Source organism: Bos indicus, chromosome 11 (assembly GCF_029378745.1).
Source record: "Bos indicus isolate NIAB-ARS_2022 breed Sahiwal x Tharparkar chromosome 11, NIAB-ARS_B.indTharparkar_mat_pri_1.0, whole genome shotgun sequence".
In the NCBI taxonomy this organism is placed as follows: Eukaryota; Metazoa; Chordata; class Mammalia; order Artiodactyla; family Bovidae; genus Bos; species Bos indicus.
In genome coordinates this window covers 60,626,805-60,770,983 of record NC_091770.1, presented here as the reverse complement: position 1 = coordinate 60,770,983, position 144,179 = coordinate 60,626,805, and the positions used below count along the sequence as shown (strand labels likewise).

The window sequence follows — 144,179 nt, the reverse complement described above, 5'->3', positions numbered from 1 at the left end:
ATCATTAGGTTATATTAATATAACACATTACATTAACATCCTCAGCTTACAATGGTGTTATGTCCCAATAAATCCATGATAAGTTGAAAATATCACACGTCGAATATGCATTTCACACAACTAACCCACCGAACATCATAGCTTAGCCTATCTTAAACATGCTCAGAACACTTCCATTAGACTACAGCTGGGCAAACTCACCTAACACAAAGCCTCTTTTATAATAGAGTATTGACTATCTCGTGAAAATGTATTGGATTCTGTACCGAAAGTGAAAAGCAGAATGGATGTGTGGGTCCAGGGTGGTTTGAGTGTATCCGTTGTTTCCCCTCATGGTTGTGTGGCTGACTGGGATCCACAGCTGCCCTGCCCAGCAGCATGTGGGAGCATCATGCAGCATATTGCCAGACCAAGAGAGGGTCCAAATTCAAAATCTGAAGGAGGTTTCTACTGAATGCATGACTTTTGCACCAAAGTCCAAAAGCTGTAAGTAAAACCACTGTAACTCAGGGACATCTGTAATCATTATAATAATGCCATTTAACATTTTACAAATGAGAAAACCCGAGTAACAGAGCTCTAGTAAGTTATCGGAGAAGGCGATGGCACCCCACTCCAGTACTCTTGCCTGGAAAATCCCATGGACGGAGGAGCCTGGTAGGCTGCAGTCCATGGGGTTGCTAAGAGTCGGACATGACTGAGTGACTTCCCTTTCACTTTTCACTTTCATGCATTGGAGAAGGAAATGGCAACCCACTCCAGTGTTCTTGCCTGGAGAATCCCAGGGACGGAGGAGCCTGGTGGGCTGCCGTCTATGGGGTCGCACAGAGTCAGACACGACTGAAGCGACTTAGCAGCAGCAGCAGCAGCAGTAAGTTATCAAGATTACATAGCCCAAAACTGGCAGAAATGGGATTCAAACTGAGGTACGTCCAATTCCAAAGCTTAACCACACAGTTCAGTTCTACAGATGAATGGAGGTTCTATTGTTTGGTGGGCACGTGGGATTCTATAATAAGATGAGTTAAGATACTGTTCAAAAGACCTACGGTCCAGTACACCTCTCAAAACTTGGGGTGTCAGAGAGTAATAAAGGGGTGCTGGGGAGGACTCTAGGCCCCACTGGCTGGCATTCTGTTCCACTTCAAATAGCCAAGGCGTTCCGAGCATCAGCCCACTGTTGGAGGCAGGAAACAGCAGTGCTTTAAAGCAGCTTGGCATGCATGCACTCTTGTTTCCTTCTCCTAGAACAAAACCCAAGGCCACATTTTATAATACAAAATTTCTGCAGATACAAATTAATGAAGTACAAACTGAGAGTTCACACAGAAGCTGACAAAAGAGAATAGCGCAGTCATATGAGGTAGTCAGAAAAGGATTCTGAGAGGCTATTTAAACCCTTAGGGGTTCCATGCCAGTTAAGATACCAAGCTTTTCTGTTTCTCTTAGTAAAGGGCCTGGTATTAAAATTTAAAAATATAAAAACCTTTCCACAAATTCATAACTTCTTGCATCCTATTAATCTATAATTCAGAGTGTTTCTAAACTATAATGAGAAGTTGCCTGATCTTTCTCAGTATTTATACCTCAGCATTTATTGTAAGGTTTTTGGTTTTTTTTTTTTTAATATCAGTTAAATATTTTCTGAAATCCATTTTTGGTCTTACAGAAACAAAATGGAATGATTCTGGATTTCAGAGATGTAAAGACTGTGGAGCTTAAATGTCCAAACTTACCTAATAACATTTTGATGGAAGGTTTTTTTTTTGTTTCTTTGTTTTGCTTTTAAAACTTAAAATAGAGTTAAAAGAGAGGCCCATGTGCAGGGTGTTATTGTGCAGCTCCATATCACATAAAATCTTAATAACACCTATGGCTTGCCAAATTTCTTTCAAAAACTTCAGTCTTCTAGGTTATAAAAACAGCCCCCAGTAAGCTGCTACCTTTACTGTGTGAAATGGAATAGCCAAATACCTCTTCCCTTTGCAAACAAGCCCACATTAGCACATGGATTGAAAACTGAAAAAGACACAACAAAAATACAAGAACAACCAAGCCTCTCATGAAAATGCCCACTCCAATCGCAGGGCAATCACAAGGCAATGTGATCCTCACCAAAAACAAAAGCAATTCGCTTACAGCAAACGCAGCTGCAGTTAACAGCATGAGCAATATCAAGAGCAGATATGAGCACACATGCCAGATTTTCATGATTCCAGCAGAGAAAATTCCACCTTCTACTTCATTCAGGGCCAAGAGTAAAGTCAAGCAAATGGAAAATATGCTGGAAACTGTGTCAGGACTCTCCAATGAAAACATTCCTTCCCTTTTCATTTTAACTATTTTTGAGAGACCCAAGCTCCAGAGCTAGAAGAGGAAGAATCAGTCACCACTTAGCCTTCGGGCAAACCTGCCCTAGGAGTGTTTTACTATAATTGCTTTCTGAGATGCAGGTTGCTCATAATACAGTTACCCTTTCCAAGCCTCAGGGTGTCCATGCAGTGCACACTGCCAAACTCAATCACCTGGTAAAGGTGTCCATTTGAGGAAGGCATGTTGTTTTCAAGTTTAATTCCTGGCTTAATAGTAATAAGCTCCTTTATTATTGATGAAAAGATAGCCAAATACCCCAAGAGGGTTTTGTGTGTGTGTGTGTGTGTGTGTTATTTTTAAATCAGACCCCTGAGCAGAGATACTGTGCTAAGATTGGGGAAGTCTTTAATTCCACTCTCCAAAAAGAACAGAATAAAACAGAGCAGGAGTGTCAGCAAGCAGGAGCTCAGTATCAGCCTTTTAAATCCAACCTGTTAATAGGTTAGGGACTTCCTGTTTCTTTCTTCATTGATTTCCCTAGATCAGGATTCCCAGTCAAATTGCAAAGGAAATGTAGCTTTTAGGAGATCTGCATAATTGAGTCCTGTATATCTGAGTGGCAATCACGGAATGGCAGGCAGAGTTGCTCCTCGCTAGTTGCTTTTCAGTTCACTTCAGTTCACTTGCTCAGTCATGTCCAACTCTTTGCAACCCCATGAATTGCAGCATGCCAGGCCTCACTGTCCATCAACAACTCCCAGAGTTTACTCAAACTCATGTCCCTAAAGTCGGTGATGCCATCCAGCCATCTCATCCTCTGTTGTCCCCTTCTCCTCCTGCCCCCAATCCCTCCCAGCATCAGGATCTTTTCCAATGAGTCAACTCTTCACATGAGGTGGCCAAAGTATTGGAGTTTTGGCCTCAGCATCAGTCTTTCCAATGAACACCCAGAACTGATCTTCTTTAGAATGGACTGGTTGGATCTCCTTGCAGTCCAAGGGACTCTCAAGAGTCTTCTCCAACACCACAGTTCAAAAGCATCATTTCTTCAGCACTCAGCTTTCTTCACAGTCCAACTCTCACATCCATACATGACCACTAGAAATACCATAGCCTTGACTAGACGGACCTTTGTTGACAAAGAAATGTCTCTGCTTTTGAATATGCTACTTTGGCCACCTCATGTGAAAAGTGGACTCATTGGAAAAGACTCTGATGCTGGGAGGGATTGGGGGCAGTAGGAGAAGGGGATGACAGAGGATGAGATGGCTGGATGGCATCACTGACTGGATGGACATGAGTCTCAGTGAACTCCGGGAGTTGGTGATGGACAGGGAGGCCTGGCATGCTGCAATTCATGGGGTCGCAAAGAGTCGGACACGACTGAGCGACTGATCTGATCTGATCTAGGTTGGTCATAATTTTCCTTCCAAGGAGTAAGCGTCTTTTAATATCATGGCTGCAATCACCATCTGCAGTGATTTTGGAGCCCAAAAAAATAAAGTCTGACACTGTTTCCACTGTTTCCCCATCTATTTGCCATGTAGTGATGGGACCAGATGCCATGATCTTAGTTTTCTGAATGTTGAGCTTTAGGCCAACTTTTTCACTCTCCTCTTTCACTTTCATCAAGAGACTTTTTAGTTCCTCTCCACTTTCTGCCATAATGGTGGTGTCATCTACATATCTGAGGTTATTGATATTTCTCCCGGCAATCTTGATTCCAGCTTGTGCTTCCTCCAGCCCAGCGTTTCTCATGATGTACTCTGCATATAAGTTAAATAAGCAGGGTGACAATATACAGCCTTGACATACTCCTTTTCCTATTTGGAACCAGTCTGTTGTTTTTAGGATTGCCGCGACTTCCCTTTCACTTTTCCCTTTCATGCATTGGAGAAGGAAATGGCAACCCACTCCAGTATTCTTGCCTGGAGAATCCCAGGGACAGAGGAGCCTAGTGGGCTGCTGTCTATGGGGTCGCACAGAGTCAGACACAACTGAAGTGACTTAGCAGCAGCAGCAAATATCATTCTAACTATTTTATGAACAAGCTCATTTGTTATTTAAAAAAAAGTTTGTCCATATCTTGATTGCTTGTTACAGATAGTCTATTCCTTCTTCATGTAAAATTCAACAAGGTCAGTACCAAGGCCATGGCTTTTATTCTCCATGCGGCATCTTTTAATGGCATTCATCTTAATAAATACAAACAGCTTTGCATTTGGGTCATAACTTCCTACAGTAAGGATCTGTGTTTAAGCTATCATCTTGGTCACTTTCAAAGCTACTTGGAAAGGCAAAAACAAGGACTCACAGACTCAGGAAGAGGAAATGACAGAGCAAGCTCAAGTTCACGTGAACACAAAACTTGGATCCAGGTCTGACCATTGGTCCTACAAGGCCATACTTGCCCTACATTCCTCTTTCTGAAATTATTACCTTGAGTTATACCTAGAGTTATAGCCTGGAAAATGAACTGAACATCATGACCTGTATTTTAACAATTTTTTCTTTCAAAGTAAATTCAGGGGCTTCCCTGGTGGCTCATTGGTAAAGACTCTGTGTGCCAATGCAGGAGACATAGTTTTGATCCCTGATCCAGGAAGATCCCACATGCCCCGAGTGCCACAATTATTGAGCCTGTGCTCCAGAGCATGGGAGCTACAACTACTGAAGTCCACATGCCCTAGAGTCTGTGCTCTGCAACAAGAGAAGCCATCGCAATTAGAAGCCCATGCACTGCGACTAGAGAATAGCCCTCTGGTCACCACAACTAGAGAAAAGCCCAAGCAGAAAGGAAGATCCAGCACAGCCAGAAATATAAATAAATAAATAATTTTTTTTACAAAAAAAGTAAACTCAGGGTGAGATCTGTGCAAGTTTTATTTGCTTACTTTTTTTTTTTACTTTTACTTCAGCTTTCTTATTATTAAAAAACATTAATCCCGCCCACTCCCCTATCTCAGAAGCATTTAAGAGACAAATAAGGTCTATAAAAGGGCTTGGAGAAAGGCAAGGGTTTATGATTAAGGTGAGCAGAACAATGGCCCCCCAAAGACATCCACATCCTAACCCCTAGGACACGTGAACATATTAGCTTACATGGCAAAGGTGGTGGGAGGTAAGTTTGCAGATGGAATTCAGGTTGCTAGGCAGCTGGTTTTGACAGAGGGAAATGATCCTGGTTTATCCTGATGGGTCCAGTGTGATCACAGGGTTCTTAAATGCAGAAGAGGAAAGCAGAAGAGTGTCAAAGGGACAGAATATGAGAAAGACTCACCCAGCCATTGTTGGCTTTGAAGTTGGAAGGAGGCATAAATCCAGCAATGCAGGCAGCCTCTAGAAGATGCAAAAGGTAAGGAAACGGATTGTCTCCTAGGATTGTTCCAGAAAGGAACACAACCCTGCTTACACCTCAGCGTCAGCCCAGTGAGATCCATTTGCGCTGTTTCAAGCCACTGAATTTGTGGTAATCTAATATGTAGCCATAGGAAACTAATACAATTATTAAAACAATTGAACATCCATGGACGGAAATAAATTCTTGAAGGATTACAAGAGTTGAATGAAATCCAGTGGAATTGTGCCCTCGTGTCTGCCTTTTAGTCCCCCAAACATCTCTTAAGAGAAAGACAGCAACAAGACTGGCAGGAACACGCAGTCAGCAAGGGAGTGAAAAGCCCAGAGGGGAGCTGCCCCCAGGACACCCTGAGTAGGAGCACATGCTAAAAATGATGTGATTGATATCCTGCCCCACTGATAGGTGGGAACACCCTTCCCCCCACCCCCCTGCTACCACCAAGATGGGCAGATGATCGTCCCCCTGTTTGTTGTCCCTCCACTGGAGCTGCCTCCACTTTGGTCTCTCTTTAAGTTCCCCACTCTGCTTTTCAATCCCTCCAGACTGCTCTCAGCTCACTTCCCAGGCAGCAGGGGTCAGAACCCTGTGATCTGCTTTGAGCCAAGTCCCTAAGGACACCTCTGCTATCAGGTTCCACGTTGAGGAACAGGGCAGAATAACTGAGCAACTTCATCTTCACTCTATTCTTGTTAGATGATCACTCCTGCTTCACATACATCTCATCAGAGGGCCTCCAGGGACAGAGGCACAGCAAATGTCAGATTTGAAAATTATTTTCCTCCAGCTGTGCATTAATATTTTATTCCAATCTTGCCCCAAAGCCTGCTCAAAATGAAGAGCTTGAGGGGGTTCCAAGGATGGATTGGAGCCAAACTGATCTTTGTCCAAGTCTCCAGCCCTCCCCCGACCCCACCCCAGCAGCTTTACATTAAAATGACAATCCTGCCCTGGAGAGTCCTCTATTCCTACCAGATTTATACACATCCAGCATCCCAGCCAGGACTCTGAGGCTCTTTCTTGATCAATTCAGCTTCCACAGGAGTGTCCACTCTGATCCACATTCCTGGAACCGTTTCTTTTGCAAATCAGCAGGTTTTAAGCAAACAAGGGCACATTTCAGGACACTGAACTACGCAATTAGCTGAGGGTAAATTTGGCAGAGCATCTGGTCTGCTCACCAAAATGGAAATACACACACACAAAAATGCAGCTTTTAAAATTAAACATTAACTGTGTAAGGCTAATTCTGTGCAAGTCTGCTTGAAGTGGCAGAGAGTAGTAGCACTGGCTCCACGCAGGGAGTTGAGGGCCTGGGGCTCTTGCGGCTGCTCGGGAGAATCGTCATTTGATTCGGGCAGATGCTGAGCACGCAGACAAATATAACTCTGCAGTGCCAGAAAACAAGAGTCAATAGCTGGTCATCTTCTGTTGCCATCTCCTAAAGTCAACTTTCAGCAGGCTTTAGCCCTGTACTAACTGCAAAATAGAACTGTGCATAGGAACTGTTAAAAGGACACACTGGATTAACCAAATTAAAGATACCCTCCCCGATCTCTTGGATCTTAGAACACATATCCTACATAAAAAAACCTTGTACCACTCTTCCTTGAATAATGCAAGGTCAAAAGCACAGGTCAGTGAAACAATAAAAGGACAATGAAGAGAATAAAGTGGTGGTGGCCAATACACTCACTCTCAGACCCTTAGAGCCACTTGCATTTCATGAATATTTTTCTTGAAGTTTTGTAATCTCCCCCCTCTGAGAATCAGTGAGATCAGTTTGACATAGTATTTCCAAACACTGGGGTAAAATAACACATGTAGAAAGCAAAAAGATCAAGCAAGGTTTTCAGGGGAAGAAGCAGGAAAGCATGCAATCAATATTAACTTTCCCCTGTTTTTGCAGCAATAGACAGCCCCCCCAAAGAAATCATGACTCGGGAAAGTCATGACTGCTCTTCTCTTATTGCTCATTCTTCTCATCTGAGGAATTCTTATGTAATTATCCACCAGCTGACTTTACAGTATGACCACCCTTTTTGGTCAAAGCCAAACTATTGTAAACAATATGAGAAACAGGGGTAGAAATAGAATTCTAGTAGAGATAAATAAAGACTTGGTGACATGAAAAAAAATATCAAAGTACTCAAATAGAAGCTGGAAACTAAAAATGTCACACAGAGTAGAGGGTCCTAGTGGACCCCTAACTGAACAAAAGTCAGCAGGTCTTTAAAGGACAAAGATAACACTTGGGAGGCCAGAAATAAGATCAAAACATGTATATGTTATATACAATGGGAGGGGCTAGCTACATGTGGCTATTTAAATTTAAATAAATTAAAATTAAATAAAAATTCAAATTCATCAGTCAGCCCAGTCACATTTCAAGTGCTCAACAGACACACATGGCCAGTGGCTACTGTACTGAACAACACAGATCTAGAGCATTCCCATTACTGCAGAAAGTTCTATAGGATGCTGCTTCCCTAGAGATAGAGGAGCCTTAGAAATAATCTGGACAAGTAGCACCAACATCATTGGAAAATAGAACCTTTGAAAGAGGCATTAAGACTAAATTAAGTTTCTTAAACTTTGAAAGGAAAAAGGTGAGGAGTTAATTTGGGCTTTAAAACTATGTTAACTGCTGAGCAACAACCAGATGTTTTCCACTTGTTTGAAGAGCTCTAACAGGAAGCTTGCAAGTTAGTCATAAAGAACTTCTTATTGTGAGGTGACTGGACACTGGATGAGAATAGGAAGGAACACTGTCAAATTTGCATCCGGGGAAAGATTTAAAAATAGAGTAGCAATATGACATCTGGATTGACTAGCATGAACTTTGCCTTAATCACCGATTTGATCAGTTTGAGTTCAGGACATAGAATACTCAAGTGACAGGCACAGTGGAAGTTGGCTGCATGAATCCCAGATCACAGCCTTAGATCTTGACCTCAAATCTGGTTACTCTTAGGGACCTCCCTGGCAGTCCAGTGGTTAGGACTCCATGCTTCCACTGCAGGAGCTGCAGGTTCCATCCCTGGCAGGGAACTAAAATTCTATATGGTACAGCCTGGCTACTTTTGCTTCACCCCTTAGTCTTGTTTGTCTCCAAAGCAAATGAGGAAAGCTCACATTAGGTGTTCCTTTAACAGACCATTGAATCTTCTTCAAGATGCTAGAGACTGAGCCTATGGTGACTGACCTCAGAGGCACTAACTAGATGAGTGTAGCTATAGTGTGGGCCAAAGGTAAGGGCCTAGGCTTTGGAACCAGACAACCCCGGATTCAAGCTCTAGCCATTTTCTCTTACTGGCTGGGCAACTCTGGGCCAGTCTTTTAACCTTTGTATTAGACATACTCTCTTCATTGCAAGCAACATTTTATTTTTTAAAATAATTGAAAATTTATTGGTTTATATACCCAGGAAACCCACATGTTTGTTCCCCTTGTATAAGAAATCTACATTCTGGGACCTTTTTTCTCCAGTTTTGTTTACTAGTCTCTTCTGGTGGCAACTGACAAAACCCCAGCCCAAACTATCTAACATAAATAAGAAACACATAGACTCAGGCAGGCTGGGTGGTTCGAGAATACAGCAAACTTTGGACACGGTTGAACCTAGGGACCCATATGATATCTTCTCTCCATGCTCAGATAAGTTTGTTCTTTATGGTGAGTAACATTAGTACAAGAAACCAAGCCCCACACTTAACCTGACAAGCCCCCAAGACACAAAGATCATATTTTCCCTGATAGAAAATTCCCAGGAAAGGTTCTGATTGGCCCATTGTGGGTCAATGTCCATTTATGGGTCAGTCACTGACCAAGAGGATGGGGTGCTCTGATTGGTCAGGGCTGGGTCACGTGTTCATCCCTTTGCCCAAGGGTAGACTGTAAACCCAAACCCAAACTGCACAGGATGAGTTCCTCACAGGAAAGAAGAGTCTGTGTACTGTATGGTCCATAACGATGTGCTCACTGCAACTTCTCAGACTTGGTTTCCTCATCTGTAAAGTGGGGATAGAATACTTTTCTCATAGGACTATCATGAGATTAAATGAAGTAACTTATGCATTTGGCATATTGCTCAAAAGATAGTAGCTAATATTTTTGCCAAATAATAATTTACTATTATTTTGTTTAGAATACTCGGTGTCTTTGTAACCTGACAACTTGGCCAGGCTGAGTTATATCTTCCAGAATTCCCTTTCCTGTGTGTCTCTGGTTAGACTGAATTGTAAAAGAGAGTCCCTTAGAGGTAGAAATGAGGCAGCAGCCATTTTGAGGCAGCAGCCATTTTGTAGCTCACACACATTGTCACTTAATCTGCTGGCTCACTTTGTTGGTGTGGGGATAGCAGTCAAGCCTACAACAGTTCCACCTTCCCCTAGAACCTTCTTCAGCTTCTCTGACTTCAGGTGTGTGATTAGTTCTGTGGGCTAATTGGTTCTGAGGGCACCATCTTCTCCCACAGGTCACTCATATTCAAGTCAGAGGCAGCGAAGACTGACATGGGTTTCAATCCTTCTTGGGCTTCACCTCATTCTTGTGGGTTCCTGCTTGTCCTTGTTCTCTACTTTATACCTATCTTCACTTCCCAAATACATTCTCTGAAGACTTCAAACTCAAGCATTAGACATGAAAGAAAATAGCCTTATAGAGACTCTTTAACCAGCTCCCATAACTCGTTGTTCAGTAGCTAAGTCATGTCCAATTCTTTGCGACCCCAAGGACTGCAGCATGCCAGGCCTCCCTGTCCTTCAGCTCCCGTAATTGTATAAGGTCAAATTTCTTTGTGGTTCTGTTTCTCTCTCTCTCTCTAACACACACACACACACACACACATCTCCTAAGTCACTCTACCTCTCTCACTGGATCCTGACCAGAACTTATTTTTTCTAAACTCACCCCAACCTCCCTTTTGGGCTTAAAGGAAAGAAGACTCTTTGGAAATTGTTTCAAGAGAAGCAAAAACTGGAATAAAACTAGAGCTGACAGTTAAGGTGTAAGCTTCAAAATAATACTTTTTTTAAAAAAAAAAAGGAAAGCTAGGGTAAAAAACACAAAATAGCATGGCACTCACCACATTCTAACCACTCCCCACCCAGATGCACAGTAAATTAAATGGGACCAGTACCCTTTATTATTGATCCTGCATTGGCTTGTACTTGCCCAACATTGTAACAAAGCCCATACAAGAGCCAATTAAATACACACACACACACACACACACACACACACCCCATGGGAATTTCATGCCCATGTTCCTTTCTGCACTTGGAGGCTTGGCTGGGTCCCCAGTGGCAGCTACCCAGGACAGTGTTCTCTGGACTTCCTCATCCCTGCCCTGTCTATTCAGGAAACAGCAAAGCAGTACATGCTGCTCCCTTCTCTGCTCTGTAGGGAACTCAAAACAGGCAACACTGGCTAAGAAAGGAAGTATTCCCATCCCGTCACATGAACCCCCAAAGTGGATTTAGGAAAAAGTGATTTCACTTTGGAGTTCCATCAAGACTTCTCTCAGGACAGGGAAGCTCACTGACTTCTTGACCCTCCCTCCCAGTTCTGTCTTCAAGTTTCTCTTGTTTAGACGTGCCTACCCGAAATTTATCATAAGTTTATTTATTGTGTACCCAAGCTACAACCATATGAATCATATTTTTGCCTTGTAACAGTAATTTGAGACACTTCTAGTAAGGAGAGGAGGTTTAATGGCAGCTGGTGGGGCTCTAGGGGTGAGGGTACAGGGTCCAGGCAGCAGGACAAGGGTGCTGTGAGAGAGGCAGTGATGAGTGGGAGTTTCAGGAGCCACCATGACATGAGTGCTTTGTGTTGCTCTGGTTACGGGCGGGGCTGTCAGTCAGGTGGCCCCTCAAGGTGGGAGAGGCACATTAAGGGATACAGAAAGGCCCTGAGCTTCCCTCAGCTACAGCCTGGCCCAAGATCACATATCCTTCCTGCCTTGTCTCTCAGTCTGTTCATGGGTCACATCAGGGGCGTCCTCTGTGATGGTAGGTCAGATCCCTCTGGCTTCCTGACCCCAGTCCTTGATCTCATTTCTGATTCCAACCTCAAACTATGCCAGCTAGCCTCACCCTGATAGCAACTTGCTCAAGAGCAGGCCTGTGTCTCTTGCTTCCTTCACTTGAAAATTTCCATGATGCTGTAGACACTAGTGGGATCCCCCTTGAATTTAAACATGCACAGCCCTGACATGCAGCAGAGTTAATGCCTCCCACAGAACCCTCAAACAATGGGCAACAGGAGTTGATGTATGTCTCTGGCTGATCATCAGGCAGACCAGCCTGGGAGCCGATCCCAGGTGGGATTAAGCTCCATTTACAGAGCTATGACCTTGATGTGTAGTGGTGTAGTGTTATCGCTCAGTTGTGTCCAACTCTTTGCAACCCCATGAACAATAGCCAGCCAGGCTTTACTCACTTAAGTAAATAAGGAAGACTACTGGAGTGGGTAGCCATTCCCTTCTCCAGGGGATCTTCCCAACCCTGGGATTGAACCCAGGCCTCCTGCATTGCAGGCAGATTCTTTATCATCTGAGCCACCAAGGAAGATGTCTATATTGGCTTTCTTTCCCCTCCCTCCCCCTTTTCTCCATGCCTTGCTTCTGCTCCCTGAAGTCACCTCCCATATCAACTACCCACACACAAACACTTTTAGGTTGGGCTCAGCCTTCTAGAGGGTGGACCCAGAATAGGAAACATAATATTTCTGTGTAATCTCAATAAGTCCCAGGGCCCTATGAGGCTCAGTCTTGGCAGGAAGTCCAGCAAACAATAATGGTGTCATACAAAGGAATCTGAACCTTCAGTATCTATAAAGATGTATCAGAGAGCCAACACTTTCTAAATTCCCTGTGTCTGTGTTCCAAACCATCTCCCAGCTACTTCAGACCCCTTTGCATGCCATTCTTGCTCTTCTTCTTCTCCATCCCTTTATTGCATGAATGTAGTTAGCTTCTCAGGCTTAAATCACACACACAAGCACATGCATGCACCTAGTCCCATCTCTCCGCTGTCCTCCTGATTTCAGCTTCCCTGAAGAGCCAGCAGCAATCTTCTTCAGTGGTGGTGGCAGAATGGGGGGCTCCGGCTTCTTCCCAATGTCCTCCTGCTTTGGTTCTGGGATAAAAGTTAGACTGCAAGCCTCTAGGGCACAAACACAGAGCCTGGCTTGCATAGTCCCTACAGCAAACCTGCAGGGAGACGACCTTTTTACTGTCATGGCACACAGGGAAACAGGCATTTTTGTACCATAGACACAATAGCTAAAACTGCCATCCCAAGGGCCAAGGGGCTCCCCATCTTGCTTGGCAGAGCGTCCCCATTTGGACACACCAGTGTGCCAGACCACCCTAGTTGGGAAGGTGAAGAACCAGGGCCCCCACGCTGTGGTGGGTCCTGAGAACACGTGGAGAGCTGGCCCTCTCTTGGCTTCTAATGAATAAGAGCACGGCTTGACATTTTCCTGCACATTCTTACATTTCCCACCGCCTCCCTGCCCCCATCCATACATTCCACAACACGGCAATTAATTGTTCTCTGCTGTTCAGCAGCACTGGTGTGAGCAGCCACGCCTGCAGTCTCGCTTTGTTCCCAGTTTAATCAGTGACTGTCCCTGGCTGTCCCTCAAAAAGCAGACAAAACCAGCCAGCTGCAGACCCAGCTGTCAGCGAGCCCCTACACTGGCATTCAAGTGGCCACAAGAGAACCCACACAGTGCCCGGAGAGGGTCCATTCTTCGCCTTTCTCCTCCCCACAACTGACAGGCTCTGAGGAAGGAAACGTGAGTGCTGGGCTTGGCAGCAGGGGCAGGAGGCTCTTGTTAACAGCTTGCCTTCCTGTTTATACGGGGTCTGGCAAAACTGTTAATTTCTCTCACAGAGGTGACAAATGGAAAAACCAGAACGCCAGGGAGTGGCAGCCTAGAAAACAGCCTCAGAACAACTTCTTGAAGCAAAGCAAGAGGCTGTGGGTCAGGGGGAGGACCATCTTGGCTTCCCAGGCCCAACAAAGAGGACCTCATGAGCTTAGCTATCCCTCCAAAAAAGACACAGTGAGCCCCACCGTGTGGGCGTGCTTCACCCGCATTCTGTCTGTGCATGCTAAGTCACTCAGTCATGTCCGACTCTTTGCGACCCTATGGACTATAGCCCGCCAGGCTCCTCTGCCCATGGGATTCTCCAGGCAAGAATACTGGAGAGGGTTGCCATGCCCTCCTCCAGGGGATCTTCCTGATCCAGGATCAAACCATGTCTCTTTATGTCCCCTGCACTGGCAGGCAGGTGCTTTACCACTAGCACCACCTGAGAAGCCCTGCATTCTATCTACTTCCTGACAAAGTGGCCCATGACAGAAACAGTAAAGTCCCTGTGGAGTGAGCATCTGCATTATTACCTTTGGAATCTGTCCCCATCATCCATGAGTGATTTCTGATCTGAGTCTGAAGCTGAAATCACTCCAGGAAATAAACCAGGCTTTGGCTTATTTGGTTTATTTAAATAAACCCCTGTGCACTGCTTCCCCCTGGCATCCTAAACCCTGGGCAGTGTTTCTCACCCCAGCTATACAGCACCTGGGGAGAGCCTGACCTATTACTCTGGAGAGGGTCCTGCGTGATGATGTGATTTAAAAGCTGCTCAAGGGATTCTAATCAGTAGCCAAGGTTGAGAATGTCAGGGGTAGGAAACTTTTCCTTCACCCTCTTAGATTCAGTACTGAGGGACTTCAGATTTAATGACAAATACAGATCAACAGGAGAAAAAGCATACAAACTTATTAATATTTTACATGCACAGAATTCACAAAAAAGATATGCCCTTAGCAAGGGAGAGAGGGCTTCGGCTCCAAGGGACAATAAATTATGGGCAAATGACAATGAAATATATGTGGAAAACCAGTGGAAGATAAGGATAATTTTAGTAAGGTTTGCTTATGCACACTCATCTTGGTGCTGACTCTTGGTGATAAGAGTCACTCTCCTCTTGCTGGTGTGGGAATGGGTATGTCTTCAAAAGAGAAATTTATGCCTTGCTTTTAGGTGGATAAGGGGAGGGCAGAGAACTCTTCCTGCAACTTTTGCTTCTCAATTGCCTTCAACTTAAAATAATCCATATTTCAAAGTGGCATATTTGGGAGGGGGGTTGCATATTCTGACCTCCTTTAAGAACTACTAGTAAAGAATAAATTACTGTTGCTCTTTTCATTACCAATTATTATTATTTTAAGTGCAATGCGAGCTTATTTCAAAAGGCTGTTTGTAGGAGTGAGGATGGAGGCAAGGAATGAGGTGAGGGATAAGTCAATTCCAACAGTCACAGCCTCCTACTGGGGTGAACAACAGTCCCTACTTGACAGGGATTGGGGCATGGGTTTGGGGAAGTGTTCCTGGGATCTAGGACTCTGGGTGCTAAAACTGGAAAAGTCAGTGCCCCCTCCACTAGCTCTGAGGGTGCCATGGGCTGTCTTTTACCATGTGGGTTCCCTGGGCCCTAAGCCTCTTGAAGAAAGGGGTGGAATTATTCATGCTTGTATTTCTCCATATCTGCCATGCTGTAGGTGCTCATTATCCAGTTCCCAAATTTGCTGCCTCCTGTTTAATTCAACTAAGGTCCCTAGCTGCTGATATTTTATGTAGGAACGTTACCGTGCTTTCCCGGCTTCAAGAGAGACATAGCATATCTTGTTCTAGAGAGAGAAGCAGCTTTGGAGTGGGTGGGTAAGCAGCCTGAAGGCTGAGCTTTGGGAGAGTATTTGCAAGCCTGTGGACACAGAACACCATAGCTGCAAACATTGAAGAGAAATGGAGCTATTCTCACCACAGATATAGAGTTCATTTAAATATCCCTATGCACACAATTCCTATCAAAGGAGCTGGATTGCAAAAAGTAACTATTTTAGAAGTTTCATCTCTTACAGAGTGAAAATAAAAAGCTTCTCTCTCTTTCTCCTCCTCTGCTTCAGTTTTACATGGAGAAAGTGAATGAGGATTTGTGGAGATTGCAGCTCTCTGCTTGGACTCTTGGAGGACCCTCAAAGCCCAACAGGCAGACCATGACAATGAAGGCCTCCCCACTCCCTCACATTGGCCCCCTCCCATCCTCAGTGTGGCCATCCCAGGTCCCTGCACGAACCTGGGGACCGACCAAGGTCCTGCCCACCACCTGTCTGGGAAGCCCCTACCCTGCCCACTTACTTGTACTCCTTCTGCAATGGTCAACTCAAGCCTAGGCTCCTCCAGGAAGTCCCACCTGCCTCTCTCTCTTCTGCAAGTTTCCAAAGAAAGCAGAGTCCATATCACACCGCCCAGCCCAGCCTGTGTGATCCCTCCAAGAAGTAATCAGGTAATTCATTCTGCCAACATATTCTTTGCTAATATGGTCTCTGTCCACCCATTTCAGTCTGGTATTCCTGGGACTGTGTGAAAACCTGGGTGGCTATGGTCTGCCCACCTGCTCACCATGAGGGATTGTCAGAAAAAGTTGGAGGGTGAGGGAGAGAGGAAGTGTCATGTTGGCTCTGCTGCCATGAGGCCTGGGTGTCAGTCCTCTGTGTTGGATGTCCTTCCAGAACAGGCTGTCTGCACCTCTGCTTCAGTTCCATTTTGTTCTCAGCTCCCAAATCTTGACCAGATCCTCAACTCAGCCCCACAGGGAGCATCGGAGAACATGATCAAGCACCTAACTCCACAGTCAGCTACCCGGGTTCTGGTTGTGTGCTAGGCCCTCCTCATACCTTAGTTTTCCCATCCATAAAATAGGGATAATAACAGTACTGATTTCACGGCATTGTTGGATCAAGTAATCTACTTTTGTTAAAGAAACTAGAACGTGTCTGAGACAAAGGGAATGCTGGATATTATTATTTAGCATTCTTTTAACAGAAGGGAGAGAGATCACCTGATGTGTGTCAGTCCTGTGCCCTGAACTTTTCCCATCTCTGGGTCTTTCTTACCATTTGAGGCAGTTCTGGTCTAGGAACTTTTCTCTGTGGCCACTCCTGGGTCTCCTGCAGCGCTGCACTGTGCCTCCCTGAGAGGCCAGTCAGGGTCAGGTTCCAAAAAAGGCAGTCTTTCACTGCCTGTCTGTGATTGTTTCGAAAGTGTTCGTCTTGATCTCTCAAACCTTTGTGTGCTTCTTGAAGGAAGCACAACATTTCTGTTGTGTGCATTTTCTTTATCTCCCAACTATGCCTAACATAGTCCTAGGCACTGGCGACGTGACACTACAGCACTCGGGAGAACCAAAAGCAGTTTTCCAGCTCTCACTGCCTAACGTCCATAACAGCAGAAGTAACACTGGAGGGACCCCCCCCTCCCCGCCCCCCCCCCCCCCCCCGCATTGACCTTGGACCTCTGGTACAGGCAGATTGGCAAATACACTGCCTTGGATTTGGTGAGTTGGGATCATAGAGTGATAACCCACAGGACTTAGAGCCCTGGCCTCTGTCCACTCCCTGAAGCTTGGAGTAAGCCCAAATAGCATTACTGGGAGGCAGACAGGGGAGATGCCAGCCAGAGCCAATAAACAGACATCCTCTCTCCCTCCGTTTGACTTCCTCAGCAGTGCACTGAAATAATGCTGAGCCTAAATTCTGCAGTAATAAAACAGACACAGGCGATGAAGGGGCTATAATTCCAGGCAGGAGGGAAAGTGCCCTGGCTCTACAGCGGTTTCTCCATGGCCACCCTTATTTTACTGGAAAGGGAGCTGTTTGTGGTGTCTCTAGGGTCCTTCTGGCATTTTATGGCCTTTGTTGGAAAATGCTTTTAGATTAGCATTAAGCCTGTGTTATTCTTGAAAAGGCTGGCTGAGTAATAAGTGAGCTAACCTATCCTATTTTCCATAAAGAACTATAAATTCCTCCTGCTTCTCTGAACAAAACATCAGTATTCCCACCCACACTCTCAGCTACCCACTGCAGAGGATGAAACCCCGCCAAGTCCTACTTTAACACTGCTGCTCCTGGGGCTACAGACCAGTTCCGCACTTCCAGCCGGAGTCCACCTCTCTGTGTTTGAGTTTTTGCTCTGCTCCAGTAAAGATAAAGGCGTATTCATAGGGCCAAGAGTCCCTCTGCCAGATAGGCTGAAACACCACAGCCTTACTGCAGTCAGTAGCCCTTGGAGAAGAGTCCAGACACTAAATACTTTGCTGTCCAGAAACTGTCGCGAACAGCAAGGCAGACGGGCCTCTTCTCCCCATGTGTACCACTTTCCTGCCCCAGTGGCCAGACTCAGCCTGTCCCTTGTCTGAAAGGCCCTCCATTCTCCTAGGCACCTGTCAATGCCACAGGCCACTCCACCTGTGGGTGTTTGTTCTCTAAGGGCTGCAGTAGCAGGCAGGGGAATTTGGGAAGCAGGAAGTGAGGACTTTGCATGGGAAAATTTAGATCTCAGGATTCAAGTCAGAACCTTACTGAATATTTGCTTGTTGTCTTTGTATCAATTTAAATGTCCACTTAATTCTCTCTCCAGAGCTGGCTCCAGTATCTGGTGAGTTGGGAGAGAAGCCTCAGGGCCTTGGAATGAAGTCACCAGGGGTGGAGGAACAGGGTGGGAAGTGCTCAGAAGAGAGAGCAAAGGTGCCCCCTTACCCCATAGGCACAGGTGGTCAGTGCGGTGGGGGATGATGACTAGTGAGGCCTGATTATGCCAAAGGAAAATAAGACAACTGTAGGGCCATCTTCCTAGAGCTTGAAGACCTAGAGGAAGGCAGCTTGCTGGCCTCAGAGGTGACCTTACTTTGGGGGCCAGGGAAAAGAGAAGACAAACTCTGGAAGAGTGTTCAAGGCCAGGAGGACATCAGAATACAGAGGTGGAGATGCTGGGGCAGGGAAGGGCTGCCTCAAGGGCAGAGGGAGGGCGAGAGACTGGACAAACTGGCAGCCAGCCAGTAGGACCCAGGCCGGCCAGGCAGTGAGGGCAAGAGACAGTCCACTTCTGGGGCACCAGACATAGCCTCTCCTGAAGACCACAAAGCTCCAGCCAATAGAAAAGCTACCTGGGACTCCTTATACTCTTTCCTACTCAGGAGCCAGGAACGTGCTGCCTCCTTCTGTTGTCCTGACCTCACCAGCTACATGCAGCAGAATGGCCAGATAATCTCCAAATGCTATTTGCCTACCATCACTGGCAACAGGTAACAAGCAGAATGAGAAACTCTTACCTTTATTTTCATTTTTGTTTTCTTGAAATAAAATTTCTTAGAATGAACTCTGAAAGTGAGGAAAAGAAATCCTAATTTGGTAACACCATTGAATGTTTCCATTTTTCAGGGCAAACCAAACTCTGGATTTGGGGTGGTGGGGAGGGCATGCTGTGAGGCATGTGGGATCCTAGATCCCCCACCAGGGACCCACGTCCCCTGCAGTGGAAGTGCAGTTTTAACCACTGGACCAACAGGTAAATCTCTGGACTTTTCATTTAGAAAACAAACAAAACAGGGTGAGATAAAAATAATTAACTAAGGAAATCATAAAAAAAAAAAAATGAAAAGACAATGTACAGAATGGGAGAAAATATTTGCAAACAACATGACCAAAAAGGGTTTAATTTCCAAACAGCTCATACAACTCAACAACAAAAAAATCAAACCCAATTAAAAAAATGGACAGAAGAATAAACAGTTTTCCAGACAAGAAAATGGCCTTTTGGCAATTTATACGAATGAAAAGATGCTCAACATTGATAATTGTTCAGTTCAGTTACTCAGTCACATCTGACTCTTTGCGACCGCATGGAACACAGCACACCAGGCCACCCTGTCCATCACCAACTCCCGGAGTTTACCCAAACTCATGTCCATTGAATTCGTGATGCCATTCAATGATCTCATCCTCTGTCGTCCCCTTCTCCTCCTGCTCTCAATCTTTCCCAGCATCAGGGTATTTTCAAATGAGTCAGCTTTTCGCATCATGTGGCCAAAGTATTGGAGTTTCAGCTTCAACATCAGTCCTTCCAGTGAACACTCAGGACTGATCTCCTCTAGGATGGACTGGTTGGATCTCCTTGCAGTCCAAGGGACTCTCAAGAATCTTCTCCAACGCCACACTTCAAAACCATCAATTCTTTGGTGCTCAGCTTTCTTTATGGTCCAAGTCTCACATCCATACATGAATACTGGAAAAACCATAGCCTTGACTAGACGGACCTTTGTTGGCAAAGTAATGTCTCTGCTTTTTAATATGCTATCTAGGTTGGTCATAACTTTCCTTCCAAGGAGTAAGCATCTTTTAGTTTCATGGCTGCAGTCACCATCTGCAGTGATTTTGGAGCCCAATAATTGTTAGAGAAATACAAATCAAAATTACCAGTTTCCACCTCACATCAGTCAGAATAGCCATCATTAAAAATTACAAATAACAAATGCTGGAGAGGATGTGGAGGAAAGAGAACCCCCTTACACCTGGTGGGAATATAAGTTGGCACAGCCACTATGGAAAACTAAAAAGAGAATTACCATATGGTCTAGCAATCCCACTCCTAGGCATATATCCAGACAAAACTCCAACTGAAAGATACATGCACCCCGGTGTTAACAGCAGCGCTATTCACAATAGTGAAGACACGGGAACAGCCTAAACGTCCATTAACAGATGAATGGATAAAGAAGATGTGGTTAATGTATACAATGGAATACTACTCAGCTATAAAAAAAAAAAAGAATGAAATAATGCCATTTGCAGGAACATGAAAGTAACTAAAGATTATTATACTAAGTGAAGTCAGAAAGAGAAAGACAAATACCATATGATATCACTTATATGTGGACTCTAAAATATATGACACAAATAAACCTATTTATGAAACAGAAGCAGACTCACAGACATAGAGACCAGACTTGAGGTTGCCAAGGGGGAGGGTGTTGGGGGAAGGGGTCGAGAGAAAGATTGAGGTTTGCAGACGTAAGCTATTATATATATCCACAAAGAATGGATAAACAGCAAGGTTCTACTGTACATCACAAAGAACTACATTCAAAATCCTATGATAAACCACAATGGAGAAGAATATTTTAAATGTATATATATGTGTAACTGAATCACTTTGCTGTACAGCAGAAATTAACACAACATTGTAAATCAACTAACTTCAATTTAAAAAAAAAGAATTGACTGAAAACAATCATAGCAAGAAGCTAAATTAGTCCATGCAGTTTGAAAATGAAGATGAAAGTCTTAGCAAAATTTGCACATCCCCTGTATCACACGTGACAGGGCCAGGTGAATTCCCAGCCTTGCTTACTTCATCAATACCACCCTGGGCCCATTTAGAAGGAAGAGCTGAGCCCAATCACATCCACCACTGAGGCTGAACTATGCAACTAGCCATTTTAGAAAAGTATATACATTCTTATATATTATACTAAGAGTTGCCTCTATAGCATATAAATTTACACAAAATAAACATTACATGTGTGCCTGAAATAACGAGGGCATGTGTACCTTTCTGGAAAAATAAAGGTGGTATGCAGCGTGGCCCTTTGGGGATGACCTGACAGAAGGTAAAAGAGGTGGCTGAGCCTGACATGACTTAGAACTGAGCCAACTCCATGGTGCACATTCAGAGATGGGGTGTGATGCTCATAAGTTACGTTCCCTGTTCCAAGACCATTACTTAGCTCTGTCGCTCTCCTCCCCACCTCTAGCAAGTCTCCCGTGAACTCTGAAGGTGCCTTTACTTGGTTCCCCAACAGAGATAGTGAATATATATCCTTGAGGTCCATCTTTGGGGATCTCCCATGTACCTGCTCTGCCTTTTAGCTGGATCATATGGTTCTCACAGTGAGGGATCTTACTCTGCCCCCCTCCCTCTTTTCAGAGGTGTGTCTGTGATGGAGACCCAGTTCCTACTCTGACAACCCCACTCCCTCAACACTCAAATGCACAGCAGTTCTATCCAGTGATCTGGAGATTCCACCAGCAGGTGACAAACACAGGAAGAGCTTGAGTCAGGGCCCCAGTTGTAACTCTCCTGGAAGCTACTGCTTTGAGACAATGAATATGAGTGTCCCTGGGACTTCAGGCTAAAGATCAAGTAAGATGTGGGGTCCCTGATCCTTTCATTCTTGGGTGTGGACCCGTGAAGCAGTGTGCTGACATGCCCCCCACCTCCCTGACCCATACATAGCCCTGGCCCCCCCAACAGCCTCTCTAGTAGAGCAGGCGGGAGGTGGTGTTGGCCACCTTTGCAGGATGGCATGGAGGAACACCAGGATCAGGGCCCATCCCAGCTGGAGGGATGACACAAAAGGAAACCTGAAAAGCAGGAGAGGAAACAACTCCAGCCTCTATACATTGACCAAAGCCACTCCAAGCCTGGATGCTTCCCTCAACTCTAGGGCTGCTGTAACCACCAGGGATCCCTGGCCTTGGGGAGTCAGACCCACCCGATCAGGATTCAGTTCCTCCCAAAGAGGTCCTGAGTCAATAATGGCCATTTCACAGTGAGGACGTGTACTGTGACTAGAAAAGCAGACAGACGTGGCGTGTGAGAGGCCAACCGCAGGCACCCACATCAGGGTCTACCACCCAATCCTCAGAGAGCAGGAACCTCTGTGAACACATGCCTCCATGCCTCTGGGGCTTGGAGGAGCCCCTCAGGCCACCAACTCCCAGCTCTCCCAGCCCTGCATCATCACAGCCCCACCTGGTCCTGCAGTCTCCAAAACAGAAACACTGAATTTCAACCAAAGGGCGGAGAGCTTGAGAGCATTCACAAAGGGCCACCAGTGGGCCATAGTGCTATGAGGCTAAGAAGAACAGAGCTTGATGGAGCTCTGTCGGGAACCAGAAGAAAAGAAACTTCTGTTTGCACCTGGGGTAGAGGCCCAGTCTACCCCAGGTAGAGGCTTGGTACCAGGCTGAGGCTTCTCAGACATGCTTTGATAAAGATTCTCTGAAAGTCTCTATGGTGCTTCCAAGTCCACAAGTTTATAGAATGTTAAAGTAGGAAGGGACATTTTGTGGGATTTTTGAAAGGCCTTTCTTCTCTCTGGGACACAGTTTGCATATCTGTATGAAGAAGAGACTGGACCAGATCTGCAGGCCCCAACCCATTCTGTACATGGGAACCACCTGGGGATGCCCTGCTGCTTCCAAGTCAGCCAGGGGCAGGTTTGGGGGGAGTTGGTGGAGGAACTGCTGCCATCAGACTGGGCTCCAAGAATTGGAAATTGTTTAAACAGGGTGATGGGCAAATGGGTCGGGGTCAGTGGGGTCGAGTGTCAGAGAGGAGAGGAAATATTGTTCTGTTCACTTTGTTTTTCAGAATAAAAAGTTAAAAAACTAAAACTACTAATACTAATACCCTAAAACTAGCTGTGCCTGGGTCTCAACTGGAACCTATTAAATTGGAATGTCTAGAGAGGTCTTCCCTGGTGGCTCAGACTGCAAAGAATCTGCCTGCAAATTCAGGAGACCTGGGTTCCATCTCTGGGTTGGGAAGATCCCCTGGAGGAGGAGGTCAAGGCAACCCACTCCAGTATTCTTGCCTGGAGAATCCTTATGGACACAGAAGCCTGGCTGGCTACAGTCCATGGGGTTGCAAAGAGTCAGACATGACTGAGCAACTAAGAACATGGGGGGCTGAGAGGGTGCTGAAGAATTGATGCTTTCCAACTGTGGTGCTAGAGAAGACTCTTGAGGTCCCTTGGACAGCAAGAAGATCAAATCAGTCAATCCTAAAGGAAAGCAACCCTGAATATTCATTGGAAGGAGTGATACTGAAGCTGAAGCTCCAATACTTTGTCCACCTGATGTGAAGAGCTGACTCATCGGTAAAGACCCTGATGCTGGGAAAGACTGAGGGCAGAAGGAGAAGAGAACAACAAAGGATGAGATAGTTGGATGGCATCACCAATTCAATGGATATGAACTTGGAGAAATTCTGGAGATGGTGATGGACAGGGAAGTCTAGTGTGCTGCAGTCCATGGGGTCGCAGAGAGTCAGACACGACTTGACAACTGAACAACAGCAACAAAAGGGGCTGGGACCCTGGCACTGAGGTTTTCAGAAAGGGGTCCCCAGGTGATTCTGCTGGGCAGCCAGGATTGAGAACACTGGGCTAGACACTGAGTGGCCCCCACTTGCAACTGAGTGGCCGAGCCACCCACACCTTCCACCTGATATAGCAAGTCATGCTCTGGTCCCATGTGCTTTAACTTCATGTTTCAGGAGCCCTTCGTCTCAAACAGAAATGATGGAGCTGCACTTGGAGCAGGCAGTCCCGGCCAGGCCTTCACTCAGGTCCTCTAATCAGTTCAGTCTGTGCCCCCTCTTCAGTGGGGCACAGTAATCCCTCAAATGGGATCCCCTCTTCAGTGATCCCTCAAATGGGCTGCTCCCCAAGGCCTCCAGGGAGGGAGCTCAGCTCCAACTCAGGGAGAGAGTGAGCTGCCCCTCCAGGTATATCAGGAAGCTCCCAGCAGGAACACTCCTCATCCACACAGCAAACCTGAACTCAAGCCTCTTTTACAGTCTCCTCATGTGGCCACGTGCTGTCGGGCCTCCCCACTCTCAAAACACAGCAAGTCACATTCCTGTTGCATTTGGGTTGACTTCCCAGCAGACAATGAATGTTCCTGGACTGCTTCCTAGGATCCTTGTTTTCTCTGTTGCCTTTCAGCATCTGGGACCAAGAAGGAGCAAGCAGGCTTGGGCTTCTACACAGGATGCTCAGCATCCCGGGGCCCCAGAGATGTTCCGCCTGCTTTCCCCACCCCCTCAGCTCAGAGCACCAACTGCAGCACCACCCCCACCCCTAACATCTCCCAGTGTGATCCTAAACTGCATGCTGGGTTTTCCTGCTGTCTTGAAGTCGCTCAGTCATGTCCGACTCTTTGCGACCCCATGGACTGTAGCCCACAAGGCTCCTCTGTCCACGGGATTCTCCAGGCAAGAGTACTGGAGTGGGTTGCCATTTCCTTCTCCAGGGGATCTTCCCAACCCAGGTCTCCCACATTGCAGGCAGACGCTTTAACCTCTGAGCCACCAGGGAAGCCACTTACAGCCCACACTCCTGGCTAACTCCTCAGAAGGTTCCTTCCCCATCCGATCCTTGTCCTTTGTCAATGACTAACCAGCTCCGCAAGGCAGTGGGGACCTTTCTGAAATGAAGGAACTTCTTAGGTGACATCACCCCTTTTTCACACAGTACTTCCTACTGCCCTTCTGGAGCTGAAGTTGGAGGAGCCTTTTCAGCTCAAATGTTGGTCACTCAGTCATTTCCGATTCATTGTGATCCCACAGACTATAGCCCGCCAGGCTCCACTATCCATGGAACTCTCCAGGCAAGAATACTGGAGTGGGTTACCATTCCCTTCTCCAGGGGATCTTCCCATCCAGGGATCACAGATTCTTTACCATCTGTGCTACCAGGGAAGCCCTTTTCAGCTCAAGGGCTGAAAAGCACCTCTAGCATCTCTATACCTCTACGTTTACCTTTATCTGTAATTCAACAAATACTCACTGAGTACCTTTATGTGGCAGCGATGTGCTAACTGTGGGGAAGAAAACTGTGAGCAAAACCAGGGATCCCTGGGACTTCCTGGTGGTCCAGCGGTTAAGAATCTGCCTTTCAATGCAGGTGGTGTCGCTTCAATCACTGGTAGGGAAACTAAGATCCCACGTGCCGAGAGGCAACTATACCCACACTGAGCGTGCACAACTAAGGAGCTTGTGCATCGAAATAAAGACCCAATGCAGCAAAAACAAACAATCGGGGTCCCCGTGACACATTGAACAGGAGTTGGTTTTGTCTGCCTTGTCTTCCAGGTCATGGACGGGGTGATCTAAGCCAGAACAAGAAGGCAAAGTGATAAACACTGAGTGACATCCTCCATAGGCCAGAGAAGGGCGGTGATGGGCTCAAGGCTGCACGGGGCTGCAACTTCAGTCTTTCAATGCTGATTTCAGGGCACATTCGTCTTTGTTCACTTTCTGATGCAGGGAACACACGGTGGAGGAGCCCTGAGGTCTTGGAGTATTGAGTGTGATGTGGGTGTTTATGAAGATGTGCACACATGTAGGGGCAGAGCTGAGGGCAGAGAGTTGGGCCATAGGGGAGGGCTGGGGGCTGGATGGAGGAGGGGATTATTCATAAGGAAATCACAGGCTGAAAACATAGAATCAGTCTTAGGGGGCCAATTTCAGGATTCAGTTTCCAGTTCCTGGCTTCTCTGCTCCTGCAGCAACTGACAGCCCACTGATCTGGCAGCCAGGGCTGAACGCTCAGGACCTGAACTCCAGGTCTGCACAGTGACAGGAAGGTAGGCGTGAAGAACGGGTGCCAAGTGTGATGACCAGCCTTGGACTAGGAGTAGCCTTGGGCTCTCATCCTAGTCTCAGGACAGATCCCTTTGCCAATCAGACCCCAGTCCACTCACTGAATGCAGGGGGCTGACTCAGAGCGTTCTCAGTCTGAATCAGCCAGAGACCTTGTGACCTGGAAAATCCCAGGTCCACCCCAGAGATGGGGTGCTGGGGGCCTGGAATGAGATTCAGGGACATGTCTGGCTAACCCGTGCTGTAAGGTGACCCTGGCCCACTCAATCCTGGGCCACACGTTGACCAATAATGGACTTGGTCATCTCTGGAGTCCTTCACAGCATTTCCCTGAAAAAGTCAAGTTCCTGGGGCCACATAGAGGGGAGGTCATCACCTTCAGGATGCCCCTCTTTATTGGTAGGTGTGGTCCAGCAGAAGAAGAGGCTACATGACCAAGCAAGACACCTGCCCACAGGGAACCAGCACCCAGGCTTAGGGGAGCTGAACTGGAGCCACAGAACCTCCATGCTGTCTGTTCAGGTTTCAAGTCACACTGACCTCCACCTCCCATTCCCTGGGTTAGCCTGGCCAGTTCAAATCCTAACCAGGCCAAAGCTCATTTGAACATATTTGTATGCCAGAGAGCAGAGTTCAGAACATAAGCCCTGGATGTACTTTGTGTTTTCCCAAATTCCAGAAGGTCAACATGTTGACGAGAACTAACAGACCCAAGGGGCTGGCCAGAGATCCTAGGACCCAGCTCCTCTGTGGGGAATCTGTACTCACCAGTTTATAGCTTTGAATCTCAATTTGTCCCACTCTATTCGCCATCAAAACTCCATTCTTCAAAACCTCCTTACTCCATAAAGCCGTCCCCATCCCCCCAACCAAAATTACATGCTTTTTTTCCCCTACAACATTGTTAACCATTTTAGTGCCCATTTCCTGCCCTACTGGAAGTAGGGATCATCCCATTTTTATTTTCCTGGGAGCCTGGTGCACGTGCAGCTGTTCATCAAATTAAAATAGAATTGAATAAGGGAGGGGGTTAGTCTTCCAGTTCAAAAAGTGAAGCAACGATTGTGCTTTGTTATTATATTAGAAAAATCATTGATATAATCATTTTATAGGTTGCCAGTTCATTAAAATAACCATTTTACAAATAATACCCTATAATATTTCCTGGCAATAATAACTACTCATAATTTAGTACCGTTGCTGCTGCTAAGTCACTTCAGTCGTGTCCGACTCTGTGTGACCCCATAGACGTCAGCCCACCAGGCTCCCCCGTCCCTGGGATTCTCCAGGCAAGAACACTGGAGTGGGTTGCCATTTCCTTCCTGACACCAGACCCAATCATACCTTGGCTTGGATAAACAACATGTAACAGTCTGCACACTGGTATAGAAAACAGAGGCGCTTAGCAGTTATTCCTGTAACTGAACAGACCATGAGCTCCATTCCCCTTTATTTTTAGTTTTTTTTGTTTTGTTTTAAGATTTGTCCTTATTGCCTTGCTTATGGAAGGAAACCCACCTCATCAGGGCCTGAGAAAAATGTAGCACTCAGTGTTTACAGCAAGATGATACTTTTTATAATGTTCAGTGATATTTGGGCTGATTGTGAATGTCCTCTTTCCCCCCCTCTGGTTAGGAACACATGAAAAGTCAATTAAGCAGGACAGTTTGTTTTGTAAGTTAAGTTACTGCATAAGGCAGTTTTGGCACTGTTTATGGAAATTAAAAGTCTTCGCCCTGTTTTGATTCTGTACAGAAGTCTCTTGCTGTGACACGCAGGAAAATGAACTGGATAAGAAAGTGGGTGCTCCATGTAGGGACTTGGTCAAGAAACTTGGCTAGGAAGCAGAAACATGGCCCTGCATGAATGCTATGTGTCTGGGACCCAAGGCTGGCCTTCAGTAGAAGGCCTCTTAATTCTAAGTGATTTTACCTTGAATCAAGCTGACCATAAAGAAGTTCCAAAGAAACAGTCCCTAAGCCCAAGTGGATGTAGATTTCAGTGGGCCACTGAGGGGTCAGGCCAAGGCCCTGCCTCTCTGCAGCCACAGCAGATGCCCTAAGAACAGGTGTGCCCTGGCCTCCCTGAGACAGCATGGAAGGCAACCCCCTCCCAACACACATGCACACAGATATGCTGCATTATTCACAAGAACAATCTACTCCCAGTAACATCAGCATCTCACCAGGGAGTAGATTGTTTTGGCATTCTCCCTGTCACCTCTGACTGAGGGCAGCAATTCTTCAACTATCTCACAACTTCTCACAACTTTTGATCAGAAGTTCTACAAGCATGGAAACTACATGATCCCCAAATTGTACGTCTAAACAGTCATCCAAGTGAAGTGAAGTTGTGCATGAACCTTCATAGCAGCTTTATTCATAATAGGTTGTCAATCCTCTTTAAAGACTGAAGTGAATTTACTTCTAAAGCAGAATTTAGTTTTTCCTTGAACTGTCTATAGGATTCCATATTGGCAGTGTCTGAACGTGTTTCTGGGGTGTTCTGAAGGTGTTCTGTCATGCTCACAAGTATCCAGGAACCCTTAAGCACCGCCCTGGCCTGGATTTGCTGCAGATACTAGCTAATTGACCAGCTCTTTGCAAGAGCCTCTCCAGAAGGCCCAACTATCTTGGGTTTTCTACTCAAAACATCTTCTGTTCTTTAGTATTAAAATCCATGTGTTCACCACCTGGGTCATCACTCTGTCCTCTTGAAGGTGAGAGGAATAAGCCATGTGGGAGATGCTGGTCCAAGAAAGTAAGGTCTTAGCTCCTTTGCAGTAGAACAGCCATTTCTGGGTTCTGTGGCAAAGCAGTGGTGCGACCAGAGGCTGCTGGAGGGTGGGGGTGGGGTGGGGGGCAAAACTTCAGGTCAGGCCACAAACAAGAGGGAGAGCAGCCAGGTGGATGAAGGCCTTAATCACAGGCTTGGCTCACATCCTATAACAAAAGCTTGTTGCTGCCCACTACTCTGCCCCAGGGCTAAAAAATTCCCACTGGGTAGCCCATCCCCACCCCCACCTTCTGGAGATGGGCACTCACCCCACTTGGAACCATGGAGACTTCCCAATCAGATTCACTTTGGTCAAGAGTCCGGTTGGGAAGCTCTCATGAGCTTAGTGATGAATTCATTTCAAATCTAATACAGATCTTCCTGCACTAACGATGGGGTTAGGTCCCGATAAACCTATTGAAAACAGCCTAAGTGGAAAACGAATTTAATACACCTAACTTACCCAACATCACAGCTTAGCCTTGCTTTACACTTACAGTTGGGCAAAATCATCTACTACAAAGCTTATTTCATAACAAAGTGTGAATCATCTCATGTAATTTATTGAATATGGTATTAAAGGTGAAAAACAAATGGTATCCAGGTCCAGACTGGTTATGAGTTGTTCACCCTCGTGATGGGGCTGCAGAGGCCCCTGCCCCATATCTACACATCCCCGGCCCCAGGGAAAAGGTCCAAATTCAAACTTCAAGATCCAGTTTCTACTGAATGCATATCACTACCACACCATCATAAAGTCAAAAAATTGTAAGTTGAACCATCCTACATCAGTTAAAACCGTCTGTAGGTCACTGCTACCAGAAGTCCTCCCTTGGGCTTTTCAGGGCTCAAAGAAACCGCAGCCTCCCACCCCTGCGCCCTTCATTCCTCCCGGCACGACCACACCCAGGCACACACTCCTTCCGCTGGCCTTGGGGACGGGGCCGTTCTTCCTCCAGGCCGGGCGGAGGAGCAAGCCCCCTCCCTTCAGCCCGCCGTCAGCCCACTCGCCGACTGCTACGCCAAGAGGCGGCTATCTGCCTAGTCTAGGGTGAGATGTCAAGCGGACCGGGGAAAGGCGCGTTCGGGTGAGAACTAAAAAAGACACAAAAGGCCGGGCGCCTAAGACCGTGACGCAGCAACACAAACAAAACTGACGCGGGATAGAAGAAAGGCCGGGAGGAGGCCCACGGCGCGCCGGCAGCCCTTTGCGCGGAGGATGCTGACCCCTGCTGGCCGCGCGCGGGAACGCAGCGTGCCTGCTGCCGAGACTGTGACAGTGGGTCACCTCGGAACCCCAGGATCCCGCCCGGGGGAAGAGAGCCTGGAGGGGTGGGGGGAGAAAGGCAGGGACCGGGAGGACGCGAGCATCCGAGGCCCTGAGTTCCAGTCCTGCCCACTCCCCACCCCACCCCCATACACACCGTGCGGTGACAGTGTTGGCAGCCTCCCCCAGCTCTCAAATGCCCTCAGCTCCTCATGTCTTAGGAGGCGATAAGCAAGTGGGGAAAGTGAGAGAGCTGCAGTATAAATGGCTCTAGAATCCCTCCAGGGCCTACCTGCGCCTCCAGAACGCTTCCCCCATCAGGGTCTTCCTCCGGACAAGCCAACTCCAAGTGCGGAGCTAGTGAGGCCAAGCTGGTTTAAGGGATGGTTAGTGACTGGTGGGCTGCGTAATGGCTCCCAGCCATATCAAGGTCCTAATTCCGGGAACCTGTGGCTATTCCCTTATAAGGCAGAAGGGACGTAGCAGGTGTGGTTAAGGGAATTGCGATGGGGAGATTATCCTGGATTCCTCAGGTAGGTCTTAAATGTTATCACAAGCGTCCTTATAAGAGGGAGGGAGAGGGAGCTTTTAGTACAGGAGATTTAAAAAACCACATTACAAAGGAAGCAGAGAAAGAGATTTAAGATGCTACTCAGCTCATTTTGAAGATGGAGTCATGGGCTAAAGAAAGCAAAAAACGCAGCTCTAAAAACGGGAAAAGACAAGAAAATGGATTCTTCCATGGAGGCTCTACTGATACCCAGATTTGGCCCCACGAAACTGATGTCAGATTTCAGGTCTGTAAAAGCATGAACACATGCTGTTTTTAAGCCACCAAGTCTGTGGTAATTGGTTACAGCAGCCATCAGAAACGAATACATGAATAGGACAGACCTCTACTTTCACCTCTAGGGAAGTTTATAATCTTCCTTTCTTGAGATTTTAGAAAACAGCAATCAAAAAGTCACTTATCTTCTGTGGTGAAATATATAACCCAAAAGCACATGGGCTTCCCCAGTGGCTCAGCAGTAAAGAATCCGCCAGCAACACAGAAGCCACAGGAGACGCAGGTTCAATCTCTGTGTTGAGACGATCCCCTGGAGAAGGAAGTGGCAACCCACTCCAGGCAAGAAGTATTCTTACCTGGAGAATCCCATGGATAGAGGAGCCTGGTGGGCTACAGTCCATGGGGTTGCAAAGAGTCAGACACAACTGAAGTGACTTAGCAGGCAAGCACATGGAAGATGCTGAAGATCACTCACATTAGGGAGGGAAGGGATTATTAAAACCATGGTGAGATACCACAGCACAGCTCCTTGGAGAGCTGTGATAGCAGAGACAGATAGTAATAAGCTTTGGCAAGAATATGGAAAAACTGGGAATCCTCCTATCTTACTGATGGGATTGCAAAATGGTGTAACCACTTTGGGAAAGTTTGCCAGTTTCTTTAAAAAATTAAACATGAATTACCAGTTGACCCAGTAACTCCACTCCCAGAAATCTACCCAAGAAAAACCTAATATTCATATCCAAAGACATGGACATGAATGTTCACAGCTGTGTTACTCATAATAGCTGGAACCTGGAAATAGAAGTTCAACAGTGAATGAAAATGTGGTATGCAGGATGAAATACTATATTATTCAGTAAGGGTCAACCAACCCTGTTGACACATTCTGCTTTGTCACCACACAGCTCCAGGCCAGTTTTACACTCATTCACATCTAAAACCAGGAGAAACAGATGGTTCTGGTTAGCCTTGCTATCTCGTCCCTTTTGCCACACCAGACTATTCCAAAGGCTTTTCCTCTGTCCTTCCCTCTCTGGCTGGTCTCCATGCTACTCCTTGAAGACATCAAGCACAACCCTGCTTTGGGGCCACAATACCATCTGGAAGCTTCTTACCCCAATGGCTAAGATGCATGGCTGTCTCCTATGTCTTCTCAATGAGGCTTTCCCTTACCACCTTTCACATACCTTAATAACACCACCGCCCCTTTTCTATCCTCCTTTCTCTGATTTTTCTCCATGGAATTTATCAACTAATAAACTCCTTAGTTTTGTCTGTCTTCTGGCTAGACTGTAAAGTCCATAAGAAAACGGATTAGTCGTTTAGGTTCACTAATGAATCCCCAGGACTATGACTGATCTGTACAGAGAATGCAATAAAATATGACATAAATGCATGAATTCATAGTCGACTCTTACTTGGGCTGGGGTACAAACATAACTTTTCCATGGTGAAGACTGAGAGGAGGCTTGCTCTTCTACAGCACTAGGGACTTGTAGTTCACTTGATGGCTAACCTCCAAGTACAGTAACTACCAACTGCCAGCAACAGCCAAAAGACCCATCCAAACCTTTGAGGAAGAGCCTTTTCTCTGCCTTATAGGTTCCTCATGAGGGTGCTTAGTTGGTAAGATAAGAAATTAGGCACACCTGCCCTTTAAGACCATAAGTGTAGCCTGAAAATGTATGTGCCATTCACAGCATCTCTTCTAGGAGTATTTTAGAAGGGAGAAAAAGGAAATACAACCTAATACCTCTTGGTGGAGAAGGCAATGGCACCCCACTCCAGTACTCCTGCCTGGAAAATCCCATGGATGGAGGAGCCTGGTAGGCTGCAGTCCATGGGGTCGCTGAGGGTCGGACACGACTGAGTGACTTCACTTTCACTTTTCACTTTCACGCATTGGAGAAGGAAATGGCAACTCACTCCAGTGTTCTTGCCTGGAGAATCCCAGGGACGGGGGAGCCTGGTGGGCTGCTGTCTATGGGGTCGCACAGAGTCAAACACGACTGAAGCAACTTAGCAGCAGCAGTAGCAGAGAAATGTTAGCTTCTAAAGAACCTAAGGCTAAGCAATATAGTTATGAAACTACATTGTGGGCTGTTGAATTCATTCAGCTTCTTATTTAAACTCCTGTCTTTTCCATCAAGTAAGAAGTTTTGGTTTGTGTCTGTATGAAAGTTCCTCTCTCACATGAAAATTTAGCACAGGAGGTGGTTTTTAACCACACTCCACCTGGGACATTGGTGATATCAGTTGTTGTGGCCACAGTTCATTGTGTTGTATGTATACTAGTTACACATAACTAGTAAACGGGTTAGTCTCCCATTTACTACAAGTGAGGGGTAAGCTTTGTCAGGGTCTTGACTGACATGCATTTATAACACTTGATGGGGTTTTTTCCCCTTTATTTGGGTACTTGGACTATAATAGAAATGAATTAGGCTTTTTCCTTTGCAACTGGAATAACCACACATTAACGCATCTTGAATAATAAAACAGCTAAACTTCCAGAACATGTTCTTCTCCATTCCAGTCAGCCTGCCTTCATCATTTGGGGGTGGAGAGAGTCTTTTCTTCCTAAGAGCTTTAAGCCAAAGTAGAGGTTGTGTGAGAGCACCTTTGCTCTTTATTACAGCTGGTCAAGACTCAAACATCCTACCAATTGATTATGGAGGCTGCCTTCAGCCCCAGAACACAAGGGAATGGTGCCCAAAAAAAGAAGACCCAGTGCACTGCAGCATTAGGTAGATAGCTGTTGCTTATCTCTAACAGGATTGTCTTTTTCCAAACAGTCTTCAAGAATAAAAGTGAAAAGCAGGACTTCCCTCATGGTCCACTGGTTAAGGCTCCACCCTTCCAATGCAGGGGCCACAGATTCTATTCCCGGTCAGGGAAGTAATATCCCACAAGCCACACAGTGAAACAAACAAACAAACAAAAAACAGTTTAACAAAATCCCAATTAAAAAGTGAAAGGCAACTAGTTTAAGGCAAGAACTGCTAAGTGACAATTATCATTAAAGTCAAATCTTCAGAAGAAAAGTAAAAAAAGAAAAGGATAGTCTTCTGTTCCCATTTTTTGATTTACTTGACCACCTTTAGCCTCTGCTGCAGATCTCCTCTTTAGTTATGAAAGAAAAAGGAAAACTCACAAAGGCCCACACCTTCCAGTGTGTACATTCATTTTTCACAGAGTGTTCATCGTGTACTAATGTGCACACAGATTTGTAGATTAAAAAAAAAACACGTCTATTGCTATAGTCTTTTAGCAGCTATACAGGAGTCAGTCATGTAGAAGGTACCATGATTTTGACACATACGATTTCAACGTTCATATTTCTAACTTTTATTATAATAATCCTGTGAGAAATATGTTGGTTTAACAAGTTTAACAAGTGATATCTTTTGGGGATTTGTAGAAGTCGGATATGTTTGAGAGCCCTTTGTTTTGGGCTTTTAATATGTGTGTTACTCTGTTTTCCAGAAGGTACATGGCAATGTACAGCCTGATAAACAATGTCTTACAACCACTAACACTTGTAACTTGTATAATGTGCCAGGCACTGTTCATATGAAGTCATTTAATCTTTATAACAATCTTATGAGGTAAGCACTATTGTTCTCATTTTACAGAAGAGGTAGCTGAGGCGCAGAAGTTACGGCAGATCTTTTTACAGGAGGAAAAAGATTCTCTTTTGAGGATGAATGAATTTCGCCAACTGAAGGTGAAGGTTGAAGGGCACCAGAGTTGTCACTATCACTGATGTCTGTTACAGCAAAAGAGATAAGGAGTATGGGATGGGATGGTCCCTCCCCCAAAACAGCTGAGATTTGGCAACAATGCAGGGTGTAGTTCCTTGGCCAATTAGGTCTCAGCCAGCGAGAAACATTTAGAACTAGAACCTTTGTTAAACTCACACATGGGACTTCCCTGGTGGTCCAGTGGTGAAGAATCCACCTGACAATGCACAGGGGAGGGATGTGGGTTTGATCCCTGGTCAGGGAACTAAGATCCCACATGCCATGGGCAACTAAGCCTGTGTGCCACAACTGCTGAGCCTGCGTGCTCTAGAGCGCATGCTCCACAGCAAGAGACGCCACCGCAATGAGAAACCCAGCGAGAGGAAGCCTGCATGCAGCAGTGAAGACCCAGCGCAGCCATAAACAAATGAAAACGCACAGGTGGACTTAACAGGACTAAGAAAGCAGATCTGGAATGGAGACTTTGTCCGGAAACCTAGGAGGGGCTCACCTGGTTAGATAATCAGAGCCTAACCATCTAAACAGTCTGACACCCCCCTTCAGGACTGGTGCCCCTGAGTTGTGCTCCCTCATCCCACCCAGAAGGTGGACCAGCAAGTCAGGATGTAGTGGAAAGTTCTCCACCTGGGTAAGAGCCAAAAGCCAGGAGCAGGGGAGAAGGGGGTAGGGGCGGGGGTAGTAAAGTGGGGAGGGGGAGAAAGAGAGAAAATGAGAATGTCCATTGGGTGGGGATTCCCACCAGGGACTATTGACCTTGTCACCAGAACAAGAAATCTGATGGGTCGACAGCCACTTAGTTCAATCCTCAGCTTACTTCTGGCTTAATTTCTCTCCCCACAGATTTTAACACTTTGGAAGTGTCTCCACTCAAAGTCTCTTTCAGGCAGTCTGACTTAACCATCAAACTAAGACATCAGCAGAGGGGCAGGTGGGGGACATAGCAACAAAACATGCTGACAGTGCTTCAATCTCACAAGCCTCTTTGGGAATTGTACCCCCTGAACTGACCTAAAGCTTGTCCTCATTGCTTGCACTGATGTTTGAGTTTATACTAGACTTGGGAATGGGTTCAGAGACAATGGCCCCTGGCTCATGTGGCTATTCAGGTTAAGACAGACAAACAAAACCTTAGACTGTATACTAACCCTATTTAAAATGTATGTACTATGTATATACTAGATACTAAAATACACTTTTGAAAATGTTTGTGTGTTCATAACGGTTGGGGAGGCACATAGCTTGAAGTCCAGATCAGAAAGACTGCTTTTGTCAACTTCTTGACGTGACTAGTGAAGACAATTCTTTGTGGCCTGAACTTACAGGATGAGTTTAGAGGATTTAGGTCTCTAAACACAATTAATGGATTTGGAATGTATCTAGTGCTCTCCAATGACGAAATCTTACTTCCTAGATTATGTTGAAGTGCTAGAACAGCGCCATTTCCAGAAAACGAAGAAAATATTGTTACATCTACATGGGTAATAGGAGAAAGTGAAAGAGAAATTTTGTTTTCCTAGTTGTGTGAACCAAATTCCTATAGTGTGTCAAACTTAGTTCAGACATTGATAATGATTTTAATAATAGATGAACTTATTTAGCTCACATTCTGTGCCAAGGTTCAATATGCTGTCTATAATTAAGTTGGTTAATCCTCACAACTGTATGACCTGCTATCATTTCCATTTTGCAGAGGATAAACCAGAGAGGTTAAGTGACTTACCTTAGGTCACACAGCTAGAAAACTGCAGAACCAGGGTTCAGACACAAGCTATCTGGCTCTAGACTCTATACTTAAAGCAAAACACCTTATACGACTGTATGTGTGCCTGACTTCACATACATGCATCCTTCACATGCATCCTCAACCTCAGTTACCTCACCTGTAAAATGGAGTTTCTACCACCAACTTCAAGATCCTCTAGGAATTAGCAGCAGAGCATTTGTGAGCAGCAATATTTTATATAGTGGAGTCTCGACTGGCATTCACTCCCTTTCCCATGAGGAAAGGATTATTTTCATTTCTGAGGAAAAAAACTGAATCAGAGAATTATCATGACAGAGTTGGAAAGGCCCCAAGAAGCTGCCTTTTACAACCACCCTTTGTTTGAAGGGTCAAACTCCCTCCTCCAGCTTTCTTTGGTAACATAGTAATAAGTAGGCTGTTAATCATTCAGTCCAATCCATCTCAATACAGGGAGGTAGATTCCTTACCCAGTAAAAGGAAAACTTCTGACAGATCTTCAAATACAGCTGCTGCCAAGGTACCCCTTTCAATAAACTTCAAGACTCCTGAATCCCCCTGATAACCCTTCCTGGGTCCCAGCTTGACAAAGTTAGTCAAAGCTGCCTTCAAAATTGATACAGAACAGAAGAACTGTGTCAGGCCGAGTACAGTAGAATAAAGGAATACTATCCCCTCCTTTCATCTGCATCTTCTACATCTGTGAATGTGACCCAAGTTTGTATTCTCCAAACAGCATTAAAATAGCCACACCTATAATACCAGATCTCTGGTCTGCTCTTCAACCTCCAAACCTGCCTGTTCATACTGACTGTTTACAAAGAGGCCTTTGAGAAAATAAACCCTGTGATAGCTCTCTAGGCCAGAGCAGAACAAGGTCATGTGACCAAGCCCTCAAGCCCACTAAATGACTAAGACAAATCTCGAGTCAAAGCCTCAGAACTTTGTGTTGTGAACCATTCTGAAGTGTGACATGCCAACTCAGTCAACTCCAGTTACTAATGTTGAGACTGCTCCCTGTTTCCAGCTCTTCCTCCCACCCAGACACTGTCAGATTGTCCTTCCTGACTCTTCTGTGTTGGGGCCTGCTCATGTGACTACTCCCAGCCAACGAGTTCACCGCTGGGTCACAGCATTTAACTGCCAGTGCAAAGACAGTCCCTCCAGAGCTCTTCCCCACTGGCAAGCATCCAGGGACCACTAGCTGGGTACCCAGGGCCTTCTGAGAGCAGAGCCCACCTGCCAAATGGAATGGAGTATAGCCTGAGAGAGAAAAAAATCTTAAGTCACTGGGATGGTGGTGAGTTTTGCTACCACAATATACTTCGTGTCTCTGATAGGCTTCCCAGGAGGCTCAGTGGTAAAGAATCCGCCTGCCAATGCAGGAGACATGGGTTTGATCCCTGGATCAGGAAGATCCCCTGAAGTAGGAATGGCACTCTGGTATTCTTGCCTGGGAAATCCCCTGGACAGAGGAGCCTGGAGGGCCACAGTCCATGGGGTCGCAAAAGAGTCCGACATGACTTAGCAACTGAACAAGAACTCTGACTGACACAGCTCAGTGATTAAATTCCTGAAAAGAATGGAGTTTCCACTCAATATTTCCTAGATCCTTCTCACACCACCTGGCAGACATAAGAGCTGACAACCATCCAACTCTTTTTCCTTCTTCCCCTGCCTTTTACTTTCCTGATTGGACTTAACAGCTTTCCTTGAAATGAAAATGCTTAGGATTACAAAAGCCCAGAAGTTACTGATAAACCAGGAGAAAGGCCTCCTCCTGAGATCTTAGTCAACAGCTCTTCCAGCAGCTGCAGCAAGAACCCGGGCTATGACCACCTTCAGTGAGCTACTGCCCTCCAGCTTCAGAGGTTCCAGGGCCACCTGCCCTGTGAGCCCAGAGCAGGCAGAGAAGGGCAGTGGAAGGGAGGGAGGAAGATACCATCAAGAACAAACTGAGGTTTTGTGCAGTCTTGTGGCTAAGTTCAAGGTCTCCCTAGGAACAACTCTCTGCTTGGTGAAACTGGTTCATTCCAGGCAGAGCCAACTCAGGAATGAAATTCCGTAAACACCCTCCCAGAACAAGCACCTCTAGCTACAGATGTGCATTCACTGTTCACATACAGGTCCTGACGGGAAATGAATAATGCTGTCTTATTTTAAACATTAACAAGTTGCTTTTTGCCCCGTGAGTCATGGGGCAGTAAAAACCCTACGGAACACTTGGCAGACCCAGAATGTCCAAGTCACAGGGCTGTCGGGCATCTGCCAGGCTTCCTGCCCATTGATGACACAGTCACTCCAGTGGAGGGACTCCCACCTACACCCCCACATTCCAGGGACCCAGGGTACCCAGCACTTACTCACTTAGAGCAGAATCAGGTTCCTGGGCTCCACCAGCCCCAATAACCCACCAACTTCAGCCCATGGGCTTTGGAGAAAGAAGTTTAACTTAAATCTGGGATTCTAAAACCTAATGACTTGGCAGAGTTGGATGGAGGGGGTTCAAAAGCTGGAATAAATACATCTATTTTTCTGTAAGGTATTTGAGAAAGAATAACTGGTACTCATTCAACTCAGTGGATCCCTACTAATGGAAATAAAAAAGGCCCCCTAGAACTGAGAAAATACTTCTAGAGCATTTTTTAAGACACTTCCCGTTACTCAAAGCCCTCCCTCATTAAGATTCCATAAAGTCTAAAAGTATAAGCTATTCTTCAATCTTTATCACTGTATTTCCTGCAGTTCCTACAAAAGATACTCCAAGGAGAGGTAGCATTCATGCAACGGATATGAGCCATATGCCCAGAACTTGCTGGGACCTGGGGATACACAAGTGAACAAGTCAGGGGACATGCCTTTGTGACACTTGGATTCCAGTGAGAAAGACAAGAAAACTGCCGATAGCAATAAGTGCTCTGATAGAATTGAACAGGGTAATGTGACCATAACTGTTGGTGGCATCTGAGCTGAGACCTAGAGGATAAAAAGGAGTGGGACAGGGCTTCCCTGGTGGTCTAGTGGTTGGGAGTCTGCCTTGCAGTGTGGAGGATGCTAGTTCAATCAATCCCTAGTCTGGGAGGATCCCATGTGCAGCTGAGGAAGAAATTGCTGCAAGTTTTCTTGAATGTACAAAAAAACATGCATCCATAGATTCAAGATGCATAAATTAGTCATTAAATGTAGCCATAGGGACTTCCCTGGTGGTCCAGTGGCTAAGACTCCACATTCCCAATGCATGGGGCCCGGGTTCAATCCCTGGTCAGGGAACTGGATCCCATATGCTGCAACTAAGACCCAGCACAGCCAAATAATTAAATAAAAAAAATTTTAAAGGTAACCATAAAGACTCTGCTACTCCACTCACTGAAAGATAGAGTCCTATTATTCTCCCCTTGCATCTGCCTGGCTTCAGCGACCAACTTGATCAATGAGCCACGGCGGAAGTCACACGGCATGACACCTGAAGCTACCTCATGACTATTCAGCTTCTATCTTGGTCTCTTGGTCTCAGGGGAAATCCAGCAACCTTGTAGAAATCTGACTAAAGAGTTCTCAGGACTATATAAACAAGGACACGTTGCATCTAGCCCTCCAGCTGTCCCCCTAACATTCATATTATGAATGCCTATGAGTAAAGACATCTTGCACCCTTCAGACCAGCCCAAGTTTCAGCTAAATACCACCAAGAAACTTCAGTAAATCCCACATGGAATGCAAGAATCACTCAGCTGAGACCTGCCTAAATTTCTGACCCACAAAAATGAAATGAAAAAAATGGCTATTTCTTTAAGTCACTAAGTTTTGGGACAGTTTGCTATGCAACAGAACCAGAAAACTATCTCAGCAGCAAAAAGCACAGAGCGCCATCCAGTCTTCTTCCTTTAAGGAGTCCTGCTACTTCTGTGCTCTCTCTCCTAGGATGGTGGGAAGCAAGTTCCCACTCCTCCTCAAGTAGCGAGGACCAGCCACCGCCCCACTAGAAACTGCCTCCTCAGGCTCAGGCCAGGAAGCACTTACCACATTTCTATATGGGGGCTTCCTTGGTGGTCTAGTGGTTAAGAAGCCTTCTGCCAATGTAGGGGACACCGGCTCAACCCCTGGCCTGGGAAGGTTCCACATGCTGTGGAGCAACTAAGGCCCTGTACCACAACGATTGAGCCTGTGCTCTAGAGCTCAGGAAGCCAGCTGTTGAGCCTACATACGGCAACTACTAAAGCCCGTGTGCCTAGAGCCCATGCTCCACAAAAAGAGAAGCCACCACGTGAGAAGCCTGCGCACCACAATGACGAGTAGTCCCCCTCGCTGCAACTAGAGAAAGTTCACGCGTAGCAACGAAGACCCAACACAGCCAAAATAAATTAATTTACTTGGAAAAAAAGAAACTGCAAAGAACACTGAACATTTTTTAAAAAATAAAAAATAAACTTCTAGATGCCAGCTCTGCTCTGGCCAGACTTGGAGAGGGAGCCAGGAAAACCAGTGAGGTCTACAAAAGGAAAGTGTTAAGTCGCAGAAAGCTTGAATGGCAGCTCCCAGGGAACACAGCAGTGAGGCCAGCAGCCATATGCTCTCTCCTTGACGGGCCCAGACCTAGGGTGTGGCCGGACTCAGTCTCTGTCTGAGACCTTTCCAGTCTCAAGGCATCTGAAGGCAACTGTAAACCTGACACTGGCCGTGAAGCTGGTCCAGGTGGCCTCCCTGGTGTCCCAGAACCTCTGTGGTCGGCGAAGGCAGGAACCCCAGTGAGGGGCAGTGGTAGCTAGAAGAACCTGGTGCGGGCTGTGGTCAGCCCTCACTCTGGGCCCTCACTCTGGCCCAGCCCTCCAGTGGCTCTGTGGCCAGCCCCTCTGGACTCCAGGAAATGTATATTGGGTCTCTTTCTATAAGATGCCCATGGTTCCATGAGGAGACACTCAGGGGCAGGCTGTCTGTCCTGGCTCTGGAAGGGGTGAGGTCAAGGCCATCCAAGGGACAAGCTATGACTGCTTCAGAGGGAGTCACTTGAAGACCATGGAGAGAGTAGGTGGTAACAACGCTTCACCACCCGGAGATGCAGCCACCTGCAAAGGTGACCCCTGCCTCGCTGAAGATGAGCCCAGCACTTAGCCAAGACCTCGATGCAGAAGTTGGGGTGTCTGCAGGAACAGCAAGAATTCCCCAGAGTCAGCCAGACAGCTCTCAGCTTGGGACACAGGAAAAGAGGACTTGGCAAGGTGAGAACGCTGTGTGATGACAGGGAGAGAGATGGCCTGCCCTCTAAGGACTGCTGGGCCTCAGCAGCCACGCCTGCCCTTTATTCCATAGGAAGCATGGTGTTTCACCGGGAAAGACTCTTGTCTGGACAGGCATTTGTTCATTTGCTGGCATCCTCCAGGATTGCTCTTCACCACCTGGGAAGGGCTGGGAGAAAGTGGTTGGCTGACCCCATCCTCTGAAGTGCCTTCTAGGCTTCTCCATCCTACAGAGGAGGACCAAACTGCCCGGTGAGTGGCTGCCAGGGAGCTTCTTATAGGAACTGCAGTGCTGGAAGGGCTTCACCGGCTGAGGGCCGGGAAAGGCTATTTTTTCTGGGTTCTCTGGCCACCTCGGATCAGAGACGGCTGTTTCCACTGGGGCTGGAGCAGAGGCTGTTTTCTAAAATCCTTCACACTTGCTTCTAGTGATGTGGTGACCAGGATGTCATCTTCTGCAGGTTTGCTGAGGAACATGAAGAGAATTGTTCCGGAAACACCAAGTTTCCTCTCTGCTTGAGTCTATGGCCCAGTGATGCTAGCAGTAGGTTTGGAGGAAGGTCTCTGAAAAGGGACAGGAGACTGATCGTAAGGCTTCACAATCCTTTGCCCTGAATCTGCTCTGGGATCTTGAAAGACATAACACTTCCCCTGGAAGGCCTCGTTCTCCCTCCTCAAGCACAGTGCTGAGACAGCGGGACCACAGGACAGCCAGAGCTTGAGTGACGTCAACATGCACCCTTTTCGTCCAACAGGCAGGAACCAGCTTGCTTTCTGCCATAGGGGAAACCCCCCCAAAACACAATCTTGTAGGAACTCACCCCACAGTCATCATTTCCTGTGACCATAAAGCCACTGACAGGGACTTTGGGGGCCAGACGGTCCGGCTGCATCAGATGTTCTGAGGACACTGACTCTGTATCATCAGGTTGGAGAATTCACCCATCTGGCTTTTCAGGACAATGTGGCCTTTCTGTCCAAGAAGCTCCAAGTCCTACAAGAGAAAAACAACCACTTAGAGGCACTGGGAAGAAACCCTGTCCAACTGAGTGCTCTGAAGAGCAAAGCTCATAGTTTTCTTTTTCATACTTTTCCTGTGCCTGGCCTAGGAGACTAGCACCTTTAAGCTGTTGACGGGAAGATGTGAGGAGAGCTTGTTTAAAAGATATGAGCAAAAAGACATCACATCCAACTTGTGGGAGATGATGCTCCCTTCAGCTGGCAGTTAGGACTGATTCCCTCGAAGGGGAGGGACATGGGGGGATTAAGGATGAAGGCACTCACAGGGGAAAAGCATCTTCATAGATGACATTGCAAGGCAGCTCTGGTACCTGCTCAGACTAGATGGGTGGGGACAGGGATGCTCAGCAGGAAGACAACCTGAGAAGGTATAAGGGCTACACCAAGCTCAGCCGTTTTTCCACCTGTGATACTGTAATTTATAATTGTATATTTGATCTTCCCCGCTCATGGCACAGAGCTCCTAAAACCCTGGAGTTTAAGTGAAGAGACTCATACATGTGTCTTTTATGTTAATGACATTTAGAAAGCACCTAAGGATGGGGGCTGGTTTCTAAGGGAAACCAACCAGGTGATTAGAAGAATGGAAATTTCAGTCCCGCCACAGGAGCTCTGGGGAAGAAAGAGGGGCTGGACATTGAGTTTAGTTACCCTTGACTTAGTCACTCATGCTATGTAGTGAAGCCTCCAAGAACATCCAGAAGGGTGGGATGCAGAGAACTTCCAGGGAAAGAACACACGGAGGCGCTGGGAGAGTAGCACCCTCAGAGCCAGAAGCTCTGTGCACCTTGCCCACACCTTGCCCTATGCATCTCTCCCATGCGGCTGTCCCTGAGTTACAGTAACCAGCTTACTGTAATTAGATTACAGCAACCAGTAATCTCATCAGTAGCCTTTTTCTGAGTTCGATAAGCCACTCCAGCAAATTAATCAAACCTGGGGAGGGGTCATGGGAACCTCTGGTGTAGAGGCCGTAAACCAAAGGCACAAAGAACAACTCGGAGTTGTGCCCTCTGAAGTGAGGGCAGACGTGTGGGACAGAGCCCTTAACCAGCGGCATCTGATGCTGTCTCTGGGTAGATAGTTTCAGAATTGAGTTGAATTGTAGGCACCCAGCTGGTGTGGAGAATTCTTTGGTGGTGGTAAAACACACACACACACACACACACACACACACACACACACACGACCATCCAAAGCTCCCTAGCAGGCAGGAAGTTCTCTTAAGGGGTACCTATTATCAGGCTGGTAGCTTCACTCCCTGAATTTCAGTTTCCTTGTCTTTAAGACTGCTGTTTCTGATATCCTCAGATCAGATCAGATCAGATCAGTCGCTCAGTTGTGTCCGACTCTTTGCGACCCCATGAATCGCAGCACGCCAGGCCTCCCTGTCCATCACCAACTCCCGGAGTTCACTGAGACTCATGTCCATTGAGTCAGTGATGCCATCCAGCCATCTCATCCTCTGTCGTCCCCTTCTCCTCTTGCCCCCAATCCCTCCCAGCATCAGAGTCTTTTCCAATGAGTCAACTCTTCGCATGAGGTGACCAAAGTACTGGAGTTTCAGCTTTAGCATCATTCCTTCCAAAGAAATCCCAGGGCTGATCTCCTTCAGAATGGACTGGTTGGATCTCCTTGCAGTCCAAGGGACTCTCAAGAGTCTTCTCCAACACCACAGTTCAAAGGCATCAATTCTTCGGCGCTCAGCAGTTTTCACAGTCCAACTCTCACATCCATACATGACCAACAGGAAAAACCATAGCCTTGACTAGACGAACTTTTGTTGGCAAAGTAATGTCTCTGCTTTTGAATATGCTATCTAGGTTGGTCATAACTTTCCTTCCAAGGAGTAAGCGTCTTTTAATTTCATGGCTGCAGTCACCATCTGCAGTGATTTTGGAGCCCCAAAAAATAAAGTCTGACACTGTTTCCACTGTTTCCCCATGAAGTGATGGGACCAGATGCCATGATCTTCGTTTTCTGAATGTTGAGCTTTAAGCCAACTTTTTCACTCTCCACTTTCACTTTCATCAAGAGGCTTTTGAGTTCCTCTTCACTTTCTGCCATAAGGGTGGTGTCATCTGCATATCTGAGGTTATTGATATTTCTCCCGGCAATCTTGATTCCAGCTTGTGTTTCTTCCAGTCCAGCGTTTCTCATGATGTACTCTGCATATAAGTGGAACCTAAAAATAAATGATACAAATGAACTTAAATTTATCAAAGAGAAAGAAACTCACAGACTAGAGAAGGGAGTTACGCTTCCCCTGGGGAAAGGATGTGGGAGAAGGTTAGGGAGTTTGGGATGGACATGTATACACTGCTACATTTAAAACAGATAACCAATAAGGACCTACTGTATAGCACGTGAAACACTGCTCAATGTTATGTGATAGCCTGGATGGAGGGGCGTTTGGGAGAGAATAGATACATGTGTATGTATGGCTGAGTCCCTTCACTCTTCACCTGAAACTGTCACAACATTGTTTGATTATCAGCTATACCCCAATACAAAGTAAAAGTTAAAAAAAAAAAAAAAAACTTTAAGACTTTGCAAGAAAAGCAAAACAACAAACCAAAAAAAGACTCCATTTGTGCTTCACAGGGTTTTAGGCAAGGTTTAATCCATAGCATGATTTTCTATGTTCTCACAGCTGTTTTTATTCTATTGGGAGTGGATGGGGGCGGCACTCAGAAACTTAGCTATAGCCTTGAGAACACAGTTCAGTTATGGGAAAATCATGACATTTATAAGGAAAAAAGCTTATGAGGCAGCCTCTTATGGCCAATGTGGAGTTGAGAGAAAGGAACCCTTCTGGGTTGTTACCATCCTTCCTGTGGGTGTGGAACTGCAGGAGGACAGAGGCCTTCAGACTAGAGAAAAGGAGGGCTCCAGTCACCTAAACTCAGAAGCCATTGTTGAGCCTTCTCCACCCCAGAGGAATCCATCCACTTGGCCTCTTGCTCCCTCCTTCAAAACACCTGGAATCAAACTACTTTTTACTTCTACCTCTATACCAGATCTCTCACACGGATTATTCTAATGCCTTTCTAACTTGCCTCCCTGCTTCTCCTCTTATGGAATGGTCCATTCTTCAGAGTGATTCTTGTTCAGAGAGACACACATCATGCAAACCAACACCCTCCAGCAGGCTGCCCTTACTCCCAGGCAAGTCACCTGAATAGGATCAGTAAGGCCTTCCTTGATCCAGCCATTGCCTCCCAGTACTGCCTCTCTCCCCCTTGCACTGGCTTCCATTCTCTTCTTAGAACATTCTGTTGCTACCTCAGGGACCTCAGGGATTCGGCACTTCTGTTCCCCCTTCCTGGGGCAATCTCCCTCAAGTTCATGTAGCTTTCTCCCTTATTTCAACCAGCTTTCTGCTTGAGTATCACCTCAGATAAATCTTGTCTAATCACAGTCCAAAAAAGACCCTTCCCCATCACTTATATTTTTCCTCCTCAAATCTAGAACTACTAGGTATTTTTATGCTTAATTGGATTGTGCCTCAGCAAGAACACAAGCTTCATGGAAGTACACACCTTGATTTAGTGCACCTCTGCATTCCCAGGTCTGAGCATAGAGTGGCACCTAGGAAACGGCAGCTGTTCAATAAATGTCGCCCAAGTACACGAGTAAGAGTCTGTTACTTTAAATGTCCATCAACAGAGGAATGGATAAAGAAGATGTGGTACATAAATACAATGGAATATTACTTAGCCACGAAAAAGAATAAAGAATAAAGTAATGTTATTTACAGCAACATGGATGGATCTAGAGATTATCATACCGAGTGAAGTAAGTCAGAGAAAGACAAATATCACTCATATATGGAATCCAAGTTTTAAAAAAGATACAAGTGAACTTACACAAGTAGACTTACAGATATTGAAAACAAACTTATGGCTACTAAAGGGGGAAAATGGGAGGAGGGATAGAACAGAAACTTGGGATGAACACATACACACACTACTATACGTAAGATAGACAATCAACAAGGACCTACTGGATAGCATAGGGAACTTTACCCAATATTGTGTAATAAGCTCTATGAGAAAAGAATCTAAAAAAAGAAGGAACATACATGTGTGTGTGTGTGTGTGTAACTAAATCACTTTGCTGTACACCTAAAACTAGCACAACACTGTTAATCAACCATACTCCAATAAAATTAAAATATTTCTTTTAAAACAAGAGTCTGTCAACTATTTGACTCTGTATCACTTGGACAGGACAAAAGGTCAGTAATCACCCAACCATAGACCACTGCAAGGGCTGTGACATATCCCAGAATAAACATGTCCCTTGTCTCTGAAAATAATAACCAGAGACCACCTAGCAGATAAGGGTGCAGAGCAGGACTGCTGCTGCTGCTGCTAAGTCACTTCAGTCGTGTCCGACTCTGTGCAACCCCATAGACGGCAGCCCACCAGGCTCCCCCGTCCCTGTGATTCTCCAGGCAAGAACACTGGAGTGGGTTGCCATTTCCTTCTCCAATGCATGAAAGTGAAAAGTGAAAGTGAAAGTGAAGTTGTTTCCGACTCTTCGTGACCCCATGGACTGCAGCCTACCAGGCTCCTCCATCCATGGGATTTTCCAGGCAAGAGGGACAGTGGCCTTCAAACAAGTGAGCTTCAGGAGGTCTTGGAAAGGTAGAAATTACTGGACCTAACCCCCAGAGTTTGTTTTGATTCAGTAGTTTGGGGCCTGAGAGTGTGCAGGTCTAACAAGTTCGCAGGTGATGCTAATGATTCTGGTCTGGGGACCTCTTTTTTGAGAACTATAAAAAATTTTTTTATTTCTGCCCAGAGAATCCCAGGGTGGAATTCATCAGAAGAAAGTCAAACATGCTTGCCCCTCATTACATTACTTGGATCCTAATAGCTGATCTTTGTTCATAATTTTGTCATCTCTTCTTTCAACATCTACACCCACCTTTGCTAAAGAGTACCTTCTATTGACCCCTTTAGCTAAGTTCTTCCAACTCAAGTCTTACCTCCTCTGTGGCACCTTCCATGACTGCACTGGTCTCCCCAATGCCCTTGCCCATGGAACTTCTCCCACAGTTCAGACACTAGATCTCTTTCTAATTGCTAGTTTTCCTAATGACTTTATACACTTGTCTTACCTCATCTCAAACCAGAAGCAGAAGAGAAAGTCCAAGTTGTGAATCTCCACATTAAGAGCTCAGAACTATGGCAGGACCAAGATTCCACACAGCCTGCTGCTATGTAACCCTACCACCCAGAAATGCCCCCTAGCCTCAGGAACTCACACCCACTGGGAAAGCCTAATGGGTATCTAGTGACTGCCAGGACATGATGTCATCATGGGCCATTAAGATCCCAGATAGACTGGAGACAGAAGAAAGAAACAGCAGAAAATTCACTCTTCACCTGAAGCTTTTAAATCCTGGCCTGCCAGAAATACACCACCCAATGACATACCAAGAGCAGCATTCTCCTTTGTCCTGTCTCCTTGGGCCAACACAACAGATGTCAAGGCAGAGCATGTGCCATAAACCAGGCAGATGGGGTTCAACCCTGACAGAGACAGGTAGCCAGCCAGGTGTTACACAGCTCTCATTGCTGATGTCTGCATATTAATGTCACCTGGCCCCACTCAACACCAAGTCAGTCAGAATCTCTAGGGGTGACACCCAGGCAGGGCCTTGATATTTTTTTTAAGATGTGGGAGTTGGACCATAAAGAAGGCTGAGCACCAAAGAACTGATGCTTTCAAACTGTGGTGCTGGAGAAGACTCTTGGAAGTCCCTTGGACAGCAAGGAGATCCAGCCAGTCAATCCTAAAGGAAATCAACCCTGAATATTCATTGGAAGGACTGATGCTGAAGCTGAAGCTCCAATACTTTGGCCACCTGATGCAAAGAGCCAACTCATTGGAAAAGACCCTGATGCTGGGAAAGATTGAGGGCAGGAGGAGCAGGGGACTACAGAGAATGAGATGGTTGGATGGCATTACTGTCTCAATGGACATGAGTTTGAGCAAACTACAGAAGATACTGATGGATAGGGAAGTCAGGAGTGTTACCTTACATGGGGATCAGAGTCGAACATGACTTAGCAACTGAGCAACAACTCTGAAAGGATGCCTCAACCCTCTGTGTCTGCCCCTGCAGGGTCACTGTAAGTTAAGAAGGGGTCTGCCTTCCTTAGAAATATGTCACCACTGCTTACAATTCCAAGTCAGATTACAGCCCATGGGCTTCATCACTGGATGGGGCTCTGCATTTCCCTGGCTCTCTAAATAGTGTAAACATCTTCTCCTATCTCTAGAACTTTGAGTGTCATTCTTAACATATTTCTTGAGGTTCTCAGGATCATACATCCATATAGACACCAAAATGCTGCCCTGTTGAACCCTGGTGTCTCCCTTGGCTTTGTCTGACTTACCAGTCAGGACTTCAGAATCATTTTCTGGACAGTCTCCTAACTGGTGCCCTGATATCAGCTCTAATCCCTCCACACAGCTTCAAGAGGATCATTCCAAGATGCAAGAGCAGGGCACACCCTGCTGAGCCCTTCCCTGGCCTGGCACAGAAGGCCTGGCTCATAACCTGTCCCTGAGTCTATCTCAGGCCACTCCTACCCCACAGAACCTCCACTGCCCCCCCTGCCACACACACACACAGCTCTCCAAAGGGCTTGCTCAGTGCCACACCCTGGACCAAGCAACTTCCATGCTTGGGAATAATATATTGGGTCAGCCAAAAAGTTTGGGTTTTTCCATAACCTTTCCATAACCAAATGAATTTTTTGGCTGACCCAATATGTGTGTGTGTGTGTGTGTATGCTTAGCCACTCAGTCATGTCCAACTCTTTGTGACCCCATGGACTGAAGCCTGACAGGCTCCTCTGTCCATGGACTTTTTCAGGCAAGAATAGTGCAGTAGGTTGCCATTTCCTACTCCACAGGATCTTCCCAAACCAGGAATTGAGCCCATGTCTCCAGCATTGGCAGGTGGATTCTTTACCACTGTGCCACCTGGGAAGCCCAATCCTACATCCTACATATATATATATATATATATATATATATATATATATATATATATATTTGGTGACTCAGACAGTTAAGAATCTGCCTGCAATGCAGGAGACTGGGCTCGACCCCTGGGTTGGGAAGATCCCCTGGAGAAGGGAATGGCTACCTATTCCAGTATTCTTGCCTAGAGAATCCCATGAACAGGGGAGCCTGGTGGGTTACAGTCCATGGAGTTGCAAACTCAGACACGACTCGGCGACTTTCACTTTTCACATATATATATATTCCATCTTAACCATTTTTAAATGGTGTACTCTTCATCCACTGGCATTAAGTACATTTATAATGGAGTACAACCACCACCTGGAGAAGGCAATGGCAACCCACTCTAGTACTCTTGCCTGGAACATCCCATGGACGCCCACTCTAGTACTCTTGCCTGGAACATCCCATGGACGGAGGAACCTGGTAGGCTGCCGTCCATGGGGTCACTAGGAGTCAGACACGACTGAGCAACTCCACTTTCACTTTTCATTTTCATGCATTGGCGTAGGAACTGGCAACCCACTCCAGTATTCTTGCCTGGAGAATCCCAGGGATAGGGGAGCCTGGTGGGCTGCCGTCTATGGGGTCAGACAGAGTCGGACACGACTGAAGCAACTTAGCAGCAGCAGCAACCATCACCACCATCAATCCACAGAACTGTTCATCTTGCAAAACTGCGACTATACCCATTAAACACTAACTCCCCATCCCCCTCCTCAGACCCTGATAACCACCCTTCTGCTTCCTGTCTTTTTGAATTTACCAACTCCAGGTGGTTTGTGTGAGGGGATCCTCTGCAGCCTGCAGAACCCTCTCAGGCCTCGGTACTGGACATCTCCTCAGCCTGCAATGCCCTCTCCTTTCAGATTCCCTTTCACCCTGTAAGACCCCTTGTTTCTCTTTCTGTGAAGCATCCCTTGACAACTCAGTCAGGCTCATCCCACATGCCCTAACTAGGCATTTCCGGCTGACCTAGCAAAGCCTTCAGTTTGTACACACCAGCAGTCATTTACAAACTCCAAGCTCCGGGATGCAGAGGCCCTGGGCCTTTATTTTCTCACCAAGGCCTCTGTTGGTGCTGGAGAAGACTTGAGAGTCCCTTGTACACCAAGGAGATCAAATCAGTGAATCCTAAAGGAAATCAACCCTGTATATTCACTGGAAGAACTGATGCTGAAGCTCCAATACTTTGGCCACCTGATGTGAAAAGCTGACTCATTGGAAAAAACTCTGATGCTGGGAAAGATTGAAGGCAAAAGGAGAAGTGGGTGACAGAGGATGAGATAGTCAGATAGCATCATTGACTCAGTGGACATGAGTTTGAGCAAACTCTGGGAGGTGGTGAAGGACAGGGAAGCTTAGTGTGCTGCAGTCCATGGGGTCGCAAAGAGTCAGACACGCTTAGGGACTGAACGACATTACTGTTCAGTCTGCCTGTGCAGTTTGCACACAGTCCGCACTGCAGAGCCAGGCTCATTCACGGTCGGATGCCCCCTCCCTCTGTCCCTCAGCCCTGTCAATCCAAGACAAGCATGTCCCAGGCTCCACCCAGCTCTCCAAGTGTCTGTTTTTCATTTCATTACATTGGCAAAAGGCAGTTTAGCCACTTCTTAGGAAACCTGGCACACATCCCAGTAGCTTAGATGGCTTCTTCCCTAATAAGTGTGACTGGTGGCCCGAATGTGTCTACTAGCCTGGGTCCTGGTCCCACCAGGGAAGTGCAGACAGGTGCCCGTGATCAACTGACCCTGCCAGGACCAGTACGACATCTCTGCTTAGCACAGCTCAGTGGAGAGCAAGCAAAGGAGAAGAGTCACAGTTGTTAACCCTCTCCAAGTAATCATTATGGTTGTGCCTTTGTCTCCAAACACCCTGTGCGTGGATGCACCAGTGTGTGTGTGTGGGTGGGAATGGTAGGGGGTGGTCTTTGCACTTGAAGGAGGTTATAGTGGAAGATGAAGAGAAGGAAGCAAGAGGAGGGTAAGGAGAAAGAAAGGGGGTCTCCAGCAGCATGGCTGGACAAAGGCTAACCCCAAGCCCATGGCCCTTCAGCCTTCAGGGGTCACAGGAATTATGAAGGCTGAGGAGGGGCCTGCCTGAGATGTAAGATGACATGCCACAGCAGGGCTGGGTATCAAAAACATAATACTGAGGGAAAAGAAAGTATCACAGAAGAGGAATACATTCTATTTATACACATTTTTAAAAACCAGCAAAAGTAGATGGCATATTGTATTGGAATGCATACGAAGGTGGTAACGCTGTGAAGGAAAACAAAAGAATGATGTGCTGAAATTCAAGTCTCAGGGAAGATTTATTTCTACTCAAGCCCAGTGTGGAAAGCTCAGGGGGACAGGTCTTCATTAAACACCTAGCTAAGAGAAATGCTTGGAGGTTGAAAATATTTCTAGTCACACGCCCCTGATTCTTGCTGGCACAGTGGCCAGTGCTGGCCAACAGAGTGGCCAGAGATAGTCTACATCAGAATTTCTAGCCCAGTGATCCCCAGGCTACCTCTCTGAGAGAGGGGACCACAGGGGACTTCAAAGGTAGCAGTAAGTATCCTAAGAGGTGGGGGGTACTCAAGCATGGTTCTAGGTACATAATACATATTACTTTGCATGTATGCTATACTGAGGTTTTTAAACACACATAGGCAATAATGAACAGCATGAATAAAACAAACCACTTGGTCGTCAAAATCTGAAAAGGAAAAGGTGTCACCTTCTGGAATTTGTGGCACGTACAGCTTGAGCAAATGAAATGAAGCCTCTCTGACCAAGTAATTATGAATGTTCAGCACTTGTGTGGACTGACTGAGCCTCCAGGATAGCAATAGGCAGGTGAATGCCTGGGGACCTGAGCAGGAGAGGAAGTGCCCTGTCTCGTGTCCAGGGCTGAGAGCACACAGTGGAGGTGGTGGCCTGTGGAGTGGGCCCAGCTCAGCACCCACCTCCACAGAGTCGTCTCTGTTCCAGAAAGGGAAGTGGTTTTGGAGCCACTAACAAAGGAAAAAAATGCTGTTTCCATTTATAGATGCCTTATTCGTTATAGCCTTTGCTAAGGGTCTGACATTTCCTTAGAAGTTCCTTCAGAGACTTCCCTAGTGGCCCAGTGGCTAAGACGCCACGCTCCCAATGCAGGGGGCCCAGGTTCGACCCCTGGTCAGGGAACTAGATCCCACATGTCACAACTAAGACTCAGCACAGCCAAAAAGATAAATAAAATTTTCCTTCAAAGTAAACAGGAAAGGATTTTATCTAAGAAAGGATCCTCTGAACTCTCCAACGTGAGAGTGCTTCAGTGAACAGTTCAGAATGGGCAAGACAGCAAACACGCTCAGCTCCCTGCCTGGGTGGGGCTGGAAAACCTCCCCATGGGCCGTGCCCATCACACCTCTTCTGTTCCTTGGTGCCAGAATGGATTTGCCAGCACAAGCCAGCACAATAACCCATCAGTTTCCACTCACTTGTCACTTGACAAGGGTTTCCTTCCAAGTCTGGTTTCCTTTCCTAACCCCAGAGTTCACAGAAGCCGCAGCTCCCTGGTTTGCCCTCTCTGGGAGAACCAAGTTCTCATTGCTTTTGCCCCATTTTGTGCAATTCACTGTGCCCTGCTGTAGGACAGTTCTCAGGCTACTGGCCCCTCAGGTTATTCACTTCTCCCTTGCATTATTATTTTCTACTAATAAGAAACCAATAGCCAGCTGTGCCTATGGGCACTTCCTGCAGATTTTTTGTAGGAAAAAGATTGCGCCAGGCCTCCTCCTTCGCTCCTCCACCACCTCCTCCTAGATGGCTGTTGGTTTAAATTATAAAGAGCGATTTCTAAACATTTCTTCTAAAATGACTTTTATTATCATCTTTTTTCTGACTTTTCGAAAAAGAAATTTGTTGTGTAAGTTTCCTATTGCTGCTGTAACCAACTTCCACAGACCTAGAAGATTAAAACAACACAAGTTTACCATCTTAAAGTTTTAGATGTCAGAAGTCCAGAACAGATCTCCTTGGGGTGAAATCAGGGTGTTAGCAGGGCTGAATTCCTTTTCCAGAGGCTCTAGGAGAGAACTCGTTCTCTCGCCTTTTCCAAATTCCAGGAGTCCTTGGCATTTCTGGGCTCCAGGCTCCCTTCCATCTTCGGTAGATGATGGAGCCTTTCTCCCAAGGCGTCTCTCTTCTGCCTTCCTCTCCCACATTTAGAGACCCCTGCGATGACATTGAGCTTCCCAGGTAGTTCAGCGGTAACCAATTCACCTGCCAATGCAGGAGATACACTGGGTTGGGAAGATCCGCTGAAGGAGGAAATGGCAACCCATTCCAGTATTCTGTCTGGGAAATCCTGTGGACAGAGGAGCCTGGTGGGCTACAGTCCATGGGGTTGCAAAGAGTTGGGCATGACTGAGGCAACTGAGCATGCTCGTGATGACATTGGGCCCACTTGGATTATTCCATCAGCTCTCTGCTTCTCCAGGTCAGCTGATGAGCAGTGATGACTTCATCTGCAAACTTAATTCCCTTTTGCCACGTAAGCTAACATGCTCACAGACTAAGGATTAGGATGCGAATATCTCTGGTCACTAATCTTCTACACGTTCATTGTAGAAAATTTAGAAACACAAAAAAGGCATAAAGGAGAATATAGGAACCACTTCTAACCCTACTTCCAGGCGTGTGTGGGGATCAGTTGCTTCAGTTGTGTCTGACTCTTTGTGACCCTATGGATTGTAGCCCACCAGGCTCCTGTGTCCATGGGATTCTCCAGGCAAGAATACTGGAATGGGTTGCCATGCCCTCCTGCAGGGGATCTTCCCAACTCAGGATCAAACCTGGGTCTCTTGCATGGCAGGTGAATTCTTTACCACTGAGCCACCAGGGAAGCCCCCACTTCCCAGAGATAACCACAAACAATTTAGTATATATTCATTCAATCCTTTGTTAAATGCGTATGTTTCTTTTTCTTTTTAAACTAGGTTTGATTAATACCATAACTCTACAGATACCTACCTATCTGTATATATATAACATGGTGTTTAGTAATCTTCCTTAATAATACGTAAGTATTCTTATGCTATTTACTATTTTGCTACATTTCATTTTTAATGGCTACCTAGCTTTCCACTATGTGGAAGCACTATAATGTACTTAACTAATTTAATTAATTGTTTATTGTAGGACACATAATTTATCTCTAACTTTTCTTGGTGCCTAGTAGCCCTGTGCTAAACATCTCTGAAGCTACACCTTTGTAAACATTCTTAGGATACATTTCCCAAAGGCACCCCAAATACTGGGTGGTCACATCATTGATCCCCCAAAGCAGGACATTTTCAAGAATGAAAAAGGGTAATCTTAAAACTTAACAGTAACCGATAACTCACAATAAGCCCGAAGGGACCTGGGCATGATACATATCACCAAACCACCTTCATGAAATGTTGCCGTGGTTTACAGACAACCTGTGGGCAGCGCCCCAGGAATCCTGCTCTAAGCCCTTATCAAAATTTCCAGGCTTCTCCGTGCCCCCAACTCCCAGCCTCCATCTTCCTAAAACTGAAAACCACAGAGGCAAACGTCATCCTCACCCTTGCTGGAGAGGTGGCAATGGCAGAGAGGGGATGGCTACGTCCTCCTTTGCCCTGGTAGCCAATATTTTGACTCTCAGTGAGTCTATTAGAGCTTGTGATCCAGGCCAGACCGGGTTAGCTTCAAGGCAGTGGTGACCAGCCCATCCTCCCTACACACAGGCCTAAGTACAGGCTGAACCAAAGACAAAGCTCCTCACAGGGACTTTCCCAGACCCAGGCAGGTGCCCCTTGTGGAGTGCTGTGACAAGACAGTATTGTCTGAGCAAACTGACCTGCCAAACGTACCTGAGCAGGAGACACTGACCTTGGAGAGCCCAGAGGAAGAGCTTGGAGCTACAGTCAGCCCAAGCTCCCTAACACTGGGAATGTTACAAGGAGCAACTAACACTTTCTCATCAAAAGACTTCTTTTTGGCTAGAACCCTCTGAAACCATCAACTGTCAAGAACACGCCCAAATAAAACAGTCACCAAAACCACAAAAATGAAAAGACTGAATTCTCTGTTTCATAACATTCCAGTGGGCCTTTGTTTTGTTTTGGTTATTTTATTTTGGTAGCAGTCATTTGATCTGGCCACCACCCAGGCTATAGAACGCTCTCTGGGAAAAGACCGGGGCCCCTTGCACAGGATTGTGAATGCAAACGCTGAGAAAAGCTATCAAGTCCTCAGGCGTCTTGTTGCGGGCATTTCAGACCTTCTGAGTCAAAGAACCTGATTAAATCAGAAACCTCATCTACCCAGAGGCCACTCAGGAAACTCTTGACTCTTTCTTGTTGACTCACGTGCTGGAAAAGCCAACCCAAATGGGCTGTGATAACAATCTAGTTTGGAGCAGTTTTACTTGTAAGCAACTGGCTCCCTGCCTACAGAGACTATAATGCTTCAAAATCAAGAATAAAAACCTAGTTCCCTCCTCCCTACCCCCAAATAATGTCCCAGGTGATACTTTGTAAACACACCTGCAAACTGTGCCCTGTTTGTTAACCTGGAAATGGGGCAAAACACACTTGGACACTGTGTGCCATTTGTGAAAGGGGCAAGTGTAAGCCAGCCTGGAGCATGAACTGGCCAACAAGCAGATCTTGAACACTTGGGCATTCTCTCTCTCTGAAAGACTGCTTTTTTTTTTTTTTTTTTTTTTCACCTTTGCATTCTTAATCAGGACATTCAGCTGGACATCTGTGCTGTTTGATGTAAGTAAAGGCAGAGCTGTGGAATCATCACTGGCCACAATTTTGGGGCCAACAATTTGGGGAAAGAAAACACTGAGCCAGACAGCAAAGCATGTTGGATTTCTTACATCAAAAGTCAACTTCTCAAGCCTGGTGGAAGATGGAGGAAGAGTAAGATGTGGAGATCATCTTCCTCCCCCACAAATACATCAGAATACAGCTGCATGTGTAACTGTTCCTAGAGAACACCTCCTGAAGGGTGGCAGAAGACCTCAGACTTCCAAAAAGACAGGACTACCTCCATATAAAGAAGGCTGAGCACCAAAGAATTGGTGTTGGAGGTGTGTTTTGGTGGTCCAGGTGTGTTTTGCTCCATTTCCAGGTTAACAAACCGAGCACAGTTTGCAGGTGTGTTTACAAAATATCACTTGGAACATTATTTGGGGGTTACTTCCCTTTCACTTTTCTCTTTCATGCATTGGAGAAGGAAATGGCAACCTACTCCAGTGTTCTTGCCTGGAGAATCCCAGGGACGGGGGACCTGGTGGGCTGCTGTCTATGGGGTTGCACAGAGTCGGACACGACTGAAGCGACTTAGCAGCGCAGCAGCAGCAGCAGGGAGGAGGGAACTAGGTTTTTATTCTTGATTTTGAAGCATTATAGTCTCTATAGGCAGGGAGCCAGTTGCTTACAAGTAAAACTGCTCCAAACTAGATTGTTATCACAGCCCGTTTGGGTTGGCTTTTCCAGCACGTGAGTCAACAACACACTGTGGAGTTGAAGACTGTCATTGGCTGCAAGGAGATTAAACCCGTCCATCCTAAAGGAAATTAACCATGAACATTCCCTGGAAGGACTGATGCTGAAGATGAAGCTACAATACTTTGGCCACTTAATGCAAAGAACTGACTCATTGGAAAAGACCTTGATGCTGGGAAAGATTGAATGCAGGAGGATAAGGGGACGACAGAGGACGAGATGGTTGGATGGCATCACTGACTCAATGGACGTGAGTTTAAGCAAACTCCAGGAGATGGTGAAGGACAGGGAAGCCTGGCATGCTGCAGTCCATGGGGTCGCAAAGAGTCGGACACAAATGAGTGACTGAACAACAATAATCTCTGTATAAAGTGGTAGGGAAACAGCAATAAGAAAGGAAGAGTTAAAATAAAACCATATGGGTCCTGCTCCTCAGGAAGGGAGTGGTAGGAAGAAAAGTTTCTGCACACTCAGAAACCCCTTCTCTGGCAGGGAGGGGAGCTCCAGAATCTCAAAAGGGAATGCAGCAACAGGTGCTCAGAAGGCAAAACAGAGAGAATCCACCACAGAGATCATTCCTGACCAGCACTTCCTACCTGAGAAGCAGTTTGCAGACCTGCCCAGCAACTGAGGTCTGTGTGCTGAGGCTCAGGCTTCGGAGGTTGGATCCCAGGGGGAAGACTGGGGTTGATTGCTGTGAAGATACTCTGAGGGGGCTAGTACAACACAGCCAAGGGAGTCCAGGGAAAAGAAACTGGGCCTGCCAGAGAGGCAAGAGATCATCGTCATGGGACCCTCTAACTCCAAGGACCCTCTAACTGTGTGCTCCCAGACTGCAGGACCTCACCTTCACAAGGTGGGATGAGCTGGCTGCAGTCTTTGACCCCAGAGGTGGGCACACCTGTGGACCTGCTTCTGCCAAGGCTGACATGAGCACCAGAGGTGAGGGGCAAGATGGAACTGGGGCCTGTGACCCCAGAGGTGGGCATGAGGGCCACCACAGCGGCTGCCAAGCTGTGAGCAGGTGCAGGTCACTACCCACACCCTCCTGCAAGCGTAAGCAGGTTGGCTCTTTCTAGCTGCCCACAAATCAGAGCCAGTTCCTCTGGGAGAGGGCACGACCCAACTCAGATTGTAGCATCATCCACTAGACCTCTACTTCTGCAAGCACTCACTGCATATCCCAATTGTGGTTGTCATAACCCTCCCTCTCCCAGCCTGACTGAGCAAGTGAGCCCTAGTAAGCCTCAGCCTTCACCCCATTTTGTCTGGGCAGGGAGCAAATACCAGAGGGTGGCCTACAAGTAGAGGCAGAGCCAAGACCAAAGCAGAGCGTCAAAGGCTGTGTGACCAAAGAAGAGGAAGGGAAGTCACTCCTACAGCCAGAGGGGCAGCAGACAAAATCCCTGCAGTGAACCTGAGACTGTGGACACTGGGGGCAACTGTGGGCCCTGAAAGCAAGCACAAGCTGGACCCAGGCCAGGTCTGAGACTGAACTGACCCCACAGCTCCCACAGCAGGTCGAGAGAACATCCTAGAAATATTGAAAGACCTCTGGACAAGGCAGATTGGCTGGAGCACAGTGTGATGACAACTGATGTCATAGGATGATACTGTTCTTACTATCACTCTATGTACATATTTTTGTTTTTTCTTTTTCATTTTGTTCTATTGTTTTCCTTTTTAAAAAATAATCCTTTTTACCTTTACTTACTTTTTCCTTTTTTAATGTTTTATTTTTAAATAAATTCACTTCGTTTCCTATTTCTATACCACCTTTTTGTTATATTGCATTTTGTCCATGTTTCTGGTTTTGTATTTTTGCTACTCTAGTTTTTAGTATTTGTTTTCATTTATGGATTTGTTTATTGATTTGTTATTTGATTTGATTTGTTTCTTTTTTGGTTCCCTCTTATTCTTTTCTTGTTTTTTCTTTTTGTGAGTGTGAGTTTCTTTGTGTGTTCCTGTCTGATTAATGTTGCTTTTACCATTTGTTTTGGGATTTCATCTATCTGTTCTTTTTTTGTTTATAGGTTGGTTTGATTTTTTTCCCTATTTCTTTCTTTCTTTTCCCTTCTGGACTGTGAGGCTTGTGGAGTTTTGGTGCTCCAGCAAGGGTTCAGGCCTGAACCTCTGAGGTGGTTCCTCGAATCAGCTCTGATACTTGAATCCAGGGTGCTGAACTACCAGAGAACCCCTGATTGCATGGAATAGCAATTGGTGAGACCTCTCCCAAAGGCTCAACACTAAGACCTGGCCACACCTAAAGGCAAGCAAGGTCCAATGCCAGATGCCCCATGCCAAACAACTAGCAAAATAGGAACACAGCCCTACCCATTAGCAGACAGGCTGCCCAGTCACACCAAGCTCACAGACACCCCACAAGACACCACTTGGTGTGACATTACCCTTTAGAGAGACAAGATCCAGCTCCACCCACCAGAACACAGAAACCAGTCCCCCCAACCAAGAAACCTTCACAAGGTACTGGTCCAATCCCACACACTGGGGACAGTCTCCACAAGTAAGAGGAACTATGACCTTGCAGCCTGAGGAAGAAGACCCCAAACACAGTAAATTAAATAAAGTGAAAAGACAGAGAAACATTCAGCAGATGAAGGAGCACGGTAAAAACCCACCAGACCAAACAAATGAAGGAGAAATAGGCAATCTACCTGAAAAAAATATTCAGAGTAATGATAGTAAAGATGATCCAAATCTCGGAAATAAAATGGAGGCACAGATAAATAGAATGGAGGCATGGATGAGAAATAGAGAAAAAGAAATAGAGGAAAACAATAGAATGGGCAAGACTAGAAATCTCTTCAAGAAAATTAGAGATACCAAGGGAAATTTTCAGGCAAAAATGGGCTCAATAAAGGATAGAAATGGTATGGACCTAACAGAAGCAGAAGATATTAAGAAGAGGTGGCAAGAATACACAGAAGAACTATACAAAAAAAAGATCTTCACGACCCAGATAACCACGATGGTATGATCACTCACCTAGAGTCAGACATCCTGGAATGCGAAGTTAAGTTGGCCTTAGGAAGCATCACTATGAACAAAGTTAGTGGAGGTGATGGAATTCCAGTTGAACTATTTCAAATCCTAAAAGATGATACTGTGAAAGTGCTGCCTTCAATATGCCAGCAAATTTGGAAAACTCAGCAATGGCCACAGGACTGAAAAGGTCAGTTTTCATTCCAATCCCAAAGAAAGGCAATGCCAAAGAATGCTCAAACTACTACACACTTGCACTCATCTCACATGCTAGCAAAGTAATGCTTAAATTCTCCAAGTCAGGCTTCAACAGTATGTGAACCGTGAACTTCCTGATGTTCAAACTGGATTTAGTAAAGGCAGAGGAACCAGAGATTAAATTGCTAACATCTGTTGGATCATCAAAAAAGCAAGAGAGTTCCAGGAAAACTTCTGCTTTATTGCCTATGCCAAAGCCTTTGACTATGCAGATCACAAAAAAACGGTGGAAAATTCTTCAAGAGATGGGAATACCAGACCATTTGACCTGCCTCCTGAGAAATTTGTATGCAGGTCAGGAAGCAACAGAACTGGACATGAACAACAGACTGGTTCCAAATAGGGAAAGGAGTACATCAAGGCTGTATATTGTCACCCTGCTTATTTAACTTATATGCAGTGTACATCATGCGAAATGCTGGACTGGATGAAGCACAAGCTGAAATCAAGATTGCCGGGAGAAATATCAATAACCTCAGATATGCGGATGACACCAGCCTTATGGCAGAAAGAGAAGAACTAAAGAGGCTCTTGATGAAAGTGAAAGAGGAGTGTGAAAAAGTTGGCTTAAATCTCAACATTCAGAAAACTAAGATCATGGCATCTGATACCATCACTTCATGGGAAATAGATGGGGAAACAGTGGAAACAGTGATAGACTTTATTTTGGGGGGCTCCAAAATCACTGCAGATGGTGACTGCAGCCATGAAACTAAAAGACACTTGCTCTTTGGAAGAAAAATTAAGACCAACCTAGACAGCTTATTAAAAAGGAAAGACATTACTTTGCCAACAAAGGCCCATCTAGTCAAGGCTATGGTTTTTCCAGTAGTCATGTATGGATGTGAGAGTTGGACTATAAAGAAAGCTGAGCATGAAGAATTGATGCTTTTGAAGTGTGGTGTTGGAGAAGACTCTTGAGGGTCCCTTGCAAGGAGATCCAACCAGTCCATCCTAAAGGAAATCAGTGCTGAATATTCATTGGAAAGACTGATGCTGAAGCTGAAACTCCAATACTTTGGCCCACTGATGCAAAGAACTGACTCTTTGGAAAAGACCCTGGTGCTGGGAAAAATTGAAGGCAGGAGGAGAAGGGGATGATAGAGGATGAGATGGTTGGATGACATCACCAACTCAATGGACATGAGTTTGAGTAAACTCCGGGAGTTGGTGATGAACAGGGAGGCCTGGTATGCTGCAGTCCATGGGGCTGCAAAGAGTCGGACATGACTGAGCAACTGAACTGAACTGATGGATGAGAAGATACAAGAAACATTTAACAAGGACCTACAAGTACCTTGGAGTAGGAAAATGGCAACCCACTCCAGTATTCTTGCCTGGAAAATGCCATGGACAGAGGAGCCTGACGGGCTACAGTCCATGGGTCACAAGATTCAGACACGACTGAGTGATTTTCACTTCTCTAACAAGGATCTAGACAATCAACCATGAACAACATAATAGCTGAAATAAGAAATACACTAGAGGGAAACAATAGTAGAACACTGAGGCAAAAGAACTGATATGTGAGCTGGAAGACAGAATGGTGGAAATAACTAAAGCAGAGCAGAATAGAGAAAAAAGAATGAAAAGAAATGAGGATAATCTCAGAAACCTCTGGGACAACATTAAAGTGCAGCAATATTTGAATTAAAGTGGTCCCAGAAGAAGAATGGAAAAAGAAAGGGTATGAGAAAATATTTGAGGAGATTACAGTTGAAAACTTTCCTAGTATGGGAGAAGAAATAGCCACCCAAGTCCAGGAACCCCAGAGAGTGCCATATAGGATAGTAGCTCAGCTGGTAAAGAATCCACCTGCAATGCAGGAGGCCTGGGTTTGATCCCTAGGTTGGGAAGAACCCCTGGAGAAGGGAAAGGTTACCCACTCTAGTATTCTGGCCTAGAGAATTCCATGCACTGTATAGTCAGTCCATGGGGTCGCAAAAAGTCAGACATGACTGAATGACTTTCACTTTCACTTTCAAAAAGAAACACATCAAGACACAAATTAATCAAACTAACAAAAATTAAACACAAAGAAAAAATATTAAAAGCTCCAAGGGAAAAGCCACAAGTAACACATAAGGGAATCCCCATAAGGTTAACAGCTGATCTTTCTGCAAAAACTCTGTAGACCAGAGGGGAGTGGCAGGATACACTTAAAGTGATGAAAGGAAAAAACCTACAGCCAAGCTTACTCTACCCAGCAAGGATCTCATTCAGATTTGATGGAGAAATCAAAAGCTTTACAGATAAGCAAAAGCTAAGAGAATTTACAACCACCAAACCAGCTCTACGAACTTCTCTAGATAGGAAACACAAGAGAAAGAAAAGACCTACAAAAACAAACCCAAACCTAAAGTAAATAGTAATAGGATCAGTTCAGTTCAGTTCAGTTCAGTCGCTCAGTCATGTCTGACTCTTTGCGACCCCATGAATTGCAGCACGCCAGGCCTCCTTGTCCATCACCAACTCCCGGAGTTCATTCAGACTCACATCCATAGAGTTGGCAATGCCGTCCAGCCATCTCATCCTCTATTGTCCCCTTCTCCTCCTGCCCCCAATCCCTCCCAGCATCAGTCTTTTCCAATGAGTCAACTCTTTGCATGAGGTGGCCAAAGTACCGGAGTTTCAGCTTTAGCATCATTCCTTCCAAAGAACACCCAGGGCTGATCTCCTTCAGAAAGGACTGGTTGGATCTCCTTGCAGTCCAAGGGAATAAGATCAGACATATCAACAATTGTGAAAGTGAAAGTCAAAGTCTCTCAGTCTGACTCTTTGTTACCCCATGGACTATACCATCCATGGAATTCTCCAGGCCAGAATACTGGAGTGAGTAGCCTTTCCCTTCTCTAGGGGATCTTCCTGACCCAGTAATCGAACCAAGGTCTCCTGCATTGCAGGCAGATTCTTCACCAACTGAGCTATCAGGGAAGCCCTATATCAACAGTTACCTTAAATGTAAATGGATTAAATGCTCCAACCAAAAGACACAGACTGGATGAATAGATACAAAGACAGGACCTCTATATATGCTGTCTACAAGAGACCCACTTCAGACCTAGGGACACATACAGACTGAAATGAGGGGCTTGAAAAAGATATTCTATGCAAATGAAAATCAAAAGAAAATGGGAGTAGCAGTACTCATATCAGATAAAATAGATTTTAAAATAAAGACTGTTAAAAGAGACAAAGAAGGACAGTACGTAATGATCAAGGGATCAATCCAAGAAGATATAACAATTATAAATATATGTACCCAACTTAGAAGCACCTCAATACACATGGAAAATGCTAACAACTATAAAAGGGGAAATCAACATTGACACAATAGTATGGGGGACTTTAACACCCCACTAACATCAATGAACAGGTCATCCAAACAGAAAATTAAGAAGGAAACACAAGCCTTAAATTAGGTCTATCTATTGGAAGACCTATAGGACATTCCATCGAAAAACGGCAGACTACACTTTTTTCTCAAGTCCACACAGAACATTCTCTAGGATAGACCACATCTTGGCTCACAAATCAAGCCTTGGTAAATTTAAGAAAATTGAAATTGTATCAAGCATTTTTTTCTGATCACAATGCCATAAGATTAGACATCAGTTACAGGGAGGAATAAAAATCAAAAACTTGTACAAAACACAAACACATGGAGGCTAAACAATGTGCTTCTAAATAGCCAAGAGGTTGCTGAAGAAATCAAAGAGGAAATTTAAAAATATATAGAAACAAATGACAATGAAAACACAACTCAAAACCTATGGGATGCAGGAAAAGCAGTGCTAAGAGGGAAGTTTATAACAATACAAGCCTACCTCAAAAAATAAGAAAAATATCAAATAAACGACCAAACCCTATACCTAAAGCAACTAGAAAAAGAAGAACAAAAAAACCCCAAAGTTAGTATAAGCAAAGAAATCATAAAGATCCAGAGCCGAAATAAATGAAAAGGAAATGGAGGAAACAATAGCAAATATCAATAAAACTAAAAGCTGATTGAGAAGATTAAACAAAACTGACAAGCTGTCAGCCAGACTCATCAGGATAGAAAGGGAGAAAACTCAAATCAATAAGATTAGAAATGAAAAAGACGTTACAACAAGTAATGCAGAAATACAAAGGATCATATGAGCAACCATATGCCAATAAAATGGACAACCTGGAAGAAATGGACAAGTTCTTAGAAAAGTACAACCTTCCAAAACTGAACCAGGAAGGAACAGACCAATCACAAACACTGAAGTTGAAACTCTGATCAAAAATCTTTCAACAAACAAAAGCCCAGGGCCAGAGGGCCTCACAGCTGAATTCCACCAAAAGTTCAGAGAAGAGCTAACACCTATCTGGCTCAAACCATTCTCAAAAATTGCAGAGGGAGGAAAATTCCCAAACTCATTTTATGAGGCTACCATCACCCTGATATCCAAAACCAAAGATACCAGAGAAAAAGAAAATTACAGGCCAATGTCACTGATGAACATAGATGCAAAAATCTTCAACAAAGTTCTGACAAACAGATTCCAGCAATACATTAAAGAATCATACACCATGATCAAATGGGATTTATCTCAGGGATGCAAGGATTACTCAATATACACAAATCAATCAATGCAATACACCATATTGACAAATTGAAAGATAAAAATCATATGGTCATCACATTAGATGCAGAGAGAGCTTTCAACAAAATTCAACATCGATTCGTGATAAAAAAAAAACCAAAACTGTCCATAAATCAGCAAAGAAGGAACCTACCTCAACATAATAAAAGCCATATATGACAAACCCATGGCAAGCACTATTCTCAATGGCTAAAAACTGAAAGTATTTCCTCTAAGATCAGGAACCAGGGTGCCCAGTCTCCTCACTATTATTCAGTATAGTTTTGGAAGTCCTAGCCATGGAAATCAGAGAAGAAAAAGAAATAAAAGGAATCCAGATTGGAAAAGAATAAGTAAAACTCTCACTATTTGCAGATAACACCACACACACACACACACACAAACCCTACTATACTAATCAATGAATTTAGTAAAGTCACAGGATATAAAATCAACACACAGAAATCCCTTGAATTCCTACACACTAACAATGAAAAATCCGAAAGAGAAATTGAGGAAACAATCTCATTTACCATTGCAACAAAAAGAATAAAATACCTAAGAATAAACCTACCTAAAGAGACAAAAGACCTGTATGCAGAAAGCTGTAAGCCACTGATGAACAAAATCAAAGACAACAGAAACAGATGGAGAGATATACGGTGTTCCTGGATTGGAAAAACCAATGTTACCAAAATGACTATACTACCCCAAAGCAATCTACAGATTCAATGCAATCCCTATCAAATTACCAATGGCATTTTTCACAGAACTAGAACAAAAAATTTCACAATTTGTACGGAAACACAAAAGAACCCCAAATAGCCAAAGCTATCTTGAGAAAGAAAAACGGAGCTGGCCCTGGCTTCAAATTATACTATAAAGCTGCAGTCATCAAGACAGTATGGTACTGGCACAAAAACAGAAATATAGACCAATGGAATAAGAAACAACCCATGCACCTATGGGCACTGTATCTTTGACAAAGGAGGCAAGAATATACAATGGAGAAAAAATAGCATCTTCAACAAGTGGAAAACTGGACAGCTACATATAAAAGAATGAAATTAGAACACTTCCTAACACCCTACACATACACAAAAAAAACTCAAAATGGATTAAAGACTTAAATGTAAGGCCAGAAACTATAAACATAGACAGTACACTCTTTGACATAAATCGCAGCACGATTCTCTCTGACCCACCTCCAAGATTAATGGAAATAAAAGCAAAAATAAACAAGTGGGACCTAATTAAACTTAAATACTTCTGCGCAGCAAAAGAAACAATAAACAAGATGAAAACACAACTCTCAGAATGGGAGAAAATAATTGCAAACAAAGTAACTGACAAAGGGTTAATCTCCAAAATATATAAGCAGCTCCTACAGTTCAATATCAGAAAAACAAACAACCTAATCAAAAAATGCACAGAAGATCCAAACAAACATTTCTCCAAAGACTTAGAGATGGCCAATAAACCCATGAAAAGATGCTCAATGTTGCTTATTATTCAGTTCAGTTCAGTTCAGTCGCTCAGTCGTGTCCAACTCTTTGCGACCCCATGAATCGCAGCACGCCAGGCCTCCCTGTCCATCACCAACTCCCGGAGTTCACCCAGACTCACGTCCATCGAGTCAGTGATGCCATCCAGCCATCTCATCCTCTGTCGTCTCCTTCTCCTCCTGCCCCCAGTCCCTCCCAGCATCAGAGTCTTTTCCAATGAGTCAACTCTTTGCATGAGGTGGCCAAAGTACTGCAGTTTCAGCTTTAGCATCATTCCTTCCAAAGAAATCCCAGGGCTGATCTCCTTCAGAATGGACTGGTTGGATCTCCTTGCAGTCCAAGGGACTCTCGGGAGTCTTCTCCAACACCACAGTTCAAAAGCATCAATTCTTTGGCACTCAGCCTCCTTCAGAGTCCAACTCTCACATCCATACATGACGCAAATCAAAACTACAATGAGGTATCACCTCACATGGGTCAGAATTGCCATCATCAAAAAATCTACAAACAATAAATGCTGGAGAGGATGTGGACAAAAAGAAGCCCTCCTGCACTGTTGGTAGGAATATAAACTGATACAGCCATTATGGAAAACAGTATGGAGATTCCTTTAAGAACTAGAAATAAATCTACTATATGACCCAACAATCCCACTACTGGCATATACCCTTAGAAAACCACAATTCTAAAAGACATATATACCCCAATGTTCATTGGAGCAAAATTTACAATAGCCAGGACATAGAAGCAACCTAAATGTCCATGGAAAGATGAATGGATAAAGAAGTTGTGGTACATTTATACAATGGATTATTACTCAGCCATCAAAAGGAACAAATTTGAGTCAGTTGTAATGAGGTGGATGAATCTAGAGCCTCTTATACAGAGTGAGTCAAAAAGAGAAAAACAAGTATTGTGTATTAACATATATATATATATATATATATACACACATGGAAGCTAGAAAAATGGTACTGATGAACCTCAGAGAACGGACTTGTAGACACAGCAGGGGAAGGTGAGGGTAGTATGAATTGAGAAAGTGGCACTGACATATATACACTATCATGTAAAATAGATAGTTAGTGCTGCTGCTAAGTCGCTTCGGTCGTTCTGACTCTATGCGACCACATAGACGGCAGCCCACCAGGCTCCGCCTTCCCTGGGATTCTCCAGGCAAGAACACTGGAGTGGGGATAGTTAGTGGGAAGTTGCTAAATAACACAGGGAGCCCAGTCTGGCATTCTGTGATTACCTAGAGGGGCAGGATGGGGGTAAGCAGGCAAGGCTCAGGAGGGAAGGGATATCTATATAATTATGAGTATAATTATAGTCATGATTCACGTTGTTATATGACAGAAATTAACACAAAATTATAAAGCAATTTTCCACCAATTAAAAAAAAAAAGTCAAATTCTCAAATAGGGAAAGACATACCCAAAAGTACTAGATGTGCTTGCCTCTGGAGAAAGGGACTAGGAGGTAGGAAGGATGCTCTTTTGTATTATGAACAACCCTAACCCAAAACTATTGCATTTGAAACTATGAATACATATTATTTGTTTACAAAAACTAAATGTTGCTAAAAAAGAAATAAGAAATAAAGCAGAAATGAAGCCCTAAGAAATGGGGTCAGTTCTATTTTTATGGAGTTTTAGGGACATCTTTCATTTGAGACTCTAGAAATTGTAATTTTCTTATTGCATGTTAATTAAGTTTCTCCATCCGGAGGAAAAAGTCAGCTTCCATATTTGGAAAGATGGGAGCCAGAAAATGTCCTGACTGTGGACCTTTTCCATAGTCAGCCAGGCCTGACTATGGAAAGCATGGCCTCCCCACGCAATCTGTGGGTCCTGAGCAGGTGGATTTGGATGCCAATAACAGGGCTGGCCAGAGAAGGGATGCATATGATATCTATTCTTAGCCCCTTGACTCCAGACCCCTAGATCACCTCCGTGTCATCTCCTACAGCCGCTTCTGATGGATCCACAGCCCTGAGAAGATCCACAAGAGGCTTCAGGACTTTGGATGGCTCAGCCTACTCCCTCACCTCATCCAGGCCTCTGAGCAGATGTCAGCTGCTTATAAAAGTTGTGCCTGGTCAATTACTACCTGAGAACCTGAAATAGCCTTACAATTCCCTCACTCGATTTCTCTTCCTTACACTTATTACTACTTCCCATTATATGACCTATTTATCTGTAAAATGAAGATCATGGCATCTGGTCCCATCACTTCATGGGAAATAGATGGGAAAACAGTGGAAACAGTGTCAGACTTTATTTGGGGGGCTCCAAAATCACTGCAGATGGTAACTGCAGCCATGAAATTAAAAGATGCTTACTCCTTGGAAGAAAAGTTATGACCAACCTAGATAGCATATTGAAAAGCAGAGGGTATGGTTTTTCCTGTGGTCATGTATGGATGTGAGAGTTGGACTATGAAGAAAGCTGAGTGCCGAAGAATTGATGCTTTTGAACTGTGGTGTAGGAGAAGACTCTTGAGAGTCCCTTGGACTGCAAGGAGATTCAACCATTCCATTCTGAAGGAGATCAGCCTTGGGATTTCTTTGGAAGGAATGATGCTAAAGCTGAAACTCCAGTACTTTGGCCACCTCATGCGAAGAGTTGACTCATTGGAAAAGACTCTGATGCTGGGAGGGACTGAGGGCAGGAGGAGAAGGGGACGACAGAGGATGAGATGGCTGGATGGCATCACTGACTCGATGGACGTGAGTCTGAGTGAACTTCAGGGGTTGGTTATGGACAGGGAGGCCTGGCGTGCTGCGATTCATGGGGTCGCAAAGAGTCGGACACGACTGAGCGAGTGAACTGAACTGAACTGAACTGATGTGCCCGAGAGAGACAGAGAAGGAAAGAGGGAGGGAGACGGAGAGACTGTAATTCCTCCTCGTGGCCACATGATGGCACTATTGCTCAGAGTCTTTTCTTTGAAAAGCAAATCAGGTAAGCAAAATCTAAGGCTGCTTTGGGATTCCCAGCTTCCCTCTGTCCATCTATCTGTTTCAGTCTTCTTCCTCCACTCCTTGCTCTCTCTGCGCCCCCCCCGCCACATCAGTACTGACTTACTGATTACTGACTTTCTGGTGGGCTTGGCCAATATGACAGCAGAGGCCCTTTTGTGATGCTCGGAACAGCAAAGTTTCCTGAGACTGATGTTTGTCCACACAAAATGCAGTGGTTGGTTCATTCAGTGTGACTAGAAAGGCTCAGTCCACCTGTTTTTATTCTCTCTGGCTCTTGCTGATACTGCCTGGGCCCTGGCCCACAGCTTGGAGGCTTCAGGGACAATCTGTTCTCTCACCCTTCCCCTTCTTACCGTGTTCACCCCACCTCCCAGCATGCCCATCTTGCAAGCTCCTGCCCTGAGATCTGGTTCTAGGGGGTCATCGGAATGACTCTAGAGAAACTATAAACACGTACAGCATGTCTCCTGGTGGGGGTTCTGAATTCTCCTTTGTATTTTAGCCTGAGGAAAAAGCAAATCAGTGGCTTGGGGTGGTGGGTGGAGCTTGCAGTATTTTTCTAGATTTTTGTAGCTGGGAAATAAATCTCCAGGGATGGGCAGGGTTGCAGGCTAATTCCAGTACACCAGGATCAGGGATATAAAAACATGCACACAAAGGAAACTTCAAAGCTCTTCCTCGAATCTGAGTGGGAAAGGGCCTTCAAAAGGTCATGTTAACTTTGCACCAAATGCCCTCTTGCTTTCCGATAGCCCTGCGCTCTGCAGACATTTCTGGTCCAACCCGCTCAGTGGGGTCAGGATTCAACAAGACCCTGAAGACTAAGACAGAAGGTAAAGCCCAGAAGTTGGGGTCTGGGCCTAACTGTTCTCTGGCCTTAAATGCTGAGGCCCGATTTCCTCTTTGCAGACTGAGCTCCATCACTGAAGGAAATCACTCCCACTTCAAACCAGTCTCTTCCCCAACCCCGGTCAAACCCTGACACAGCTACTTTGCCGGGAGTGGTGAGAATTACTACTGCAGCTAGGTCACTTAAGGTAATAATTAGAACAATCATTAATTTCTGAGGCCTAAGTGACTCATTTATCTCTGATATGCACAGGGATCAAAGGAGAGTATTTATGGCTGAGAAACAAACCTCCCATTCTTTCCCCTGCTACAGTAAATAATGAAGAGCTTCCAAGCCTGCCTTCTTCGCCCATCTCTCCCGGGGATTTTGTCTTTAATGTCCGTGTACAAAACCAACCCGCCTCTCCCTTCTCTCCACTCCTTGCTCTTTAAGAACCACAGCATGTCAAGCCGCTCTTTGCCCAGCTCAGACTCTCGGCTGAGAGTGGAGGGAGGGGTGCTCATCCCTCCATCCCAGCGGAGGGCACCAAGCCCCTGACCTTCGGCAGGCCCAGGGTGAGAATCAGGTGGGCTCTCCCTGGAAATATGCCATCTTGATTTTGCCGAGGTATGTACACAAGTGCCAGTCAGTCTGCCTGGGTCGGCTGGAAACCTGGCCCCATCAGCTGTTTGCTGTGTGACCTTGACACACAGGTTAAGTTCCTTGACCTCTTTAAGCCTCAGTTTCCCAAACTCTGAAATAGGGATAATAATAGCATCTAAGATTGGCTTATGAAAATTACCTAAGATAAAAGATGTAAAATGCTTACTTAGTACAGAGCCTGATACAAAATCACGTTAGCTACACGTCAGTAGCTCAAAATTCTTATTTCTAAGAACTTGTAGCTGCAGTGCAAACCGTCTTTCATGTTCTGATGTGGGCTCCAAGAGATGCTTGCTTGAGAATGCATGTTCTCCCAGCCTCCCCCAGGACCCTGGACCACCACTGTGAACAGAAATCAGATCCTCTGTGTGTGTGTGTGTGTGTGTGTATGCACGTGTGTGTATATGTGTGTGCGCATGCGTGTATGTGTGTGTGCGTGTATGTGTGTGTGTGTATGTGTATGTGTAGGATCCCCAGCCTTAAGGAGGCTGTGAGGTGGGCCCAAATCAGTTTCTCTACCTCAGCACTACTGACTTTTTTTTTGGACCAGGTAATCCTTTTGTTGTGAGACCTCATCCTATACATTTCAGAACATCATTTAGCACCATCTTTGGCCTCAACTCACTAGGTGCCAGGAGAAGCCTTCTAGTCACAACAATGGAAAATGTCTCTAAACATCACCACATGTCCTTTGGGGGGCAAGATTGCTCTTGGTTGAGGACCGCTGGTCTACGCAGATGGGGAAGTGTGGGGGCCTCTCCACAGGTACCTGGCTGAGCCAAGGTGAGGTGGCAGGAATGAGCATGATCAGAGAGGAGGTCCTCCTGCCCCAGGCAAGGCTCAGGGGGACTCTGGGGATTGAGTACAGAGGGTAAACCCCTGTGGTTTCCCTAGTAAGGACATGGCCTGGTTTCCTTAGGAGGCAGTGCCCTGCTTGCATGCAGACCTCTGGATTCCCCATAGCCAGAACTCAAAATCCTAACCCAGTCTGGCCCCAGGAGCCCTGGTCAAGAAACAGTGCCCTAGTGCTACAGAATGGTCACTGAACAGACAGTTCTCATCTCAGGACAGAGTGCACAGCCAGGCTGACCAGGTGTGAATTCCCACTCTGCTACTACTCACTGTGTGACCTTGGGCAAACTGCTTAACCTCTCTGTGCCTTTAGATCCTTATCTGTAAAATGAAGACAACAAGGTTGTTATGAGGATTAAAAGACTTAATGCTCATAAAGTACTTAGAACACAGCCTAGCACAGAGCAAGCACTAAGAGTTTGCTAAATGAGCCAAGATCTGAAAGGCAGACCGGGAGGTGCAGCTTCTGTAAGTCAGAATTTGCCCCTGCTGTGACCTCAAGACGAGCAGTTGTATTTCTGGGGGTCTCTAGCCACCTGTGCCAGGGGTGAGGTTGAGAATCCCTGAGGCAGCTCCCCTGCAGAGGTAACTGTTTTTAAGGAAAGTTCATTTGAGCAGAGAGCAAATTCAGTGCAAAGAGTTCCAGAACTTCCCATTCAACAGGTATGGGGATTAGAGTAATAGGAAAAAAACTTTTCTCTACCAATTTAGGGATTTAAGTTCAAGGATTGGGGGTTGGGCCAGATTAACAGGAGGAAAGAAGTTTGTGCCCATCCTGAGTGCAGTGTAATGAGTAACTCATGAGGAACCAGAGGTAAAGGTTCATAGACCAACTTAACAGAAGTGGGCAGCGGGGAACGGGTCTGAGTAGGGCTTTTCCCACCAGCAGAAACGTCTACGCTATTTTTCACCCTCTCTTGTTAACTCTATTTATCCCTTTAGACTCAGCTCAAAGAGGACCACCTCCAAGAAGACCTCCCATCTGATACAGCTGCCCATCTCTGAGGTCTCATAAATCCCTACCATGCTTGACCACACTCGCTGCTTGCTCCCCACTAGACTTGACTCTCCTCGAGGGCACGTGACAATCAGATTCAATATGCCTTGTGCACACTCAGCACTGAATATATGTTTATAAGAAGAGGACGTAGGGGAAAGGAAGAGAGAGAAGATAGATGTATTCAGGAGACAGCAAATAACTCATCATCTCTCTTTCTTCCCTTCATTCCCCAAGAGTGAGGCTCCAAGTGGAACCAGGACTGTTGGTCAGAACCACGCTCCTCTGTCCTCCACACCCCAAACAAAACAAGCTGGACATCATATAACTCTCAGAGACATCATGTTTGGTGCTGAAGGGGCACAAAAACGGAGGGTTCAGGGGCTGAAAGAGTATGTGTTCCCAGAATATCCTGACTCTGTTGGAGGAATTTAAGGCTGATAACAGATGGAAAACACACCATGCCTGGACGGAGGTGGGATGGATTGGGAGATTGGGATTCACACACACACACACACACGCACACACACATATATATATATACTACTGTGTATAAAATAGATAACTAATAAAAACCAACTATATAGCACAGGGAACTCTACTCAGTGCTCTGCAGTGACCTAAATGAGAAGGAAATCTAAGGAAGAGGGGAAGGAAATCCAAGGAAGAGGGGATATATGTGTATGTGTGGCTGACTGACTGCTATACAGCAGAAACTAACAGAACATTGTAAAGCAACCATGTGTGTGTGCTCAGTCACGTCTGACTCTTTGCGACTCCATGGACTGTGGCCCACCAGACTCCTCTGTTCATGGGATTCTCCAGGCGAGAATATTGGAGTGGGATGCCATTTCCTCCTTCAGAGGACCTCCCCAACGCTGGGATCAAACCTGTGTCTCTTGAGTCTCCTGCCTGGGCAGGTGGATTCTTTACCACTGCATCACCTAAAGCCAACTAAACTCCAGTTTAAAGAAAGAAGAGGAAAACAGCCCATAGTGACAATCTCTGTGGGGAAATCTCCGAATCGAGCAGATTTGCTGAAAGCAGTCAGTAGTGCTGGGAGGAGGCTGAAAGTCTGTGATAGAAGCAGCTCAAGGCCAAGCTATGGGGTGACCCAGCAGGAGATCAGTCGTGGGAATCTCAGCGCCTATAGGACTGCTCCGTCACTTCTAGGCACATATCAGACCTCCAGTTATTCACAGACTTCTCTTCCCACAGGTATCAGGTTAATATTTTAAACATTAACTCTGTTTTGCTTCAGTTTTCTGTTTGCTGAGACCACCTGTGCTCAGGAGGGGTTAGCCATATGTGCGCCATCTTTATAACCATATGCAGAGCTCACTATTGTTTTACTTGATATTTTGACCCCTTCACTCCATCCCCAATCTCACTTTTCTCTTCTATCATTCTTTTTGTCCAGCCAATCTGTATTTCTATTTGTATCTAGGCCCAAGATTAATATTATTTTGTGCATATCTTTGACAACATCCTTAAGTGGTCTTTTGGTTTACATGTCATTCTTTTCTCACTTTTTTTTTCCAGTCAAGATTATGAGATTTTGAGATGGTTCCAAGTTAATATGAAAGAAAAAATGGACCTTTTATCTGCTGAATGGTACTCATCATTTTCATATAACAATTTATTTGCCTACTTTCCTACGAATAAGCTTTTAGGTGTTTCCAAATCTTCACCATCACAAACAATTCTACAAGAACATACCCACACATTTCTTTGGGGGCCTGGATAAGAATGTGTCCGGGCTCAGCATCCTTGAGTGCAAGGTTGCAGAATTAATTGGTCCATATTCCATTTCACTTAACACTTCAATCTGCTTCCCAGAAAGACTGTACCTGTTAACATTCCCATGAGGCTTTCTGCTTTCCTTCACCTTTGGTGGCACTTGATAGCAGCCAACTTTTTAACACTTGCCAATCTGGCATGTGTAAGACCCATCTCTCCTTCGTAACCGCATTTTCCTCCGGGCTTCCTTCCTGTCTTGGCCCACTGCTTCCCCTTCCAAAGCCTTGCATTGTTCGTTCTCACTGGCTCAGGGAAGGGATGTGATACCGGAAGTACCAGAAGGGATGGAGGAGGGAGAAGTATCTCCTTCTAGCTTTTGAGTTTCAAAATCCTTCACTCATGGGGGGACCAAAGATGTTTCAGAGCACAGAAAAAAGATTTAGGAGAAAAATATTATGGAAAAAAGGGGGAAGTCAAGCATTCACGTTGGCCCAGCCTGACCTAAACCATGATGGCTGGGCTGAGTGAAGTAGAATGTCAAACAGGAAGGAAAGAAAAGTTCTGTGGTTTGCAAACCAGACACTGATGTTTAGGCAGCAGCACAGATACAGGAAGTGGGCTTTAAGGGCACTAAGGAGTATCTGGGTCTGTGGTTCCCTGGATGGCGCCTTCTTGTAATACTTCTCCATTTGGCTAGTTGTTATAGATAATTTATTATTTTACCAGATAATAATATTACCAGATATTTTCATTCTCCCAAAAGAATTCAAAATTAGAATTTTTATGTGGGAGCTCGCCTTCAAAAAAACAAAAGGTCACTACGGGAAATTACAAACATATTTAAAGTCAGGCAAAAAAATAAAAATAAAGTTAGGGAAAATAGTATAATGAACTTCCTTGTACCCATGACTAAGTTTCAACAATTATCAACTCATGACCAATTTTGTTTCTTCTATAACCCCACCCTTCTCTAGTCCTAGATGAGTTTAAAGTAAATCCCAGACTCATAATTTTCTTTGTGAAGATAAGAACTCATTTTTTTTAAAACCATAACACAGTATCATAACTACATAAACCACAATAATTTTCAAATAGTCTGTCAGTGTTAAACTTTACAGTTTCTCGTGGTAGTTATAAAGGTTTATTTTACATTATTTTTATTTTTGTAGTTTGTTTGAAATAAGATCCAAAGTCTACACAGGGCAAGTGATTAATGTTTTTAAGTTTCCTTTAATCTCTGGATTCACTCCCCACCTTTTTGACTCTGGTGAGATATCTGTTAATGAAGGCAGGTCCTTTATTGTATAGAGTGTTCTACAGTCTGAATTTTGTTGTGTCATTTAACATGTTTCCTCTGTCTTCTGCATTTCCTGTAAATTGGTAGCTGGATATAAATGCTAAACCTCTCATTTAAAAAAAAATGTTCATAATCTTTTCAAAAGAATCTTTAAATACTGTCTGAGCCAGATAAAAACCTCTTGGACTGGATCTAGCCTGTAAGCTACTAATTTGCTACCCCTGTCTTAGATGTTAGTAGATCACAGACAAAAAGGTTCAGAGAACTTTGTCCTGAGCAGAGCCCCCAGGGAGAGAACAAAATTCTGAATGAACATGTATAACAGACCTGTGTCTCATTTTCTGGGCTTCCTAGGCGGCTCAGTGGTGAAGAATCTGCCTGCTAATGCAGGAGACACAGGAGGTACGAGTTTGATCCCTGGGCTGGGACGATCCCCTGAGGAGGAAATGGCAACCTGCTCCAGTATTCTTGGCTGGAAAGTTCCATGGACAGAGGAACCTGGCAGGCTACAGTCTATGGGGTCGCAAAGAGTAAGACACAACTGAATGACTGAGCATGCACACACACCTCATTTTTAGACAGAATCCCATTCAGAGAGATATCAAGGCCTTAGAGAAGGGAGGTGTGTGCAGCATGTCAAGGCAGACAGAGCCTGGCGGAGCCTGGCAGGGTGATCTGCAGGCACTGAAGGGCAGCACAGCTGTGGAAGGATGCCCAGTCCTGAGGGACCCTGTGCCCCCAGAGCAACCAAGGAGCACCTGCCCCTTCACCTCATGCCATGGGAAGTCCTCCAGAACTAGACACCCTGAGGAAAGAGGAGCAGACCCCACGTGGCTGAGATGAAGACTGAGACACTGATGGCGTGGGAAACTTGAACTAGAAGTTCAGTTGTGTCAAGGAAAACAGAGAAGTTTATGTTGTTTCCTCACTTGAGTTTGCGGACTGAGGTTTGTATCCATGACAAGGGGATACCCGAGAGACCTCTGACAGCGCACCTCAGAGCTGAGGCGTTTGAGGGCAGTGGCCTCTTCTCTGTGGGAGAACTGGATTGAGGAAATGAGGGGCCCTCAGAGGCTGCTCATGATTCTAGAAATCCTCCTTTCTCTTCTTTCTGTGGTGGCTCAGAGGGTAAAGAATCTGTCTGCAACGCAGGAGACTAGAGTTCGATCCTTGGGTCTGGAAGATCCCCTGGAGGAAGGCATGGCAACCCACTCCAGTATCCCTGCCTAGAAAATATCATGGACAGAGGAGCCTGGTGTGCTGCAGTCCATGGATTCACAAAGAGTTGGACACAGCTGAAAGACTAACACTTTGATAGAAATATCTGTCTAACTTTCTGGACTTTTAAAACACCTTTGAGTGTACCTCATAATTTACTAACAGATTTTGTTTTTCAATCTGAACTGGGGCACTTTGCTTACAGTAGAAGATTTTTTACTATATTCATTTACTGTCATGTTTAGTCATTTCCTGAGTTTATATTTTATTTTAATTTTTATATTTCCTTATCACTTTTCCATTAAGTCTTTTGTTTACTTGTATCTTGCAAGTAAGTATATGTGGTAAGTCAATTGTTTTTTTAGCTGCTGCTGCTGCTAAGTTGCTTCAGTCGTGTCCGACTCTGTGCAACCCCATAGACCTCTGGCAGCCCACCAGGCTCCTCCGTCCCTGGGATTCTCCAGGCAAGAACACTGGAGTGGGTTGCCATTTCCTTCTCCAGTGCATGAAAGTGAAAAGTGAAAGTGAAGTCGCTCAGTCGTGTCCGACTCTTCGTGACCCCATGAACTGCAGCCTACCAGGCTCCTCCATACATGGGATTTTCCAGGCAAGAGTACTGGAGTGGGGCGCCGTTGTTTTTTTAGCAGTAATGGGCAATTAACTTAAAACAAACAATAAACATTTTCTTTTCTACCTTTGGTCCTAACTAACAATAATCAGAACTTTAATTCTTTTCTACAAGAAAAAATTTTTTTTTGCTTTTCACTGCCTACCGAATGGGCTTCCCAGGTGGCACTAATGGTAAAAGAACCTGCCTGCCAATGCAGGAGACACAGCAGACATGGGTTCAACCCCTGGGTGGGGAAGATCCCCTCGAGAAGGGAATGGCAACCCACTCCAGTATTCATGCCTAGAGAATCCCATGGACAGAGGAGCCTGGCAGGCTACATTCCGGAGAGCTGCAAAGAGTTGGACATGACTGAAACAACTTAGCATGCATGCATGACTACCAAATAAAAGCAAAAAGTATTCAAAAGCATGAAAAAGATCATCATATAGTGGAAAAGACATGTCTAATAATAAAAAATTAAGAACACTGAGTATTTATGACCCTAAAATATAGCTATAAAATACAGAAAGAAAAATGGGCATGAATATAAGAAAATTTCATTTTAGAAAAACAATTATAGTAAGAGATTTTACTGTCCTGTCCTCAGTGAGGCTCGAATTCAACTGCACAATAAAAGAAATGCAAATATGGCAGCTTAATCAAAGAGAGTACTTTTCCTAACTAAGGGCAAGTCTGGCAGGCCTCCAGAACCAGTAGAGTATGGAAATTATCACGTGTTTGGGCTCCTCCTAACTTTAGGCTGTGCTCTAGTGTGGTATTCGTGACCTTGAAGGATAGCAGAACATGCCACCCCAAAACATGCCAGAGATCCACCCCCTCTCCCTATCCCCTCTTCAGCTTCTCTGCTTGTCTACTGTTGGACCTGCCTCACCATGCAAGTGAGACGCCATTTCTCCATCTCTCTGGCCTGTCCCACCAGCTCTTCTCTTAACTAGTCCCCTCTATTTCAGCAACATACTCCTAGGCGGTTTGAGTGGTGCCATTCCCAGATAAGCCTGGAATCAGGATACCCCTGTGAATACACCCTTGAATGTTCTTCAACTCTCACTTTAGCCCCTGAGCCTGTCCCAGCCCCGGAGAAAAAAATCTCTTAGAGATATAATTAATAGATATCTTGTACTATGTATAACTTCCAACTGCTCATGGCAATTGCCCATATGGTGTCATACATCACATGCTAAGCCACAGACATGATCTCTACTAGTTGAAAAAGAACAGAAATGATACGTGCTATGTTCTCAGGCCAAAAGAGGATGAAATATAAAGTGACAACCAAAACAAATAAAAATAAACCAAGGACTTGGAAACATAAAAATTCTTACTGAGTCAACAGTTGAATTGGAAAGGAAATCAAGAACACATAAGGAGTTTATTCAGAAAACAATGATGTTTAAAACATGCCACAGTAAAATACAAAAAACAAGCAAAAACCAAAAAAAAATGCCACAGTAATCTCTGTGGAATGCAGTGAAAGCAGTACTTTTAGGAAATTTTATGTTTTAAAATTTTCTTATTTTTGGTGGTTGGTAAAAGGGAACATTTTAGAAAGAATTCAACTGACAATACAAGAAAGGAAAGGAGAAGAGAGCCAGACTAAAGAGGAAGAAGAAAATATGACCATAAAAGCAGAAGGACATCATTTTGAAAATGAAAAATAACTTCTCTGGATCAGTAAATAAAAACAAAAGCTCAGTATTTGAAAAGTAAAGGCATTTCAATAAAATATAAATTGAGAAAGGAGATAATAACCAATATATAAAAATTTTAAATGAAAGTAGAACACAAAAGCATATGCTAATAAAATTTGAATGCATGAATGAAAAGTGCAATTTTTTTTTACAATATTAAAGTCTACATTTAACCTAGTAAATATTAAACCAATAACTTGGGGAGGGAGAAGGAAATTTAGAAGGCTATTTAGCCATTCAGTCATGTCCAACTCTTTGTGATCCCATGGACTATGGAATTCTCCAGGCCAGAATACTAGAATGGGTAGCCATCCCCTTTTCCAGGGGATCTTCCCAACCCAGGGATCGAACACAACCCAGGGATTGAATCCAACCCAGGGACTGAACCCAGGTCTCTCACATTACAGGCGGATTCCTTACCAGCTGAGCCACCAGGGAAGCCCAAAAATACTGGAGTGGGTAGCCTATCCCTTCTCCAGTGGATCTTTCCAACCCAGGAATCAAACAATGGTCTCCTGCTTTGCAGGCAGATTCTTTACCAGCTGAGCTACTAGGGAAGCCCCTAATATATTATTTAAAATTTTAAATAAATATAGAACACAAAACATATGCTAATAAAATTTGAAGATATGAAAGTACAATTTTTTTTACAATATTAAAGTCTATGTTTAACCTAGTAAATATTAAACTAATAACTTGGGGTGATTATAGGACAGGAGAGGAAAGCAAGAGGTGATGACCTAGAATGTTATTAGACTCCTAAAGCTGTATGCATTGTGCATATGGTCTTAGCTGGACAGCATGACAGTCAGACAGAACAAGACTCCATAGGGAAAGCTGGTTATAAAGCCAAGAAAGTGAAACCAAAGATTGACAGTACTTTGAAAAATGGAAATCAAGGAGTTCTAGCCCTTTAAGGCAGGACTAACTCTTCAAAAGAGACATGTGCTGTAGGCAATATATTAATACTAAGCCTTTGAGAACACAGCATTACTGGTCGAGGCATAGACTTGGATTACTGTGATATTGAATGGTTTGCCTTGGAAACGAACAGAGATCATTCTGTTGTTTTTGAGATTGTATCCAAGTGCTGCATTTCAGACTCTTGTTGACTATGATGACTACTCCATTTCTTCTAAGGGATTCTTGCCCACAGTAGTAGATATTATGTCATCTGAGTTAAATTCACCCATTCCAGTCCATTTTAGTTCGCTGATTCCTAAAATGTTGAAGTTCACTCTTGCCATCTTCTGTTTGACCACTTTCATGAGAAATGCTGGACTGGATGAAGCACAAGCTAGAATCAAGATTTCCAGGAGAAATATCAATAACCTCAGTTCACTTCACTTCAGATATGCAGAAGACACCACCCTTAAGGCAGAAAATGAAGAAGAATTAAAGAGCCTCTTGATGAAAGTGAAAGAGGAGACTGAAAAAGTTGGCTTAAAGCTCAACATTCAGAAAACTAAGATCATGGCATCTGGTCCCATCACTTCATGGGAAATAGATGGGGAAACAATGGAAACAGTGAGAGACTTTATTTTGGGGGGCTCCAAAATCACTGCAGATGGTGACTGCAGCCACGAAATTAAAAGACACTTACTCCTTGGAAGGAAAGTTATGACCAACCTAGACAGCATATTAAAAAGCAGAGACATTACTTTGCAAACAAAGGTCTGTCTAGTCAAAGCTATGGTTTTTCCAATAGTCATGTATGGATGTGAGAATTGGACTATAAGGAAAGCTGAGTGCCGAAGAATTGATACTTTTGAACTGTGGTGTTGGAGAAGACTCTTGAGAGTCCCTTGGACTGCAAGGAGATCCAACCAGTCCATCTTAAAGGAAATCAGTCCTGAATATTCATTAGAAGGACTGATGCTGAAGCTGAAACTCCAATCCTTTGGCTACCTGATGCAAAAAATCACCTCATTTAAAAAGACCCTGATGCTGGGAAAGATGGAAGGCGGGAGAAGGGGACGACAGAGGATGAGATGGTTGGATGGCATCACTGACTAGATGGACATGAGTTTGAGTAAGCTCCGGGAGTCGATGATGAACAGGGAAGCCTGACGTTGCAAAGAGTTGGACACGATTGAGCAACTGAACTGAACTGAACTGAGAACATAGCCTTGGGCTCTCATCCATATGTACTTTAATACTTACTGCAACATCCCAGTCTACAGCTCAGTCTGTGGCTCCAACCTCTGTCCTCCACTTCTCTCTGGGTTCAAACCCTATTGTACTGTCAATCTTTGGTTTCACTTTCTTGGCTTTATAACCAGCTTTCCCTATGGAGTCTTGTTCTGTCTGACTGTCATGCTGTCCAGCTAAGACCATATGCACAATGCATACAGCTTTAGGAGTCTAATAACATTCTAGGTCATCACCTCTTGCTTTCCTCTCCTGTCCTATAACCTCTCTTTTCCACTAAGTATTGCAAACTCTCTGATCCACATGCTAAAGGACCTGTGATTGACATTGTGAAGAGCTGTGGGCCACAGTTTACAAAGTCTTGCCTAGCAAAGGCCTTCTAGGGATGGATTGGAGTGAAATTGGAAAGCCCTGGGGCTGACTTTGTTAGTGATGACAAAGGTCAAATGTATTTCTTGGTCTGTCTTTATTAGGATGTTCGCAGGGGAGTTGATGAACAGACTTGGTCTTCACTTAAAGCAGCTCTGCTATTCCATACCTTGTTTCTGAACCTTGAAAGTATGACCTATTGCATAGCTTATCCCAAGATATAAAAACGCACAGGGCTTGATCCTGAAATCTAATAAAGGTAATGTACAAAGAATACTATAGGCCATGTATTCACAATGGAGTGACAGCTCAATGCAATCTGATGGAGCAATTTGATTCTTGAGGGGACTAAAACATCTTATGCATTTTTACATAGAAAGTGCAGGTATACAGACAGTATATATACAGATACATAGTATATCTGTGGAATTAAAATTACATGGGAGTCAATTAAGAAAAAAATGTCAAAAATCCTTATTATGGATACAGTAATGAGGAAAAGGGTAAGAAGCACTGCTTTGGGTGTTGTGGAATCCAGAGTTGCAAAACATACCTCAGAGGACACTCAAGACAGTGGAGTATAGTTTATTACACCAGCGGGTCCAAGGGGGATCAGTTGCCAACAAGGACCCTGATGTTTCTGAGAGGCCCAGTTTTATACCCCCCACTATGTGACTGCTTACATGTTAGCAACCTCTTTCTTGTATGTGATTGAGTTTTACAACAAGTAGATGCTAGGAGAATAAGCAATTAAGGTTAAAGCAATAAAGGGGGGGAGATGATTATATATCAAGGGGGATGTCTCCATGGTTAACCTAACAGGGGCAGCCTGGCCTCAACTGTAATCTCCATTTGTCATCTGTAGGGAGGGAAGTCTCCAGGAGTCTCCAGGAGAGAACAGCATTTATGTCTTCTCCACTAGCAATGGTTTCCTCACTCTTGGGCAGAGTTCAGGCCCAGTTCACATCCTGTCTTTAAAATGGATGACAGGTGTCAAGATGGAGTCTCTCCTGCTTTCCTCACACTGGCCCCAACATAGGGAATCTTCACCTGATCAAAGCCACCCACAAATCTCACATTAAAATAAACATAGATTTCACTAACATTTATTTATAGCCAAAGAGGCTTTATCCCAAGAATGATTGAAGTGTTTGACACAAAAGCAACTGTTATTACTAATTACAATAAAATATCACCCAATTCACTGGATTAAATAATGAAAAATGCGATGACTTCAACAGATGCTGAAACAGCACTTGATAAAATTCAATAGTCACTTTTCACTTACAAAAAGAGGAATAGAAATATATTCCAATAACATGATATAGAGTTACTTAAAACAAAGCTGGTTTTATCTTTAATGTAAAGCAGTCATTAAAAATAGAAGCAGAACAGGAAGCCCTATGAGTCCCACCTTCACCCCAGTCGCCTAAAATGATCATCTGGCCATTGCAGTGATATGGAGGCTTCATGTGAATTAATGAAACAGTTGAGTAAAGTGGATGAATATAAGATACAGTGTATATTCAAAACACAATTCCTTTGAACTCATTAGAAATATTAATTTAAAATGAGATCCTATTCACAATAACAAAAAAGAAAATACCAAATTTAGAATTTCAGTCATATTCAGTATGATCTAATTCATGTTTTCAAAAATCATGCAGGTTTCACGTGTTTCTAAATGTATTTAAATGAATAATGGAGACGCCTGGAAGTCTGAGACCAGTGCTTTTCCCAAAAGAAGGGAAAAGGAATGGAAAGAGTAAGGAAGCATCCTTTGAATTTCTTCTAATGATAATGTATTGAAACAAAATTTTTATAATTTTTAAAACTTTACAGAACAGCATTTGTGACCCTGTTTTGTCAAATTATAGACACATTTGTGTATACTTAGAAAATCTCTCAAAAGATGACCACTTAAACTTAATAGTAGTTACATAGAGATGGTGGGGTTTTCAATGATTTTCACTGTGATTTTTGTTTTCAATATTGTTTGATGTTTTACAATGAATATTTGCTATTTTTATAATAAAAAGTCACAAAGATATCTGCATTTTGAAAAGAAACCAACAGAATCTAAGGAGTGCTATTCATGACAAACAAGGACACTTTTAAGACTAAGAAAGCAGAAGAATATAAACTAATGGTAAAGTAGATTATGTTCCTATTTATAATTTATAGCACACTCACATATAAATATAATACCGATAAATCTTCTCAAGCTATAAATAGGCTATATAATCAATTAGCCTTTCAAGACAAGAAACTTCCTGTTAAAATATTTATCCCACTCTCCTTTTATGAAACCCAATGAACAAAGCAAAAGAAATGAAAAATAGAGGGAGACCTCCATTTTCAATGGGACAAGGAAGGCCCAAACCTGTCAATGAGAAGCTGTTAAGTAAATCTGCTGATTACTGTGGGATCAGAACCAGAACAGGGGAGAGAGATGCCAGGTACCTTCTTAGATCCACGGTAGGACCCAGATCTTCTCAAAGGACTATGATGGAAAGTTGGCTGATTACATCTTTATTGCATTTATGAGATATGGTAGCACAGGCTGCCTGTAGAGATTGGAGAATGTCCCATAGAGAGTGGGATCTATACTGCAGAAGGTCAGAAGAGGCAGGGCTGCAGGAGCCACCTGCTGACCTCGTCTCCAGAGTGGGAGACATGTGGCAACAACGCACAGGATGAAGTAAGGGGTAGAGGAAGTAGAAGCAGGGGCCACCAGACTGCATTACAGGAAGTTTATGAGTCTAACATGGGATTCCAGAATACTAAAAGCTAAGAGGAGATGGTCCCCAAGGGAAAGGAAATAACTGAAAGGGTGTTTGAAACAATAAGAACTGTTGAAGTTGAAACACTTTAATTCCCTCACCAGCTTCTCTACTTGTCATACTGTTATTCAGCCAGTAGCAGACCTTATTCAATGACAAGTAATTATCAAAAAGAAGCCATAGGGACTACCCTGGCAGTCCAGTGGTTAAGATTTCAAGCTTCCAATGCAGGGGCGTGGGTTCAATCCCTGATCAGGGAGTTAAGATCCCGTGTGTCTCATGACCAAAAAGCCAAAAACATAAAATAAAGCAATATCATAACAAATTCAATAAAGGTTTAAAAAAAATGATCCACACCAAAAAGAAAAAAAAACTACTTACAAAAAGAAACCTTAATGGGATTTACGCATAGAAATTGTAGAGAAAGGGAATACACACAAAAGCTACTTAAAAAATAAATATCACAAGAGGAATTACCCAAGGAAACAGAAGAGATATTCAGATAAATTTTCTATATTCTCAAAGAAATTTCAGCCAACACATCTTTCTAGAAAAAGACTCCAAAGAAAAGACATAAGAGTTCAAAGAAGTAATTTTAAAAATGAAAGAAAAAGATTAAAAGCAAGCTAGTAGATGTAGGATAAAAATGGAAGAGTAAGACTCAATAGAGATGGAATCTACATTAGATGCAGCAGGACATAGAATGCAAATAACTGACTGAGCAGTTGGAACCATACTGGAAAAAATCCAGGAAATTACACAAAATGAACAACAACAAAAAACAAGATTTGTTCATGTTTCTAGAGTAAACTGCTTGTTATAGAAGACCAATAGGGATCCTTGGCATTTCTGAAGAAGGAAAATACAAGGAATTAAATATAAATTATTTTCAAAAATAAAATAGATGAGAACTTTCTTGAAACAAAGATGACTTAAACCTACAAATCAAAAAGGCATATACTGATACATTCCAAGCAAAATTGGTATAGACTCTTCAACATCAGAATATATCCTGCTGCTGCTGCTAAGTCGCTTCAGTCGTGTCTGATTCTGTGTGACCCCATAGACGGCAGCCCACCAGGCTCCCCCGTCTCTGGGATTCTCCAGGCAAGAACACTGGAGTGGGTTGCCATTTCCTTCTCCAGTGCATGAAAGTGAAAAGTGAAAGTGAAGTCGCTCAGTCGTGTCCGACTCTTAGCGACCTCATGGACTGCAGCCTACCAGGCTCCTCCGCCCATGGGATTTTCCAGGTAAGAGTACTGGAGTGGGGTGCCATTGCCTTCTCCGAATATATCCTACTGAAGTTATAAAACATTAGCAATAAAGAAAGTTTCATGTGGATGGTCAAATAGTAAACCATTTACAGAGAGAAAAATCAAGTTTCTTCAGGCTCCTTCCCAATGCCAAAAGACAGAAGACTAACATCTAGAAAAGTCTGAAGGAAAGAAAATATGGTTCAAGGATTGTGAACATGCCAAGTTATCCCTCAGATTACCTGGGCAATAGACAAACATTCTTAGGCATGCAAAAACTTTAGGGAATAAAGTGCTCAAGAAACTTCTAGAAAAACAACTTTTAAATGAAATCTATTCAACCAAGCAAGGAGTGAAAATAAATTCTAGAATATAGAACCTAGGTGCCTTCGTTTCCTAGGGTTGCCATAACAAAATACCACAAATTGGATGGCTTAGAACAATATTGTTGCACAATTCTGGAGTCTAGAATTCTAAAATCAAGGTGAGGGCCAGGCCATGCTCCCTCTGAAGGAGCTAAGGAAGGATCCTTCCTTGCCTCTTCCAGCTTCTTTTAGTAACAGACATTCTTTGGTTTGGGTCAGCGTAACTCCAATCTTCACATGGTGCTCTCCCTACATCTCTTTACATAGTCTTCCCTCTGTGCAGTCTAGGTTCAAATGTCCCCTTGTATAAGAACACCAGTCATATTGGATTAAAGCCTACTTTAATGACTTCATTTTAATTTGATCACCCCTGTAAACACTCTATTTTCAAATTGGTCACATGCTGAGGTACTGGGAATTAGGACACAAGCATACCTTTTTGGAGAGGACACTATTGAACACGTAACAATGGGGTAACATGGAAGGTAGCACTGGGTCCATTAAATATAAAGCTAAAGCTAAACCACAGCAAGAAGTACATTTAGAGAACAAAATTAAGTGAGGTAAACATTAACGAGGGAATATAATAAAGGTCAAGAGATAGAGTTGGATATGGTCTAAAGTGTAAGTGTGGGAAATTCCTCATCATTCAAGCAGAAAGTCAATAGATACTAAATACTTAAAATTGAAACTTCTCTATTTTTTAAAGCATAGCAAATTCAATCTTTTAATGTTTTTCATTCTGTTTTTAATCCTAAGAGAATTAAACTGTAAAGAACTTGTGGTGAAGAAGCAACCAGTTTAGTCATTTCTAAGTTTTGCTTCAATTCCCTCTAACATTAAATTCAAGTAAAACAATACTAAATTTTTTTCATCTAAAATGGTGTGCAGAGTATAATCCCATTTTTAAAAATTCTTTTAGTTATTCTATTTATCCACATACACACAACAGAGTCTCCAAGGATGTTTTATAAATGTTGGGATAGTTATAGGATTCATAGTGAGTTTTTTTTTTTTTACTATTTTTATTGTACTTTTCTCTATATTACTTGAATTATTATAATGAATATATGTTACTTTAAACAAAAAATAATAAAATCATTGTTTCACATTATTTTCCCAAAAGCTTGCTTGGTAGGCATTAGGAGTGGAACTCAACTTCAGGTCCTAGGAGGTGGCAGATCCAGGAGGCAGGGGGTGGGATCTCAGGGTGCTGTGACAGCCGACTCAAGGTGACTGGGCTATTAGGAGGCCCTTTTCCAGCTGGGGGTCCGGTTTCACAGCAATTGTGGCAGAAAACTCCTCAAGGGCAAATGCCACCACAGGCATTAAGGACTTTCCACAGTCAGACCCAGTCCCCAAAGAAGACACATGGCTTTAAGTTCAGCAAAATGAGCCAGGGCTGCCTTCCAATTTTTGACAAAGTCCAAGTTTTTGCTTTATTGTGACATTGAAGAAGCCAGCGCCTCCAGTAATCAAACCAGAGGCTGGCTCCATTCTTCTGAACTCCCAGCAAGAGAGATGCCCATGAGACTGTCCTGTGTGACCACAGGACACAGCTATGAGGCCAAGTTTCCACTCCATCCTACGAGCTAGGGATTTCTGGGCTTATAACAATTATCATCATTTGCATATTAGATTGTTACTCTTCTAATGTCTGCTGCTGCTAAGTCGCTTCAGTCATGTCCGACTCTGTGTGACCCCATAGACGGCAGCCCACCAGGCTCCCCCGTCCCTGGGATTCTCCAGGCAAGAACACTGGAGTGGGTTGCCATTTCCTTCTCCAATGCAGGAAAGTGAAAAGTGAAAGTGAAGTCGCTCAGTGGTGCCCGACTCTTCGCAACCCCAGGGACTGCAGCCTACCAGGCTCCTCCATCCATGGGATTTTCCAGGCAAGAGTACTGGTGGTCACCAAATGTTCAAAAAGAAATTTTTCTTTGCCTACTTCTCTTCCTGAATTTTAGTGGAGGTTTCCATGGATACAGCAGGCAGCCAGCTGAGGTTTTGTGAGGCGGAGTACACCCCAAAAAAGTTGTCGGCTTCCAGCCTTACTTCCTGAAAGTTGGTGCTGGCCCTCACATTCCCTGTCTAACCTGCATTACACAACAGTTGTCCTGGCAGGAGACACCAACTCGGCGGCGGCAGCAGGCGCAGGGACAAAGCAGGGGCGCAGAGGCAGGCCGTCTGCCATGGGAACAGGGTCTGACTTCACCAGCAAGTCCTGTGGGGCCTGAGGCCCAGGAGTGCTACCTGTGCCTGAACGCAGGCCGAGAGCAGACTGGGCTCTGCCGTTGGGCTGGGGATCACATGCAACGAGTGTCTTCAGGAGACAGAATCCCTGGACAGGTTGTCAAAGTAACACAGCCATAGAGGCAGGGGCAGGCCTTCGAGAAGCACAGAGAAACATCACAGGAGTCTGAGGGCAGCCCCTGCCAGCGGCCTGGAAAAACTTAGAAAATGTTGTCTGTACTCACTTTTTTTAAAGCCAGAAAGATAATAAAATTATTTGTTAAAACACACAGGAAATCAATTTATTTGAAACAAAATAATTTTACAAATCCCATGATGCCTATGTTCTGAACTAAGTCCTAGAATTGTCTGTTGCGATTTGTCCGTCTCCTCTTTGCCCTCTAAGTAAGTATAAGTGTTAGTTGCTCGGCTGTGTCAGACTCTGCAATCCCATGGACTGTAGCCTACCAGGCTCCTCTGTCTGTGGGATTTCCCAGAACTTCGTCCTCTAGATACATCTAAGACCAGGGTTGATTATTCAGAGAGGCCGAGTCTCAGACGAGGCAGCAAAGGCCGTCTTACCTCCTGCCCTGACCTTTGGATTACTTGTGGCTCCCTCACTACCCTGTACCCTTCAGTTCCTTGGTTCCTGAACAGTTTCTTGTGTGTCACTACCTGGGAAGGCTTTTTCTTCTGATAGCTCTAATTTGGGCAGATGGCTTTTGCTCATTTAGCCAAATCTTCTCTATACCAAAATTTATATCTCTAGAGAGTTCCCTCAGTTTATTAAAAACATGATTTTACTCATTGAGTGAAAGTATGTATGTGCTCAGTCACTTCACTCGTGTCCGACTCTGTGTGACCCCATGGACTATAAAGCCACCAGGCTCCTCCGGCCATGGGGATTCTCCAGGCAGAATACTGGAGTGGGTTGCCGTTTCTTCCTCCAAGAGATCTTCTGAACCTAGGGATCGAACCTGAGTCTCTTATGTTTCCTGCACTGGCAGGCGGGTTCTTTACCACTAGCACGACCTGAAGGTAGATTTTATGAACAAACAGCAAAGTGAATACGGTCCATTCATTACAGCCTTCCAGCTGCCCACAATAAGAGCTGACAGAAATCTCTGCCCATTCTGGTTTCAAATCTTGAGTGACTCTGTTCAGCCATATTTAAGTGAGCCAATTCCTCAGCTCATTCACTCCTCAGCCTGCTCGTATTGGCTTCTGCCCCCTCTATTCCACTGATATACTCTTTCAAAGACCATCAGTGAGCCCCTATTCACGCTAAAAACGATTGACGTGCTTCAACTGTCACTTCCCTAATCCATCTGCTCACATGCAAAACTACTTTCTCTCTATCTTTAAACTCACTTCGCCATTGACTTCTCTCACATTTTTCTCTCTGTCAGTTTTTCTCACCAGCTTCACAACCATTCCTCCCACTCTTCAGTGGGCTTCTATTCCTCTCCAACCCATAAGATTTCAGAGTTCTATTCTCAGTGAGCAAGCTCTTTTATCCTCACATTTTAATTACTAAATATCTCCCAACCCAGACCTCTCCAGAGTTCCAGTTCCACTCAGGGGTCCCCAGCCTCTGGGCCATGCAACCTCCTGTCTGATTAGCGGGAGCATTAGATTAAAGGGCACAACAAATGTAATGTGCTTGAATCATTCCCAAACCATCCCCCTTATCCCTGGTCTGTGGAAAAACTGTCTTCCACGAGACTGGGCCCTGGTGCCAAAATGATTGGAGATCACTGCCATATACCCAAACCCTATAGGGCTGCCTTAATTTCCCCCAAATGAACATACCCTGGTGCCCGGAAAGCTCCCTCTCACTTCCTGGGTTATATTTCTCGCATTGCATTATGCACATTTCTGCAGCCCAGAGATATGCGTCCATGAATAGAATCGAAAACCATTCTGGGTCCCCAAAGCAGAAGTGAATCAGAGCCACAATTACTGTTTTGATCGGAAACCATGGCCTCCAGGGATTCAGCAGATACTGACTTCATACAGGAAGTTTAATTGCTCTTCCTCCTGTGTCTGTGTCCCTTTTGAAGTCTTTATCTTCCCAGGTAGAAAATGGAGAAGAATAACTATGCTTCTCCTTCGCACAAGTGATGTCAGCCTGGAGATGGGTATATGTGAAAACACAGAGTGGGGTGCTCAAGTAGATGAAGAGTGAGCTCAGTAGGATTTTTGCCAAAGCTCCAATGTGTCCTAAGAATACAAACTGGCCAACTCATTTAGTTCTGAGCCTTGGAGCTTTAATCTTTCAAGAACATACTTCCTTCCTGTATTTCTAGCAACTACTGTTTGACTTTTCTGGAAATCTTACCAGTTACCCTCTCTCTTCCAAAAGAATTGAGTCACAAAAATAGAACCATGAGAAAACTTAGATTGACCCCTTTGCTTTATGGAATGTGCTGGGTTGAAAGAGCCTGGGGAATTGGGTTGGGGTGAGGGGCAGGGATGAGGGGTGGGGAGAGTTCTTCCTTAACAAATTCTTCCATCTCAAGGAAAAAATAAATTGAGGGTAAGAATTTGTTTAAAATGCTTTAAATTAGTCATCCACAGGAAAAGGATTTTGTGGGAAAGAATTTATACTTGGACTATTCTAGTATTTAGAGAAGGAATTTTTAACCTGAGATCCTTGAATGGGCTTAGTCAGAATATATGATCTTCAAGAAACTGTGTTTCTGTGTCTGTGCATTTTTCTGAGATGGTTCATAGCTCTTCTGAGATTCTCAAAGGGGTTCCTGATACCTCACCAAAGAGTAAGAACTACTTACTTAGAGGTTAACTTAGTCACATTGGTTATCAAATGCTGTATAACAAATTATCCCAAAACTTAGCAGTGTAATACAGCTAACAGTTATCATTTCACAGGTTGAATGGATAAGGAATTGAGGAGAGGTCTAGCCAAGTGACTTGGCTCAGGGTCTCCTGTGATTTTGCAGTCAAGAAGTCAGATGGGATGTTATCATCTGAAGGCTTGACTAGGGCTAGAGAATCTGCTTCCAATAATTTGGTTTGTTCATACAGCTGTTGGCAGAAGGCCTCAGTCCTTGTTGGCTGTGGGCAGGAGGCCTCCATTCCTTGTTACGTGGACCTCTCCATTGGGCTGCCTACGTGAGTATCCTCACAACATGGCAGCTGGCTTCCTCCAGAGAAAGTGAGCAGGAGAGAGAGCAAGGAAGAAGCCACAATGCCTCTTATAACCTAGTCTCAAGGGTCAAACATTGTCACTCCTGCCATATGCTATTCCTATAAGCAGGCCAACCCATACTCAAAGGGAGATATTTTGGCTCCTCACTTGGAAGGGATTTGTGAATATATGTTTGAACTACCAAATCAGTTAAGAGGGCTTATTTATAGTCTTGCTGAGAAGCAACCCCACCGCCACTCCCATACAACCCTTCCCTGTTTTCTACCAGATCATTTTGCAGTGTTTGGGATTCCCCTCAGTGTAGGGCTCCTCCTGACCCTGGACAAATTACTAAACTTCATTGTGCTGCAATTTTTTCACTGGTTATTGGGTATAATAATACAATTTATAACTACTTTATAGGATTTTTTTTATGATGATGAAGAGAAATGCTAGATTAATAAATGCTAAAAAATGTTATCTATGATAATGGTGCCCCCCACCCAGATCTATAGCTTTCCATCGCCACTACCTAGATTCATACATTTACGGATACATCTTCCAGATGGGGAAAGAAGTGATGGTCTACTGAGAATTTATTTGTAGAGCAGATGCTGTAAGGCAGAGAGATACAAAAGAAGCTAAAAATAGACCCTGTCCTTGATAGGTCTAAAATGTAGTTGAGAAGAAAAGATATCTACCCAGAGGAATGCTTTGGGAATCCAGTGACACTCATCTCTTTGAGAACAGGGGACAGTCCCTGCATTGAGTGGAATTTCAAAGACTAAGATTAGGGCCGGAGAGTGAGTAAAACCTTAAGGAACGATGGAGGCTGAAGTCTGAAGCGGAACCACAGGAAGTTTGTAGGGCAGGGAAAAACAAAGGGGAAAAGAGAATGATTAAGGAAGTCAAGATTTCACAGAAAAAGGAATGGACTTAAAGAAAAAGGAAAACCACAGGAGATTCTCCAAGGGAAGAATTGGTTTATGCTGTGGTGATCACAGAAGGAGAGCTTTATCATATTTATCAATCTATGTATTAAAACAAAAAAGATATCCTGTTAACCTTTTAAGGGCAAGGAACATGTCTATAGGCTTCTGTAATCTGGCACAGCACGGAGGATACTTTTTAAAAATACACTTACTGAAAAGCTACTGCTGTGACTAATTCAGACTTGAGATTAAAATGTTCACTGGAGAGCATTCCACAGGGCTGGTTCTCTGCAGCCCAGCTTTTCTGTGTGTTTCCTTTTTGGGAGGGGCCGGCCTTATGGGAACTATTTGATTCTACCCGGCACATTCTCAGACCTCACAGGCAACCTCCAAGGCTAGGGGAGAAAAGAGAAAAGAGGTGTCTCCAGTCTGGTCTCAAAGGCCCATGGCGGCAGCAGCGTGGAGGGTACGGGAAGAAAGGATGATAGCACGCATTCTCCTGAGGCCCTTAGTTACCACCTCTCATCCCTGAGGTCTGGCTCCATTTTCCTATTGTTGGGAACTGACCTAAGATTGTTTAAGTCCACAAGTAGCCCAAACATTTGGAAGTGGGTGAGAGTCAGCTGCTTACTCATTATTTGGCTATTAAGTTATAATGAAAGCAAATCTCAGACCAAAATGTACCCCATATATGTGCGTGTGTGTGTGTGCGTGTATGTTCAGTAGCTCAGTTGTGTCCGACCCTTTGTGACTCCAAGGACTGCAGCCTACCAGGCTCCTCTATCAGTGGGATTTTCCAGGCAAGAATACTGGAATAGGTTGCCATTTCCTCCACCAGGGAATCTTCCCAACCCAGGGATCAAACCTGCATCTCCTACACTGGCAGGCAGATTCCTTACCACTGAGCCACCTGAGAAGGCCAAACCCCCTCAACCCCCTATATAGACATTTGTAAAACAAACATTCACAAACAATTAGGCACAGAATATTTCATGTAACTGGCTCCATGGATTTCATAAAGTTCCAGCTCTTGTCCTTTCAGGCGTTCCAACCACTACCTGGCATGTTGTTGGAGGCAGAATCAACAACATTTCAGAGACACAATTTTATTATTTTCATGGTAGCAGCATCACACAACCAGAATCCTCCTACAGCTACATTTGGAGACAGGAAGAGCTCAGGACAAAGTGTTTGGCACTGGTCTTCACAGGTTTATGCTAAGCTCTTATACTCTGTTCAGGCAAACATGAGGAGTACCTCTAAAATATTTTACCTTATTCACATACCTTGACTATCTTTTAACTTTATCAGTGAGAGTCCTTTTCTATCATTCTTTATGCTAATTACCAAGGCACTAATTGCATCACATCAAATCCATTTCGGATATTCACTGTGCTGATTGGCAGTGTCTGCTGTGGATCAAGGTATAAATTACTCAAGCACTCATAGGGGCCACCTTGGTAGATGGCCTTTCTGATACAGCACTAGCTGACACCCTCGGTACAGACTGCCCCTATAATTGAAGCTTAATCTAACTTGTAAGTACACAGTGTTACACCATCAATGTTGCAGTGGTTTCAAGTAAATTACTGACATCAAGACACTTGCCTTGGTCTGAGAGGAAAAAAAAATCATTTTCATAAACTTCAGTGGAAAGCTAGTCAATACCAGGACCATCAGTTCCAGGTTCTGTGACTAATTTCACCAGTTGTAACTTCTGTCTAGAAAGATGATGATAAATATAAGGTATGATTGAAGTCTATGAGATTGTATTGGAGACTCCAAATTTGTAAGCATTATAATACAGGGAGACACTTGTTACTTCCTTGATGTTATTTAGTGCAAGTAGAAGGAAATGTTATTTCATATGATTCTTATGGAACTGGTTACTCACAAAAGTAGTTCAGGCTATAAACAATTTATTCTGGGCTAAATCAAAAGTCATAAAGTTTCAGCCCATAAAAATATTTTATTTGGCCTGAGAATTATGATGAAATTATTTAATTTGACAAATAGCCAATACTTAAGAATCAATTACCATTCCCATTAAAATCTGGATTTTCAGCTTTTCTTGGGGGAAAAAAAAAGATCTGTCAACACTTGGCCTGCATTCCCTGCTGAATTCAGGGAGCTGGAATGGAGAAGCCAGGTAACAGGCCTTTCCTCTCCAGTTTGCCACAGTCCTCACTGTGTGCTAACATTCCCCATCGCTGAGGTCCCATCCCAGCTGCCAGTTACACTCTCGCCTCCACTGCCATGCTTCTTATCGCGGAGTTAAGAGAGACGTCAACTGTTTCTTATACCCTGATGAGCATTGTAGCATCATAGTTAAAAATGCTAACAGCCCTTAGGATTCTTTTGAATCTTGGCTCTTTTACTTTCTAGTTATGTGACTTTGGGTAAGTTGCTTATGCTCTCCAAACCTAAGATTTCCTTATCTGTAAGATGAGTATAATACTGTAACCTACTTCATAGGTTACAGTAGGGGGTTCTTTACTGACTAACCCATCAGGGAAGCCCATGGGCAGCCTCAAATAAGTGCCTCTGAGAGGACCACATGTCCTATCCAGCCCACTTTAATCTTTTATGTCACTGACCCGGTTCCCTGCAGGCATGAAGTTTGTGATCTCTGGTTTAAATAAATATGTGTATATCATTTCATAATCATGTATGGATTTGAGATTTGGACCGTGAAGAAAGCTTAGCACCGAAGAATTGATGCTTTTGAACTGTGGTGTTGGAGAAGACTCTTGAGAGTCCCTTGGACTGCAAGGAGATCCAACCAGTCCATTCTGAAGGAGATCAGCCCTGGGATTTCTTTGGAAGGAATGATGCTAAAGCTGAAACTCCAGTACTTTGGCCACCTCATGCGAAGAGTTGACTCATTGGAAAAGACTCTGATGCTGGGAAGGATTGGGGGCAGGAGGAGAAGGGGATGACAGAGGATGAGATGGCTGGATGGCATCACCAACTCAATGGACATGAGTTTGAGTAAACTCTGGGAGTTGGTGATGGACAGGGAGGCCTGACGTGCTGCAATTCATGGGGTCGCAAAGAGTCGGACACGACTGAGTGACTGAACTGAACTGAACTGAATATCATTTCATAATAAATTATGTTAATAATTCAGAGCATGTCCAGAAGATCCTCATCTTTGAAAATCATTTTATGGAGCAGCTCTCTATAATCTGCATCAACTGAGCCTTGACAAAAAAGCAAGAGATCCGGGTCCTACAGGGTTTGTAGCTGCCTTAGAGTAAAGTGAAAACCCACCTCAGTAGACACATGTCATCATGAAAACACAAACACAAAGTTGGAGAAGACAATTACAACATATCTAGCTTCAGAGGATTAGTATCCAAAATAATATAAAAATTTTTTACATACTGATAATAGAAAGCTCTATGGGAAAATGGGCAAAAAGATGAACAGGAAATTCACAAAGGAAGAAACAGAGTAGTTCTATAAACATAGGAAAAGATACTCAATTCCATAAGAATCCAGAAAATAAAAGTTAAAAATACAATAAAATACCATTTTACACCTGTCATATCAATAAAACTGTTACAGGCTACCAGTACTACCATCCCTACCAAGTCTATGCTTTGCTGGTTGAGTATAGATTGGCCTGACCTCTTTGAAGAGCAGTTTGGAACTCTCTGAAGAAGCTGGTTATCCAAGATCCCGGGGGTTTCACTCCTAGGAAATCAATTCCAGAGAAACCCTTGCAGAAGTGCACCAAAACACAGGCACAAAAATGTTTATGGCCACATTGTAATAGCCAAAACTGATAACAACTTAAATGTTTATCAGCAGAATAAATTATGACCTATTCATACATTAGGGTAATATGCAATCACTACATCCATCAACCAAAACAGCTCTCAAAACGTGTTAGATACAAAAAGTAAGTTGCTTAAGAATACAAGCATTATGATGTCATGTATATAAAATAGCATGCAAAGCATTACTATATAGTGTTTGGAGACACAGGAACAAAAAGTGTATGGGGATAATAAATACCAATTTTAGGATATTGATTACCTCTGGAAGGAAGAGAGGGAAATGAGATTCAGATTTTGTGGATCTGCAAGGGGCTTCAGCTGTATGAGAACTGCTTGATTTCTTGAGTTAGGTAAGTATTTCTGGTTGTGTGTTATATATAACATTCAAAAATGTTATATATACATTTTTGAATATATTAAATAATATAAAATAAAAATTTCAATAAAGTGTGTGTGTGCTCAGTCACGTCCAACTATTTTGCAATCTCATGGACTGTAGCCTGCCAGGCTCCCCTGTCCGTGGGATTTTACAGGCAAGAATACTGGAGTGGGTTGCCATTTCCTTCTCCAGGAGATCTTTCCAATCCAGTAATCAAATTCACGTCCCTTGAATCTCGGCATTGGCACGTGAATTCTTTAGCACTAGAGTCACCTGGGAAGCCCTTTAAATAAATAACATTTCTTAATTTCTATTATGCAGTTTTTCTTTTTTATTTCAGAATTACAACTTTATCCAGCCTACATTAGTTCCCTGTTGCTATTTGGTACTTTCTAAAATATTTATTTATTTGGCTGCATCAGGTCTTGTTGTAGCACACAGGCTTCTCTTTAGGTGAGGCTCATGGGCTTAGTTGCCCCATGGCATGCGGGATCTTAGTTTCCAGGGATCAAACCCACATTCTCTGCATTGACATGTGGGTTCTTAACTACTGGACTACTAGGGAAGTCCCCCTGTTGCTGTTTTAACAAATTACCATTAATTTAGTGGTATACACATTCATTATTTTAGAGTTTTGGTCCCCTTCCTCCATCCTCAAAGCCAGCAGCCTAGCCTCTTCAAATCTCTCCCTGGCCTCTGTCTCTGGTACCACGTGTCTGAACCTGAGCCTCTTGCTCCTCTTAAGGACCCTTGTATTTCACGGGTTCATTCAAACAACCCAGGATAATCTTCCCATTTCAAGTTCCTTAGCTTGATCACAATCTGTTTTGCCATATTCAGTAACACATTCACTGGTTTGGGAATTAGAACACAAACATTTTTGGGGATATTTTCTGTCTGCCACACAGGCCTTAAACACTTTATAGTCTCTAGGGCAGTGCCTATTATGCCTGGTGGAAAGCCCCTGGCCTGCTCAGTTCCTAAGTATCTGAATTGATTTCCCGACCGTGGTAAAGACCCAGATGGCTACAAGGCAGTTAAAGTTAAGCCCTCAAGGAGGGGATTCACAGAGGCTGGAAATTCCCAAGCTAAAGAATGAATGGTTCTAAAACTATCAATACTTTCCTTGGAACAGCCAGAGTGAGCGCTTTAAAACATAAATTTGATCGTGTCCCTCTCCAGTGTGAAATCCCATCATGGCTTCCCCCTGGCTTTAGAATAAAGAACTAAGCCCTTGAAGTGGTCCCACACAAAGGTTTCTCAAGCTCAGCATTACTGACATCTTGGACTGGGTCATTCTTTGTGGCCGGGGCATCCTGTGCACTGTAGGACACTTAGCAGCATCTGGGTTTCCACCCACTAGATGCCAATAGTGGTGGCTCAGATGGTAAAGCGCCTGCCTGGAATGCGGGAGACCTGGGTTCAATCCCTGGGTCGGGAAGATCCCCTGGCAAAGGAAATGGCAACCCACTCCAGTACTCTTGCCTGGAAAATTCCATGGATGGAGGAGCCTGGTAGGCTACAGTCCATGGGGTCGCAAAGAGTCGGACATGACTGAGCAACTTCACTGGTTCCCCAACCCCACCCCTCACCACACACACACTTGTGACAAGTTATGACAACCTTGTTAAATGTCCCTGGGGGACAAAAGCATCCCACCCATGTTAAGAACTACTGTTCAAAAAGGTCCTGTCATTTCCCTACCCTGGTCTCTTTCCTTTAGCCACTTAAAGGGCATCCCCCAGCTGAACACAGCAGGGTCCCTCTGGCCTCTGGATCTCTGCACACACTATTCCTTCTTCCTGGATTGCCCCTCCCCACATCTCCTCACCTGGCGAACTCTTTCTATGTGTCTCTGTCTAACTGTCTCCTGCCCTGTCTTAGACATAAGTGCTGAGTGCTGACCGCGGCTGCCCACCCTCTCATCCTGCAAACCCCCTCCACACCTCCATCCTTTGTCTGCCTTCTCCATCGGACTGCCGCCTCCAGGAGTGCAGGACCTGTGACTGTCTGTCACGCTGAATGCAGTGCTTACTGATTAGTGGCCATGTGGTCTGTTCAATAATCAGAGGCCCCGGAATCAGACCATGAAGCCAGGTAAATCCCGGGTAGATCTGGGATTAATTATCTGGTCCATGTTGTGTCTGGACTCTGTCAACCCCATTAAAGATTAAATAGTAACTCTGGGTGTGATCTGGAAAAGAGCCTTTTCCTGAGAGCAGTGAACTGAGGAGTCAGAGGGCTGTGTCACAGGAATCCTTTGCCCCAGGGGCTCCTGTTACATGGGGGAAGGGTGGTGCTGTGCCCTGGCACAGGCTGCCAGGATTCTTTGGGAAGAGAGCCAGACAGGGGTCACCACAGATGGGGAACAGCCCAGTAGGGGGAAGGCTGTCACTTGCCAGCTCTGGTACAACGGACCAAAGAACAGCATTCCCAAATAAGACCCGTTTAGACCCGCCAGTTTCCCTTTGTCCACCCCAACCTGGGGCATGTACCTGGCCTCATCGTCCTGAACGATCAGTGCTTTACACAATTCAAAACTTGTAAATGAGACTCTGAAACAGAATCCTCTGAACAACGCTGAAAGGACAAAGCCCAGCCCCAGGGCAGTAGGCATCTGAATTTCCCCCAAGAGGGAGGCTGTCCTTGTCTTCCGCCTATGTTCAGTCAGCTCCTCCCTCTTCTTCAGTCTTCCAGAAGGAGCCCTACCCTGGCTGTCAGCTATGTCGCCAAACCCATAGTCCTTGTGTTATTCTACACTTAATGTGTTCCTTTAAACATTCACTCTTTCTTCCTTAACAAAAATAGTTATTTTCTGATTATGTAAAGAATGTATGCTCATTGTGAAAAATGCAAACTACAAAGTTTAAGGAAGACAAAAAAAAAAAACCCATGAGATCACCACCATCACCATACCTGTCTTTATCCAAATACACACAGAAATGTGACTTTATATATCTAGGAGAAATTCCGTGCTCAAAATACATGTATCAAAAAAGGAAACTTTCTGTTAGCATCACTAACAGCAAACTGCCATCACTTGCCAGAATAGAAGACAGCCCTCCCAATATAAATACAGTGAAAACAAGAGTGTGATTAACTATCTAGTCAGATAAAGAGAGTGAAGTCGCTCAGTCGTGTCCAACTCTTTGCGACCCCATGGACTGTAGCCCACCAGGCTTCTCCATCCATGGAATTTTCCAGGCATGAGTACTGGAGTGGGTTGCCATTTCCTTCTCCAGAGGATCTTCATGACCTGGGGATTGAACCCGGGTCTCTCACACTGCAGGCAGACGCTTTACCATATGAGCCACCAGGGAGAAGGAGGTGACAGAAGATGAGATGCTTGGATGGTATCACTGACTCAATGGACATGAGTTTGAGCAAACTATGGGAGATAGTGAAGGACAGGCAAGCCTGACATGCTGCATTCCATGCGGTCACAAAGAGTTGGACATGACTGAGCGACTGAACAACAACAGATACCATAGCTACCAAGGCTGCAAAGCCTGAGGTCCAGTCTCTAGGAATTAAAAGAGGGGATTAGCAAGTATTAGACGAGTCAGACCAAAGGAAGACTTTCTCCCGGATACAATTAGAAGGATTGAAAGAGAATTGAAAGAAAAAAATCTTTCTCTATTCTGTTATCTGTTCCAAGTCTATGCAGTAGCTTAAACCTCTGGGTGCCCTCAAGACCTCCCACATTCTGTGGAGAAGGCAGGGACGGGACCCACAGCACTGACTCTGCAGGGTTCATTCAAGACCTGACGGAGGGGAAAGGCTTCTATGCACCAGCCACTTGCCCTGGAAGCCTCAGAAAACAGCACTTCCGGGGCTCTAGTCCCAGCACTCCTGAGCCCCACCCCGCACCCTCCAGTCCCAGACATCCGTCCTTCCCCAGCTGGAGATTTCAGGGCTCCTTTCCCTCCCTCTTCACAAAGACACTTCTGCCTGGAGAACCAACATTCCTGGGCAGGAGACCCAAAATCCTGGTGCATATTATCAGGACAAGCCTTCCTGCCACATGCTGGGTCCCCTGGAGGGAAGGGAAGAGCGACCTCAGAGCCTGAATAGGGTGAGGCAAGGAAGGCGCCCAGGACACAAAATTGAAGAAAGGGCTCACTCTGTGCTGCAGACCCTCATCCACCTGAGGGTGGGCACCTCACTTACATCACCCTCTCCCAGGTGGGGCACGAGTGCTGAGCCTTGAGCCACTCACTGGGTGGTACTGGACAATTTGGTATCTTTTTGAAAGAGAGAAAATTGGAGCCAATCTGATTCTTCCTTATCTTACACCATATAAAAATAAATTTAGTATGCAAAGACCTAAAGATGAAAAGAAAACATGAAAACTTTTAGAGGAGTAATCAAACATAGCTTTATGATTTGAGGGCAAGAAGGATTTCTTAAAGTAATAACAAAGAACAAACCATAAGTATAATAAAAATGTTGATAAATTCACCTTTGTTACAATTATCTGCTTGCTTTTCTAAAGTCACCGTTGACAAACTTAAAAGGCCAACTACAATCTGGGAAAATACATTTGCACTGCATGTAACTAATGAAAGATTAGTAACCAGAATCTATGGTGGGGGCAGGGGAGTGGATTTTTTAACAACATAAGAAAAAACAGGCAAACTCACAGAAGAGGGAACATAACTGTCCAATCAATATACAAAGAGATGTTCAACCACACTACTAACCAGGAAAATGCAAATTAAAATTACAGTGAAATATCAATTCATACCCATTTGGTTGGCAAAAATGCAGAGGTCTGATAATGCCAAATGACTGTGAGGTTATGACCAAACCAAGGTTATGATGGAAACAAGCGATGGTGAGATTGACAAGTGGTGGCTGTCACTGTTCAGCTGTGTCAGGGAGGGTGATGTGGAGGGAGCCGAGGGGATTGGGTTCCCCGCACTCCCATCACCAGGCCTGCGATGCATCAACCCAAGAGGACAGAATGAGAACTCAGCCTGCAGGTTGTGAATTAGGACCATCCTTAGGAAGGCAGAGGAGCTGTGCAAGGGCAAAGATGTCTGGGCATAGCCCCATAACTGGCTTTTTTTATCCTCAGCTCTGAAACTTGGCATTCTACTTCATCTAAGGTTCAACTCTGAACGTAACCCTTTCCCCTTAAGATGCCGTCAGTGGTCCCCCATGGCCAACAAACAAGCATCAGATTCTTTATGACATTTTTGTGATGTGACCAACTGACCATCCGGGGTATATTCCACTCGGCCCTACATTCTTAATGATCCTCCTGACATTTTTGTGATGTGACCAACACACCATCCAGGGTATATCCCACTCTGTGCTACATTCTTAATGATCCTCCTGTACAACTAACTGCACAGGCTGAAATCTCTCTCAATCTTTCATCATATGAATCATACAAAATGTATAAATATGAAAGAGGTGGACCTGGGGTATAATCTCATTGAATACCTCCATGTTACAGATGAGAATACTGAGGCCGGACAGGCTGAATGTCTACCCAAGGCCACCCCATGAGACAGAGAACCAGAGGAGACCCCAGCTTTTCTGAGTCCCTGATCAGGGATCTTATCACTATGCATCTCCTCTTGGGTTGATGCATCACAGGCCTGGCAATGGGAGTGCGGGGAACCCAATCCCCTCGGCTCCCTCCACATCACCCTCCCTGACACACCTGAACAGTGACAGCCACCATTTGTCAAGAGGTAAAAATATGCCAGGGAGCTGGACAGGCAAGTACTTGCTGTGCTAGCAGCTCACCAGTCCTGAAGCATTACATCTCTGAACTGGGATGCCCTTGTGTTCCCCTTGTCAGCGGGGAGCGGCCAGATCTCTCTTTTTACTGTAATTGGGTTAGTCTTGCGGGTTTGCCCTCCTCCCAGCTGTCAAAAGAGATTATACAGAAATGTACTGCAGCATCGACCACAGTTCAGGTGCCAGCTGAGGCCGAAGCAGAAGGAAATTTCCAAATGCATTCATTAATCACCCTAAGTACCCCAGGGGCTGCTGGCTGCACTGCCTTCTTCCAGCTGCAATCACTTTTGCTCCAGCCAGAGCTCAGAGGTCTCCCCATCAGCTGCAGTGCCCTCCGCAGGGGCCTGGGCACGGGCTCAGCAAGAGTGGGGGTTGAGACACAGCCCCAGAAGCCTGTGAGGGTCTGTCCTCACCCTGAAAGTGTCCCCTTCCTGAGATGGCATGACACTAAATAGCAAATTTTAAAACACATGATGAGACAAGAAGAAGACCACAGAGCAAAGAAAAAGGCTTTCCTCCTGCCTTTTTTGAACAAGGCACCCTGCATTTGCATTTTGCACCGGATGGCCCTGCCCCCTAGCCCAGCACTTCATCTGTTTGAGCTGCTATAACAAAATAGAACACACTGGGTGGCTTAGGAACAACAGAAATTTTTATGTTACAGTTCTGGAGGCTGGAAGTCTGAGATCAGGGAACCAGCATGGGTGGGTGAGGGCCACAGACTTCTTATGGTCTCCTCTCCAGGTGAAGACAGCAGGGAGCCTCCTGTATAAAAGCCACTAATCCTACTCAAGAGGGCCCAACCCTCAAAACTGAAGCACCTGAGCAAAGCCCCACCTCCTAATACCATCACTTTGTGGGTTAGGATTTCAGTGTACAAATCTGGGGAGACACAAGCATTTAGAGCATAACAAGCAGTCTCTAACAATAGAATTGAAACATCTGACTCCTCAGAACCCCATCAGTTCTGCTGCTTTGGGGGGCCCAGCCTTCATACCTCCTGCATCAGTAGCTGGACAAGGGTGAGTGGGGGAAGTCTGTGGAGCCAGGTCTGTGAAGACCTCTGACAGTCCATCTCAGTGATCCTCAAACTGTTGAATAGAAAATCACCTAGCGAATGTGTTAGGCAAACTCTCAGGCCCCAGCTCCAGAGATTCTGACTCAGTAAGTCAGGGGAGGGGCCTGAGATTTTGCCCTTCAAACAGGCTCCAGGTGATGCTGAGGTGGCAGGCCTGTGACCCACACTTGGAGGGACAGCGGTAACTGCTCCACTTCACAGAGGAAGCAGCAGAGACTGGGTGCCCTGCCTGATGCACACTCCTTAAGGGCAGGCACCACAGAACCCAGACCTCCACACTCCTGACACCTCATCGTGGCTCGGAGTCTGAGGAAGGAGGACGTCAGTTACAACCAGGCTCTGAAAATTTCTATCAGTGCTTGTTGAGCAAACTAGAATATCAGCAACTGAATAAATTCACTTCTCCCTTCCACCTATGAGCAAGGCAGGGAAAGATCCTAATGCTGGGAAAGATTTAGGGCAGGAGGAGAAGGGGATGACAGAGAATGAGATAGTTGGTTGGTATCACCAACTCAATGGACATGAGTCTACATAAACTCTGGGAGATAGTGAAGGACAGGGAAGCCTGGCATGCTGTAGCTCATGGGATCACAAACAGTCAGACACAACTTAGCGATGGAACAACAAACAACACAACCAGTGTATAGAGGCAGAATTTTAACAGATGCGCTCTGAGCTACCGTCAAACTTCTCACCATCCTACCCTCAAGAAACCACCTTGTTGGGGAACAAAAATTCAATAAACTCAATGCCGGCTGCCTTGCTGGAGGCCATCCCACCTTTATGATCCAGCTCAACCACAGCTCCCTTTGAAGACTTCCCTCAGAGGTGGGGTGGTTCTGCTCATTTACACTCTGTGGGCAGCACTCTGGGTCTAATCCAACCCACCTGGCCCTCAGCCAGGGCTTCTTATGAAGGCAGTGCTGGCCTTATAGGAGGTGAGAATGGCCCCTGGCCCTGCCCTGGGCTTTGGAGGGCCTTGCTCTGCCCCTTTACTAGCTATGCCCTTTCCAGTGGGTTGGGAGGCCAAGGAGAGAGGGCAAGGACCTGGATCCCCTCTTATAGAATGTTCTGAGTACCTGGGAGTACTTGAGAGTCCCTTGGGCTGCAAGGAAATCCAACCAGTCCATCCTAAAGGAAATCAGTCCTGAATATTCATTGGAAGGACTGATGCTGAAGCTGAAACTCCAATCCTTTGGCTACCTGATACAAAGAACTGACTCCTTGGAAAAGACCCTGATGCTGGGAAAGATTGAAGGCAGGAAGAGAAGGGGACAACAGAGAATGAGATGGTTGGATGGCATCACCAACTCAATGGACATGAGTTTGAGTAAACCTTGGGAGTTGGTGATGGACAGGGAGGCCTGGCGTGGTGCAGTCCATGGCGTCACAAAGAGTCGGACACGACTGAGCGACTCAACTGAACTGAGTACCTGGGGCCCTGGAATTCCCTGCATGAATGGTCCTGCAATCATCCCCTGCCCTACTCTTCCAAGGGCAGCATTGCTCCCATGGGTTACACCAGCTTGGGATGTGCCCTCCCTCTAGGCCTGAAGGATGTCTAGGAGCAGGAAGCAGAGGAGACAGAACTGACATGAAAAGTGGGTGTCTATAAGAATGAACACAAAGTCCCTCAAGACTCAAAATAAAGAGGGGGTGGGAAGAGAATGTGAATAACTAACTGGGGGCTGGGACAGCAGCCCAACTCTCCCAGCAGTGTCATTGTATTCATTTTCTGTTGTTGTGTAACAAATTACTGAAAACTTAGTGACTTAATACATACTTATTATCTCACAATTGCTGTGAGTTAGGAATCTGGGCAGAGCTTAGCTGGGTACTCTATTTCGGGTCTCTCACAGGGTGCTGTCCAGGGCTGAGGTCTTACCTGAAGGCTTGTTGGGAAAGGATCTGCTTCTAAGATTGTAGCTATTGGCAGAATTTCAGTTCCTCTAAGGTCATTGGACTGCAAGCTTTAGTTTCTTGCTGGCTGTTGGACAAGACCACCCTTGTGTACTTGTCACATAGGCCTTTCCACACAGCAACTTGCTTCATCAAAACCTGGAAGGGAAAGAGTCTACTAGCAAGAGAGAAACCACTGTCTCGTATAACCTAATCATAGATGTGATATCCCATCCCATTTAATACATACTATTGGTTAGAAGCAATTCATGGAAAAACCACTGTGCTTCAGTTAAAAATTAAATAAATGTGGACTTTCCAGTGGTTAAGAATCTGCCTGCCAGATTCTTCCCTGGTGGTCCAATGCAGGGGGGCCAGGGGTTCTATCGCTGGTCAGGGAACTAGATCCCACCTGCCACAACTAAAGATCCCATGAGCTGCAACTAAGACCCAGCGAAGTCAAATAAATAAATACTTAACAACAACAACAACAACAAAAGAATCTGCCTGCCAATGTAGGGGACACAATTCAATCCCTGGTCCAGGAAGATCCCACAAGCAGTGAGGCAATTAAGCCCACCCGCCACAACTACTGAAGCCTGAGCCCACACTCTGCAACAAGAGAATTCACCACGAGGAGAAGCCTGTGCACCAAACTAGAGAGTAGGCCCTGCTTGCTGTTACTAGAGAAAAACCTGCTTGCAGCGAAGAAGACCCAGCACAGCCAATAAATAAGTAAATAAATTAACAAACAAATAAAGAAGTAAGTGGTGGTTCATGTCCACACTCAAGAGGAGGGGATTACACAAGAGTGTAAGAGATGGAGCTCACTGGGCATCATCTTAGAAGCTGTCTGCCACAGCCTTATCCAAATACAGAACTCCAAGGAATCACAGAGGGAACTCTACATTCAAACCTGGCCTTTTCTGGGGCTTCGAAATTATATTTACTACTGGAGGAGAACAGATAATATTTTAGTCAACACTGTGGTAGCTTGAGTTACAGCGTTTAAATCTTTAGACACATGGGATGTGGGCCTCTATTAGTACTCTCATCCTGGCCTCATAAATATTAGGACAGGCCTGCTTCTATGCATTCGTCCTGGCTGCCACCTCACACAGGCAAGGCCTTGTTGGCAGAGTCCCGTCTCCTGATCATTTTTCCCACACACAGCCTAGCATGCCGTCGTGTGGGAGGCACTCAATGAAGTCTGTCTGGGCATCTGCTAGGAGCTGCCTGGCTCCAGGGGTGGCCCTTCTCCAGCCATGGCCATGAGGTAGCTGGCTGATTTTGAAACCTCAGGGGTTGGGCTTCCTCATGAGCAAGAAGAGAGGATCCCACAAGGCACAGGAAGAAAGGGAGAGAAGCAAAAGCCACCACATCAGCAAGGCAAAGCTGACTCCTTCCAGGGGAGCAAAAGCTCTACCTTTAGAGTAAAACCTGATTATCAAGTTTCTTTTCCCTTTTAATTATAAAAATAATGAATATGGTTTACATATGTTTAAATCGAAGAGACAAAGGCACTATAATTCTATCAGTAAACTCCCTTTGGTGTTGCCTGGGCACATAACATACACATATACATGTACATGAGCTCCGAGGAAGCTAGTAGGCTACAGTCCATGGGGTCCCAAATAGTTGGACACAAACAAGCAATTTCACTTTTCCTAGGTGGTGCTGGTGGTAAAGAACCCACCTGCCAATGCAGGAGACATAAGAGACATGGGTTCAATCCCTGGGTTGGGAAGATCCCGTGGAGGAGGGTGTGGCAACCCACTCAGGTATTCTTGCCTAGAGAATCCCAGTGGACAGAGGAGACCGGCAGGCTACAGTCCTTGGGGTCACAAAGAGTTGGACACAATGAATGAGACTTAACACACACACACACACACATACATATATATTCATGTACCTTTATAAATATATATTTTAATTTTATAATGTAATATATTACCTTAACATAATTTTGTATTTCCTTCCTCAGAAAGTTTTTTATGCATAACTACTGTACACCTCATGCGAAGAGTTGACGCATTGGAAAAGACTCTGGTGCTGGGAGGGATTGGGGGCAGGAGGAAAAGGGGACGACAGAGGATGAGATGGCTGGATGGCATCACCGACTCAATGGACATGAGTTTGAGTGAACTCCGGGAGTTGGTGATGGACAGGGAGGCCTGGCGTGCTGCAGTTCATAGGGTCACAAAGAGTCGGACATGACTGAGCAACTGAACTGAACTGAACTGTTGCTAGTGGTGGTGGTGTTAAATTTGTGTGGTTTGAGGGCTTTAAAGAAAAAAAAGATTGAACTGTCTATTCATTTATATATCTACTTTTTCAGGACAGTGAATGTTTTTTCTAGATTAAAGAGACAGAACTTAAAAATAACTTTAAAATAGGTGATAGTTTCACAAGTTCAGAAAAGAACACAGTGAAAAGTTTCCCTCCCTATTCCCAGTTGATACCCCTAGCAGTAACCAATGTTAACAGATCCTTCTATGTTATTCCAAAGATAGTTTTATATACAAAGTAAATATACAAATATTTTTTTTATTCTGCCAGGCGAGTGTATGCTTCTTGGTTCTTGTCTCATCACAACAATGATTTGGAGCGACGGACATTAAGGCCCTCGGCGCTTTACAGCTCTTGGGTCTTGAACAAACCATGCCATAGCTCTTAGAAAAATCAGTGTTACAGCTCTATTTTATTTAGAAGATAGCAGGAGAATCCATCCTCGAAGAAGAGAAGAGAGTGGAGGAGCATGCCAGTGAGTGCACAGAGCGGGGGGCGGAGTGTGGGTAAAGAGAGAGAGAGAAAGAGTAGGAGGGGGAGAGAGAGAGCCCTTTGGCTCCTCTTTTTGTATGTTTTTTTCTTCCCCCTGGGCCTGCTCTATGCAAATTGGGCTTAGTCAGGAGTGCTGTTCTACCTGAAGTCCTCACTCCAGTCCTCGGAACTTCCTTTGACCTTCCTCTGTTCTATTTTTGTGGGCTTTTCCCTTCCTTGTCTTTTAGCCACCGCCATTTTGGACTCCTTACCCCTATTCTAACTACCTAACAATTCCATCTTATACATAGTGGTAGTATATTACGCACACCATGCTGCACTCAATATATCTTGGAGATAGTTCCCTATCTCTGCACACCAATGGTTCTCAACCTTGGTTGAACATTAGAACTATCTGAGTAGCTTTAAAAAGTTCTGAACGCCCAAGCCACACCCAAACCAATTAAATTAGAATCTATGGGGGTGAGGCGGAGAAGGCAATGGCACCCCACTCCAGTACTCTTGCCTGGAAAATCCCATGGACGGAGGAGCCTGGTAGGCTGCAGTCCATGGGGTCGCTAAGAGTCGGACACGACTGAGAGACTTCATTTTCACTTTTCACTTTCCTTAATTGAAGAAGGAAATGGCAACCCACTCCAGTGTTCTTGCCTAGAGAATCCAAGGGACGAGGGAACCTGGTGGGCTGCCGTCTATGGGGTCGCACTGAGTTGGACACGACTGAATCGACTTAGCAGCAGCAGCAGCAGAAGCATGGGGGTGAGGCACAGGCATCAGGATTTTTTAAACTCCTTTAGATGCCACCAAGGTTGTTACCATTGTTATAAAAAAAGCTTCCTGATAAAGGAAGTGAAAGGAAGAGAAAAAATGGTAATTCCATTATTGCTTATAAAAGAAAACTAGGGTAACCAACTGTCCTGGTTTTCCAGGGATTGAGAGCTTCCTAGGACATGGGACTTTCAGTGCTAAAACCAGGATGAGCTTCTACAAAGAAAATTCATAGAACTTCAATTCAATGCAGTACTAGATGTCTTAGCCAGAGTGAAAAAGAAATAAAATGCATTCAAACCAAACTGGGGAAAAGGAAGCAAAATTATTTCTGATTACAGATGACATGATCTTATACACGGAAAATTTGGTGAGGGGTAACCCAAGATAGGACCAGGAGCTGACTGTGGCTCAGATCATGAACTCCTTATTGCCAAATTCAGACTGAAATTGAAGAAAGTAGGGAAAACCACTAGACCATTCAGGTATGACCTAAATCAAATCCCTTATGATTATACAGTGGAAGTGAGGAATAGATTTAAGGGCCTAGATCTGATAGAGAGAGTGCCTGATGAACTATGGAATGAGGTTCGTGACATTGTACAGGAGACAGGGATCAAGACCATCCCCATGGAAAAGAAATGCAAAAAAGAAAAATGGCTGTCTGGGGAGGCCTTACAAATAGCTGTGAAAAGAAGAGAAGAGCGAAAAGCAAAGGAGCAAAGGAAAGATATAAGCATCTGAATGCAGAGTTCCAAAGAATAGCAAGAAGAGATAAGAAAGCCTTCTTCAGTGATCAATGCAAAGAAATAGAGGGAAACAACAGAATGGGAAAGACTAGAGATCTGTTCAAGAAAATCAGAGATACCAAGGGAACATTTCACGCAAAGATGGGCTCAATAAAGGACAGAAATGGTATGGACCTAACAGAAGCAGAAGATACTAAGAAGAGGTGGCAAGAATACACGGAAGAACTGTACAAAAAAGATCTTCACGACCCAGATAATCACGATGGTGTGATCACTCACCTAGAGCCAGACATCCTGGAATGTGAAGTCAAGTGGGCCTTAGAAAGCATCACTATGAACAAAGCTAGTGGAGGTGATGGAATTCCAGTGGAGCTATTTCAAATCCTGAAAGATGATGCTGGGAAAGTGCTGCACTCAATATGCCAGCAAATTTGGAAAACTCAGCAGTGGCCACAGGACTGGAAAAGGTCAGTTTTCATTCCAATCCCAAAGAAAGGCAATGCCAAAGAATGCTCAAACTACTGCACAATTGCACTCATCTCACATGCTAGTAAAGTAATGCTCAAAATTCTCCAAGCCAGGCTTCAGCAATATGTGAACCGTGAACTTCCTGATGTTCAAGCTGGATTTAGAAAAGGCAGAGGAACCAGAGATCAAATTGTCAACATCCGCTGGATCATGGAAAAAGCAAGAGAGTTCCAGAAAAACATCTATTTCTGGTTTATTGACTGTGCCAAAGCCTTTGACTGGGTAGATCACAATAAACTGTGGAAAATTCTGAAAGAGATGGAAATACCAGACCACCTGATCTGCCTCTTGAGAAATTTGTATGCAGGTCAGGAAGCAACAGTTAGAACTGGACATGGAACAACAGACTGGTTCCAAATAGGAAAAAGAGCACGTCAAGGCTGTGTATTGTCACCCTGCTTATTTAACTTCTATGCAGAGTACATCATGAGAAACGCTGGACTGGAAGAAACACAAGCTGGAATCAAGATTGCCAGGAGAAATATCAATAACCTCAGATATGCAGATGACACCGGCCTTATGGCAGAAAGTGAAGAGGAACTCAAAAGCCTCTTGATGAAAGTGAAAGTGGAGAGTGAAAAAGTTGGCTTAAAGCTCAACATTCAGAAAACAAAGATCATGGCATCTGGTCCCATCATTTCATGGGAAATAGATGGGGAAACAGTGGAAACAGTGTCAGACTTCATTTTTGGAGGCTCCAAAATCACTGCAGATGGTGACTGCAGCCATGAAATTAAAAGACGCTTACTCCTTGGAAGGAAAGTTATGACCAACCTAGATAGCATATTCAAAAGCAGAGACATTACTTTGTCAACAAAGGTTTGACTAGTCAAGGGTATGGTTTTTCCTGTGGTCATGTATGGATGTGAGAGTTGGACTGTGAAGAAGGCTGAGAGCCGAAGAATTGATGCCTTTGAACTGTGGTGCTGGAGAAGACTCTTGAGAGTCCCTTGGACTGCAAGGAGATCCAACCAGTCCATTCTGAAGGAGATCAGCCCTGGGATTTCTTTGGAAGGAATGATGCTAAAGCTGAAACTCCAGTACTTTGGCCACCTCATGCGAAGAGTTAACTCATTGGAAAAGACTCTGATGCTGGGAGGGATTGGGGGCGGGAGGAGAAGGGGACGACAGAGGATGAGATGGCTGGATGGCATCACTGACTCAATGGACGTGAGTCTGGGTGAACTCCAGGAGTTGGTGATGGACAGGGAGGCCTGGTGTGCTGGGATTCATAGAGTCGCAAAGAGTCAGACACGACTGAGCGACTGAACTGAACTGAACCCAAGATGGGCGAGTCATGGTGGAGAGATCTGACAGAATGTGATCCACTGGAGAAGGGAATGGCAAACCACTTCAGTATTCTTGCCTTGAGAACCCCATGAACAGTATGAAAAGGCAAAATGATAGGATACTGAAAGAGGTACTCCCCAGGTCAGTAGGTGCCCAATATGCTACTGGAGATCAGTGGAGAAATAACTCCAGAAAGAATGAAGGGATGGAGCCAAAGCAAAAAGAATACCCAGCTGTGGATGTGACTGGTGATAGAAGCAAGGTCCGATGCTGTAAAAAGCAATATTGTATAGGGACCTGGAATGTCAGGTCCATGAATCAAGGCAAATTGGAAGTGGTCAAACAAGAGATGGCAAGAGTGAATGTCGACATTCTGGGAATCAGCAAACTCAAATGGACTGGAATGGCTGAATTTAACTCAGATGACCATTATATCTACTACTGTGGGCAGGAATCCCTCAGAAGAAACAGAGTAGCCATCATGGTCAACAAAAGAGTCCAAAATGCAGTACTTGGATGCAATCTCAAAAACAACAGAATGATCTCTGTTCATTTCCAAGGCAAACCATTCAATATCACGGTAATCCAAGTCTATGCCCCTATCAGTAATGCAGAAGAAGCTGAAGTTGAACGGTTCTATGAAGACCTACAAGACCTTTTAGAAATAACACCCCAAAAAAGATGTCCTTTTCATTGTAGGGGACTGGAATGCAAAAGTAGGAAGTCAAGAAACATCTGGAGTAACAGGCAAATTTGGCCTTGGAATACGGAATGAAGCAGGGCAAAGACTAATAGAGTTTCGTCAAGAAAATGCACTGGTCCTAACAAACACCCTCTTCCAACAACACAAGAGAAGACTCTGTACATGGACATCACCAGATGGTCAACACCAAAATCAGATTGATTATATTCTTTGCAGCCAAAGATGGAGAAGCTCTATACCGTCAGCAAAAACAAGACCAGGAGCTGACTGTGGCTCAGATCATGAACTCCTTATAACCAAATTCAGACTGAAATTGAAGAAAGTAGGGAAAACCACTAGACCATTCAGGTATGACCTAAATCAAATCCCTTATGATTATACAGTGGAAGTGAGGAATAGATTTAAGGGCCTAGATCTGATAGAGAGAGTGCCTGATGAACTATGGAATGAGGTTCGTGACATTGTACAGGAGACAGGGATCAAGACCATCCCCATGGAAAAGAAATGCAAAAAAGAAAAATGGCTGTCTGGGGAGGCCTTACAAATAGCTGTGAAAAGAAGAGAAGAGCGAAAAGCAAAAGAGCAAAGGAAAGATATAAGCATCTGAATGCAGAGTTCCAAAGAATAGCAAGAAGAGATAAAAAAGCCTTCTTCAGTGATCAATGCAAAGAAATAGAGGGAAACAACAGAATGGGAAAGACTAGAGATCTGTTCAAGAAAATCAGAGATACCAAGGGAACATTTCACGCAAAGATGGGCTCAATAAAGGACAGAAATGGTATGGACCTAACAGAAGCAGAAGATACTAAGAAGAGGTGGCAAGAATACACGGAAGAACTGTACAAAAAAGATCTTCACGACCCAGATAATCACGATGGTGTGATCACTCACCTAGAGCCAGACATCCTGGAATGTGAAGTCAAGTGGGCCTTAGAAAGCATCACTATGAACAAAGCTAGTGGAGGTGATGGAATTCCAGTGGAGCTATTTCAAATCCTGAAAGATGATGCTGGGAAAGTGCTGCACTCAATATGCCAGCAAATTTGGAAAACTCAGCAGTGGCCACAGGACTGGAAAAGGTCAGTTTTCATTCCAATCCCAAAGAAAGGCAATGCCAAAGAATGCTCAAACTACTGCACAATTGCACTCATCTCACATGCTAGTAAAGTAATGCTCAAAATTCTCCAAGCCAGGCTTCAGCAATATGTGAACCGTGAACTTCCTGATGTTCAAGCTGGTTTTAGAAAAGGCAGAGGAACCAGAGATCAAATTGTCAACATCCGCTGGATCATGGAAAAAGCAAGAGAGTTCCAGAAAAACATCTATTTCTGGTTTATTGACTGTGCCAAAGCCTTTGACTGGGTGGATCACAATAAACTGTGGAAAATTCTGAAAGAGATGGAAATACCAGACCACCTGATCTGCCTCTTGAGAAATTTGTATGCAGGTCAGGAAGCAACAGTTAGAACTGGACATGGAACAACAGACTGGTTCCAAATAGGAAAAGGAGCATGTCAAGGCTGTATGTTGTCACCCTGCTTATTTAACTTCTATGCAGAGTACATCATGAGAAACGCTGGACTGGAAGAAACACAATCTGGAATCAAGATTGCTGGGAGAAATATCAATAACCTCAGATATGCAGATGACACCGGCCTTATGGCAGAAAGTGAAGAGGAACTCAAAAGCCTCTTGATGAAGGTGAAAGTGGAGAGTGGAAAAGTTGGCTTAAAGCTCAACATTCAGAAAACAAAGATCATGGCATCCGGTCCCATCACTTCATGGGAAATAGATGGGGAAACAGTGGAAACAGTGTCAGACTTTATTTTTGGGGGCTCGAAAATCACTGCAGATGGTGACTGCAGCCATGGAATTAAAAGACGCTTACTCCTTGGAAGGAAAGTTATGACCAACCTAGATAGCATATTCAAAAGCAGAGACATTGCTTTGTCAACAAAGGTTCATCTAGTCAAGGCTATGGTTTTTCCTGTTGGTCATGTATGGATGTGAGAGTTGGACTGTGAAGAAGGCTGAGAGCCGAAGAATTGATGCTTTTGAACTGTGGTGTTGGAGAAGACTCTTGAGAGTCCCTTGGACTGCAAGGAGATCCAACCAGTCCATTCTGAAGGAGATCAGCCCTGGGATTTCTTTGGAAGGAATGATGCTAAAGCTGAAACTCCAGTACTTTGGCCACCTCATGCGAAGAGTTGACTCTTTGGAAAAGACTCTGATGCTGGGAGGGACTTGGCTGGATGGCATCACTGACTCGATGGACGTGAGTCTGTGTGAACTCCAGAAGTTGGTGATGGACAGGGAGGTCTGGCGTGCTGAAATTCTTGGGGTTGCAAAGAGTCGGACATCACTGAGTGACTGAACTGAAGGTAAATAAGACTGTCTTGTTAGTAGTTAAGAGTCTCAGGTGATATCATTGTCTCTAAAGTAGCTTTCCTCTTGGTATGGAGACATGTTTACAAATGGAAATTTCCTTCATAACTGTAAATTTTTCTACAAAAGGGGAAATCCTTTACTTTTAGGCAAGTGGAGAAGTTAAAGAGTTTTTTCTGGGTCTTCTGGTTCTCAGTTGCCTCTCAATTAGCTCAAAATAATCTGTATGTGCCAAAGTGGCAGATTTTGGGGTAAGATTCTGATACCCTCCATAATTCTTCAATAAGAATTTATTGAAAATATCAATAAATCCCCAAAATTCTATAGATACCATTCTTTAATCATAATGTAGCAAAACTAGAAATTAATTATAGAGCCAGAAAATAATAAGACCTTATCGCTTGGATATTTATAACTACCTCTCAACTCAAAAAGCCCAAAACCCTCTTTCCTTTGTTTAGCCTAAGATGAAATATAAGCCTCATCTTCTGGCCTCCTTCTTGAATCTCGTATCTTTGTTAAATGCCCTCTGTGCATCAAATCTAGGAGGGTGAAAGAAAAAGAGAAATGCCAGTCAGAATCACAATGAGATTCAACTTGATGTCCACTAGCATAGCTGTAATAAGTAAACAAGTATTGGCAAGGATGTGGAGAAATTGGAACCCTCCTACATTGTTGCTAGGAATGTAAAAATGGTGCACCCACTGTGGAAAACACTTTGGCAGTTCTAAACATAGAGGTACCCTCAGACCTAGGTATAGAGCCAAAAGAATCGCAAACATACACTCACATAAATATGTGTACCCAAATGTTCACAGCAGCATTATTCATAATAGCCAAAAAATGGAAACAACACAAATGATGAATAGGTAAATAAAATGTGACATACAGTTGAATATTATTAGGCAATAAAAAGAAGTGCTAATGCCTGCTACCACATGAAAATTGAAAACATCATGCTAAGTGAAAGAAGCCAGTCACAAAAGACCACATATTGTATGATTCCACTTAAAATAAATGTCCAGAACAGGTAAATTTATAGAGGCAGGAAGTAAAGTAGCAGTTGCTTAGGACTGGGCAGTGGGAAATGGAGAGTGTCTGCTAATGGACCCAGGGTTTCTTTTTGGAGTGGTGAAAACATTCTAAAATTGTGATGAAAGTTGCACAACTTTGTGAATATACGAAAAACCAGGGACTAGTTCACTGGAAATGAGTATACAGTTCTAAGATAAGAACTGCTCTTATCTAAGATAAGAACCACCTCTGCTCTTCCTCCATGACTTCTTTGCTTTAGAAAGCCAAGTTTTCTTCTTCTTTGAGACCTCTCTCCTTCATGAACATTTTGCCTATTGCCCTAGCCTAAAAAAGATGATCTCCTTAATTGTCATGTGTATTTTGCCCTAGAAAGTATTTAGTCATAGGGAGCTCCTTGCAAGGACTGGTTAGATTTTGTAACCTAGAGAATCCATGGAAGTGCCAGTGATCTTATCTTGGACTTCTGGGTCTGAACAAACTGGTGCTGCCTGTTTGTGCTTTGACGGTGTGTGAAGCACGTCATGGCTCGGCCCAGCACAGTACATCTGTTCTCTGAGTCAGGACAAGTTGTGGTTTCTGCTTTCATTCTCAGTGATCTGCATTTATCTGGTCCCTGGTAAGAGCCCAATAAATATTTGTTGAATACTAAAAAAATCAATATGTTGTTAGCACTGGGGCAAATATAGTACAACTTCTTTGTTGGTTCCAGCCTGGCAAAATCTGTAAAAATTACAAATACACACCGCCTTGTCCTCCTAGCAATTCCACTTCTAGGAATTAATCCTACAGACAGCTCAGCTTCCACACATGCAAAGGGTCACTTGATAAAGTTATCCATTGCAATCATAAGAGATTGAAAGTCTCTGAAATTTCCAGAGACTGCTTAATTAAACTATGACACATACACACACGCACACATACACAATGGAATAAAATGCAAATGTAAAAAATAATGAAAAATAATGATACAGAATATCTGAGATGTAGTCACTCAGTTCCAGCTACAATGGCTACCTTGTTGACCTTTACGCAAGTCCCCTCCTCCCTTAGGGACTTAGCATGGGAAGTTCCCTCGGCCTCCAACCTTCAACTCCAGACTCACGCATGGGTCACTCCCTCATTTCTTCAGGCCCTGACTCAAATATCACTTAATCTGCAAGGCTTTTGCTGATTACCCCATGTAAAATAGCAACAGTCCCCCCAGAAACACACCGACACACACACACACGACATATCCCCTTATCCTGCTTTTTTGCACAGCACTTACCACAAATCACTCTATACTCATTTATTTATGGCCCACAAAAATGTAAGCTTCGTGAAGGGAAGAACTGTTTTGGTCACTGCCAAATTCTAAATAACTAAAAGAGTGCTTGGCACATAGTAGGTACTCAGTAAATATTTATTGAATAAATGAATGTATTATGTGAAAAAAAAGATGCTGGCGAATGTTTTTCAGTATGCTTCTATTTATGTTTTTCTTTTAAAGACAATTCATGTATATGCTTCTATGTGCATGAAATATCTTTTAAAGGATTACATAAGGAGTAAGCCAAGCTCAACAATGCAGAAAGGTGAACTTGGTGGCTGGGAGACAGAATGGGAAGGTGTAGATTATTAGTTAGCTAAAGACTTTAAAAAGGAAAGCTCTTGTATCATTTCTTTTTTTAATGGCTCTGTAGTAGGCTGCTGTGTGTTTGTAGGATAAGCCATTTCATCAGTCCACTTTTGATGGACAATTAAGCTTATTTCCAAACTTCTGCCATTAAAAATCAGGGAGTCTGGGACTTCCCTGTTGGTCCAATGGCTAAGACTCCATTGCTCCTAATGCAGGGATCCTGGGTTTGATCCCTGGTCATGGAACTAGATCCCACATGCCACAACTAAGAGTTTGCATGCCACAACCAAGACCCAGTGCAGCTAAACACATATTTTTAATTAAAAAAAAAACAAACCAGGGAGTCTGGATACTTTTCAAATGTCATAACAAAAAGGATGCTGAGGTCATTTTATGACTCCCTAACTTTGGTTCGAAATCTATACAACTGAAAGTGTAACCCACATCCTAGACTGAGCAAAAGCCTCCTACAGGGTTTAATGACTGGATGTGGGATGGCTTCAGGAAGCAGAGGGTCCTAGAAAAGGGAGAATGTCATTATATTTATTTGACATTTTTATATTCTAATCCATAGATTTACCCAAATCCCTGAGCCCGTGGATGTTTACTAATTACCAAGATAGAGTTGTCTTATGAAAAAGGGAAAAACCAAAACAACAAGCTTCTACCAAGATGTGAAGACAGCTCAGTAGTCCTAATTTACACAACGGAAGAGTCTGAACTGGACATTGACAGTCTTAGTCCTGCTGCTGAAGAGCTATGTGATCTTGAAGAAACCCCTTCCCACTTTGGGCCTCCATTGTCTCAGTCCAGGGATGAGGAACCTGTTCTACTTCCTCCCTTTGCACTGATGCTCCAACACTATACTGAGTGACTTGTGGCAGTTACTAGATGTACCAGATCCAACAGGGACTGTCATTTTGTGGTGGTTCCTGTGGATAAATAGGGCTCTGGGCTGCCTGTGTTAGAAGAAAAGTGGAAACAGAATAGCAGCTGCCTTCATTTCCAGAGGTGACACCAGTACCTACTCCAGATGACAGGGGTGCAGAGTAGGTAGGAAATGGCAACCCACTCCAGTATTCTTGCCTAGAGAATCCTGTGGACAGAGGAGCCTGGTGGGCTGCTGTCCATAGGGTCGCATGGAGTAGGACACAACTGAAGCGACTTAGCATGCATGTATGCGTTAGAGAAGGAAATGGCAACCCATTCCAGTATTCTTGCCTGGAGAATCCTGTGGACAGAGGAGCCTGGTGGGCTGCTGTCCATAGGGTCGCATAGAGTCGGACACAACTGAAGCGACTTAGCATGCATGTATGCATTGGAGAAGGAAATGGCAACCCATTCCAGTATTCTTGCCTGGAGAATCCTGTGGACAGAGGAGCCTGGTGGGCTGCTGTCCATAGGGTCGCATAGAGTCAGACACAACTGAAGCGACTTAGCATGCATGCATGTGTTGGAGAAGGAAATGACAACCCACTCCAGTATTCTTGCCTGGAGAATCCCAAGGACAGAGGAGCCTGGTGGGTTGCCGTCTATGGGGTCGCACAGAGTCAGACACGACTGAAGAGACTTAGCAACAGAGTAGGTAGGGGGCAAGAGCATCAGACATGGGGACATCAGGACCCACCCTCTGGCAGGAGTCTGCATGGCTCTTTCTCCAGCCCCACCAGGAGCCCAGAGTGTCCCAGGAGGCATATCCCTCCTGAAGAGTCTGACAAGCACAGACTTCCAGGAATGACTCTGCCCTGTTCTCCTGCCTCATCTGAGAACAGACTCTGGAGAGAGGCTAACGGGGCACATTTTCACCACCCACCCCTAAGTCTCTCAAGTGCAAACGGAGGCCAAGTACGTTCTCATTCTGTAAGTAAATCTTCATTCAGCAAAAAATATAAAGTTGCAGGGATTTCATTAAACTGTTCAAGTCATGAATTTTTTAAAAATGTATTTGGATGTGCTGGGTCTTAGTTGTGGCAAGGGGGATCTAATTTCCTGGCCAGGGATCAAACCTGGGTCCCTTGCATTGGGAGTGTGGAATCAGCCACTGGACCACCAAGGAAGTCCCTCAAGTCATGAATTTGATGAGAATATTTTCCTTGTTCATTTTCAGTTTTTAATCAGCAATAAAAAGTGTGCTTAGTCACTCAGTCGTGTCCAACTCTTTGCGACCCCCATGGACTGGATAATAATAATAAAAAGTACATTAGATAATTTGTGAAGTTCTCTGCTCGCATATTTTATGAGAAACCACCTCAACAGAAAATTGCTCATGTTCAGTGTTTTTGGTTTGTAAAAATTTAAGCAGATTACCTTTTTGGCTTTCCTTTTCTGGCTTTGTCTTTTTTGAGTTGCACTGTCATATTTTCTAAATTGATCCCAACTCAACTTTGTACTCATTCCCAGTGATCCAAGAGTTTACAAAATAAAATCACTCTTCTAAAACATTCAAATTTATTAATATTACAAAACAAAACACTTTAATAAATATAAAATTTTTAAATCAAAAGTATTTTTATTTAATAAAGATGAATTATTTATATATTTTACTTTTCAATTAAATCATATTAAATATTATTATAAAAATAAAACTTCAGGAACTTCCCTGGTGGTCCAGTGGCTAAGGCTCTGTGTACCCAATTGCAAGGAGCCCGGGTTTGCTCTCTGGTCGCGGAACTAGATCCCACATTCTGCAACGAAAATTGAAGATTCCGTGTGCTGCAGCTAAGACCTGGTGCAGCCAAATATGTAAATAAAATATTAAAAAAAATAAAAACTTCAGAATTCTCCAATGGCAGCTGGTCAAGCAGGACAAGATGGTCCTAACAGGTCCCATCAGGAAACTCAGGCATCAGCTGGCCAAGATCAGAGAATATGATCTCAAGAATATTCACTGCAAAACTGAGCACAACTTAATCTGCTGTGATATTCTGGTCCAGGAGACGTACTTTTTCTCCAGTTGCTGGAATGATTCAATTTTCTACCTGTTCCAATGAAAGAAGAGGTTCTGAGTCTGCTGAACAGATTGGTCTTAAGAATCCCTCAGCAGTCTAGCATTTAGTTGATCTTGGTCCAGTCAAATTCTTATCTAAACTTCATTCTAAGGTGGAGTTGAATCTACAGGATGAAATTGATGGCATTTTGGATGGACTTTTTATTTTTTCTTCAAAAGTTCCTGAACTATATTCTACATCTTACTAAACCAGTCAGAGTGGTAACTTTTTGAAATCAATCAATCTGTTACAATATACTAATAAATATATTGGTTTTACTGGTTAATTCGAATTAAAGGGACCTTAGATTTTAAAAAAGAACTCCCCTCCCTCCACCCTGCAACATGTTTTTCTTATGTTAACTTACATGAATTTGACCTTAGTTCTCTTTCTCCATTGTTATAGAGAGGAAGACACTTGTATATTTCTGCTTTTTTGGTCAAGGAGCATAAAAGATGCAAATGACTTTCTTTTTGTGAGACTAGTTTGACAGATTATTTTTTTAACAATAACAGCAATTTTTAGTGAACACCCATTCAGTTCAGTTTAGTTCAGTCGCTCAGTCATGTCTGACTCTGCGACCCCATGGACCGCAGCACGCCAGGCCTCCCTGTCCATTACCAACTCCCAGAGTTTACTCAAACTCATGTCCATTGAGTTGGTGATGCCATCTGACCATCTCATCTTCTGTCGTCCCCTTCTCCTCCTGCCCTCAATCTTTTCCAGCATCAGGGTCTTTTCAAATGAGTTAGTTCTTCGCATCAAGTGGCCAAAGTATTGGAGTTTCAGCTTCAACATCAGTCCTTCCAATGAATGCTCAGGACTGATTTCCTTTAGGATGGACTGGTTGGATCTCCTTGCAGTCCAAGGGACTCTCAAGAGTCTTCTCCAACATCACAGTTCAAAAGCATCAATTCTTTGGCACTCAGCTTTCTTTATAGTCCAACTCTCACATCCATACATGACCACAGGAAAAACCATAGCCTTGACTAGATGGACCTTTGTTGACAAGGTAATGTCTCTGCTTTTTAATATACTGTCTAAGTTGGTCATAACTTTTTTTCCAAGGAGCAAGTGTCTTTTAATTTCATGGCTGCAGTCACCATCTGCAGTGATTTTGGAGCCCCCAAAAATAAACTCAGCCACTATTTCCACTGTTTCCTCATCTATTTGCCATGAAGTGATGGGACAGATGCCATGATCTTAGTTTTCTGAATGTTGAGTTTTAAGCCAATTTTTTCACTCTCCTCTTTCACTTTCATCAAAAGTCTCCTTAGTTCTTCGCTTTCTGCCATAAGGGTGGTGTCATCTGCATATCTGAGGTTATTGATATTTCTCCCAGAAATCTTGATTCTAGCTTGTGCTTCTTCCAGCACAGCGTTTCTCAAAATGTACTCTGCATAGAACTATTGGAAAATAGTATTTGGTTATGGTAGGACCTACTGAACCCATATTCTCTGAGAGGAGGGACACGACAAATGAGTCTTTTATCTACAAATATCAGCCCAATAAATTCTTTCTGCCTCCAAAGTAGTGACTGTCTCCTAGGTCAGCATGGGTACAACCCACAAGACTTCACAGAATTTGGACTCAGAAGTTTTCTGTTTCAAGAAAATAGGAGGAAAGACGGTGTTAATGACGAGCTTTCATGTTCAGGGTTGCAGATCACACTGTGCCAACCCAGTACTCGATGCAGGATCCCAAGTGAGAAAAAGTCCTGTGTGGTCATTAATAAATTTGATTTTTTTGTCTTTGTGACATACAAAGCCCTCTAAAGTGTACAGGCCTAGGACAGAGCCCCCTTTTCCTCACCTAAGGGCAATCTTACCCTGGCTTCAGTTTGGGGAAATGATTGAGGACTTTTTTTTCAGGATTTGCCTATGAACTGTGACTAAGGAAAATTGGTAATGGCTATTAAATGTAAAATATGCCTATCTCTTGATATATCAACCCAGCTTTAGGGAAAATATCCTATAGAATTAAAAGAACCAGTATATTAAAGTGGTGAGTGTTAGTCACTCTGTCATGTCCAGCTCTTTGCAACCCCATGGACTGTAGCTGGCCAGTCTCCTGTATCCATAGGATTCTCCAGGCAAGAATAATGGAGTGGGTAACCATTTCCTTTTCTAGGGGATCTTCCCAACCCAGGGATCGAATCCATGTCTTTTATGTCTCCTGCCTTACAGGCAGATTCTTTACCATCTGAGCCAATAAGGAAGCCCCATATATTAAAGTAGATATGCAAAAATGTTTATCACAAATATTGTTTAAAGTAAGAAAAAATAGAAAAATATCATTAACAATGCCTGGTTAAGCGAATCATGGTCTGTCCATATTAGCAAATGCTATACAACTGTTGAAAAGAGTTATATCTATTGACTTGGAGAGATTTATTCATGTTGTCATTCATTAAACATTTACCAAGCATCAGCCATAAACCTGGTAGTCTTCTAAGTACTAGGGATACAGCAGGGAACAGGACAAGGTTTATTGCTTATGAAATCCACATCTTAATGAGGAAAGACAGACCATAAACAAATAAAGAAGTAATATGTCAGATGGTGGTTAGTGCTATAAAGAATGATAAAGGTGGGTCGGGAGACAGAGTCTGGAAAGAAGGGAGGGAAGGGGCTCTATGGCAACCAGAGGAAAGGCAGCCGAGGCTGAGGAAATAGCAAGTGCAAAGACCTGCTTTGGGAGTGTGCTCGGTGGAAACAGAGAGCTCAAGTAGGCCAGGGTGGAGCAGATGAGATGAGAGAGAAGAGAAGTACAGTTGGTGTGAGTCTGTGTGTATGTGTGTGTGTACGCCCAGATCACATAGGGTCTTGTGGCCCCTGGTGAGAATTTTGGTTTTACTCTGCATAAGGTGGGAAGCCACTGGAGGGCTTTGAGCTGAGGAGCAACAGGACCTGACTTAGGGTCGTTTTGTTTTGTTTTTTTAATTAAATTAAAAAAATGTTTGGCTGCACTGGGTCTTCATTGCTGCACACGGGCCTTCTCTAGTCGTGGCAAGCGGGAGCTACTGTTTAGTTGTGATGCACGAGCTTCTCACTGCAGTGGCTTCTCTTGTGGAGCACGGATTCTAGGTGCACGGGCTTCAGTAGCTGTGGCTCATGGGCTCTAGGGCACAGGCTCAATAGCTCACTGGGCTTAGCTGCCCCACAGCATGTAGGATCTGTCCTTGCATTGGCAGGTGGATTCTTAACCACTGGATCACCAGAGAAGTCCCCTGACTTACAGTTTTAAAGGATCCCTCTGGCTACTGTGAGGACAGTAGACCAAAGAGGGCAAGATTGGAAGCAGATGAGAGTGAAGAGGCTGCTGCCCTGAGAGAGAGAGGGTGGCACTTACGCCAAGGTGGAAGTAGCCAGCTGGGAGAAGCAAAGGGATTCTGGACAGGTTTTGAAGAGGAACGGGGTCTGTGGATGCCATAATGGAATTGGAGGTGGGTGTGAATAAGGAGCCAGATGGCCTTTACATTGTGTTAATGAGAATAGCTAGTTCCACAGTAATATAATTATAGGATGATCCCATTTCTGCTCAAATAAACAACAAATAAAACACCCTTTCTGGAGAGAAGGGAATCCTCCTGCACTATTGATGGGAGTGTAAATTGGTACAGCCACTGTGGAGAACACTATGAAGGTTCCTTGAAAAACTAAAAACAAAGCTACCATATGACCCTGCAATCCCACTCCTAGGCATATATCCAGAGAAAAACATGGCTCGAAAATATACGTGCACCACAATGTTCATTGCAACACTTTACAATAGATAAGATGTGGAGACAACCTACATGTCCATCAACAGAGGAATGGATAAAGAAGATGTGGTACATATATACAATGGAATACTACTCAGCCATTAAAAAGAATGAAATAAGACCATTTGCAGCAACATGGATGGACCTAGAGAGTGTCATACTGAGTGCAGTAAGTCAGACAGAAAACGAGAAATATCACACGGCATTCCTTATATCTGGAATCTAAAAAGAAATGATACAAATGAACTTACTGACAAAACAAAAAGAGACTCACAGACTTAGAATATGAACTCATGGTTGCCGGTGGGGGGAAGGGATGGTTGAGGACTTTGGGAAGGTCATGTACGTACTGCTATATTTAAAATGGATAACCAACAAAAACCTACTCTATATAGCACGTGGAACTCTGCTCAATGTTATGTGCCACCCTGGATGGGAGCGGGTTTGGGGGAGAAGGGATACATGTAAATGTACGGCTGAGTCCCTTCACTGTTCACCTGAAGCTATCACAACATTGTTAATCGGCTACACCCCAACACAAAATGTGTTTAATGTTAAAAAAAATAGCATCTCTCCTCCTTGTGCCTGGATCTTTTCATCTAGCCCTAGGAGTGTATTAGTCTCCTAGGGCTGCCATAACAAATTGCCACAAACTGGGTCGCTTAAACAACAGAAATGCAGTTCTGGAGGCCAGAGGTCCAAGACAAAGATGCCATCAGGGTTGTTTGTCGTGAGGCCTCTCTTCCTGCCTTGTAGATAGCTGTCTTCTCACATGGCCTCTGCTCTGGAAGGCTCCATTCTCAAACCCTCACTGAACCTTTATTACTTCCTTATAGACTCCATCTCCAAATAAACACACTGGGGGTCAGGGGCGAATTGGGCGGTGGGCACAACTCAGTCCATAACAATGAGTATGGGGAAAGTTTTGAAAGGTGACCCACAAGCAGTTAACATTGATCATCTGAGGGACAGTGGATCAGGTGAGGGTGGTTTTAGTTTGTTTTTGGTTTTTTTCCTTTGAATAGTTTCGTTGGGTACATGTCCATTTTTAAAATTTTTTGAGAAGGTATTTAATAAAGAATGACTTTAAGAGAGTGGGGAAAAAAGCTACCCTGGCTTAGAATTCATTCCTGTGCATATTTTTAAGGCCACCACTGGCCTCTGGCTCTGAGCCTCTGTGCTCAGCCCCTGGTTCACTCCTGGCCTTGGCCAGGGAGCAAGGATACTCAGGCAAGCTCAACACTTGATCAGAAGGTTAAGGAACCCAGGAGAAAGGATCCTCTTCCTTTCTGCCCTACCTGAACAGATGTGGGGTATCCATGGCAGGACCCCTCCCTAGCCCTGCAGGTACCTTAGGGCAGAGGGTCTGAGATGGCAGTGACTGTGAGGAAGGAAGGCATAGTGAGGTCAGTGTAACATCCGTCCTCTGAAGCTTTAGGTGGTCCTACCCACCCCTGCCCTACCCCCACGCAAGTGACTCAGAGCTGGCTCCAGCTGGCACCTTCTGTACTCAGTGACCTTGGCCAAGATGCTTGACTTTGCTCATCCTCAGCTGACAGTTGGTGGTGAACATTCAGTGAAACAATATGGGGACCATTTACCTGTTTCTTCCTCTATCGAATGGGACCTGTCTCAACACACTCTCATGGCAGCAACACCTCAGAACCTTGTAGCAGAACCTGCTGTGTGCTAGCACCCCAACGGTACTCCACACACAGGTTCTCTGGATCCTTGTGGAGACCAGGATCCCATTTTACAGCTGAAGAAAAGTAAGGCTCAGAGAAGAGAGGTAACATTCGTGAGATCACACTGCTTATGAGAAGGAGAGCTGGGATCCAGGCCCAGCTGTCCCCACCCAAGGCCCGAGTTCTTTCACCCCATCGTGTAGCCCTCATAGGGCTGCAGAGAAGCCTACATGATTTAATTTGTATGAAACCACCTTGAGAAGCACAAAGTCCTGGGTAAACATGAGGTAACAGCTCAGCGCCAGGTCCAGAGCACCCAGTGACTGCTCATGAATTCACCAGTTACCTGCTTTTATGCCCATCACTGAGTTGAGAGTCCAGCCATGTGGCTCAGTCAGTGAAGGCATCTTGGGCCTTTGCTCCTGCGTCCCGGGTGTGCTCTGGGGAGGCTTTGTGGTGAGGAGGGCTGCAGGGCCCACAGAGGGCACAGCTGTAAAATAAAGTGGAACCTGTCACTGCTTAGGGTCATTCCAGCTGTAAAGTTTTGCAATCCACAGAGAAGCTGCCTTGGGCTTCCTCACCTGGGAGTGGAGGCCTCACAGAAATCACGAGGCTAGTGGCTTCTAAAAAGCTCACCACAAAATACCAGAGCTCACAAATCCTGCCACGATCTCCCAAACCCAGCTCATGGTCTGACCTGCCTTCCTGTTCCAAATCTACTCTTACTTCTCTTCCTGTTCCTTATATTCTGGGAAGAAAGCCCTTCCCGCCCCAGGGACTCTGCCCACAGTCCCTCTGCCTAGAACACCTTCTGACTCAGGGGTATGAGGCCAGCTCCTCCTTGCCCTTTGAGATTCCACTTCACAGTGACGGGGTCTGGAATATACCACGCTGAAAATGTTTGTTGCTGAACTCCTTTTTTCTTCCTAAAAGAAGAGCCTCCCCAAAGAATTCAACTGTCATATGACTAATTCATGTTAAGGTCTGACAGAGAACAACAAAATTCTGTAAAGCAATTATCCTTCAATTAAAAAATAAATTAATTTAAAAAAAAACAGGACTCAACTGTCAATCTTCTCCCTAAGACTTTTGCACCAGGAAGGATTGACTTCTTTCACTCAGACAGAAGTTGCAAGGGGATAAGAAATCTCTTAGACATTGTCACAAAACTATATCACCTCTCCCATCTGTTCTCCTGAGGGCCGTATATCTTTTTTAAAAGTCATATATTTTCCCATAAGTGCTTTTCTCCCTCTTTCCTTCCTCTATTAAGATAGTATATGAGTCCTAAATTGTAACAGCCTCTTTGAGTCACATTTTTCTGTGAACTCCTGCATACATACAAGAATAAAATTCTGTCTTTTTTCTCTCTAATTTTTTTTGTCACTTTAATTCACAGGTCCCTATTACTAAACCCAAGAGGGGAGAGGAAAAGTTTTTCCTTCCTGACAGTTGTCACCACCTAAGAGGGGCCACCTCATGCGAAGAGTTGACTCATTGGAAAAGACTCTGATGCTGGGAGGGATTGGGGGCAGGAAGAGAAGGGGACAACAGAGGATGAGATGGCTGGATGGCATCACTGACTCGATGGACGTGAGTCTCAGTGAACTCCGGGAGCTGGTGATGGACAGGGAGGCCTGGCGTGCTGTGATTCATGGGGTCGCAAAGAGTTGGACACGACTGAGCGACTGATCTGATCTGATCTGATCTGAAGAGGGGTCTTCCCTAACCATTTTATCTCTCCCAACTTTCATAGCATTTATCATAACTTATGACTTTATTTATTTATCTGCTTATTAAGTTTTTGTCTGGACTTCCATTAGAGTATAAGGTGTATGGAGGCAGAGACAGCACCTGTCTCATTCATCACTGAATACTCCTGGCCTACTATAATATTTGGCATATAATAGTTCATTAAATACTCAGTGAAGGAATGGGTGAAGAACTCCATCCATAGCTCAGGTATGTTGAGTCTAAAGCTCATCTCAGTTCCATACTCACTCACTGAGAACTTATTAGGTGCCATGATAGTGCTCAGTGTTAGCAAGCCACAAAGACCTGCTCCCTGTCACTGGGGAAGTGAAGTGAAGTGAAAGTCGCTCAGTTGTGTCCGACCCTTTGCAACCCCATGGACTATACAGTCCATGGAATTCTCAAGCCAGAATACTGGAGTGGGTAGCCTTTCCCTTCTCCAGGGGATCTTCTCAACCCAGGGATCAAACCCAGGCTTCCTGCATTGCAGGCGGATTCTTTACTAGCTGAGCCACAAGGGAAGCCTGTCACTGGGAAGCTTACAAGAAAATATGCATCTGTGCTGGGTCCTATGTGGGGCAGATATGAGAAAAAGAGACACAATTCCTCCCTGGAGAAGTCTCCTGAAGGAGTAGGGGAAGGAGAGAATGGAAAACATGTGAAAATGAGCTTGGAAACAAATACATCTCCAAGTGCAGTTATTTAGTACATAGATAAAACAGACTGTTCAGCTGTTTTCTTGGCCTTTGTTTAGAAAATAATTCATGTCATCCTGCTAATTACAATGGATGGAGCTCATGCTACTTCTGCTTCATTTATACACCTGAGCCTGTGCCCCTGGCACTCAGACCCACTGAAAGGCATCACTGGTCCCCTCTTCACAGCTCCTAGGACAGACATGGAGATTCTAAAAAGCCTTGCAGAACAGCCTCTATGCCTCAGTCAGGACCCCTTAAGCCAGAAGGGCCAAAAACATACTGAAGTTAACTCCTTCACCCTCCAAAAAGTAAATAAATAAGAGGGAGAGTTTATTGCAATTTTTCAGTGCACAGGAACCCAAGGGAACCCGACAGCAAGGCGAGGCCTAGTGCGTGGTCTCGGGTCTTTAGATTCGCAAGTTCAGATTTCCATTCTCTCATCCTTCTGCATTTGCCCTCGCCTCCTATATGTGGCTGACCTGTGGGCAGAAAGCCCTGGGTCAGGTGTCCATCAGTTCAGTTCAGTTCAGTTCAGTCGCTCATGTCCATAGCCTGGTGCAATTAGTCTACCTCTGGGCAAGGATGTGGGTAGCAGACCAGGCCCCTAGACCAGAGAGACAACCCCAGAAGAGGACTGAGGTAGGTAGAGTGGTCAACCTTTGTCCAGGACTGAGAGAGTTCAGTGAAGATGACTCCAGACTAAACCCAGGAAAGTTGCAGGCAAATCCAGGTGAATTGATCACCAGTACAGCTGACAGCACCTCTGTTTCATGCCCACAAATATTATTAATTCCAAGGAGCACATTCCTGCACATTTAACATCACTGAAATTGGGATGTGTCTTAAAATTGATGATATCCTATGACAGCTGTCAGCCAGGAAAGCAGCCTAGTTCTCCAGGAGAGGATGTGTGTTTGGCAGTCACTTCTGAGGCACTACCAACATGAAATGACCTTAAGTTAATTTTCTGCTTGACTTTTCTAGAACATTTGTTGTTGTTTTTCAGTCGCTCATGTCCATCTCTTTGTGACTCCATGGACTGCAGCATGCCAGGCTTCCCTATCCTTCACTATATCCTGGAGTTTCCTCAAACTCATGACCATTGAGTTGGTGATGCCATCCAACCATCTCATCCTCTCTCATCCCCATCTCCTCCTACCTTCAATTTTTCTCAGCATCTGGGTGTTTTCTGAGGAGTCAGCTCTTTGCATCAAGTGACCAAAGTATTGGAATATTTCTAGAACATACTTAAGAATGAAATCAAACCTACATGAGGACAGACTTGTGGTTCAGATTCTCAGAATTATTTTTTCTCCTTCCACATATTACCAGGATTAAGACATGCATGTTTGCAGCCAGTCTCTTCTTTGGGAAAATTTCTTAATCTCTGGTGTCCCAGCTCTGATGTGGAGTCTCCCTCTTCAGCGGTTTTTCTTGCTTAGTCATACATAAAAAATGGTACAGTTTACAGCTGATGATATCTCAAACTGGATGAAATATGAGTAATCAACACCCAAAAGTCTACATGGGAGTGGGTGGGGTGGTCATTGCTGGTGCTAGAAGGAGGCACAGTGCTGGATGCCCTGGGCACTCAGGGCTGGATCCAGAGACTGTAGAAACCATCCCCTCCACCCATCCAGGCCTCTTGGTCCTCATGAGCCTTGTTCTAAGCTCAGGGGTCACTTCATGGACCTATACAGCCTAGCCCCTCATTCAAAAACCTCTTATTCACCTGTTTCTCCAGACAGGTCAGTGTTTGAAAGCATCAATAGCTTTCCCTACATCAATGAGCGGAAAATTTCCCCCTACCCCTCTTAGTTCTTTTGGCTAGTGCAATAATTAAATTGATACAAGGCAGGTTAATAGAAAGAAAAAAACAAATTTAACTTCATATGTACAGAGATAATAATATAAGTAGCTATGAGACCCAAGAAGTGACCAAAGCAAGCTGCTTATATACCTTTTAGACAAAGAAACAGTAAGTCTGTAAAGAACTGACAAGACAAACATCTTAGGTTTATGTACTAAGTAGTGAAGAAATGCTGAGAAGGCGATGGCACCCCATTCCAGTACTCTTGCCTGGAAAATCCCACGGACGGAGGAGCCTGGTAGGCTGCAGTTCATGGGGTCGCTAAGAGTCGGACACGACTGAGCAACTTCACTTTCACTTTTCACTTTCATGCATTGGAGAAGGAAATGGCAATCCACTCCAGTGTTCTTGCCTGGAGAATCCCAGGGACGGAGGAGCCTGGTGGGCTGCCGTCTATGGGGTCGTACAGAGTCGGACACACTGAAGCGACTTAGCAGTAGCAGTAGCAGTGAAGAAATGAGGGCTTCCCTGGTAGCTCAGCTGGTAAAGAATCCACCTGTAATGCAGGAGACCCCAGTTCGATTCCTGGGTAAGGAAGATCCCCTGGAGAAGGGATAGGCTACCCACTCCAGTATTCCTGGGGTTCCTTGGTGGCTCAGGTGATAAAATAAAATCCACCTGCGATGAGGGAGACCTGGGTTCAGTCCTTGGGTTGTGGAAGATCCTCTGGAGGGCAAGGCAACCCACTCCAGTATTCTTGCTTGAAGAATCCCTGTGGACAGAGGAGTTTAGCGGGCTACAGTCCATGTGGTTGCCAAGAGTCGGACACAACTGAGTGACTAAGCACAACACACAGCACAATGAAGAAATGCAGCAGAGTTTGTTTACAAGGTTTCTGGCCTTAAACTCCCTGAGAGCTGTACAGGTCCATGAAGTGACCCATGGGCTTAGAACAAGGCTCATGAGGACCAAGAGGCCTGGATGGGTGGAGGGGATGGTTTCTACAGCCTCTGGATCCAGCCCTGAGTGCCCAGGGCATCCAGCACTGTGCCTCCTTCTAGCACCAGCAATGACCACCCCACCCACTCCCATGCAGACTTTTGGGCGTTGATTACTCATATTTCATCCAGCTTGAGATATCATAAGGCTGTTGTCTCTACTTCCTGCTGCAGGGAGGATACCTTTCACATGTGAGATTTATTTCCTGCTTTCAAGGGGACAGAGGAAGAACTATATCTTTCTTTGCATGGGCTGTTTCTCAAGTAACTTTAAAATCATTAATCTGCCAATATTGATCACCTGTCAGGAGATCCATCAGTTCCCTCTTCTGAAATATCTCTGGAAGTTTCATAATTAAAAGCTGAGTTGATTGTAGAGAGTAGAATAGATTAATAGCTGAATGGTAGATTGTTCCTTATCTCAATAAACCAGTTTCTCAGCCCTGAGAATAGGTCAGATCAGCTAAACTCAATTTAGGAGGCGATGATGCAGGTGGGCTCCCAAGTTTAGGCCTATAATTGGATGATCAACCAGGTATCTAATAAGAGGCATTTACATGGAAACAAAAGAAAAACAATGGTTAATAATTGCAGCAAACTATGAACGAGTTTTTGAGTTCTGAAGATAGCCAGTCAAGATGATTTCTAGATGTTAGGTTTGAAGCATCTTTAGATGGAGTGACAGCAAGCAGTGGTAATCTGATAGGTTTTCCTGGTTTGCAGTTTGAATGTCTCGTGTTCTTTCTGAGGGGCCACATAGCAACAGGCATGAAGACTGTCCACACACAAGCTGCTGGACTGTTTTCTCCAAAGTTTACATCACATTGTCCAACCTTAATTTACATGGCTTCAGAAAAAGGGTGGTATTAGGTCTCATAAGTCAGAAGGGTGGGAGATAAATTGGAAATGTTAGTTTGGAAAGTTGTAGCCAGATATTGGAAGAAACTAGAATTTTAAGATATAGTCAGTTTACAGGTAGAAAAGCTGAAAGACAATTAACAGAACTAGAATTTAATATTCATAAGTATATATTATAGCTTCTACTGAAAAAATCTTTCTCTTATAATTACCCTCATTTTTTATCAAAAATAACCATAATAAGACTATAGTAAGTACACGAATCTTCAAGTTTCAAACTTTCAAAGATCCAAATAATAAATGTATTTAGTCTTATTCAGCTTGATTACACATAAAATTCCTTTCTCAAGATTCCATTTTTACAAAACTTATCCTTTAAAAATTTTTTCTTTTATATTGGAAGATAGTTGATTTACATTGTTAGTTTCAGGTGTATAGCAAAGTGATTCGGTTTTAAATATACACATATCTATTCTTTTTCAGATTCTTCTCCCATTATAAGTTATTACAGAGTCTAGAATTGAGTTCCCCATTCTATATAGTAGATTCTTGTTGATGATCTATTTTATACATAGAAGTGTGTATGTGCTATTCCCAGCTTCCTGATTTATCCCCCCATGTCTCTCCTTCGGTAACCGTAGTTTGTTTTCTATTTCTGTGACTCTCTGTTTTGTAAATAAGCTCATTTGTATCATTTTTTTTTAATATATTCCTCATATAAATGATATTTTTCTTTCTCTGATTTACCTCAGTTAGTATGACAATCTCTGGGTCCATCCATGTTGCCACAGATGGCATTATTTCAGTCTTTTTCATGACTGAGTAGTATTCTGTTGTATATATGTACCATATCTTCTTTATCCATTCTTCTGAGATGGACAGTTAGGTTCCTTCTTTGTCTTGGCTATTGTAAATAGTGCTGCAATGAACACTGGAGCACATGTTTCTTTTCGAATTATGATTTTCTCTAGAAATACTCCCAGTTGTGTAATTGCTGGATCATATGTAGCTCTATTTTTAGTTTTTTAAGGAGCCTGCATACTGTTCTCCATAGTGGCTGCACCAATTTACATTCTCACCAACAGTTCAGGAGGGCTCCCTTTTCTCCACACCCTCTTCAACATGTATTGCTTATAGACTTTTTAGTGATGGCCATTTTGACTATTGTGAGGTGATACCTCATTGTAGTTTTGATTGCATTTCTCTAATAGTGATGTTGGGCATCTTTTCATGTGAGTTTTGGCCATCTGTATGTCTTCTTTGGAGAAACATCTATTTTGATCTACCTATTTTTTTATTGGGCTGTTTAGTTTTGTTTTTTGATGTCAAGCTGCATGAGCTATTTGTGTATACTGGAGATCAGTCCCTTGTTGGTCTCATCATTTGCAAATATTTTCTCCCATTCTGCGGACTGTCTTTTCATTTTGTCTATGGCTTTCTTTGCTGTGCAAAAGCTTTTAAGTTTAACTTGGTCTCATTTGTTCATTTTTGTTTTTATTTTCATTTTTCTAGAAGGTGGATTCAAAAAGATATTGCTGCAATTTATGTCAAAGAGTATTCTGCCTATGTTTCCCTCTAAAAATTGTGTAGCATCCAAGTCTTACATTTAGGTCTTTAACCCACTTTGAGTTTATTCTGGTATATCATGTAAGAGAATGTTCTAATTTCATTCTTTTACATATGGTTGTCCAGTTTTCCCAAAACCACTTACTGAAGAGACAATCTTCTCTCCATTGTATATTCTTTCCTCTTTGTCATAAATTAATTGACTACAGGTGTGTAGCTTTGTTTCTGGGATTTCTATCCTGTTTCATTGATCTATGTTTGTCTTTGTGCTGGTACAATTTTTTTAGGTTTTTTTTTTTTTTTTGGTTTTTTTGTTAAGGAAAGGGAAATTTAAAAAAAAATTTAATTTCAAAAAAAAATTTATTTTAGCTGTTTCAGGTCTTCATTGCAGCATGTGGGATCTTTAGCTGTGGCATGCAGGGTTTTTAGTTGCAGCATGTGGGATCTAGTTCCCAGATCAGGGATCAAATCCAGGCCCCCTGCATTGGGAGCACAGAGCCTTAACACCAGGGCAGTCCTAAGTACCATGCTGTTTTGATTACTGTTGTAGCTTTATAGTATAGTCTGAAGTCAGGAAACCTGATTCCTCTGTTTTTCTTTCTCAAGATTGCTTTGACTATTTGAGATCTTTTGTGTTTCCATACAAATTTTAAGAATTTTTATTCTAGGTCTGCAAAAAAGACCATTGGTAATTTGATAGGTAATTTGCATTGAATCTGTATATTGTCTTGGATAATATAGTCATTTTGACAATATTGATTCTTCCTAAAACTTCTATACATTTTAATGCCTATTTTAGTTTGTCAGTTGTTCTCTTTTGCATTGAGAAATAATCAGCATTACTTTAAGATAAAATTACTTCCTTTTCCTTCAATAAAAATGGATCTCCATCCCTCATACCATTTTTTAACCAAAATAAACATATTCTACTTTTCTTCAATAACCTCAGATATGCAGATGACACCACCCTAATGGCAGAAAGCGAAGAAGAACTAAAGAGCCTCTTGATGAAAGTGAAAGAGGAGAGTGAAAAAGTTGGCTTAAAGCTCAACATTCAGAAAACTAAGATCATGGCATCTGGTCCCATTACTTCATGGGAAATAGTTGGGGAAACAGTGGAAACAGTGTCAGACTTTATTTTTCTGGGCTCCAAAATCACTGCAGATGGTGATTGCAGCCATGATATTAAAAGACGCTTACTCCTTAGAAGGAAAGTTATGACCAACCTAGACAGCATATTAAAAAGTAGAGATATTATTTTGCCAACAAAGGTCCATCTAGTCAAGGCTATGGTTTTTCCAGTGGTCATGTATGGATGTGAGAGTTGGACTATAAAGAAAGCTGAGCACCGAAGAATTGATGCTTTTGAACTGTGGTGTTGGAGAAGACTCTTGAGGGTCCCTTGAACTTCATGGAGATCCAACCAGTCCATCCTAAAGGAGATCAGTCCTGGGTGTTCATTGGAAGGACTGATGTTGAAGCTGAAACTCCAATACTTTGGCCACCTGATGCAAAGAGCTGACTCATTTGAAAAGACCCTGATGCAAGGAAAGATTGAGGGCAGGAGGACAAGGGGACGACAGAAGATGAGATGGTTGGATGGCATCACCAACTCAATGGACATGGGTTTGGTGGACTCCAGGAGTTGGTGATGACCAGGGAGGCCTGGCGTCCTGCGGTTCATGGGGTCGCAAAGAGTTGGACACAACTGAGCGACTGAACTGAACTTTTCTTCCATACAGAGTTGTTTCCCTTATTATTTTTAGTAGCTTTAATTACATATACAGGCCTACCTCATTTTATTGCATTTCACAGATTTATTGTGTTTTCTACAAATTGAAGGTTTATGGCAATTCTGTACCAATTAATCTGTCAGTGCCATTTTTCCAAGAGCAATTGCTCACTTCATGACTTTGTGTCGCATTTTGGTGATTCTCACAACATTTCAAACTTTTTCATTTAATAAATATTTTTTATGATCTGTGATCAGCAATTTTTGATGCTACTATTGCAATTGCTTTAGGGCACCACAAACCATGCTCATATAAGATATGAACTTAATCGATAAATGTCGTGTGTGTTCTGACTGCTTTACCAACTGAATGTCCCTCATCTCTCTCCTTAGACCTCTCTGTTCTCTGAGACACAGCAATACTGAAATAAGGCAAATTAATAACCCTACAATGGCCTTTAAGTGTTCAAGTGAAAAGAAGAGTTGTTTGTCTCTCACTTTAAATCAGAAGCTAGAAATAAGCTTAGTGAGAAAGGCATATTGAAAGCCAAAATAAACTGAAAGTGAAACCTCTTATGCCAGTTAGCCAAGTTGCAAATGCAAAGGAAGTTTTTGAAGGAAATTAAAAGTGTTTTTCCACTGAACACATGAATGATAAGAAAGCAAATTAGCCTCACTGCTGATATGGAGAAAGTTTTAGTAGCCTGGGTAGAAGACCAAACCAGTCACAATGTTCCCTTAAGCCAGAACCTAATCCAGAGCAAAACCCCAACTCTCTTCAATTTTATAAAGGCTGAAAGGAACAAGAAAGATGCAGAAGGAAAGTTTGAAGCTAGCAGAGGTTTTTCATGAGGTTTAAGGAAAGAAGCCATCTCCACAAGTTAAAGGTGCAAGGGGGAAAGAGTAAGTGCTGATATGGAAGCTGCAGCAAGTTATCCAGCTCTAGCTAAGATAATTGATGAAGGTGGCTATGCTAAAACAAAGATTTTCAATGTAGACAAAATAGCTTCCTATTGGAAGAAGATGCCGTCTAGGACTTTCATAACTGGAGAGAAGTCAGGGCCTGCCTCAAAGGATAGACTGACCCTCTTGTTAGGGGCTAATGCAGCTGGTGACATTAAAGTTGAAACCAGTGCTCATTTACCATTCCCCAAATCCTACAGCCCTTAAGGATTCTGCTAAATCTACTTTGTCTGTGGTCTATAAGTGGAACAATAAAGCCTGGATAACAGCACATCTGTTTTCCACATGGTTTTGTTAGGTAGGTAGAATAGGGAAAAGGAGTCCAAAATGGCGGTGGCTAAAAGACAAGGAAGGGAAAAGCCCACGAAAACAGAACAAAAGAAGGTCTAAGGACCGGAGTGAGGACCTCAGGTAAAACAAACAACACTCCTGGCTGGCCCAGTTTACATAGGACAGGCCCAGGGAGACAGAAATATATAAATAGAGGAGCCAAAGCTAGCTCTCTCTCTCTCCCGCGCACTGGGGCACTCTTCTCCTCACGTCTTTGGATCAACATGCCCTCACGCCTCGAAGTTGGATTTTCCTGCTATCTTCTAAATAAAATAGAGCTGTAACACTGAGCTGTAACACTGATTTGTCTAAGAGCTATAACATGCTCCTTTTGAGACCTGAGAGCTATAACACAATCTATTCAAGACCCGAGAGCTATGACACGCCGAGGGGGCTTTAATGTCCGTCACTCCAAATCTTTGTTGTGACGAGACAAAGAGCCGAGGAACATACACTTGCATGACAGTTTCAATGAATATTTTAAGCCTACTGTTGAGATCTACTGCTCAGAAAAAGAAATTCCTCTTAAAATGCTACACTGGCAATGTAACAGGTCATCCAAGAGCTCTGATGAAGATGTACAATGAGATTAATATTGTTTTCATGCCTGCTAACACAACATCCATGCTGCAGCCTGTGGATCAAGGACTCTTTCAACTTTCAAGTCTTATTATTTAAGGAATACACTTCACAAAATGACAGCTGCTGCAGACAGTAATTCCTCTGATGGATCTGGGCAAAGTAAATTGAAAATCTTCTGAAAAAGATTCACCAGTCTTGATGTCATTAAAAAAATTCATGACTCATGGGAAGAATCAAAATATCAACATTAACAGGAGTTTGGAAGAAGTTGATTCCAATGCTCGTGGATGACTTTGAAGGAGTTCAAGACTTCAGTGGAGGAAGGAAGTACAGATGTGGTAGGAACAGCAAAAGAACTAGAATTAGAAGTGGAACCTGAAGATGGGACTAAATTGCTATAATCTCCTGATAAAACTTTAAAAGATGAGGGGTTGCTTCTTATGAATGAGCAAAGAAAGTGGTTTATTGGGGTGTAATCTACTCCTGGTAAAGATGCTGTGATAACTGCTAAAATAACAGCAAAGCACTGAGATTATATAAACAGCAGTATGGTTTGAAAGTTTTGACTCTAATTTTGAAAGAAGTTCTACTCTGGGAAAAATGCTATCAAACAACATTGCATGCTACAGAGAAATGGTTTGTGAAAAGAAGAGTCAGTTGATGTGGCAAACTTTATTGTCATATTTTAAGAAATTGCCATAGCAACCACCATGCTGATCGGACAGTAGCCATCAACATTGAGGCAAGACCCTCTACCAGCAAGAAAACTATGATTTTCTCAAGGTTCAGATGATAGCATATTTTAGCAATAAAGCATTTTTAATTAAGGTATGTACATTGGCTTCCCGGGTGGCACTAGTGGTAAAGAACCCTCCTTCAGTGCAGGAGATGCAGGAGACATGGGTTCGATCCCTGGGTCAGGGACGATCCCCTGGAGGAGTGCATGACAACCCACTCCAGTAATCTTGCTGGGAAAATCCCATGGACAGAGTAGCCTGGCAGGCTACAGTCCATGGGGTCGTGAAGAGTTGGACACAACTGAAGTGACTGAGCACACACATGTACAGTGTTTCTTTAGACATAATGCTATTGCATATTTAATAGGCTATACAGTATAGTGTAAATATTACTTTTATAAGCCCTGAGAAACCAAAAATGTCTTGTGTCTTACTTTATTGCAATATTTGCCTTATTGCAATGGTCTAGAACCAAATTCTAAAGTATGCCTGTATTAACTTGAATTCTCAATCCTTAAAAGCCTTAATTTCTAGTGAAAAATAAGTAAGCAATTGTGACTTGCCTGTTATACAAGCATACTTTAGTTGGGCAAATTTATGAATAGATTTAATAATTTCTTAAAACATACATTTCCTCATAGCTCAATTTTTCAGTGTGGCACAAAACATGTTTACTAATACACTCAAATATCTTTAGTCTCCATAATAAAAGGTCAAAGTAGATAAACTTAGATTGGTTTAGCAATTAATGTTTCAGTATTCTATCTTATTTGAAAATGATACAGACATTCAATGAATTCCCATCATTTAATTTAGCTTAGCAAAATTCTAAAGTAACCAAAGAGATATGGGAAGCTAAGTAGACTTATCACAAAGTAACCATGGCTAAAAAGTTTACCTAAAAACACCTCATTAACATCTATCTAATTAATTTATTCTTGACAATTATACTCATGAAATGCTCATGATACATTAAAACGGGTAATCATCATATTAAGTTATTTTTCTTGCTGAAAACTTTTATAACAGAGATAACATGATCTTATTTCACTTAGGTAAATTAAAAGTATTATACTTAATGCTGATTACTCTAAAACACGCCTGAATTATTTAAGTCAACAAACCTAAACTACTTTTTATTTACTGAAAATTATCCTTGATCATGTGCACTTGAAAAATATCTGTATTTGTTTCTATTTCTGAGACTTAGACATAAGTGCTTATTTAAGCCAATTAAATAGAGCTCTTTAACAAATTAAGTGTGGCGGTGCTATTCAAAGGCAGAAAAATACTATATCTATAATGCACATACATAGACATACGTAAAAACAAACACAGAGATGTTCACTTTAAAATGTTAGCCATAAATCAAGTATATTGATTCAAGTAACAGCAGTATATTCTAAGTGAATCTATAAATAACAGTTGGAAAAAGCTGAGTTTATCCATTCAAACATCTAAAGCTTTTTACTATTTGTGGAGATAACTTTTAATATTTGTATTTGTCTTTGACAAGTAATCTTAAAGAGGCTGTGGGCTAGGGTTTGGGCAAGAGAGCCCTTTTAGCAGTTTGTATTTTTAAAAGACCTACTTCCTCCTTTTAAATATTTTTTCCTTTAGTCTCCAGGCAATGAGGGCTGTGTTTACTTTTCAAAGTAAGATTTACAATGATAAGATTTACAACTTTAAGAGACAGAGAAAGAATGTAAATTTTCTCCTAGGAATTTGGGGTTTATTTTTCTATTACCAGTAGTTTAGAATATTTACAATCTTAAATTTTCCTTTCATTTTTCAAGTGCAGAACAACTGTATTTCCAATGTCCTGTTTTTTTTTACAGTATCTGCAAATATCTGAAGGCAATTAGGAAGAAATATGCTTGGAGCTGTTTTTCAAGTTACACTTTTGTTTTTGTAAAGAGTCAAGTTGTTGATTTTAATTCTTTTTTTCATCTGCATTCCTGCAAGCTACCTTCAAAGAACTGGGGAGTCTTTTCCATCATAATGTTTAGAAGTTGATTTGCCCACTCAGTCATACTATCTTGAATTTGCCTTTTTATACCACAGAGAAAATTTCCAGCTAAATGGAAATAAAAGATTTCTATGTTCTGTGGACCAGGAGACATAACTTCTTCAGGTGGAGATCTAGAATATATCTGCAAAGGACATAGCATAGGAAGGCCCAAACCCTGATTATAAAGTTGAGCAAAATGAGACTTATTGTCCATCCCAGATGCTTCTGCTAAATTTATTTCCTGGCTTTTAGCATTTATAAGAGTTACTTGTAAACCCTGGGCCAAGAGATTAGGCGGGAGGGCTCTCTGTAAATCTTGAAGGCAAACGGAAGTTAAACAAGCAGCTGAGTGTTTCAGGGATTTTCTGGGGAAGGTAGAGGAGTTTGGAGAGTTAGAGGAATTTGCTGAGAAGATGGGGTCAGATTTTTAAGAAGGTGAGTGCATGTAGAATGGGAACTAATTTTTTTGTAAGTTTAATTACTATTTTTCCATCTTCTTACGAGAGTTGCTAAACTAGATGTTATATTTCTCTGTCAGTTTAGTTGCTCAGTCATGTCCAACTCTTTGCCACCCAATGAACCGCAGCATGCCAGGCCTCCCTGTCTATCACCAACTCCCAGAGTTTAACCAAACTCATGTCCATTGAGTTGGTGATGCCATGCAACCATCTCATCTTCTGTCGTCTCCTTCTTCTCCTGCCCTCAATCTTTCCCAAATGAGTCAGCTCTTTGCATCAGGTGGCCAAAGTATTGGAGTTTCAGCTTCAACATCAGTCCTTCCAATGAACACCCAGGACTGATCTCCTTTAGGATGGACTGGTTGGATCTCCTTGCAGCCCAAGAGACTCTCAAGAGTCTTCTCCAACACCACAGTTCAAAAGCATCAATTCTTCAGTGCTCAGCTTTCTTTATAGTCCAATTCTCACATCCACACATGACTACTGGAAAAACCATAGCCTTGACTAGATGGACCTTTGTAGGCAAAGTAACATCTCTGCTTTTTAATACGCTCTCTAGGTTGGTCATAACTTTCCTTCCAAGGAGTAAGCGTCTTTTAATTTCATGGCTGCAATCACCATCTGCAGTGATTTTGAAGCCCAGAAAAATACAGTCTGACACTGTTTCCACTGTTTCCCTCTATTTGCCATGAAGTGATGGGACCGGATGCCATGATCTTAGTTTTCTGAATGTTGAGCTTTAAGCCAACTTTTTCACTCTCCTCTTTCACTTTCATCAAGAGGCTTTTTAGTTCTTCTTCACTTTGTGCCATAAGGGTGGTACCATCTGCATATCTGAGGTTACTGATATTTCTCCCAGCAATCTTGATTCCAGCTTGTGCTTCTTCCAGTCCAGCGTTTCTCATGATGTACTCTGCATAGAAGTTAAATAAGCAGGATGACAATATACAGCCTTGACATACTCCTTTTCCTATTTGGAACCAGTCTGTTGTTCCATGTCCAGTTCTAACTGTTGCTTCCTGACCTGCATATAGGTTTCTCAAGAGGCAGGTCAGGTGGTCTGGTAGTCCCATCTCTTTCAGAATTTTCCACAGTTTATGGTGATCCACACAGTCAAAGGCTTTGGCACAGTCAATAAAGCAGAAATAGATGTTTTTCTGGAACTCTCTTGCTTTTTCCATGATCCAGTGGATGTTGGCAATTTGGCCTCTGGTTCTTCTGGCTTTTCTAAAACCAGCTTGAACATCTGGAATTGCACAGTACATGTATTGCTGAAGCCTGGCTTGGAGAATTTTGAGCATTACTTTACTAGCGTGTGAGATGAGTGCAATTGTGCAGTAGTTTGAGCATTCTTTGGCATTGCCTTTCTTTGGGACTGGAATGAAAACTGACCTGTTCCAGTCCTGAGGCCACTACTGAGTTTTCCAAATTTGCTGACATATTGAGGGCAGCACTTTCACAGCATCATCTTTTAGGACTTGAAATAGCTCCACTGGAATTCCATCACCTCCACTAGCTTTGTTCATAGTGATGCTTCCTAAGGCCCACTTGACTTCATATTCTAGGATATCTGGCTCTAGGTGAGTGATTACCTGGGTCATGAAGATCTTTTATGTACAGTTCTTCTGTGTACTCTTGCCACCTCTTCTTAATATCTTCTGCATCTGTTAGGTCCACACCATTTCGGTCCTTTATTGAGCCCATCTTTGCATGAAATGTTCCCTTGGTATCTCTAATTTTCTTGAAGAGATCTCTAGTCTTTCTCATTGTATTGTTTTCCTCTATTTCTTTGCATTGATCGCTGAGGAAGGCTATTTTCTCTGTATTCACTTTTTAATTTGGTGTTTTAAAAAAGTAGGAACAAATAAAATGATTAACAATTCTCCAAAAAAAATTTTTTTCAAATATAGAAGCTTTTCCACTCTAAAAGATTCATCATCTGGCCATTGACAAGTAGTATCTATTAATCTCAATAAGAATTCAAACCTATAAACCTTTTTATAGCTTAACCAAGAATGCAAGAAACTTCCACAAAAGGCTGCAAAACAGATACAATCCTCACGAGATCCAGAAGGTTCACTCTCAGGTAGCCTAAGAAAGCAAAGGCCTTTGATACACAGATGGTAAGGATGGTGTAGTGACAATGAGGAATGTGAAACACCTCCATGACAGTCTCACTAATCTGTGATACCAGGCAGGCACTACTGGAATGGGACTTTTCCAGTACTAAACAAAAACAAGAAAGGTGGAGATGACAAAGTCCTCTTACGGATTGGGACCCTTTATAACAAAGTTCCCTGAATGCTAGCATGGCTGCTTGGGAGTTCATGCTTTGGAACCCCAGTCTATAAACTGACCACCAAGGGGCACCCTAGACAGAATGGGAAAGACCAGACAGAATATTCTACTGGTCAAAAAACCAAGCTTTCAGAACACAGAACAAGACGAAAGGAAAAATCTTATCTGGTTTTTACATAAGGGACCCACAGTATGGTTGGTCTAAACAGACACCAGTCTGGTAAGAACCACGAACTTGGCAGTCTGTGAGGCCAACTCCAACAGCAGGTTTATAAGACCCATGCCTGTGTTCTGCCCGAAGAGACAAAGAAAACTAGTGACCAATTCTGGGAGGAAAGGGCTTCCCAGGTGGCGATGGTGGTAAAGAATGCACCTGCCAGTGCAGGAGACATAAGAGACTCTGGTCAGAGTCCTGGGTCGGGAAGATCCCCTGGAGGAGGGAGTGCCTGGCAACCCACTCCAGCACTCTTGTCTGGAGAATCTCATGGACAGAGGAGCCTGGCGGACTACAATCCACAGGGTAGCAAAGAGTCGGACACAACTGAAGCAACTTGGCATGCACACACTGGGAGGAAAAGGATCAATTAAACCAAGAGTACTCATTTATCAAATCTTGACTAGAATTCCTGTAGACAAGGACTAATTCCACAAATGTTTTCTTCTGCTAGTCTAAATTTTAAAAATGAGGAAAAGAAAAAAAGAGAAATGGAGGAAAAGGACTCTTAACCCTTTCACTTCCATCAGACTCCACAGATCTGGGAGGCTGAAGTGGTAAGAATTCTCGATTTCTGCCAGGTTCGTGTCAGAGGTTCTAGGATTTCTTTATTGCAATAGTCCCAGGAGCAGGCAGTACCCAAGCAGTATACAACCAATTGGACCAAAATGATCAGGGAGAGGAAAACTTCCCCCTACTCCTCTTGGCTCTTTTGGCTTGTTGTTTTTCAGTCGCTAAGTTGTGTGCAACTCTTTGCAACCCCATGGACTGCAGCATGCCAGGCTTCACTATTTCCCAGAGTTTGCTCAAACTCATCCAACCATCTCATCCTCTGTTACCCCTCTTCTCCTGCCCTCAATCTTTCCCAGCATCAAGATCTTTTCCAAGGAGCTGGCTCTTCGCATCAGGTGCCCAAAGTATGGGAGTTTCGGCTTCAGCATTAGTCCTTCCAAGGAGATCAGTTCTGGGTGTTCATTGGAAGGACTGATGTTGAAGCTGAAATTCCAATACTTTGGCCACCTGATGTGAAGAGCTGACTCATTTGAAAAGACCCTGATGCTGGGAAAGATTGAGAGCAGGAGGAGAAGGGAACGACAGAGGATGAGATGGCTGGATGGCATCACTGACTCAATGGACATGAGTTTGGGTAAACTCTGGGAGTTGGTGATAGACAGGGAGGCCTGGCATGCTGCAGTTCATAGGGTCGCAAAGAGTCAGACATGACTGAGCGACTGAACTGAAGTGAACTGATGAATACTTGGCTGGTCTAATAATTACATTGACACAAGGCAGCTTAACAGAAGGGAAAAGAAATTGACTTTGTACATGCAGATGTCTCATAG

At 43.9% G+C, this 144,179-nt stretch overlaps 1 protein-coding gene and 1 long non-coding RNA gene across 5 annotated transcripts in view; both read right to left on the bottom strand.

Annotated features, from left to right (window-relative positions):
* The window catches only part of EHBP1 (EH domain binding protein 1), a 566,468-nt gene extending 549,498 nt beyond the window's left edge, over positions 1–16,970 (bottom strand). For 2 of the 4 annotated variants that reach the window (XM_070798096.1, XM_070798098.1), the window contains exon 1: positions 16,645–16,970. The gene's annotated coding sequence lies outside the window, so the exon portion shown is untranslated. The remainder of the gene's footprint in view (positions 1–16,644) is intronic. The other 2 variants (XM_070798095.1, XM_070798094.1) reach the window with 2 other exon arrangements.
* A 23,216-nt stretch (positions 16,971–40,186) lies between these two features.
* LOC139185791 (uncharacterized) lies at positions 40,187–126,387 on the bottom strand. The gene is made up of 3 exons (XR_011569296.1): positions 126,176–126,387; positions 43,801–44,751; positions 40,187–42,540 (listed from the first exon to the last, which is right to left on the bottom strand). It is a non-coding gene; the product is annotated as an uncharacterized lncRNA (long non-coding RNA).
* Between the last annotated feature and the right edge of the window lie 17,792 nt (positions 126,388–144,179).